General features: G+C 37.0%; 7 protein-coding genes across 13 annotated transcripts; 2 read left to right on the forward strand and 5 right to left on the reverse strand.

The window, feature by feature from the left end:
• The first annotated feature begins 267 nt into the window (after nt 1-267).
• On the forward strand, nt 268-31,373 carry LOC140888698 (uncharacterized). Its single transcript, XM_073296398.1, has 16 exons — nt 268-321; nt 1,258-1,293; nt 1,378-1,431; nt 1,517-1,582; nt 2,027-2,186; nt 7,100-7,161; nt 7,838-7,948; nt 8,000-8,410; nt 27,104-27,590; nt 27,996-28,165; nt 28,390-28,876; nt 29,018-29,368; nt 29,467-29,598; nt 29,642-29,834; nt 29,997-30,580; nt 31,318-31,373. Exons 1-16 carry the CDS (start codon nt 268-270, stop codon nt 31,371-31,373), a joined length of 3,414 nt encoding a protein of 1,137 aa, XP_073152499.1.
• Nucleotides 31,374-38,636: 7,263 nt separating this feature from the next.
• LOC140891924 (aspartic proteinase nepenthesin-1-like) lies at nt 38,637-40,146 on the reverse strand. Its single transcript, XM_073300621.1, has one exon. It carries the CDS (start codon nt 40,114-40,116, stop codon nt 38,749-38,751), a length of 1,368 nt encoding a protein of 455 aa, XP_073156722.1. The 5' UTR covers nt 40,117-40,146; the 3' UTR covers nt 38,637-38,748.
• A 565-nt stretch (nt 40,147-40,711) lies between these two features.
• LOC140891690 (uncharacterized) lies at nt 40,712-43,251 on the reverse strand. Its single transcript, XM_073300292.1, has 4 exons — nt 42,980-43,251; nt 42,411-42,599; nt 41,861-42,080; nt 40,712-41,315 (listed from the first exon to the last, which is right to left on the reverse strand). The coding sequence occupies exons 1-4, from the start codon at nt 43,102-43,104 to the stop codon at nt 41,061-41,063; spliced, it is 789 nt and encodes a 262-aa protein (XP_073156393.1). The 5' UTR covers nt 43,105-43,251; the 3' UTR covers nt 40,712-41,060.
• A 529-nt stretch (nt 43,252-43,780) lies between these two features.
• Nucleotides 43,781-50,251, reverse strand: LOC140887216 (E3 ubiquitin-protein ligase RGLG3-like). Of its 3 annotated transcripts, none has more exons than XM_073294322.1 (12): nt 49,940-50,251; nt 47,455-47,734; nt 47,041-47,125; nt 46,798-46,938; nt 46,602-46,715; nt 46,150-46,247; nt 45,766-45,845; nt 45,556-45,661; nt 45,220-45,347; nt 44,754-44,883; nt 44,581-44,637; nt 43,781-44,023 (listed from the first exon to the last, which is right to left on the reverse strand). In XM_073294322.1, exons 2-12 carry the CDS (start codon nt 47,695-47,697, stop codon nt 43,940-43,942), a joined length of 1,266 nt encoding a protein of 421 aa, XP_073150423.1. In that variant the 5' UTR covers nt 47,698-47,734; nt 49,940-50,251; the 3' UTR covers nt 43,781-43,939. The 3 variants fall into 3 exon arrangements, with proteins under 3 accessions (XP_073150423.1, XP_073150422.1, XP_073150421.1); XM_073294321.1 differs by having other exon boundaries at nt 49,969-50,250; XM_073294320.1 differs by lacking the exon at nt 49,940-50,251 and adding an exon at nt 48,942-49,926.
• Nucleotides 50,252-79,519: 29,268 nt separating this feature from the next.
• Nucleotides 79,520-81,137, reverse strand: LOC140892546 (uncharacterized). The gene is made up of 2 exons (XM_073301470.1): nt 80,346-81,137; nt 79,520-79,791 (listed from the first exon to the last, which is right to left on the reverse strand). The coding sequence occupies exons 1-2, from the start codon at nt 81,092-81,094 to the stop codon at nt 79,707-79,709; spliced, it is 834 nt and encodes a 277-aa protein (XP_073157571.1). The 5' UTR covers nt 81,095-81,137; the 3' UTR covers nt 79,520-79,706.
• A 751-nt stretch (nt 81,138-81,888) lies between these two features.
• Nucleotides 81,889-87,029, reverse strand: LOC140887278 (uncharacterized). 5 transcript variants are annotated; one of them, XR_012151785.1, is made up of 7 exons: nt 86,878-87,029; nt 86,224-86,529; nt 84,820-85,471; nt 84,536-84,735; nt 84,173-84,417; nt 83,125-84,062; nt 81,889-83,047 (listed from the first exon to the last, which is right to left on the reverse strand). XR_012151785.1 is itself a non-coding variant. In XM_073294434.1 (6 exons), exons 2-6 carry the CDS (start codon nt 86,490-86,492, stop codon nt 83,266-83,268), a joined length of 2,163 nt encoding a protein of 720 aa, XP_073150535.1. In that variant the 5' UTR covers nt 86,493-86,529; nt 86,878-87,029; the 3' UTR covers nt 81,890-83,265. The 5 variants fall into 5 exon arrangements, 1 of the variants encoding a protein (XP_073150535.1); XR_012151782.1 differs by having other exon boundaries at nt 81,890-82,250; nt 82,299-84,062; XR_012151783.1 differs by having other exon boundaries at nt 81,891-82,161; nt 82,393-84,062.
• Nucleotides 87,030-88,853: 1,824 nt separating this feature from the next.
• Nucleotides 88,854-90,830, forward strand: LOC140891816 (nascent polypeptide-associated complex subunit beta-like). The gene is made up of 6 exons (XM_073300467.1): nt 88,854-89,007; nt 89,597-89,664; nt 89,920-90,068; nt 90,155-90,211; nt 90,377-90,415; nt 90,507-90,830. Exons 2-6 carry the CDS (start codon nt 89,597-89,599, stop codon nt 90,680-90,682), a joined length of 489 nt encoding a protein of 162 aa, XP_073156568.1. The 5' UTR covers nt 88,854-89,007; the 3' UTR covers nt 90,683-90,830.
• Nucleotides 90,831-144,179: the final 53,349 nt, after the last annotated feature.

Consider the following 144,179-nt stretch of genomic DNA (forward strand, 5'->3'; position numbering starts at 1 on the left):
GTTTGTTCTAATTACGTCTACAAACTACAAAGTATGATTCTTTAAGAAAATGGGCTTTAGCCAGTATATGTTGGAGCCAATACCGATGTGAGAAAAACTGTAAATTGTATTGCTTTAGCATTATGGACTTATGTTAAGGGTATTTTCTGAGATTACTAAATCAATGAGCAGCTTCGAGTCTAGCTACTGGGATATTTTGTGGTTCCATAGCTGCTTTGATCACTCTGCCCCTTGTTGAGGGGGGGAGCTGTGATTCATTCAGCAAAGATGCTGGGAAATTATGGGTGGAAAGTTGCTGCAGCTAATGCAACCTTCGCTGCGGTAAGACTGTAACTCGAGAAATAACGGAAGAAACAAGACATTATTAATTTGTCAGTTGGTGCTGTATGTTTCAGTTTTGCAGGTGATGCTTTTGTTTTTATTGATTTATCTTAATTAATTAGTTGATGAACAGTACTGGGGTTAATTAATTTTATATGAATGATTATATATCCTTGCTAGGTGGCTGTGTGAGATTCTTCGACTGTTTAAATAAATATTGTTAATTAATTTACCTCATCTAATTAAGGATTTGTGTATGTGTATATATATGGTGATTCATTCATTCATGTTAACTCTCCTTCTTCATGTCTATTCTCTTATTGTACTTGCGCTTATATAATAATACTCTTCAAGTCACGAGTCCTCCATGCATGTTCATTAATATTGTGTATAATTCATTGTATAGCAATCATGTTTGATTTCTTGTGTTTATAATTTAATCTCCAAATAAAAAATAATTTTTTTTTAGTATTTGAAGGCTTGTTTGCGAGGATGTGAAACAAAGTTATATTTATTGATGAGTTGCAGCGTGCTACCCATGACTCCAATTCACAGGTTGATGCTATTTTTTAAGTCTTGCAAACACGTGAAATGCCACCTATATATTTTCAAACAAACAAATTCACTACAGCTCACCAAAAGATTGTTGATGCATATGGGGGAGTTTTTCTCTATAGTAAACTGGTAGACACATTTAGGTTCATTCAAGTATAAGCTGTCTATTTTGGAATTGACTTGTCAAAGAGCTAATTAAATGGTGATAACTGGAAAATGTGACTGCTAGCATTTGAACTTTGAAAAGCAGCAACACGGCTTATGGCAATGAATATGCACCCAAGATAAGTTTCTATACATTCACAAATTTTATTGACACCACAGATAAGATCATAATGTTCATTCTTGTATAGTATGGCTGCGATTTTGAAATCTGTGCAGGGTGCCATTAGGAAATTGTTTAGTGGGCTATATATGGTAATTTATTTTATTTAAGTAATTTAGCAACTTCTTTTGCAAAGTTGACATGCATATTTAATTTTATTATGTTTGCAATGACAGGCATCTTTACAAAAAGATGCTGGAAGACAACAAGCAAGAGAAATTCAGATTTGTGTACCTGTTTCCACGTTGATTTAGTTGCATCAAAACTTTATAGGCTGAGTTCAATATCTTTCATATTTTTTAAAAATTGGCATAGCTGATGCATGAAAATCCTATCTCACAGTTTTTTGATGCACTTGGTCAGTTGGAGTGTAGCATTGAAGTATGAGAACGTGCTCTTTTTCAGTCGCTGGATCTTTTTCAAGTTTGTTCGATTCTGAAATTCAGTAATAATGTGATAGTGAATGAATGTGATTTTGTTATTGAAAATTTGATAAGATCTTGGATGCAAAGTTTGGGTGTGGTCGTTGGCTTTGACAATTGTTTAGTAATGACTTTTTATTGGTAATTGGTAAATTGATATATTGACTCTGATTTTGCTGCATCAAGCCTATCTGGATAAATGTCATTTGACAACTTTTCTTCCATGGTTCTTATTTTCTCATAAATAATAAACTTTTTTTGAGCACTATCAGAAGTTAACTAGTTGTACCAACTCGTCTTTCTACTTTTGCAGGTCCTTTATCACACTCTCCTGTAGATTACAGTGTGTGAAGCTTAAATTCAGCTCTTTATGAAGAAATGTCTAGTTTTCCCTTGCTTCTAGGATCCTGTTTTTCCCTTGCTAATAAAGAAGTTAGAGGAATTTACCTATTGTCTGGTTTATTTATCTTGTGCTTATTTGGATAAATTTGTTACTGTTTTGGTGATATCTTTGAACATTTTGGTAAAAGGGCACCAAAAGCAGAGTACTTGCTTGCAAGAAAGTTTGTGGTTTCTTAGTTTTTGAATATTTTTAGTCAATGCAAGAAAAAATTTGTTTGTGGTATATTTTTAATTTGTATGCAGTTTGTAGAGTTTTGTAGATGTTAGGTTTAAAGACCTTGTTGGATTTTCCTCATCCATTTATCTGGAAATAGATTTTTAGGGATGCGAAACTGTGAGTTATGGTTTAGGGTGCTTGTGATGTGATTAGGTCTTTTCTTTTCATTATATTTTTTAGAAGGGAGATTCTGGTCAAGTAGTAATTAGAAGGGGTTGAACAGGAGGTGCCTTGTTCACCTCATGTGAAATTCCATTTGCAGTGTGCTGCAAAGAAGAGATCTATTTTGCGTCTTTGCTGCTTTTCATTCGGCATGCGAAAATATCCTGATCTTTTGTTTTAATTTTACTTCCATAACTGTTGTTTGCTTTAATGGGAACAATATGCTTGTGATTTAGACGACATTCAGTTACTAGTTCATTGACATCGTGGAAGTATTGTATAGATATATGTTAGGTTGTGATTGGAAGAATCTTGGTGAAGTTGCTGATCATGCAACTCTTTTCTTTATTGTTAAGCTTGTGATCTTTTGTTGAGGTAGATTTCTTTCTAAGAGCTACAAGATTGAACTTATTTTCTGTTTTCTCGTATTATTGTATTAAATTCCAAGAACATATGGATGCTCTTGTTAGCATTTTTTTTTTTCAATAACACATGCCAAAATCATAATTATGCTTTTTTTCTTTTTCTTTTCCCATGTAATATTTTCAGTGTTGAGAAGTGGACTTTGAATGAATCTATCTGTTATCATATCTCTAAGGTCTGGGATGTCGTGACTGGTGCAAAACATTATACATTTCAAGGCCATGGTGCTCCCTTCAGATATTGCTTTTGTGAAAATATTTTTTTTCCCAGGAGATGTACCTATTGCATTTTTCACTTAACATCAAATTACAGTGTTTGGTTATTGCATCATATTTGTTTTATGTTTGTGTGTTCTTAAATATTTAAGTTTATTTATCATTTTGATCTATTCATATTTTTTTATGTTTGTTTGTTCTTATTTTTAATAACTTACAGTATGAAGATATAAATCAAAGGAAAAGATATTGTTGCGGTTTTTATGAAAGTTCGGGACGCTAACATGTGCTGAAGGGAAGGATCAAAGTTTTTTGAGATTAATGAATAGTTTTTTTCCTAGAGTTCATTGATTTAGAATTCGTTTATTTTTTATATTTGAATGATTTATAATATTGGAAGATTGTATATTAAATTTTATTTTATAAATTTTTGAATTTTGAGTGATTTATAATATTGAAAATGTGTGATTTAATTTTTTTTTGTTTTTTATTTGAAAAAAGACAACGTTTTTTTATGTGTTGTCTTTACCAGAAACAACAACGCTTTTTATAGAACGACAACTTTTTTATGCGTTGTCTTTACCAGAAACGACAACGCTTTTTATGCGTTGTCTTTACCATAAACGACAAAGCTTATTATGAGTTGTCTTTTTCAGGAACGACAACTTTTTTTATGCGTTGTATTTGCCCAAAACGACAACGTTTTTTCCGCGTTGTCTTTGTGTGTGATCTTTTATATCAGTGGCTACGACAACGCTTTTTCGGTGACATTAACAACGCGGAAAAAACGTTGTCTTTCACCTTTTTTCTTGTAGTGAGAGTAAAATGAAAATATTCAATACTTGTAATTAAAATAGTCCAAATTTTATCTAGAAAATCAATATTTTTTAGAGATTTGCATAAAAATAAAAATAAGCAGATGATTTTATAGCATGCACACAACTTTCAGAAATAATCAATCAGAGAAAATTGGTCTAGATGTAAAGATTTCACCTGGTTTCAACAACAATCAATCCTAATTAATTAATCTTCATGACTTTCAATGAATTAATAGCCAAGAACACTTAAGTGTATTATTCCCTTTCCCGAGTGCCGAATAAAATATATCAACTACAGTTCAATTCCAATATCCCTATTAAGAATCTACTTGTAGTGATCAATTCAAAACAATGTTTTTTTTAAAAGCTCTGTTAAAATTATACACTCTCCCGAGTTTTATAAATAATTAACAGTGTGTTTTTTATTGGTCTTATTCAAAATATCCTCTCCCGAGTGCCAGATTTTAAATAAATATAACAAATAAATTATTGATCAGATAATTGAAAAGACAATCAATTCTAGAAAAAAACAATTAATCTAGAAGAAACTCAATTCAATAAAATCAAAAATTCATGAAAGTGTCTACACCAGGTTCCATCCGACCTCTAGACTCTAAAAAATTAGTTCATAATAAAATTCTGAATAAAACAAAACATGTTCAAAAATCCAGACATAAATTCAGAATTAAATAAATAAAAGTAAGAAAACAAATCTGTAGTCGACGCCATGTCCGGACTATCGATCTCCGTCTTCGTTCTTCACGTTAAAGCTCCAAATTCTTCCCAGAAATCACGATCAAAACCTTTCTCTGATATTTTGTGTGATTGTGGCCGCTCCTTTCAAGTCTGATAAAAATCCCTTTTATAGCGTCATGCAAAAGCCTACTCAAAAAGCCCAAGGAAATAAAATCTTTCCTTTCCCGATAAAAATTCCCACAAGCGCGGCCGCTCCAGAACTCACGCGGGCGCGTATAACCCTCTGGCCTCTATTCTTCAAATCTCACATGAACTTAGCGCGATAGCTCTTTAATTCCTTTCTTTAGCGCTAAAAAGTGGCGCTAACAATTCCTTGGCCCATTAAGAAAGGCACATTTACACTTCTCGTTTCATTTCTTGTCTGATCATTCTTTTCTTCTTTTCCTAATTCTTTTTCCTTTTTATTTTCTTTTCTCTTCTAAATTCTTATTTCTCCAACTTTTTATTCTTCTTCCACAATAATTCTTCTTTTCCCCATTATTTTCATAATTCTCTGCAAGCACAAAAACAACACAACTAGCGTATAAATCTGCTCGAAACCAATAATTAACAATTAAAATCATATATAATTTAAGTGTATAAAATACACTAATCACAAAGGATTCTGATTTTCTAGACAGATATTCTCCTCGCTTTGTGTTTCTTTCCCTTATATCAAAATTTCATGTTCAATCTTCTCTTTTTGTTGCAGATCTAAATCACCTAAAAAATTAAATAATAGGTGTAAGGTCCAAAAAGTCCACTAGCTTAATCACGGTTAATTGATTAAATTATATGATTTAATGCATGTTATTTAGAATGTTTAATTGTTATGTTTAATTATGTGATTAATTTAAATGCCTGAAATTGTAAGCATATGTATGATTTTAAAGTTTTCATGTTGGAATTAATCTTGGGTTGCAGGAACGAGTCTAGCCTTGAAACGAGTTAAGAAAATATTTTAAATTAAGTTTAAAGGGATGCAGTGTATTTTTATTTAAGTGGGAGAGTAAAAAAAAAAAAAGGATTTTAAGAGTAACTAATGGGTCGTGTTGAAGCCCATTAGTCACAAAAGAAAAGCATTCATAATTTATTTCTGAACACTCATTTTGAACGGTCACTTTTCTTTTCTCAAAATCTCTCTCGAACACTGCGATCTTCAGGCTAGGGTTCTTCCACTTCTCAAGGCTCGATCGTTCCGCCGTCCAGGTTAATCCCAATCAGACGATTCAGGCAAGTTTTTACTGATTTTGAAACCCATTCAAGAATATATGTAGTTTGAAGGTAAAACCCTAGGTGTTTGATTGATGATCTATGCATGTTTCTTGAAAATTTTATGAGTATGTTGCTTGATTGTGATACGTGAAGCATTCCTGATGTGTTCGGTTCATGTTTATTGAGTTTTGAAAGATTTAAATGCAATATATCAGATTTTTGGGTAAAAGTAGTTATGAAGGTTTTTGACTCAAAATCTTTGAATGTTTGATGTATTGGTACAAGTTATTTTGAAATTTTGATGTTGTTGAATGGTATTTTTGATGGAAAAATCATCCCTAAGCAGTGTGGTTTTCAAAAAGAGCAGAAAAGATTAGTTTTTGGAAAAAGGAGTCGCGACGGCGCGCCCGCGCCTGAGTCACGCATGTCTGTGCACAGGAGGCGCGCCCGCACTTTTGCGAGCGGGTGGCGCGCCCGCGCTGGTTGTGTGCGCACCCACACCGGTGGCAGCGCCGTGACGGCACTCCCGCGCCGGTGGCAGCGCCGTGACGGCACGTCCGCGCTGTTGAGGCAGCGCGGCCGCGCCTCAGGCTCGATTTTCCCACCCCATTTTATGAGTTTTTGAGTCCTAAAAATCATGATTTTGGTATTTTAATTATTTTTAAGAATTTCCATGAAGAATTTTAAAGTTTTCAGGGTCCGAAACGGACGGAATGCCTCATGTGGATCGGTCAAGTTATGTATTGCATGATTATGTGATTTTCTCATGAAAGCTAATTTCTCATGAAATGTTTTGAAGGAATTTAAACATGTAGCATCACGAGAAATTTTATGAGAATGTTACGGGGTTTATGAAAATGATATGATATGATTTGATAAGATGAATGATATGATACATGAAAAATATTTTGATGAATCATGCGTCTTGTGGTGATTATATGGGGTATGCAGTTCGGGATGAGCTCCGGAGCGGCTATCCAAACATGGCTCACGGGATGGTTATATGGGGTATGCACTTCGGGATGAGCGCCGAAGCGGCTATCCAAAGAATGAAAGTTTACGGGCGTAATGCCATATGCTTGTTGATTAACAGGAAACCATGAATGGCTCGTTATGACGGTTACCACACTACTCATACTTCATCACCTCAAATATTTTTATGTTATGGCTACATCAAAGTTATGTTTATTGCATGAAAGTTTAAGTTAATGTTTTTCTTTTAAAGTAGAAAATCATTTTTCTGCCTGTTCTTGCTGAGTCTTTTGACTCACTATACTTGAATGGTGCAGGTAACGATAATGTGGATGATTATATTGATAATTATGTGACTGGGCATGAAGAAGAGGCCGGGGTCGGTCCAACAGGAAATGCATGAGTGTGAACGCTTTAGCTTGGGAGATGTTTTAAAAACATTTGTTTTATTTTATTTTTTTGATGAGAGGCAAACAAGTTTAATTTTCTTTAGTTGTTGGCCATGTTTGGCAAAGATTTTTCGATACTATTTTATTATGTGCAATTTTTATATGCTCCTTTTAATAAAGAAGATGATGCTTCCGCAAAATTTTTATTTTTACCAAATTTATGTATGTATGTTTGAGTAACGTTTCGATTGTGAAATTGAGACGTTACAGCTTGGTATCAGAGCAGTTCGCTCTGGGTTTGTCGCACACATGCATTCTCGCCACGACCCTATGCTTCGTCTTCATGTCTGTAAGTTTTATGTTATGGATTGTTTAAGATGAATGATAATGTTTTTGATTTATAGTGTATGCCTATTGAGTAGGATGTTATGTTTAAATAACGTAATTAAGCATGTGGACTGTATGGACATCAGGATCAAGGCTAACCGTAGGAATCCAAACAATGAGGACAATCAGAACAACCAGTTTTTGGCTGGGTTGGCGACTCTGTTGCAAGAGCAGAGTAGAGCTCAAGGGGAATAGATTCAACAGTTAATCCAAGCACAAGCGGGAGGACGGAACAACAATCAGCCGCTATTAACTAATCCGATCTTTAAACGGTTTAAGGATCTAGGTCCACAGGAGTTCAAAGGAGGGGCTGATCCCCTTGTAGCCGAGGAATGGGTGCAGTCAGTGGAGACTATTTTTGACTACATGCAGCTCACTGATGCAGACCGTGTGAGGTGTGCCATCTTTATGTTCCGTGATGATGCACGGGTTTGGTGGTAGGGAGCCTGTTCTGCTGTGGATATGACTACATTGACTTGGAATGGATTCAAAGATGTGTTCTATGGGAAATATTTCACTATCAGCACCAGGACTAGACTTGCTAGAGAATTTCTGGAGCTCCGCCAAGGGAGCATGTCCATTGCCGAGTATGTGAAGAATTTTGAGAGCGGGAGGTACTTTGTGCCCATGATTTCGGGCAATGCTGCAGAGGAGTTGAAGCATTTCACAGAAGGACTGAATGCTACTATTCGACGAGATGTCAGATTGAGTGGGGAACAAACGTACCGAGCAGCAGTGGATGGGGCTATGTTGTCAGAAAAATATGGGAATGATATTATAAAAGAATCGCAAGCGAAGAGCATTAGTTACCAAGGGAGAGAGCAGCAAGGGTCTAGTCAGAAGAGTGAAAGAGTGGGTGCCCGGTTAGCCAACTTGTGGCTAAGGGCTTTTATGACTCTATGTATAAACAATATTTTGTTTAATATAATTTACACTTTTTATAATGGCATTTACTTTATCTTTTATCATGTTATTATGTTGTGACGTATTATACGATGTTTAGATAAAGACCTTGAATATACTATAGTGTAAGTAAGATGAGATAGTGAATAAAGAGATATCACTATCATGAGACACATCTTATGAGCACTGTATATGTAGTAGCCCGTACCCTAATTGAGTAATTAAAGGATTAATGCTAATTAATTGAATTGGGTATCGGACGGATCGGAAGCTCCGAAGGCACGATCGGAAGCTCCGAACAGGATCGGAAGCTCCGATGAGCGATCGGAGGCACCGATGTTATTACGTCAGGCATGACGTGTGGTTGGATCGGAAGCTCCGATCAGGACCGGAAGCTCCGATCACCCCTATCCGAAGTCAACAAGTGATATTTTGACACGTGGAAGATCAGGATCTTCGGAAGCTCCGATGGCAGGATCGGACGTTTCGATCGAGGTTCGGACGTTCCGATCAAGGATCGGAAGCTCCGATCGTTGTCTATAAATAGAAGGCCGAGACTTTGAAAGAGTGGGTGCCCAGTGAGCCAACTTGTGGCTATGGGCTTTGATGACTCTTTGTACAAACAATCTTTTGTTTAATATAATTTACACTTTTATTAATGGCAATGACTTTATCTTTCTTCATATTGTTATATTGTGATATACTATTGTTGTTTTGATAAAGACCTTGAATATACTATAGTGTATGTAAGATGTGGTAGAACATGGGGATGTCTATCATGAAATACATCTTATAGTCACTGTATATTCTAAACTGTTCCTAGTCGATTGAGCCGTCCGAGAATAAGGATAAGGATCGCTCGAGTTTGAGACTAGCATTTGCGATGCGGAGTACCACGTTTCATTGGTAGGGAACATGGAGATGTTCGAAGCATGCAAATGGATATTCATAGGATGAATAATCGAACTACCCTATCCAGACTTTCCAAGTGGTTATCACTTATCGAGTGGATAAAGTCCGCGGTTTTGGTTGTACACCATTAGTCCTTACTACTTGAAACATCATGGAGACTCTATATGCTAGTACTGTGCTTTGACTCGTTTACCGACTCTATGGGGGTCATCAGGTGTCGGGATTGGGTACAGTTACAACACATATAGGAGTCGATGTATTGTTGTCAAGGATTCACCACATACTTGCGAGTGTGGATATCCTATGCGATCTGAGGAGATATTAGTGTGACGAATCTCTGGCCAGAGTACTTGATGTGATTTAAGAAATGGTTTCTTAGTAGCACATGCGATGTCACTAATTGGATCTTCAAGATGTATTGCATAGTTATCGAATCTTGAACGACTCTCGATATACCAATGGTTGTTGATTCGATCGGGATATATGGATGAAGGGACCGTACTGTACGCTAACCAAAATCTACTGGTTCTTGTAGGCACTATCAGTGATACCTAGGGAATCATGGGGCGATGTTGCTAGGCGCTTTACCATGATTCGTTGGGCAAGTCGGAAATCGTTGTTCCGAGTCACAAGGAGTTGTGAGCCCACGGCTAGCTGTATCCCTGAACCATTGAGGGTCACACAGTGTAATGGAGTTTTAATCCCCGTTGAGATAGTTAAATTTAAAGAGTTAAATTTAATGAATAAAGAAGTTGGACTTCTTAAATAAGAGTAAGGGAGTAGGATTTCCTAAAATGACATAGGGATGGACATTTTTGGAAACCACTGAATTCGGATTCAGGAAAATTTATCTTGACTTTATAATGTGCGGAAATGGTTTCTGTGCACATTGGTGAAATCGGTTCATCAATCAGAGTCACGATGAATTTTATATTAATTTCTGAACATGTGGGCTTTGCTTGTCGGGCCTCAACTTATGACTAATGGGCCCTAAGGGGTTAGTGGCCTGCATTATAAATAAGTTATTACAGTACAGAAATTACACACAACAGGTCATAATTTGAGAGACAAAAATCGAAAACCCTAGTCTCCCTCTCTCAATTTTCGGCCGACCCCTCCCTCTCTCTGTCAGAGAAATTCCGGTCTGTGATTTTGAATTGCAGTCTGGAATAAGCGAATCAAATTCGTTATTCTCTTCGCAGAAAACTTCTGATAGATTTTCTAGTGCAATCTATCAGAGGGATTAAACCTCTATTCGTGGATCTGATTGAAGGAGTTCATCGGTTCCAGGGAGAGACAACAAGAGCAGAGAAATCTGTTGGAGTCCAATAATCTCGCTTCGAGATTGAAGGTAAAATTTAATAATTGTTATTTAATTTTACACACACTTATAATTTAATCGTTGAACGGTTGATACCCACACTATGGAATTGTTCCATAATAAAATTTTAAACTTCCGCTGCACCGGGTATCAATCGTGATTGATCTGAGAGCCGCGTTTCCAACAGACTTCACTTTCATTTGTCAATTCCGAGTTCTCCTTTCCTTTCTAGTCCTTTTGGAGCTGTTTTAGTCTTCTTAGGCTTGGTCCGGAGGTCGGCGAGGCGTTCGGTAGTCGTAGCGGAGTTGTGCCCAAGTTCTGGAGGCATCGACATCAAAGGGCTAACGACGGACGAAGGTATAGCTTTTGCTTCCTATTAATATTTGAGAGTATGCAATAGCTTAGTTAAGGCTTTTAGAGCACTTTAATGATAGTAGTATCATTTGGCAGTGTAGAGCAGACTATAGGCGTGGACCTAGAGTTGGTAGAGCTTGCACTGTTTTGAGGTACGAAAGTACTGTTCGAGATATCCTGACTGAGTATGCATGTATTATGTGACTGCATGATTTATATGCCATGATATTATGCTGCATTCATTTGCATCTTGCTGTATCTCTTTCGAGATGTCTGTTAGTAGGGTTGTACCCTATCCTATTAGTGGATGGACTTCCATCGATATGGGTCCGGCGTATCCACGGTTATCTCGGTATGGGAGCCACCTCCTGAAGCGACGGCACAGCGTGCTACATACCAGGGCCCGGTCTATCTCTGTTATCTGATCCTTGACCTCGAGTCTATAGGGAGTTCACTTTGCATGCATGTATACTCATACTCTCGCACTGAGCGTTTTATGCTCACGTCTCGTACTCTGTATTTTCTGGACACCCTATTCCATGGGGCAGGTTTGCGATTGGACGAGGAGGGTGGATCCAGGAGGGGCTAGTCAGTGGTTGTCCAGCAGGAGCTACGTTTTGGTTTTATTTCTGTTGTTTGGGTTTATACAGCTATTCGATTTGGTTGTATATTATTGGATAAATTACAGATTCCTTTACTTGGGGTTGTAAACTATTTATGGTTTCCGCAGTTTTATTCTGATATCTGTTTAATTAAGTTAATTGCATGCATAAGTTCTATTTAGTAGGTGATCCAGGTAAGGGTCACTACATTTATGGTATCAGAGCATGCAGAAGAATTCTTGGGATTTAGTCTCATCTTAAGGTATTTTTGTAGATGTCAAATCGTGACGACCAGAGTTCTCATGGCAGTGTTGGTGGGCGTTGGGGTGATGCCAACCGGGAGCCTCGTCGAGAACGGCGTCATCGTCACCATGACGACGAGCGTTTCACTGTGCGTCGATTCTTAGCTATGGGTCCTAAGCCCTTAGTTGGAGGTGAGTCTTTGGAGGATGCGGAGAACTGGTTAGACCGCATGGAGACGACTTTTCAGACTTTCCAATGCACCGAGGAGCAGAAGGTGGAGACCCTTGGCTATCTTCTAGATGGGCGTGCGCGCAGGTGGTGGAGGTTTACTTCTGCACCTTTTGTTGCGGCGAGAGGAGTGGCCACCTGGGCCGAGTTCCGCACAGCTTTCCAAAAGCGGTATTTTCCTCCTGCACTCCGACAGTCGAAGGCGGGCGAGCTACTGAGTCTGCGACAGGGAGCCATGTCTATCGATGAGTATCAGCAGAGGTTCTTTGATCTGCTATCCTATTGCCCCGAGATTGCTGATAGCTCAGAGATGAAGTATAATTTGTTCCTTCAGGGCCTTAACCCTGAGATCCATGACCGTGTGGCGGTTGGTGACGACATGTCCTACGAGGGTTTGGTGAGCCGTTGTCACCAGGCAGAGGACAGCATTCGGCGGAACAAGTCTTTCTCTCAGTCGAGACCTGCTAGTTCTTTGGGTCCCCGTGCCCAAACTTTCAAGAAGTCTGGATCTTCTTCTTCCTCTGGTTCTGGAGGTGTTGTCCGTTACGGTAAGAAGGACAAGTGTGATCACTGTGGGAAGAACCATCCATCCGACAAGTGCCGCAGAGCTTCTGGAGCTTGTTTCCGTTGTGGAGAGACTGGTCATATCCGGAGGGATTGTCCACAGTCTGGGGGAGGCGGTTCTGGTTCTGGTTCAGGATCGGGTTCTCAGGCCACCGTTCAGCAGAGGTCGCAGGGACAGTCTGCTGGGAGTTCTCATTTGAGGCCACGAGCTTCTGGCCAGGTGTTTGCCCTGAGACATGATCAGGCTGTGGAGGAGAATGAGAAAGTCATCGCAGGTACATTTCTGCTTTTTGGTATACCTGCTCTTGTACTTATTGACACTGGTGCATCTCATTCCTTCATTTATGCACGTTTTGTTAAGAGGCATAAGTTACCATGCATTGCACTAGACATAGTGATGTCTGTTTCTACTCCGACGGGCCAATCTGCTTTGGCTAAGCGTCTAGTGATGGGTTGCCCTTTAGAGTTCGAAGGGAACATTCTGTTAGCGAATCTCATGGTCCTGGCGATGGACGATTTTGACTGCATTCTGGGAATAGATATGTTGACTACCTATCGAGCTTCAGTGGACTGCTATCAGAGATTAGTACGCTTTCATCCGGAAGGGAGTGAGAGTTGGTTTTTCTATGGTGAGGGAGCGCGACCCCCGATGCCTTTGGTATCAGCTTTGAGAGCCTGTCGAGCTCTAGAGTCTGGCGGGGAAGGCTACCTTATCTATGCAGTTGATTTGTCCGCTGAGAGTATTGGGATAGAGAGCATTCCTGTTGTGGATGAATTTCCAGATGTGTTTCCTGATGAGATTCCGGGTTTTCCTCCTGCTAGGGAAGTCGAGTTTGGCATAGAGTTGATGCCGGGTACTTCGCCTATTTCTAGAGCACCGTATCGTCTGGCTCCGTCAGAGATGCGTGAGTTGAAGAATCAGCTACAGGATCTTTTGGACAAGGGGTACATTCATCCTAGTGTATCTCCTTGGGGAGCTCCTGTTCTCTTCGTGAAGAAGAAGGATGGGTCGATGCGGCTGTGCATTGACTATCGGCAGCTGAACCGAGTCACTGTGAAGAACAAGTATCCGTTGCCTCGTATTGATGACTTGTTCGATCAGCTGCAGGACACGTCAGTTTACTCCAAGATTGACTTGAGATCTGGGTATCATCAGTTGAGAGTCCGTGATCAGGACGTAGCCAAAACTGCATTCCGTACTCGCTATGGGCATTACGAGTTCCTAGTGATGCCATTTGGTTTGACTAATGCGCCGGCTATATTCATGGATTTGATGAACCGTGTCTTCAGGGAGTATTTGGACAAGTTTGTCGTGGTCTTCATTGACGACATCTTGGTGTATTCGCGTAATACGGAAGAGCATGTTTCTCACTTGCGGTTGGTACTGCAGACTCTTCGAGATGAGCAGTTGTACGCCAAGCTGAGCAAGTGTGAGTTCTGGATGGATAGAGTGGTCTTTCTTGGCCATATCATATCCAGGGAGGGGATTTCTGTTGATCCAAGCAAGATTGAAGCAGTACTTAATTGGTCGCGTCCGACGACAGTTGCTGAGATCCGTAGTTTTCTGGGTCTAGCAGGGTATTATCGTCGCTTCATTCTGAATTTCTCTCAGTTAGCTCGACCGTTGATGCAGCTTACCCGCAAGGGTGTGGATTTCGAGTGGTCCTCCGAGTGTGAGGAGAATTTCCGTGAGCTTCGACGGCGGTTGACTTCTGCGCCGGTGTTGGCATTACCGTCAGGATCTGGAGGGTATGTAGTTTACACGGATGCTTCTCTTCCGGGGTTAGGTTGTGTCCTGACTCAGAATGGGCATGTGATCGCATACGCTTCTAGACAGCTGAAGCTTCACGAGGATAATTATCCAGTCCATGATTTGGAGTTAGCAGCCATTGTGTTCGCTTTGAAGATCTGGCGTCATTATCTGTATGGCGAGAAATTTGAGATCTTCACCGACCATAAGAGTCTCAAGTATTTGTTCACTCAAGAGGAGTTGAACATGAGGCAGAGACATTGGATGGACTTGCTTAAGGATTATGATTACGAGATTAAGTACCATCCGGGAGCTGCTAATCTGACCGCTGATGCTTTGAGTCGCAAGGTGCGACTATCCGCACTTCAGACTTGTTCGATGTCTAGTGCGATCAGTGACTGTTGTACTTCAGGTTATACCTTCAAGCATAAGAAAGGTATGCAGAGTATCCAGATGTTTGCGATATTATCTGAGCCAGCCTTGTATTCGCGGATCCGAGATGCTCAGATGTCTGATTCGAAGACCCAGCGTTTAGCTCGTCTAGCTAACGAGGGTAGCTCGTCTGGATTTCATTATCAGTCAGATGGCTTTCTGTGTTTGTCTGGTAGGCTTGTGATTCCGCAAGATGAAGAGTTGCGAGAGGAGATTTTGTCTCAGGCACATCGCACTAAGTTGAGTATTCATCCTGGGAGCAACAAGATGTACAAGGATCTACGTACTCGTTTCTGGTGGAAGGAAATGAAACGCAGTGTTTATCAGTTTGTTTCGAGATGTTTGGTGTGTCAACAGGTCAAGGCAGAGCACCGAAGACCTGGAGGATTGCTTCACAGTCTGCCTATTCCTGAATGGAAATGGGAGTTTATCACTATGGACTTTGTGACCCATTTGCCGGTATCCCCGAGGAACTGTGATGCTATCTGGGTTGTGGTGGACCGACTCACCAAGTCAGCGCATTTCATTGCCTATAGCCGGGAGTGCTCTGTGGATCGCATGGCACGGATGTACATTCAGGAGATCGTTTGACTTCATGGAGTGCCTGTGAGCATTGTCAGTGATCGGGACCCCAGGTTTACTTCTAGATTCTGGGGGAGTGTTCAGCGTGCGATGGGTACTACTCTCAGTTTGAGTACAGCCTATCATCCGGAGACTGATGGTCAGTCAGAGCGCACTATCCGTACGTTAGAGGATATGCTTAGAGCGTGCGTCATGGATTTTGGTTCAGCCTGGCAGGATCATTTGCCGTTGATCGAGTTCGCTTACAACAACAGCTATCACACTAGTATTGGGATGGCACCTTTTGAGGCGTTGTATGGGCGACGTTGTCGTACTCCACTCTTCTGGGAAGAAGTGGGGGAGAGACAGGCTGAGGGACCGGAGTTTATCCAACAGGCGATAGACATTGTTGATCAAATCAAGAAACGGATTAAGACTGCACAGGATCGTCAGGCCAGCTATGCTAATATCAAGCGTAGGCCCTTGCAGTTCGAGGTCGGGGAGAAAGTGCTTCTGAGAGTGTCACCTTTTCGCAAGATTCTCAGATTTGGCCTTAAGGGCAAGTTGTCTCCCAGATTTATCGGTCCGTTCGAGATCTTGGAGAGCATTGGCGATTTGGCTTATCGACTAGCTTTGCCACCGCATCTATCCAGTATTCACGACGTGTTCCACGTATCTCTGTTGCGACGGTATGTGGCGGATGAATCTCATATTCTGCAGCGGTCTGAGGTTCAGGTAGACAAGGATTTGACTTATGTTGAGAAACCTCTTCGTATCCTGGATTATAAGGATAATGTTTTACGGAACAAAGTCATTCCTTTGGTTTTAGTTCAGTGGCAGCGCCGAGGCACTGAGGAAGCTACTTGGGAGCTCGAGGACAGGATGCGTAAAGACCATCCTGATTGTTTTGATTTCATTCTTTAAGTTGTATTCAGTTGCAAACTCTGTAAACGTTTGATTTGAATAAATAATGTTTCTGATTTCTGTATTTGCATTCGGTACTTAAGATCTGATTTCGAGGACAAAATATCTTAAGTGGGGGAGAATGTAGTAGCCCGTACCCTAATTGAGTAATTAAAGGATTAATGCTAATTAATTGAATTGGGTATCGGACGGATCGGAAGCTCCGAAGGCACGATCGGAAGCTCCGAACAGGATCGGAAGCTCCGATGAGCGATCGGAGGCACCGATGTTATTACGTCAGGCATGACGTGTGGTTGGATCGGAAGCTCCGATCAGGACCGAAAGCTCCGATCACCCCTATCCGAAGTCAACAAGTGATATTTTGACATGTGGCAGATCAAGATCTTCGGAAGCTCCGATGGCAGGATCGGACGTTCCGATCGAGGTTCGAACGTTCCGATAAAGGATCGGAAGCTCCGATCGTTGTCTATAAATAGAAGGCCGAGACTTCACTTTCATTTACCAATTCCGAGTTCTCCTTTCCTTTCTAGTCCTTTTGGAGCTGTTTTAGTCTTCTTAGGCTTGGTCCGGAGGTCGGCAAGGCGTTCGGTAGTCGTAGCGGAGTTGTGCCCAAGTTCTGGAGGCATCGACATCAAAGGGCTAACGACGGACGAAGGTATAGCTTTTGCTTCCTATTAATATTTGGGAGTATGAAATAGCTTAGTTAAGGCTTTTAGAGCACTTTAATGATAGTAGTATCATTTGGCAGTGTAGAGCAGACTATAGGCGTGGACCTAGAGTTGGTAGAGCTTGCACTATTTTGAGGTACGAAAGTACTGTTCAAGATATCCTGACTGAGTATGCATGTATTATGTGACTGCATGATTTATATGCCATGATATTATGCTGCATTCATTTGCATCTTGCTGTATCTCTTTCGAGATGTCTGTTAGTAGGGTTGTACCCTATCCTATTAGTGGATGGACTTCCATCGATATGGGTCCGGCATATCCACGGTTATCTCGGTATGGGAGCCACCTCCTGAAGCGACGGCACAGCGTGCTACATACCAGGGCCCGGTCTGTCTCTGTTATCTGATCCTTGACCTCGAGTCTATAGGGAGTTCACTTTGCATGCATGTATACTCATACTCTCGCACTGAGCGTTTTATGCTCACGTCTCGTACTCTGTATTTTCTGGACACCCTATTCCACGGGGCAGGTTTGCGATTGGACGAGGAGGGTGGATCCAGGAGGGGCTAGTCAGTGGTTGGCCAGCAGGAGCTACGTTTAGGTTTTATTTCTGTTGTTTTGGTTTATACAGCTATTCGATTTGGTTGTATATTATTGGATAAATTACAGATTCCTTTACTTGGGGTTGTAAACTATTTATGGTTTCCGCAGTTTTATTCTGATATCTGTTTAATTAAGTTAATTGCATGCATAAGTTCTGTTTAGTAGGTGATCGAGGTAAGGGTCACTACAGTATATTCTAAATAGTTCCTAGTCAATTGAGTCGTCCGCAAATAAGGATAAGGATCGCTCGAGATTGAGACTAGCATTTGCGATGTCGAGTACCACGTTTCATTGGTATGGAACATAGAGATGTTCAAAGAATGCAAATGGATATTCATATGATGAATTATCGAACTACCCTATTCGGACTTTCCAAGTGGTTATTATTAATTGAGTGGATAAGTCCGCGGTTTTGGTTGTACACCATTAGTTCTTATTACTTGAAACATCATGGAGACTCTATATGCTAGTACTGTACTTTGACTCGTTTACCGATTCTATGAGGGTCATCAGGTGTCAGGATTGGGTACAGTTACGACACATATAGGAATCGATGCTTTGTTGTCAAGGATTCACCACACGCTTGCGAGTATGGATATCCTATGCGATCTGAGGAGATATTAGTGTGACAAATCTCTGGCCAGAGTACTCGATGTGATTTAGGTTACTTGGTTTTCTAGTAGCACATGCGATGTCACTATTTGATCTTCAAGATGCATTGCATAGTTATCGAATCTCGAACGACTCTCGATGTACCAATGGTTGTTGATTCGATCGGGATATATGGATGACCTACTGGTTCTTGCAGGTACTATCAGTGATACCTAGGAAATCATGGGGAGATGTTTCTAGACGCTCTTACCATGATTCGATGGGTAAGTCGAAAATTGTTGTTCCGAGTCACAAGAAGTTGTGAGCCCACGGCTAGCTGTATCCCTGAACCATTGAGGGTCACACAAGTAATGGATTACTAATCCCCGTTGAGATAGTTAAATTTAAAGAGTTAAATTTAATGAAAGAGAAGTTGGACTTCTTAACTAAAGGGAGTGGAATTTCCTAAAATGACATAGGGATAAGCATTTTTGGAAATCAATGAATTCGGATTCAGAAAAATTATCTTGACTTTAAAAGGTGTAGAAATGGTTTCTGTGCACATTGGTGAAATCAGTTTATCAATCGGAGTCATGATAAATTTTATATTAATTTCTATAATAACGGGCTTGGCTTGTTGGGCTTAAGTTATGGATTATGGGCCCTAAGGAGTTAGTGTCCTAATAGACATAAAACTTAATCCAGTCTAGAAATTATATATATATATATATGTGTGTGTGTGTGTGTGTGTGTGTGTGTGTGTGTGTGTGTAATTTTCGAAAACAATACAATTCCATCTTGCAATTTTCAAAAATCACATCTAAATATTAAAAGGAATTTTCGAAATCCCTTCTCCCTTTTTGAGAGAATTCAGTCTGTGATTTTTATGAAAAATTACATTCTGAATTGACATATCAAATCTGTTTAATCTCTTCGATAAACATCTGATTGATTTCTAGTGCAATAAATCAGAGGGTTTTAGTTTTCTGTACGTGGACCTAATTTCGGAGATTGATCGAGCAAGTAATCAGTTCCTGGGATTTACAACAAGAGCAGATTTAATCTGTTGGAGTCCATAATCAAGCCATAGCTTGAAGAGGTAAAATATTAATTGTTATTATTATTTTACTTGCATAATTTAATCATTAGGATTTGATACTCATGATATGGAATCGTTCCATATAAAAAAAATTTAAACTTCCGCTGCACCGGGTATCAGATCTATGATCTGAAAACGTGTTCCAACAGTGGCGTCAGAGACAGGTTGCTCTCAGATCAAACGATTAAATTAATCGATTGTTCAAAATTTCTAAGCCTCGGGTTTTAGAAACGAAAACAAAAATTTTTAAAATTATATTTGATGGACAAACCGGGGCAGCGACGGGCTGCCCGAGCCCATGCCCCACGTGGGGGCGGGGCTGCCCGGGAACGTCCCGGGCAGCCCGGAAAAATTAAAATTTGATTTTTAATTAGAATTTTAATTTTTTTGAAATTTTAGTTTTTGGTCCGATCGAAAATTGTTTTTGATTGGTCCACGAGGCATCGGGTAAATTTGTTTGAGTCCGAAATTTTTAAAATTGATTTTTGGATAAATTTGAACTTTTGGAAAATTTATAAATTTTATCCGTTAAATTAGATTTTATAAAATTAATTATTTTGGTACAATTGATGATAAGATATGATCTTATGTATATATTAGATAAAATTTGATTTTATCTTTTAATTATGTTGCCATTACATATTATCCAATGATTTAATTATTGAATTAAATATTGGATAAAGGATGATCGATTGCCATGACCAATTTTGTAGGTGTATGTTAGGAAATTTACATTTGGTTTTTATTATTGTTGTTGGGTTTTATTAATGGGCTTGGTTTATGGTCCAATTTGATTTGTCATTTGTAATAAAAAGTGGGTCTGGTTTATGGCCCGTTCCCACCATTAAATATGTATCCCCTACTTGTCATCAAAATTTATTGTAAATTTATTAGACTTAGTGGGAGATAAAGATTTGAAGACAAAGGTGGGCCCAGCAGACAATAAAGACCGAAAATGTAAATTGGAAGCTCAATGTAATAGGATTGCATTGCATACTTGCATACTCGTGATTGGCAACCACGGGTCGATTAGTTTTGGGGTCGATCATCCTAAATATAATATATGATATTATTGTTGTATGCATGTTTAGACTAAATTGTATGAATCCCGCAGGCATACAAATATGATATGATGAGACAATTTTTCAAAATTAAAAATCCCTCATTTTAAATATGATTTAAAATTAATATCAAGATAAACAAAAGGGAATTTAAATATTGTTTAAATGTTCCTACCTTCCATCAACGATCAATGTATGAGATGCTACCCGCGAGCACGGTCCGACTCATATTATTGGGGGGGCCCGTTCGTCGGAAAGCTGTACATTGGATCGACACATGTTGTACGTTGGATGGAACTCCCATGGGATTGGCTCATATTATTGGGGATCCACATGGCGACCGTCCATCACAACTTAATATTGATGGGTCATCTTGACATGTCACAATAAACGGCGTCATATTATTGGGCCCTTATTGGACATGAGGTAAAAACATGGGGGTTGCTTTGGAAGCAATTGGGTTCTACCTTTTGAAAATTATGGTTGGCTGATATTATTTGGAACTATGATTTGTCAATTGGACTTCATGTTCCCACTAAGGAAATCGGTTTCTCGTTTTCACTAGAGGGTAGTGAAATCATTAAAATAGTGGGAGTGAAATTCATAAAATTAAATATTGTCATATTTTATGTCTTAGTAAATTAATTAAGCAATCACTAATTATTGTCTGTTTTTTTTTCAGTATTTCATTACAATGAATTCACGCAATCCACTATTCTCAATTCTCGAACAAAACAAACTGACTGGCGCAAACTATACGGAATGGTTCCGTAAGTTAAGGATTGTTCTTAGTTCGGAAAAGGTTTTCTACGTGTTAGAAAAGCCTCCTCCGAAAGAATCCCCAGCTGATGTGAGTCCGGAAGAATTGGCCAAACTTGACAAATGGTGGGACCATGATATCAAGGCCAAATGTTACATGCAGGCTTCGATGTCTGATGAACTTCAGAGGAGATTTGAGAATGCAGTGAATGCTGCTGACATTCACGATACTCTCAAGGAACTTTTTGGAGCTCAGTCAAGATCGGAGAGGTATGCCACCATCAAAGAGCTCGTGACATGCCGCATGCGAGATGGGACTTCGGTCCGTGACATGGGGTACACATGATTGGGCTCATTGAAAAGTTGGTAACACTCGATTTGACATTGGAGCATGAACTGAACGTGGACTTGTTACTTCTTTCTCTTCCTTCGTCGTTTGACGGCTTTGTGATGAACTTCAATATGAACAAGATAGAAGCCACCCTTGAAGAGATGGTCAATATGCTTGTGACTTATGAGGCCACATTAAAGAAGGATAAATCGGTACTCTTGGTTGGTTCCTCTTCTAACTCTAAGAAAGGGCCAAGTGGAAAGGGTAAGAAACGTTCTGCCCCACCCAAGAAAATTATACCAAAGAAGAAGATCAAAACAAAGGCTTCAAATGTGAACGGATCTGAAGACGTTTGCCATCACTGCGAGAAACCCGATCATTGAAAACGTAACTGCAAATTATATCTCGAGCAGTTGCGAACTGCAAAGGGTATGTTTCACATTGAAATAAATGTTTCACTTAATACTACTTTTTGGGTATTAGATACTGGATGTGGATCTCACATTTACAATGATTTGCAGGTAATGACAAGAAGTCGTAAGCTTAGGATGGGTGAGACCCAGCTAAGGCTCGGAAATGGTTCTAGAGTTGAAGCCAAAGCTGTGGAAGACGTTTATTTAGTTTTGCAGAACAATTTTAAGTTACTTTTGAGAGATGTTTTATTTGTGCCAGATTTGGTTAAAAACATTATTTTTGTTTCTATGCTTGATAGAGATGGTTTTTCTTGCAATTTTGTGAATGGGATTTGCAATATTTACAAGAATGAATGTTTGATTGGATGTGGACAACTTGAAAACGATCTATATAACTTAAAATTAAAAGACGTACCAATTAATTATGTTGATAAACCGGCAACAACAAATAAAAGGAAAAATGATAATCAAAACCCGGCAAACCTTTGGCATGCTAGGCTAGGTCATATTTTCTCAAGGAGGATGAACAAGCTAGTGGGAGAGGGCATGTTTGATATGTCTGATATTAACTCTCTACCTACTTGTGAGTCCTGCCTAAAAGGAAAATTAACTAAATCTCCTTTCAAAGGAAAACCTGAGCGTAGTTAAAATCTGTTGGATTTGATCCATACAGATGTTTGCGGTCCATTTAGTATTGGTACTAAATTTGGTCACACCTACTTCATTACCTTTACTGATGATTATTCTAGGTATGGGTATTTATATTTGGTGAAATATAAGTCTGAATCATTTGAAAAGTTCAAAGAATTCAAGGCTGAAGTAAAAAATAAACTAGGTAAAAGTATTAAAGCACTTCGATCGGATCGAGGTGGAGAATATTTAAGTACCGAGTTTTTGGACTATTTAAAAGAGAATGGGATTCTCTCTCAGTGGACTCCTCCTATGACACCTCAGCTTAATGGTGTTTCGGAGCGTCGCAATCGAACTTTGTTGGACATGGTTCGATCCATGATGAGCTTCACTGAGCTCCCACCTTCATTTTGGGGCTATGCGTTTGAAACGGCGGTATTGTTGTTGAACAATGTCCACACTAAAGCAGTGGATAAAACTTCATACGAGTTATGGAATGGCAAAGCTCCTAAGTAATCGTACTTAAGGATTTGGGGATGTCCTGCTTACGTGAAGCGAACAGTGGGAGATAAGTTGGATAGTCGATCCACCTTATGTTATTTTGTAGGGTATCCGAAGAATTCAATTGGATATTATTTCTATCATCCTACTGAAACAAAAGTATTTGTTTCGAGGAATGCCACCTTTATGGAGAAGGAGTTCTTACTTGATAAGAAAGGCAAGATGATGGAACTCGAAGAAATTCGAGAAGAACCCGAGATACAAAATAACGATCCCACACCTCAGGAACCATTAAACGACACGCCTCTTTCTAGAAGATCCGAGAGGACTTCTAGACCTCCTATTCGATATGGTCTACTTCTTGAAGGGGATCAAAATGAACCCGACATTGGATGTGATCCAAGAAACTTCAAGGAAGCAATTTCTGATGCGGATTCGAATTTATGGCTTGAAACTATGCAGTCGGAAATAGACTCGATGCATATAAACTAAGTTTGGTCTTTAGTAGATCCTCCCGATGGAATTGTTCCAATAGGGTGTAAATGGATCTACAAGAGAAAACTTGGGCCTGATGGTAAGGTACTGACCTACAAGGCACGATTGGTCGCAAAAGGTTATACTCAAAGACAAGGAGTTGACTATGATGAAACTTTTTCACCGGTCGCAATGTTCAAGTCCATAAGAATCCTTATTGCCATAGCAGCTTGGTATGACTACGAGATATGGCAAATGGATGTGAAGACTGCATTTCTTAATGGAAACATTAAGGAAGAGATCTATATGATGCAGCCAGAGGGATTCACATCCATGGGAAGCGAGCATAAGGTATGCAAGCTTCAGAGATCAATTTATGGTCTCAAACAGGCATCAAGAAGTTGGAACCAGAAATTTGATGAAACAATAAAGGATTTTGGTTTCATCAAGAACCCGGAGGAACCATGCGTGTACAAGAAAGTAGTTAAGGATGCTGTGACATTCTTAGTACTTTATGTTGATGACATCATACTCATTGGGAATGATGTAGGGATGTTGCAGTCAACAAAGATATGGTTATCAGGTAGATTCTCGATGAAGGATTTGGGTGAGGCGTCCTATATTCTAGGAATACAGATCTATAGAGATAGATCTAAGAGAATGATAGGACTCACTCAAGCAATCTACATCGACACCATATTGAAAAGGTTTTCTATGGATGAGTCCAAGAGAGGACATCTACCTATGTGTCATGGAGTTTCTCTATCCAAGTCTATGTCTCCCAAGACTGACGAAGAGATAGAGAAAATGACACACATATCATATGCATCAGCCATAGGTAGTATCATGTATGGGATGATATCTACCAGACCATATTTAGCCTTTGCTCTGAGTGTCACGAGCAGATATCAGGCCAATCCCGATCAAATGCATGGAAATCTGTGAAGGATATTCTAAAGTACTTGAGAAGGACTAAGAATATATTCATGGTTTATGGAGGAAGAGAATTGAAATTGGAAGGCTATACCAACTCTAGCTTCCAAAGTGACGTGGATGACTCGAAGTCAACCTCTGGATTTGTATTCATGCTCAATGGTGGTGCTGTCTCTTGGAAGAGTTCCAAGCAGGACATCACAGCGGATTCCACCACTGAGGCAGAATACATTGCAGCATCAGCTGCTGCTAAAGAGGTCGTTTGGATGAGGAATTTCGTCCAAGAGTTGAGCGTAATTCCTAAAGATGTTGGTCCAGTCCCGGTGTACTGTGACAACACTGGTGCCATTGCTTAGGAAAAGGAACCAAGGTCTCATCAAAGATCCAAACACATACTGAGGAAATACCACATCATTCGAGAGATCGTGGAAAGAGGAGACATCACTGTCGAGAAAGTGGCCTCTACAGACAATATCGTTGATCCACTTACTAAGCCCTTGCCAGGACCATTGTTTGAGAAACATCGCGAAGCAATGGGATTACGTAGTATGACTAGTTGGCTTTAGGGCAAGTGGAAGATTGAAAGAGTGGGTGCCCGGTTAGCCAACTTGTGGCTAAGGGCTTTTATGACTCTATGTATAAACAATCTTTTGTTTAATATAATTTACACTTTTTATAATGGCATTTACTTTATCTTTTATCATGTTATTATGTTGTGACATATTATACGATGTTTAGATAAAGACCTTGAATATACTATAGTGTAAATAAGATGAGATAGTGAATAAAGAGAGATCACTATCATGAGACACATCTTATGAGCACTGTATATTCTAAACAGTTCCTAGTCAATTGAGTTGTCCGCAAATAAGGATAAGGATCGCTCGAGATTGAGACTAGCATTTGCGATGTCGAGTACCACGTTTCATTGGTATGGAACATAGAGATGTTCAAAGCATGCAAATGGATATTCATATGATGAATGATCGAACTACCCTATTCGGACTTTTCAAGTGGTTATTATTAATTGAGTGGATAAGTCCGCGGTTTTGGTTGTACACCATTAGTCCTTATTACTTGAAACATCATGGAGACTCTATATGCTAGTACTGTACTTTGACTCGTTTACCAACTCTATGAGGGTCATCAGGTGTCGGGATTGGGTACAGTTACGACACATATAGGAGTCGATGCTTTGTTGTCAAGGATTCACCACACGCTTGCGAGTGTGGATATCCTATGCGATTTGAGGAGATATTAGTGTGACAAATCTCTGGCCAAAGTACTCGATGTGATTTAGGTTAGTTGGTTTCCTAGTAGCACATGCGATGTCACTATTTGATCTTCAAGATGCATTGCATAGTTATCGAATCTCGAACGACTCTCGATGTACCAATGGTTGTTGATTCGATCGGGATATATGGATGAAGGGACCGTACTGTACGCTAACCAAAACCTACTGGTTCTTGCAGGTACTATCAGTGATACCTATGGAATCATGGGGCGATGTTGCTAGGCGCTCTTACCATGATTCGATGGGTAAGTCGGAAATTGTTGTTCCGAGTCACAAGGAGTTGTGAGCCCACGGCTAGCTGTATCCCTGAACCATTGAGGGTCACACAAGTAATGGATTACTAATCCCCGTTGAGATAGTTAAATTTAAAGAGTTAAATTTAATGAAAGAGAAGTTGGACTTCTTAACTAAAGGGAGTGGAATTTCCTAAAATGACATAGGGATGGGCATTTTTGGAAATCACTGAATTCGGATTCAGAAAAATTATCTTGACTTTAAAAGGTGCAGAAATGGTTTCTGTGCACATTGGTGAAATCAGTTTATCAATCGGAGTCATGATGAATTTTATATTAATTTCTATAATAACAGGCTTGGCTTGTTGGGCTTAAGTTATGGATTATGGGCCCTAAGGAGTTAGTGTCCTAATAGACATATAACTTAATCCAGTCTAGAAATTATATATATATATATATATATATATATATATATGTGTGTGTGTAATTTTCGAAAACAATACAATTCCATCTTGCAATTTTCGAAAATCACATCTAAATATTAAAAGGAATTTTTGAAATCCCTTCTCCCTTTTTGAGAGAATTCAGTCTGTGATTTTTATGAAAAATTATATTCTGAATTGACAGATAATATCTGTTTAATCTCTTTGATAAACATCTAATTGATTTCTAGTGCAATCAATCAGAGGGTTTTAGTTTTCTGTTCGTGGACCTAATTCCGAAAATTGATCGAGCAAGTCATCAGTTCCTGGGATTTACAACAAGAGCAGATTTAATCTGTTGGAGTCCATAATCAAGCCATAACTTGAAGAGGTAAAATATTAATTGTTATTATTATTTTACTTGCATAATTTAATCATTAGGATTTGATACTCATCATATGGAATCGTTCCATATAAAAAAAATTTAAACTTTCGCTGCACCGGGTATCAGATCTATAATCTGAAAACGTGTTCCAACAAAGAGGCCATATCAAGCTCCAGCTAAAAGGAGACCGCAACAGCAGCAGCGCCAAAACCCCAATCAGGCGCGACCTCAGGGACAGAATCAACCGAACGCTAACGCTCCAAGGCCGGCGAATGCACCTATCTGTCAGAAGTGTGGGAAGTCACACTCCGGTCAATGTATGCTTGGGACCAATACTTGTTTCTCTGCAAGAGGCCAGGACATTTTGCCAAAGACTGCCCGCAGTCAAAGGAGCCTGTCAAGGGAAGAGTGTTTGCTATGACTCACGATCAGGTTGACCCAGATTCTGCAATTGTCTCAGGTATGATTCGTATTGCTGATTTACCTGCATTCGTGTTGATAGATACAGGAGCTACGCACTCTTTTATGTCTGTTAGTTTTATGATGAAATTGAGGGTCTTGCCGGATGAATCTATTTCGGAATTTTGTGTGTCGTTACCCTCAGGAGAAGAACTGAAAAGTAGTAGTGTGGTAAGAAATTGCAAGGTTCAAATGCAAAGTCTAGTTTTGTGTGCATATTTTATTATTTTGAAAATGGTGGATTTCGATGCAATTTTTGGGATGGACTGGTTGACTCGGCATGAGGATATTATTGACTGCAAACGGAAAACTGTCTCTGTGAAAGATCAGAACGGAAAATCGTTGGTGTTTCGCACTACGTCTAAGAAGAGCGCACCAGGTATGATTTCTGTAGGAACAGCCTGATAATTATTGAGTAATGGGTGTACAAGATTTCTTGCGAGTCTAATTGGTGATCTGGAGGTACAGCGACCGAAACTTGGGGAAGTGGAGGTAGTGAAAGATTTTTCGGAAGTCTTTCCCGATGATGTTGCGGGATTGCCTCCAGTCAGGGAAGTCGAATTTGGGATATAATTGTTGCCTGAAACTAAGCCAGCTTCTAAGGCACCGTACAGATTGGCACCGACCGAGATGAAAGAATTAAAGGATCAGTTGCAAGAGTTTCTAGATAAGGGGTTCATCAGACCGAGTGTATCGCCTTGGGGTGCACCGGTGTTGTTCGTCAAGAAGAAAGATGGGTCAATGAGATTGTGCATTGACTACAGAGAGCTGAACCGAGTTACAGTGAAGAACAGATATCCCTTGCCCAGAATAGACGACTTGTTCGACCAATTGCAAGGGGCAGAGGTGTTCTCAAAAATCGATCTACGATCAGGTTACCATCAACTGAGGGTAAAAGATGCAGATGTACAGAAGACAGCATTCAGGACTCGCTATGGCCACTACGAGTTCTTGGTAATGCCATTTGGGTTGACCAATGCACCAGCTGTGTTCATGGATTTGATGAACAGGGTGTTTCAACCTTTCTTGGATCAGTTTGTCATAGTCTTCATAGATGACATATTGATCTATTCTCGCAGTAGGGAGGAACATCGTCAGCACTTGACTACAGTGTTGCAGATTTTGAAAGAAAAGCAGCTATATCTAAATTCAGTAAGTGTGAATTTTGGCTGGAGCAGATTTCATTTTTGGGTCATATAGTTTCAGCTAAAGGGATTGAGGTCGATCCGTCTAAGGTGGAAGCGGTTCGGAATTGGGTTGCTCCGAATAATGCTACAGAAATACAAAGTTTCTTGGGTTTAGCATGCTACTATAGGAGATTTATTCAAGACTTCTCTAAGATAGCTCTACCACTGGCTTCCTTAACTCGAAAAGGTGTGAAGTTTGTGTGGTCAGATCAATGTGAGAAGAACTTTGCCGAATTGAAAGAAAGACTGATGTCAGCGCCAGTGCTAGCAATTCCCGAAGGCACGGGTCGTTTTGTGGTTTATACCGATGCTTCTAAGAGTGGATTAGGAGCTGTTTTGATGCAGGATAATAAAGTAATAGCATATGCATCTCGACAGCTAAAGGTTCATGAGAGAAACTACCCGACTCATGATCTTGAATTGGCGGCAGTGGTTTTTGCTTTGAAGCTTTGGAGACACTACTTGTACGGCGAAAGGTGTCAGATTTTTACTGATCACAAAAGCCTAAAATATTTCTTCACTCAGAAGGAGTTGAATTTGAGGCAGAGGAGATGGCTGGAATTGGTGAAGGACTACGACTGTGACATTAGCTATCATCCGGGTAAGGCTAATGTTGTAGCAGATGCATTGAGTCGCAAGTCTGCGACATTGAACCAATTGGCAGTCCAGCAGGAATTGATTGCTGAAATTGAATGGATGAGGTTGGAGGTATTCGAACCAATGGAGGTATGCACTCTAGCAGCCTTAACAGTAGTACCTAGTTTGCTTGAGAGAATTCGTGCAGGCCAAGCTTTTGATGAACAGTTGACATTGTGGAGGAACAGAGATGAAGCTAATGGTGGTACATTGTACACTGTCAAAGATGGAATTGTTCATCACCGAGGTAGAATGTGGGTGCCAGCAGTAGACTCACTGAGAGTTGAAGTGATGACTGAAGCCCATACTGTTCCGTATTCCATTCATCCAGGAAGTACGAAAATGTATAAGGATCTGCAATCCTTATATTGGTGGCCAGGAATGAAGAGGGATGTTGTTAAATTTGTGAATGAATGTTTGACTTGCCAGCAGGTGAAGATCGAGCATCAGAGACCGACAGGACTCCTGAAACCATTGTCAATACCCACATGGAAGTGGGAATATGTCACCATGGATTTCGTGGTAGGATTGCCAGTTTCAACGCGAAGGATGAACTCGATTTGGGTGATAGTTGACTGGTTAACTAAGTCAGCTCACTTTATTCCAGTCAGGAATAACTTCTCGATGAATCAGTATGCAGAGTTGTACATTCAAGAAATTGTCAGATTGCATGGAGAACCAGCGAGGATAGTATCTGACAGAGACCCTAAATTCACTTCAAACTTTTGGGGAAGTTTACATAGAGGATTGGGAACGAAGCTAGCTTTCAGTACAGCTTTCCACCCTCAGACAGATGGTCAGTCAGAACGAGTGATCCAAATACTCGAAAACATGTTGAGAGCTTGTATGATCGACTTTGGAGGTAATTGGGAATCGAAATTTCCTTTAGTGGAGTTTACTTAAAACAATAGTTATCAAGCAACTATTGACATGGCTCCTTATGAGGCGTTGTATGGGAGAAGGTGTAGAACTCCCCTACACTGGGATGAAGTTGGAGAGATAGCTGTTTTGGGACCGAAAATAGTGACCCGAACAGTAGATGTGATAGCCAAGATCAGAGACAGAATGTTGACAGCTCAAATTCGACAGAAAAGTTACGCCGACCAGCAACGTAGAGATTTGGAGTTTGAAGTAGGTGACCATGTATTTTTAAAGGTGTCACCATGGAAAGGTATTATAAGATTCGGGAAAAAAGGTAAATTGAGTCCAAGATATATAGGACCTTTTGAAATCCTAGAAAAGGTTGGGGCTCGAGCTTACCAAGTGGCACTACCACCCAACTTGGAGGGTGTTCACAATGTCTTCCATATCTCCATGCTAAGGAAGTATGTGGCAAATCCTTCTCATGTTATTCGCCATGAGCCAGTGGATTGGATGCCAGACTTGTCCTACGAGAAGATGTCTGTTCAAATCTTAGACAGACAAGTTCGTAGGTTGAGAAACAGAGAGATTCCAATGGTGAAAGTCTTATGGCACAACCAGTTGGTTGAGGAAGCTACCTGGGAAACCGAGCAGGATATGCGAGCACGCTATCCTGAACTGTTTGGTAAGTCAAATTTCGAGGACGAAATTCTTTTAAGGAGGGTAGAGTTGTAAGGTCCAAAAAGTCCACTAGCTTAATCACGGTTAATTGATTAAATTATATGATTTAATGCATGTTATTTAGAATGTTTAATTGTTATGTTTAATTATGTGATTAATTTAAATGCCTGAAATTGTAAGCATATGTATGATTTTAAAGTTTTCATCTTGGAATTAATCGTGGGTCGCAGGAACAAGTCTAGCCTTGAAACGAGTTAAGAAAATATTTTAAATTAAGTTTAAAGGGATGCAGTGTATTTTTATTTAAGTGAGAGAGTAAAAAAAAAAAAATTAAAGGATTTTAAGAGTAACTAATGGGCCGTGTTGAAGCCCATTAGTCACAAAAGAAAAGCGTTCAGAATTTATTTCTGAACACTCATTTTGAACGCTCACTTTTCTTTTTTCAAAATCTCTCTCGAACACTGCGATCTTCAGGCTAGGGTTCTTCCACTTCTCAAGGCTCGATCATTCCGCCATCCAGGTTAATCCCAATCAGACGATTCAGACAAGTTTTTACTGATTTTGAAACTCATTCAAGAATATATGTAGTTTGAAGGTAAAACCCTAGGTGTTTGATTGATGATCTATGCATGTTTCTTAAAAATTTTATGAGTATGTTGCTTGATTGTGATACGTGAAGCATTCCTGATGTGTTCGGTTCATGTTTATTGAGTTTTGAAAGATTTGAATGCAATATATCAGATTTTTGGGTAAAAGTAGTTATGAAGGTTTTTGATTCAAAATCTTTGAATGTTTGATGTATTGGTACAAGTTATTTTGAAATTTTGATGTTGTTGAATGGTATTTTTTATGGAAAAATCGTCCCTAAGCAGTGTGGTTTTGAAAAAGAGCAGAAAAGATCAGTTTTTGGAAAAAAGAGTCGCGACGGCGCGCCCGCGCTGCCAAGCAGCGCGCCCGCGCCTGAGTCGCGCATGTCTGCGCACAGGAGGCACGCCCGCGCCGAGCGCCCGCACTTTTGCAAGCGGGCGGCGCGCCCGCGCTGTTGAGGCAGCACGGCCGCGCCTCAGGCTCGATTTTTCCACCCCATTTTATGAGTTTTTGAGTCCTAAAAATCATGATTTTGGTATTTTAATTATTTTTAAGAATGTCCATGAATAAGTTTAAAGTTTTCAGGGTCCGAAACGGACGGAATGCCTCACGTGGATCGGTCAAGTTATGTATTGCATGATTATGTGATTTTCTCATGAAAGCTAATTTCTCATGAAATGTTATGAAGGAATTTAAAAATGTAGCATCACGAGAAATTTTATGAGCATGTTACGAGGTTTATGAAAATGATATGATATGATTTGATAAGATGAATGATATGATACATGAAAAATATTTTGATGAATCATGCGTCTTGTGGTGATTATATGAGGTATGCAGTTCGGGATGAGCTCCGGAGCGGCTATCCAAACATGGCTCACGGGATGGTTATATGGGGTATGCACTTCGGGATGAGCGCCGAAGCGGCTATCCAAAGAATGAAAGTTTACGGGCGTAATGCCATATGCTTGTTGATCAACAGGAAACCATGAATGACTCGTTATGACGGTTACCACACTACTCATACTTCATCACCTCAAATATTTTTATGTTATGGCTACATCAAAGTTATGTTTATTGCATGAAAGTTTAAGTTAATGTTTTTTTTTAAAAGTAGAAAATCCTTTTTCTGCCTGTTCTTGCTGAGTCTTTCGACTCACTATACTTGAATGGTGCAGGTAACGATGATGTGGATGCTTATATTGATGATTATGTGACCGGGCATGAAGAAGAGGCCGGAGTCGGTCCAACGGGCAATGCATGAGTGTGAACGCTTTAGCTTGGGAGATGTTTTAAAAACATTTGTTTTATTTTTTTTTTTTATGAGAGGCAAACAAGTTTAATTTTTTTTAGTTGTTAGCCATGTTTGACAAAGATTTTTAGATACTATTTTATTATGTGCAATTTTTATATGCTCTTTTTAATAAAGAAGATGATGCTTCCGCAAAATTTTTATTTTTACCAAATTTAAGTATGTATGTTTGAGTAACGTTTCGATTGTGAAATTGAGACGTTACAATAGGAATTACATTGCAAATGCAAGAAATCAATAGAACAAGAAACTACTTGAAAATTAAATAATTACCATCCATTGGAGAATGACAATTATAATCTTCGTTAGAATTTTCTTCGATATTTTTGAAGTTTGTAATTTTATCGTTCGATCAATATCATCATCAAACACTAAATATTTAATACCATCAATCTTCTCCATTGTTAAGGAAGCAAAAGAAGATAAAAAACAAAGCGGTAAATTTGCTAAATAAAGCTAATGAAATATAATAGGATATGTGAATAAATTGTAGGATTGATGAGGGCATACTAGTCGTATAAAATTATGAAAAAATTCAAGGGTTAATTTTGCAAGAAAGTGCATAACTGTCAAAAGCGGAGTGTATAAATTTTTGGATTTTAAATACTAAATATTATTCTCTTATATCCCATGATGTAGACCAATGAAATAGTTACACCTAGGGGTGATCACGGTGCGGTTTGGCGGTTTTTCATAAGAAATTCAAATCGGATTGCCAATTGCGGTTCGGTTATATTATATTTTTTTTATTGCGGTTTTATATGTAAAATCGTTTTCGCGGTTTTCGGCGTTTTAAGCGGTTGCGATCGGTTTGCGGTTTTTTTAATGATAGGTAAAATGAAAAAAAAAAAAATAAAGCTATTCAAATTATTAGAATAATGAATGAAAACTATAATAAACAAAATAAAACTAAATAAAATAACAATCAAGCGACAAAATAAAGTTAATCAACTATAATATGTTTAGGCAAGTTGATGATTAATATTTGTATAGAGAAATAGTAAATAGATTATGAAGAGAGAAAGATGGGAAGATTTTTTGAAGAAGAGTTGGGAGAGAAGAGAGTGAAGGCGGCATAGGATCGAATGCATTATGTATAATGTATATACAATGTTCTATAAATATAAACCTAGTTAAATACCAATATATACGGCGATACGGTGTGGTGCAGGGGTGGTTTGGGCCAAAAATTATAACCATGGTTATTTCAAAAAATAAAATACGACAGTGCGGGGCGATCTTTTCGATCTTTTCGAGCGATTTTTCAAAAAATGTGATCACCCCTGGTTACACCTACCATAGGATCAAAGTATCCTTCATTCTCCCTTTTCTCTCAAGGCAAAACAAAGCAAACGAGAAAACCTAAGAACCACAGCGGCGGAATACAGCAATATGTCTCCGATTAGGTAAGAATCTCCCCTGCTAATACTTATTGCCTTATTAACAACAACTGATCCATCTTTTTTTTAGGACTGGCGTTCGCATTCGTAGGATTTTATCTGGAAATAAACAAGGATCCAGGATGCATAGTGGTCGTGTTCCTCCAAGGTAATTGATGTCTGTTTCTTTTCTTTTTTTCTTTTTTTTTTTTAAATTTTGAATCAAGAAACTAACTATTCTTATCTTGCGATTTGTTGTGTTTTTACAGAGTTCCTGAGAAGAAACCATACGTCATTGATAGTAAGCATTTCCTTGTACGCCATATGTTTTAATGTATTCTCTACGATTTCGGGAGAGAAGGTGGTCGTTATGTTTTCATCGTTTAGGTCTAAAATGATCAATCTTTCTACATTTTCTCATACATCCTTAGACCCAAAAAATTTTGGGTATTGGCTGTTAGAGTGAAATGTGAGGTTATCTTCATTGATCTTTCATATCCTATAGTATTATCATTGCAAATCCCGTTGGATTGTTTCTGATCGAGATGAGGAAGAAGAAGTTTAATCGTGAAATCATTGATTCTGATAAGTCTTTTATCGATCTTTAAAGAGAGAATTGCAATCAGTCAAAGTCTTTCTTCTGCAGCCAAAGTTAGAGAAGTATACTCTTTTACGGCTGGTAGAAATCTGTACTAGCTACCCAACAGATACTTTGTAGCTTGTCATCTTGGTGCTTTAGTCATTAAACTAGTGATCGAAATCTATGCCACGGGTTCAACATAGTTTACGTAGGAAAAGCGCAGTGCCCACAAGGTTTCAATGTTTGATGCAAAGTTTTCCTTAACTGACGGAAATGGCTGACACTACTGTTACCAAACTAGTAACGATGCACACAAGCTAAATCTCATGAACAATAATTTGGCCAAAGATGAAGGTTTAATTTTAGATGTTGATCCGGCTCTCCTTATGTTGTTTGTCTACTAACATTTACTTGACACTTTCGTATTCTATAGTTTTCACTTGTTTTTTTTTTATGTGTTACTCCTTTTAAAATATCTTTTTACCCATTTCAGGTTTTTCATTCTGTTGTCAGATTACCTTGTTTGGCTTTGGTTTCTATCAAGTCATACGGTACACGGTGTTTCAAATCTTTTGTTTGTATGTTTGTTTTTACGTTGTTTTACGGTTAATGCGGTAATGCCTTGTATTCACGATGTTATCCGTTTCTTGCAAAATGATTAATGATATCTGATTAGATATTTTTTAAAATAACTTAAATCTAATAAGGATTATTTTTAAATAGACGAAGGCTCGAGTAAAGTTGCACCTGACACAAGAAGACTAATGAGGTTTGTGGCATTAACATTGCTAATGTATATGTTCGTAGCTTTTTTTAGTATTTACTTATCTCATTAGGATTTCCTGTTAGTTAGTGGCTATTTTCTTCTCAATTAATAATATATTAGTATAATCTGTCGGGACTTTGATAATTTGGGATCTTGTAAAAGTAGATTTAGCTGGATGATACTTATCATGATGATTATTAATTAGTTTCAAGGATATGCCGAGCTAATGTTATAGTTGATAGTTTATGTCTGATTAATAGCCATGCTTTTTCCTGGCCTTTGCATTCTGAAGAAAGAATGCCTATATTTTTCTGTTGAAGTGATGACGTATTTCCGTCTTTGTTTCTGCTTATTCTTTTTGTCTTCCTGGTTTATGCTTACTTCAATTTTGTCAAAAATTTCAAGTAAGAAAAAAAAGGAATTACTTCGTTTTGGGAGATATGGATTCAAAATCGTTTATCTTGTAGTTAGTTTTTCGAGTATGACATGTTCTGATTTATTTTGATTGATAACACCGAGTCTATGAATCAATTGTGGTTTGTCCTATTTCTATTTAGATTTACGAGTTTTATTTTGTAGCCTATGTTAGTTCATTGGTTCAGCATCCCATTAGTGACTTCGGAGGATTGATGCAAAAAGAAACTGAATATTAGCTCAAAAGCCGTTTCTTTTATTTTGGTTTTTTGGGGTGAGAGGTGCATCTTCGGGATGAGTGATGATCTTGGCCATGGCTCCCCTAAAGAGTAGGGTATTTCAAACAGAGTTGTAAAAAGTGTGTGCGTGCAAGGCGCATCCAGGCACACGCTACGCACCTAGATAACCATCCAGGTGCAGACCTTGCAAGAGGCGAGCCCTTGCGCACACCTCTCGCAAGGTGCAATGCTCTATTGAGGCGAGAAAAAGCGCACTTCTGTGAAAATGTTTATCGGCCGCTGATTTTTTTCTCCATGTTAACATATTCCATGCCCATCTCATAGTTATGAAAAGTGTGTGCCTTGCTGCGTCTATCCGACGCACCAATCGTGCCTGGGCACTGACCCAGGCGCACACCTTGCAACAAGCACACCTAAGGCACGCGCCTGTGCAGAGGCGCTCATCAGGCGAGAAGCGCAGAAGCGCTTCTCTGCCATTTGATTTTAATAAAAAACAAACCCTAGCTCAAGTGCCCAACCAATTTTTAAGCCCATATTTATTTATTTAATAATAAAAAAATCCGCATGCATGCTTAGACTCCTTACGGCGCAGCAGACAGACTCTTCATCTCCCTCAAACTTTCTCGTTAAAACTTCAGTTCTAGTTTCATCAGTAGTCACTACTCACGTGTTCAGCAGAAAAGGCAGAAGCCTAGGCCCAAAACAACTTCTTTTGTTTTTTCCTTAGTTTACTGTGCATTATGACTTATTATTGCATTTTATATGATTGAATTTTGAGCTACTCAAGTTTTTCTTTAGTATGATTTACTCATTTACGCTACGTTGTATTATTACTAAATGCTTTATTTCCATTTTTTGATATTTTTGTGAATTATATTTAATTTATATAATATATAGTATAAATCACTTTATATATGTTGAAATTTAAAATTTATGCCAAATGTGTTTTACTTCGATAAAGCGTGTGTTTCGCTTAGCGCCTTGCGCCTCAGGCTCCAGGGCACCTAGCGCTTTTGTTTTCTAAATAACTAATTGACGATCTTCACACAAATTAAGATCGTCAATTATTGATTGTAGTTTAGATTAAACAAAAAGTACCGCCTATTTCTTCTGCGCCCTCATTGTTTCCACCAACCTGCACAATTCAAATAAAAATTAATGAGCAGCCCAATAATATAATTACTAGCTAATTAATACATGATTTTTTACGCTAACAATTAGAATCCTTACCACGGCACCTCGAATGTCACCAACCATTTGGTTGGTCTCCTTTGCTACCTTAAGATGGTCTCCCGAGTCCTTGACCAATGACTCCATTGATTTTTCCGTTTTTCCCCTGTAGCTATCCGCTGTCACAATTCCAAAAATTGCGATAGCAGCTCCGTGGGACAAATGAGGAGCTCCTGTAGTCCAAATTACTTTGGACCTTTCGAACGCATTCCTAAAGAATCCCATTTTTTTTTTTTTTCTGAAAATCTCACACCAGAAAACCAAATAACCAAAAAACTCAGTCACCAACCTCAAGCAAATACCAAAAAGACGAGAGCTCATTGCTTTATGCTTAGTAATAAGAAAGCTTAGGGCATATATATATATATATCTATCTATCTATCGTGAAAGCCCATTTCTCTTCTAAATCATCTCATACCACGGAATGGAAAAATAACATTAAGAACAAACAAATGCAGCAAGGAAAACAAATAACCAAGAATGTAAATCACTAACCGGCAAGAAAAAATAGTTCTTGATGCGAAATAGACGAGAGACCCACCCGTATTCTTCTTGCTCCGCTGCTTGGTTTATGCTCAGTAGTACGAACAGCTTAGGGCATATATCCCATGCGGCAGCAAATTTTTTTTGTTTTTTTTAAAAATATTTCGGGTCATGTTTATTATTTAAATAAATAAATTACTGGATTTAGGATTCATGCCAAAAAAAGTAGGGAGATGCAAGACAAATTTCGTTTCAAACGTCAAATAAATAAATAAAAACTGAGCCATTTATCTTGTCTGGTTAAATAGGTTCGATTTATATAATTTAAATTCTGTATTAAATCTATGAATTTGTGCGTGGATAAATATTACCCTTTTATCTAGCTAGTGTAACAAATTATTATTACTATTATTATTAAACTCAAGACCCTATCGTATCATGCTCGTCATTTTATTCAAAATTACTCTGATTTGATCTAACACACCCGTTAGTTTAAAATTCATAAAAAAAAATTAACGAAGAAATGGGAAAAAAAAGGTCGCAAATTGCAATGATTGTTTCAAAAGCTTTGCACACACAAGCATATATATATATATATATATATATTTTATATGATGTTGCGAAGCTTTTGTAAAAACTGCTGCACGTTGCGATGGTTTAATTTGTTTTTAAAACCGTCGTACTGTGCGATGGTTTAATAAAATCATTTTATATTTAAACATTTTTTTATATGATGTTCCAATATTGATTTTTAAAAAGTTTGTTGCTATGAATTTTATTAAACCGTTGCAATTTATTACGGTTTAATAAAACCGTTGCATTGTGCATGCGATGATTAGGTAACCGATTAAACCGTTACATGCATGTTAATATATATTATATTGCACACACTTTGCATACGTGTCTGCTGATGTCAATAGTTGGAATTTATTTTTTAACTACTTTATTGTGATACCTCTGTCTCATGCGGATTAATTACCGTGCCGCGTGTAACGTGATAGCTAGCCCATCTTATATCGGATCGTGAGCTAGGATTGATTAATAAATGAATCGAAAAGTTAAAATTACATGATATAGAAACTCATCATGCAGTTGTAGCAAGCCTGGCATTTAGTTTCATGAAATGTATTATTTTGTTTATTTGTTTTAAGTATTCATTTGCTAGCTAGCTAGCTCGTTTCTCATACTTGGTCGCACTTTGTTGGCACAAAACCTACAGTCTCCTTAATAAGATCATGCACCACCAACAAATCTTGCTGCTGAAAATTCCCAAAAATGGACATACCATCCGAAGTACTCCCCATAGCCAGACACGCTCCTCCGCTCGGATCCGCCACGAAGTAGTTCTTCTCCGGCAACTCCAAGTCCACTCCCTCAAAATGGAACACCATTCTTGGAACCTCAATATGATCGATAGTACTAGCAGTGTCGTTCGACGTGGGAAGTATGAAACAAAGATCAAACACTTTTCCATAAGGAGAATTGTCTACGGGTAATTTCATCTGCGAAACGAACGCATTCTTAACAAGATAGTATGCGTTTCTTGGGAGATATGTGATGGTCGTGCCTGTATCAATGATCATGCCACCACTTCCATCTTCTTGGATCTGGAAACTCGATTTCTCGACGCTCAATCGCGTGTGCCCGACTGTTATCCCTTGCAAGGAAAGATAGTAAAACGTAGGTAAAGATGGGTTTTTGATCAAAGGGGTTGCTTTGACGTTTAATGGTTCCATTGCGGGTTCTTTATCCAAGGATCCTATTTGAAGCATGCCGGGCTTGTTTGAATCGATGGATGTTAAACAATAGGAAAATTTTGGTGCTTTGAGTTGGGAAACAAGAGACAGAGCTCCGCGGCCGAGCCCCACCAGCCCCGCCCCTTGGTCGAAACCAATCCCATCGTTAGCGAAACCACAGCCGAATCCGATTCTTGGGACCGAAACATTGTCGAATGTGAACGTTTCGAGCCCCATGACACCTTCGGTACTCGAAAAATCACCATACAAATATGTATACTGGCAGCTTTTTCCATCATCGCAAGAAGAAGAGGGCTGCAGTGCGCTGCAGAGTATGCTGGAACAGGGCAAGTGAGTGAAAGATGAGGATTTTTCGGGATCGAAAATCGGGGTTGTTTGAGGGAAACATCGCTTGCAAGGCTGGCATTGGGTCCAGACCAGATCACTTCCCGTGTCGAGTATAGCTGAGAAAGATACTGGTGGAGTTCCAATAGAGAGTTTCATTAAGAACTCGCCATCTCCGGCATGAATAGGCGATTCGAAGTCGTTAGCCTGGTGATAATCTGATGCAGACACAGCCATAGCTTGAAGCTGTTTGATCCTCTGTTTTTCCCGACTCATTGCACGTCGCAAGAGCTCGAACTTGGTGAAAGTATTGCCGGAATCGACTCGTCGTAAGGGTACTCGAAACCCGGCTTCGATCGCATGGGGGTGTTGAAGTGATGCATGTCTAGATGTGGAAAGGGTCGGGGAAACAAGAAGTGTAGCAGCAAGAATTAGTAGATTGATGCTAGAAAATCGAAGTGAGGACATTTTTTTTTCTTGATAGTAAGTTTGTTGTTCAAAGTTTGTATGAAATTGAAGTAAATATATCCGAAGGGAGGGGAGAAATAAATGGCATGAATTATAATGGCTAATTCTATTATCCGATGGGCAAATATTTTCAGTATACCAAATTAAAAAATCTTGGAAAATTTGGCAGTCTCTATCCACTATCTCACCAATTCATTGCATGCATATTATTAATTCAAAAAAAATCATTAAAAAATGTTTGGTGATCAATTTTTTTTAATTATAAAAAAGACTGCATTTATACACGCATCATAAGTTTATATTACGTATTTGGTAATAATTTAGCGATTTAAGGTGCGTACGCCGACACGTTTGGTTCAAGTGTGATTGGCGTGAAGAAGAAAGTGTAATTATCGTGAACCTCATAGATAATACAAGTGTACGGGATTGGACATTAATTAGCTAGATAGAATAAATCGTGTTAGCATTGAGAATTTTGTTTAGTTCAAATTAAACTATGTATTACAAATGATGCAATGGCTCTATAATGCAAGACATCGTGCTGTGTACAGGATCCAAACGCCACTCTTTATGGGTTCCAAAGATGTACAGAATGTTTTGGAATGGCACCAAATTTCCTTTTCACAAATATTACAATCCTGAACACTGTATTACAAATATTAATGAATACTTAGCATAACCCTCCGAAATAAGTACGTCCCAGGAACCACCTTTTGCTTGAACCTTGAACCAATTACCTTGCAATGAGTCTCAAAGTTCTAATTTCTAAGCCTGTCCCGACAAAACTACTAAAACTAAAAACCTGCGTATAGTCTTGCATTCGAAATAACACATCCAAGAAAATAGAAACATCGCTTCACGGGTGAAAAAACAATGTTTAAGGAGTACAATGGTAAAGTCGGGGAGACTTGTTTTAAACCCTGTTTGAATTGGCCAATGCCAGTTTATAGACCGATCAGTTTTGCTCGAGACTTGCTCTTACCCAATAATGTGGTCTGGTTCAAATGTTCTTCCTCCTCTTCAATCTTCCTCCTTCGAGCAGCCTCTTCCTTTTGTCTTTGAATCAATTCCAACTCCCTCAGTCTTTCTTCCTCTTTTCGCTGCAGTTCCAGGGCATCCCTCGTTTGAGCCTCTTCTACTCTTCTGCGATTCTCTTCCAGCATCTTATCAAGCTCTTCCCTCTCCTTCCGAGCTTGTTCCTGAGATTGAGAATTCAACTAAGTTTTGTGAATCACACTTCATGTAGAATAGATCGTGATTGTATTGTGATACTAGCATAAGCGTAGTGAAGTGAACACACTCACCACAATTTACGAGCATACACTTTGATGCATTGACGTAGAAGATGAATATGACATCAAAATGGTAATTGTAAATTAAAATTTTCAAATTTTAACCAAGTAGAGGTCACGGTAAAATTGCTAAGACACTGGAGCCATTGCAAAAATTAGTGATTTGTATACCAGAATGTCCATTAGTTGGTTCTACTTGGCAATAATACAGTAGAATGTAAGCATGTAATGCATGGAACTGCATCCTCTACAAAACCAAAATTTTGTACAGGCTACTCCTGGGTGGCCCAAACATTTACAGCATAGATCCAGTACCATTAAAAAGCTTCCAAAGAACAAACCTTATACAATATTGTACCTAAAACGTTAAATGAATCATGATACAAATCGCTAGTCAAAAATGATTTCTTTAATAAAAAAAAAATTGCATAAGCTGGGCTCATGGAGCTTACTTCTTTCTGCCTGGCCTCAGCAAGAGCTGCTTCCTTTTCTCTTACAAGTTGAGCTTTAGCATCATCAAATAGCTTCTTTCGACCTTCTTCAATTCGTCTTTCAATTTCTAACCTGACTTCTTCAGAACCCAATTTCTCCTCGACCCTTTTACGAATTTCTTCCTCCACTCTCATCGCAGTTTCTTCTTCTAATTGTTTAAGCTCTGCCTCATGCTGCATTCTGCATGCAAAAATAAACTTAACTCACAAATGCCACATCATAACATGAAAAAGTTTGGCCAATAACCAAATTTCTTACACTCGAGAAAATATAAAATAGAACAAAGTGTGACTTGTCATAAACTACATAACCATCCAACAGGCTGCATCTTACACAAAAGCTCCTAAAATTTACCTATACAGAAATAAATTTATCAGAACAAAAACAACCGAACACCTCTCCGTTCCACTCCAACTTATAAATAATGAAAATCCTTGAACATGTTGCCTATGCAAGCAGATAACAAACAAAATCTCTCGCTAAAAGACCCAAAGAGAAACTGTGTTTTACCGTATCCTTTCTTCTTCCTCCTTTTTCAATTTGAAATTGACAGCCTTTTTCTCAGCTGATGTCAAACTGGCACTACGAGATCTTGTTGAAGGGGACAAAGATGAACTTCGACTTCTGCGTCTCCGGTTGCGCTTTGGTGTTGGTGACCGGCTCTTCCGATGCTTCGAAGCAGGGGAGCGGCTTTTTCGCCTGCCACGAGCATAATAACTATGTCAAAACAAGTATTTTATCCCTACACTTGCCTGGTCACGTTATATATGATAAAATCAACGAAAGGAAGATATGACTTCTTTCGCAATTGTCATAACACATGAACTTCATAAAGTAGTTAACTTTGTTCAGAAGTACTTTAACATTCACAATTTCGATAGTAAAAAATCATTTTTTCTCAAAGAAAAGCATTTCCACCTCCGTGACAATAACCCCAGCAATTAGTAGTCATTGATATGATAACATTTCAACACCATAGAGCCATTGAAATGTAATTGCAGTAAGAAACAGAGTACTATTCAAGGCATTGAAGAATAGGGAAATTCGGGTAAAAGAATAGATAATTAGCAAACGCCGACCTGCTGCGAGGAGATCGGGTACGGTCACGGCGGGTGCTCCGCTTGTTGGAGTGGCGGTGGCCGACGGGTGACCGAGAATATCGCCGCCGCGAGTACGACGGTGACCGAGATACATCTCGCGGCATCACTCCACCTTGTTGGCCTCCGAACTATCCCAAATACGAGGAAACCAAAAACCAAAAATATGTTTCAAAAAAAATAAAAAATAATAATTAAAAAAAACCAAGAAATATTGTTCTTGGCGTGGAGAGTTCAGAGTCGCTCTACCACGATTTTTTTCTTTTCGTTTTTAGTACAATTAACATCGAATATTAAATTACATTATATTATAACACGAATCCGCTTGCTTATTAACACAAGACGTACTTGTTTCGAATAAAAAAATTAACTACATTTATCTAAATAAATTACCACGATTTTAGACAGATTTTTGGGACACTTTTAGTAAGTATTTCTCGATTTTTTCTTAACAAAATTTTAAAATTCTGTAAATTTTATTTTAAAAAAATAAGAAATGCTTTCTAAAAATTTTCTCAAACAGTACCTATAATATTTTTAATTTGTGATCTATGAGTTCAATTTTTTTCTAAATTATTAATTGGTTTGATTTGATATACAGATTAAATTTATTTTTTTAATTGTATTTGGTCGAAAACCCAATATCTTGGCTAAAACATTGTGTATTCGTTAACAATTCTCACGGTCTATGAAATGGATCCATCCCATATATATTTGTTGTGAAAATAACACTTTTATATGATTCAATTTCAACCTCTCCCAAGTTCCAACTTCCAATACTCGGAAAATTCAAGCCACAATTTTTATTGAAAGCTCATGTCTTCCAACAATATATTCATAAAACAGAAGAGTAATCACGTCTAAATTTTTTACACATACACAATTTTTTACAAGCAACATATGTGTACAAGAGCGAGCTGTAAATTCCTGGAGCTTTAGCCTTCAAGAATACAGTCTTATACGGGTAGTTATGGGCTGGCGGCACAAAGGGCAGGAAGATATCGAAGCACCGCAGTCCTTGCATGTCTGAAATATTCCACATAATCACAGTTAAAAAGATCACACATACAGCACAAAGAAGTCTCTGAGCTGTACCGAATATGGTGTTCTACGAGTTGCTTTGTACATACTTCATTACTCTGTCCTTTATATGAGACCTCAGAGTTAAACCCCTTCATTACACGATCTAGGACTGTTCTGATAAATGGCAGTAGAGGTTGCTAGACAGTATTCAGCCTAGGAAGTCTGGTCCAACTAAATTATTTCACAAAAATTGTAGGTTTTTCCAAAACACCTTGCTTTCTGCAGTTATATGGAAGTGGCATGTAAAATCATTGTCAACAAGTTTATTTTACTTTTTTCCTTCACTACATGATGTTCATGTAATCCATTTCTCAAGAGTTTCACAACTTAAAGGTAGGCCAATTTGATCTTAAGAGGCAAAGAACTCAAATACGAAGTGTTGATTTTACTGAGGACAACACACATGCAAATTTGAAGTCCCGATGAAAAACTGTGAAAGATGCACACTTCACGTTATAGGTAGACATTTAATTCAAGTATAATCAGCAATCGAATCTTACCATATGACCGCACCCAAAAGCCATGTTCCTCGAATTTGTCAAGCAGATTGGGCAGACCTTGCCATAGAAATTAACAAACAAAATTTTTAAAAAAATATACGAGAAGAAACAGAACAACCTTCCAAAGGCATCAAGCAAATATCAGTGGCTAAACTTGAAGGGAAATAGCTTACTTGCTCATCTACTGATCTCGATTCAACAGATTCTAAGCTCGACGAATGAGAAGACAACTTAGCATTATCATGATCTAATACTCTCCGTGGAGGAGGGAAGGGTTGTCTCCCAGGACCTGCAATTTTTTTGCTTCACAAAGAAAATTTTCAAAAACAATCACTATTTTATGAAAAATAATTCTGACAAGGGGAACATGTGGCATAACTCAAACCACCATGAGTCCATGACCAAGGTTCTTGAAGGTGGCGATGAGTATGCTAAATGATTCGCTTTCTCATTTGCTCAGATTACTACTAAACGTGCACAAGGATACCAAGAAAGAAATGAGAAACTACAAAATGTGGGGTTTAATCCAAGAAACAGAAGGTATGAATGTTTAACTCCTAAGCGATTTCAAGGGGGTGGGTGTCGTGTGTTTATTTCACACAATTTTGTTAGAAATAGAATTTCTCAATGGCGTCTTACTCCTTAGTGTGAAGGGTCATCGCAGTTCGATATTGTAAAGGAATTTCCATGAGAGCAGCAAGTGCAAAAGCTGTTTCCTTTTTCTCCAAATTTGTGTGCCCAGACATAATATTAGTGAAGTTCACAAACTGCATCACCATTTGGGAGAAACAGATATTAGATACAAACAGAAGTTTTCACAATTATTTCAAGTTCCCCTCTAGATTTGGTACCAAAATATCGATCAAACTATCACATACATGATAAATAGCGTGAACCAACATAATATGTAAAACCACCTCACAGATTGCACATCACTGGTAATAAAAAATCACCATTTCTTGCATTTCTTGGTACCTGGAAATTGTCAAATGCTCGTTGAGGAATGTAATCATCAAATTCTTTCATTGCATCCCAAGGACCATCCCCCACACCAACAAGAATGATAGAAAGAGGATATTCACTGTTATTTAAAGGTCATGGCGCATATGAGTAAGGAACACAATATGAATAAAATTTGTTCAAGTGCAATCAGCCTACAATTATAAAATTCATAAAGTCGTTTACCTTGCAGTGACTATAGAGTTGATAGTTGTGTGTTCCTGAGGACTAAACCTTCCAGGTGGTGTATCACTACTCCGAGTAACCTAAGTTCATGCCAAACCTCTAAGTTTCTCCTTAAATACAGAAATTTTACCAGAGAATTCAAACGAAGATAATTAAAATTCCAGCAATTATGCGAGCATTACACTTACGCCCCTCCAGAACAGTAACCAGAGTAAGTGCTAGGTTTGCCTACCCTCAAAGGATGCCATTTTAACTATCCAAAACTTCGATGGCAGGGCGGCAGAGTTTTTGTACCCAAAGATATATGAAATTGTTTTCCCAAGTGCATCATAAAGTTCAGAATCAACAGCAAAAAAGCAAAAAAAAAAAAAAAAAAAGGTGAACCTGTCCATCAGCAATGATAACAAGGACGTGATACTGAAAATTGCTCTTCTCCACGATATCAATTGCAGCATCAATTACTGGAGCAAATGAGGTTGGACCTACATCAGGTAACCAAAGAAGACGAGGCACATAGATCAAAATCAATTCATTTTACCCCTCTTGTACGAAGTAAAGGTTGGAAAATTCAACAAGGTTGATTTATCTCTCTAAACTTGTATGAGTCCTTTGAGCTAGGTTCAACCAACTCTAAAATTGATTAAGGAATAAATATATGTGAAATCACAAGTACGAGCTCGTAATAATAGCCAGACACAAGTTAACAAACGTCGATTTCGCTCTATGTTCCATGCCATTGATCATCCAGAATGCAACATAATGTAATTTCAGACAAGAAAAATACACATCACTGCTGGGATTAAACACAACTATCAAGAAAAAATTATTATCAATACCAGATAAGTTCAAAAAAGGAAGAATTTCTTTATATCGTGCAAGTGCTTCTTCAAATCCATTACATGGACGATGATCTGGATAAAAGCTGAAGACATATTGATCATGGGTTGTTGCTGCACTTTTTCATTAAAAAAAAAGAGTAAGCTTCCGATAGATCTCATAAAATTTTATTACATTAAAGCAATTAACACTGACCATCACCAAATCCAAAACAAGGTATCAAATTGTCTTCATCAAAAGGAGATAAAGTTCTCCCAATGATTGAAATGGCTTGTTCATACGGATTGGGTGTGCTACCAATTGCATGGAGGCTTCTCCTGTTGAAAGAATGCTTTCCTACAATCTTCTCAAGTTAGATGGTCCTCACAACTAATCAGATCCCACCACCCACAAAAACAAACAAGAAAATGAAAAAAAGTTGTTTGTAGCTGAATCAACCTGTCCACTCATTGCTCTTCGTAAAATCGATACCAAGAATTAAATTTGATGATTCCAAGCCAGCTTCTCTTAATGCATTTATAACCTGGAAACATGCTAGCACATCTTGGTTACGCCCAAACTATGGTCATATTTAGCATATTTTCTTGATCCATGACAGGCATAAAATGGGGAATAACAATCACGAAAAAGTAGTTGTAAACTCAAAGCAATAAAAACAGAGGGCACATGTGTTTTGCTTTCCATATTTCATATATTACAAAATCTTACACGATACTATTGCTATAATGCTGTTTTTTCATAAGAACAAAACTAAACACTCATTTTCTCCAAACATATACAAGATTCTTATCATTGTTATTTAATTTAGCTTAGATAAAATTTAATATAATGACAATTGAAGCAAATGTGTACCTCTTCCAATGAGTTGTAACTATCCGCTATATATGCAGTGTGTCGATTCTTTCTGTGATTAACATTTACTGAAGCTCCTGTGTGTCCTTGAGGATGATGCTGATGACTAGTCTGTGTTGAGCTTCTAGCATGTTCCGGAGATGGAGTTCGATTATGGGTACCAACTGTGTATCCTACATTTGAATTTGGTTGATCCGGATGATTTTCATAGGACTCATCAGGTGATGATTCACTGTTGCCCATTAGATGCTGTTGTTTCCAACTTGATAGCAGAACAGGTCTGCATAGACAATTTTAAAGAACTGTCTGAGATATGCGATTCACATTTAGAATTGTCTCAACACGAAATGATAAATGTTTGCACGATAGTAATTTATAATTACCCAAACCTATTTCTCATTCCCCAACAAATATAATTGCGTCATTTTCAATTATTTTTCCCAAACACATTATCAATTCCTACCCTTGCCAGCATAATTATTACATTAAGGGTAATGTCATATGTACACGGAGTCTTACATGTTGGGTTACAAAATACAAAATTATTTTATAAAATTTAGTAAAGAAATATACTACATTTTAAAATGTAAAAAGTCTCACCCAAGTATCATCCACACAAGTATCGATTCAAATATAATACAATCTAATCCCAAAAAAACAAAAAAAAGGAAAGGAAACCAAATACAATTTAACAAATAAGCTAAGCATTACATGATTTGCACTTTTTAGTATCTCGAAGCCATTTCTCAAAACATTTTCCCAAATCATAAAATAAAGACCAAGACGTTGCAACGATCTTTAAAGAAACAAAATTGCCCCTTGACAACAAGCACATTAAAAATAAATAAATCTATTTCTAGAATAACAAAGTGATCGCATCTTACAAAAAATTCCTTTGTTAATTGATATGTTATTTTGACTTGAAAGTGTGAAGTTTGGGTACACTAACTTTCATACCCTCAAAGTTGGAGCTGAGTGCTTACAAAGGAAATTCAGAAGTAATTTGTTGTTCTAGAAAGCAGATAATTCTTCAGGGACATACAAAAGAAGGATGGTGAGTTCAATACAAAAAAGAAAAAAATAAAGATAGAGTAACTCAAAAAATTGGATTGAACAAAAGATTTTCGAGGAGTTCAAAAGGCCCATATATAATTCTTTTGACTCAAAGAAGAGTAACAGTTTCCAAGCAGGGTGATTCCATAATATTTTCCAGAAAGAAAAAATCCAAGGACATTGTTGAACATATTACATATATAACCAAAAACTGGTCAAGCGAAACTCCATCAGTGAATCTGATGAATGCAAATGTAAATAGCTAGTTTTTTCACATTCGATTTCCAAGAAAACAAACAATTCTAGAGTGCTGGGGAACTCTACCTAAAATGAGAAAATAAACAGAATAACGTTGAGGACAATATGCCAAGTTGGTTTCATGTGAAACCAGTTAAAATCAAGTCTCAACTCTGAGTTAGCATAAACCTCCTAACCTATATATGTCCCACATTGTTGCCCAATTCTGAGAATACTTCATGTTCCACAGGCATCAAAAAGTTATATTTTCTGTCCTCCTTCCACATACAAGCTGATGCAAGCTCTTGCTCTTTCTTGTTTTATTAACATTTCCATGGTTTCAAACTTGCATGAGTATGAGCATAAAATGCCATCCCAAGTAGCAAGTCATCTCTTATGCTTGCTGGATCCTTGGATACGAGAAATGAGTATAGTTTGAAATGCAGAGATTTTGAATCCTAAATGTGCACAGAATTTCCTCAACCAAAGGTTCAAAGTTGCTTAAATGCTAATGGCAATTGCGATATGAGATGGATATTACATTCAATCCACGTTCATAATGCTACAGCCTCGTTACATCAAGACAGAAGACACAATTTCTCCCACAGTCCATATGATTAGACTTTATGTGTCAACAGAATGTGGGGGTGGGCCTCCAGTATACGTTAGTAACGTCACAAAGGACTTTCAGAGTTGATATTTAGTCATATTTCAGTTTAATACCAGTTATCACACTCCTTAACAATCAATAAGTCCTCAAATCCAACGGAATGAGTAATAAAATCTAAAGATTAAACAGAATATGATACCTGATGAAACCAATTCAGCAAAGAATTTTACTATATTACAAACTTCTAAACATCAGACCACCTATCATTGAAGATCTGGTAATAAGTCTCATTAATTGTCCAACTATGACTACAATTAGACCACAATTTCTTCTCAGCAATTGCAAAGTACTCATTTTTACACAAACCCATCCACGAATATTTCCAACAAATTCAAGAAAACACACACAAATCAAGTCAAAGTTAAAAACACCCACAACTACAGCATATTCGGGATACACATAAAAACTAAACAATTAATACTAAAGTTGCAGCACCTAGAGCTTAATGGGTTCAGCAGAAAAATGGAAAACTCAATAGCTTCGATACATATAAAAATAAAAATAAAAATGGTGATTCAGCTGAACTCGAGTGAAATTTCTTGATACACTTTCACCTTTTTCTGGCAGGGAAAGATGTAAGAACATGCCCAATTTCTACTTTTCCAGTAAAGAATCCATTTTTCAGCTGGTTTTGTTAAGATTTTCAAATACTGTAAATCAGTGATAACGCTGGCAGGGAAAGATGTAAGAACATGCCCAATTTCTACTTTTCCAGTAAAGAATCCATTTTTCAGATGGTTTTGTTAAGATTTTCAAATACTGTAAATCGGTGATAACGTAATAGTTTTAAACTTTAGTTAGAACAAGCATCAGTAACATGCCTAACATGTGTATCTAATTTAGAAGATTGCAAGTAGAAAATAAAAAAAAAGCCTGATGGGTGTTTGAATTTAGAAGATTTTTGAATTTGATTTGAAATGAGAGTGAATTATCATAAAATTCCTAATACCCTTCCTAACTTTATTATAATTTCCTAGGCAAAAGATTCTTTACTATAACTTCCTAGGACGCCAAACTTGAATATTTTAATATTTAATTCTTGTGCTAGATTTATGCTAATCTATGCTTGAAATATATAGGTTTTATGCTTAACTTGTAGAGGTTTTATGCTTGAATCTGGAGATTTTGTGCTCATTTGCAGCTCATTTGCAGTATAAAGAATTATGCGCAAAAATGGTAAAAATGGTATCAGAGCTTTAGGTTAATTATTTAGACGTAATATTATTCGTTAATTCATGCTTTTCTTTGTTGAGGAGAAGATTTCTACAAAAGATGACTTCAAACGAAGGTTTGAATCAAGAGGATTTTATTCATATGAAATCCTATAAACAAGTTAATCTATTCACAATAGATTACTTACAACAGGTTGTGATTAATGCTCTTAATTTTGAAGAGATAAAGAAAAATGATTTCTAACTCTCAATTTTTAGAGATTACCCCAGATTCCTCTAAACTCTCCGGAGATCTTAGAAAAATTCAAAAGACGGTACAATATTACAGCAATCAGTTGTATGAAATACCTCGGCAAATTGATGAAATCCTTATGAAACAAGAAGAAATTCTTGGAACTCTAAAGGATCTTCAAAATAAAATCATAAATCTAGAACACACTTCGGGTTCTATAAAAGGAAATACAGGAGGAAGGTTACCACTCTCATTTGGTACCGAACCTTTGTTACATCAGAAAGGTAAAACCAAAATGGTTCAAAAACCTTTAACCAATGATGAAATGATGATTAATTTTATAAAAGCAGTATCAGAGAAAAACACTATCTGATGACTACTTTAGAAAGATTAAATCTCGAGGATCTACAAAATATTGCGGATTTATTTGCGAATCTGAAAGTAGTAGATCTAAAAATGAATTCCCCTGAGGGTGAACAAACCATAGGGAATCCCCCAAGATATGTGGTTAAAACAGAAGAACCGCATAGTGAGTTCCAGGTTGGAGAAAATTCACATCCAGCAGGAACCAGATCAAGAAGGAGTAAAATCCCACTCCATCAAACTCCTTACGGAAAAACTATTTTAGATCCAATACATCCTTACGGGGTTATGTTAAACCTTGATGTTTTGGACTTCAAAAACAGAGAAGATCTTATAGATGATTGGACGTCAGCTATGAGAATAGCAGCAGGGACATTAGATCTCAATAAAGAAGGATTCATTAAACTTTTAGAAATGAGTCTAATGGGATCTGTTAAGATCGCATGGGAGATGACTGTAACGCTCTGTTTTTATCTTAAAAGAGTTTATTTGAGTTAATCAGAGATTACAGAGTTCTCGAGCCGGTTTGATTTTGATCAGGGTCCTTTTTGCAAATTTTGAAAATTTCAGGGACTAAAATGCAAATATTGATTTTTATATATTATCTACACATTTGTTCGACTTGAAAATCATTTCATCCTCTTCCCTAAATCGAGCTCCTCCATTGAAGACGCCTTCAAGCTTTTTCAAGCTTCCAGATTTCCTCCCGAGCTCGATCCGGCCGTTAGAAATTATTTCTGAAGGCAGATTAGTGATCACTGCAGTGAGAGCTCCGTTATACCGTAAGTATTTCTCCGATCAGATATGTTTTGTTTTTCGGAGGTTGTTAGAATCGATCTAGATTCTAGTATGTTGTTCTTGGCGGAGTTCAGATCGTTTATTATCTGTCGGTTTTGAATTAGAGCGACGTTCGGATTTGTTGTGATTTTTGGAAGCCATTTTCGAAAGTTTGAGTTTTGAGATTTGTTGGGATTGCCTTGTTGTTGTTGTATTAGAATTTTTATGAGATTATATCGATATTGAACTGCTGTCTGCGTTTTCGGTTTGTTCAGTTTTTAGCCGTTATGCCGTCGGTTTGAGTTTTGGGATTTCGAACCGTTTTTGAGTTGTTGAACTTGGCTTGTAAGTCGATCAGGGTAATTGATCTTTGATTTGTATCTGAACAGATTCGTTTGGAGTTTGTCAAGCCCGTGTTAGCAGCATTGTTCGTCAAGAGTTGGACGAAGATCGGTAAAGAGATTTCCTTGAACCGTTGTTTGTTGTTTAGGTTGTATAGTTGTTGATACAATCTTTTGTTGTAGCTTATCCGGAGTTGGATCTACGACATTGAAAGGTAAAAGCAGACATCGATAGCGGGATAGCATACTCGGGACAATTGGTTCTCGAGTTTCCCTTAAAAGCACATACTTGCATCTACACTCGTTCTAGCATGAGGAACTTGTGTTCTGTTGTTTTGATTGAGCTTTTGTTATATGGCTATGTTTTATGTTTCTGTTATGCATTCATCTTGAGCCAATCTTGTTTTCAGCGGGCAGAACCGCCCTTTTTGTTTAGACGTTTGGGAACTATGATTGAGTGGCTTAGGTCGTAGTCGTTTCGCCTAGTGCTAGCATACTCATTATAGTTGCTCAAAGTCTAGAGGAGTGGGATACGTGGCACCACCTCGATTGGGTGAGTCGGTGAGTCGTTACTTAATCTCACCCTCGGGATCCCAAAAGCACAGCAGCAATCCCTCGTTTATCAGATTTTATATCCCGGTTTAAAGACATGCATCTCATTACGTTGTCATGGATTTCGTCGTTGTCTTGAAAGCATGATTATTGTTGTATTACTTGTTATGTTGCTTTTACTGGGATTATCATTCTCACCGGTTATCCGGCTGTTGCTTTGTTTTGTATGTGTACTTGGCAACAGGTGGGGCAGGATCAAGTCAGAAGAGGCATGGTTAGCTTTGAGGGAATGATGTAGAAGTGAGACTCGGTTTAGAAGTCTTGTTAGCATGACAATCTAGCTTATGTTTTGAAGCATGTTAAGAACTTGAACTTGGATTGGAAGTGGTCTTGCTTGTGGTTAGAACTCTTGTATTCTGTATTCGGCTTGTAATAGCTAGCATCGATGCGTGTTCTTCACTTTTATGTATTTAAATGCTATGTTGTTGGATATATATTAGTTGGATCATGTTAGAGTTTTTTTGGTTATGTTATTGCACTTTTGGATGCTTGCTTTGAGCCAATTCAGCAGGCCATGCGCGCCCGCGCCTCGGGTGGCGCACCCGCGCATCCCGCACTTTGTTTCGGAAGTTTTGGGCAGAGCTTCAGGCGCGCCCGTGCCTCGGGTGGCGCGCCCGCGCGAGGGCTTGGGCAGGACGCCATACGCGCCCGCGCCTGAAGCGGCGCGCCCGCGCGTCCCCTTTAAAAGAAAAAATGCTCTTGGCTTTTAATTGCTTACTTATTGAATTACTCCTTTAATTGTTGTTTAGAACCGAGGTCTCACATTAAGTGGTATTAGAGAATTAAGATTCTTGGTCGAACTAGAGTGAGCGGGTAGATCGAGTCTGCGTGTATTGGCTCCTCGCATGTGTTTGAATTATTTTAACTGTGTATTTAATTCCATGCGAGCATGCTTTATTATTGAGAATTATTGAATTACATGGTTATGTGATTTAATTTATAAAGCATGATCTACTTGAAATATAACTGTTTCTGTTATCGACTGGTATCTGGTATTCCAAGCGGTTGTAAGGGCACTGATTGTAGCGATTGAGATATCTCGTGTCCTAACCTTTGATTATCAGATGGGTCCTCGTCGAGTGATAAACAGAAACACACCGCCAGTTATCCCTGCAACTGAGCAAGCTAGCACTGAAGTTGATCAGTTGGATGCTTCAGCAACGCCTATGGAAACCTTGTTTAAGAGGTTTCAGTCGTTCAATCCGCCATTATTGATGGGTTCAAAAAATCCAGTTGACTGCGAGAGTTGGTTGGATGATATTGATCAGCTATTCGATTCCATTGATTACACAGATGACCGCAGAATCAGGTTAGTCATTCATCAAGTACGTGGGGTTGCTAAGAGCTGGTGGATCATGACAAAGAAAGCAATAGAGAATAGAGGTACAGAAGTTACTTGGACTCTTTTTAAATCTGAATTCTATAAGCGGTTTTTCCCTATCTCATACCGTAAGGACAAGGGAGCAGAATTTGCCAATTTGAGACAAGGGAATCTGAACATCGAAGAGTACGTTGCCAAGTTTGATAGTCTGTTGCGTTTTGCACCACTAATTGCCGGAGATGAAGAAGCTAAGGCAGATCATTTCATAAATGGCTTGAATCCTGACATCTTAACTTTGGTGAACACTGCTAGGCCAGACAACTTTGCGGATGCCATGAATCATGCAAAGGGAGCAGAAGCAGGCTTGTGGAGGCAAAGAGGTAATCAGGTAGCACCTCAGCAGCAGAGGCAGTATCAGAACCAACCCTCTCAGTATCAGAATCAGCCACCTCAGCATCAGAACCAGCAGCAGAGGTATGAAGGTGGTAACAGTGGGGGAAACAGAAAGGATCAGTACAAAGCAAGAGGTAAACAGTTCAAGAGGCAGGGGAACAGTCGTCCAGCTCCAGTGGTTTGAAGCAATTCGGTTCAGGACCGAGTTCTGGGTCATCATCCTTGTACTGCAGCAAGTGTGGAGGAAGACACTCACCGGATCAGTGTGTGGGAGTCTTTGGCAATTGTAACACCTGTCAGCAACTGGGACACTTTTCTAAGGTGTGCCCTCAGTGTAATAGAGATAGAGCTCAGAGTGGGAGTTCGTCTAGACCTGCAGCTCAGCCTGAGAGGTAGTCTTCTGCAGTGCACTCTTTCTAGCCTTAGCAGCAGAACAGACAGGGAGGTAGTACCAGTGCAAATCAGCCTCCGAGACAGCAAGCACGAGTCTTTGCTTTGACAGAGGATCAGGCTCAAGCAGCACCTGACGATGTTATAGCAGGTAACTGTTCGATTTTTGGTTATTCTGCTCATGTATTGATAGATACAGGTGCTTCCCATTCTTTTATCTCTGAGAAATTCGTATTATTGCATGCTTTGCCAACTGAATTGTTGCCTACAGTAGTAGCTGTTACTTCATCTTTGGGTGGAGGAATTGTTTCTGTCAGATTAGTCAGGAACTGTGAACTATGTTTTGAAGGAAATTTGTTAGAATTCGACTGTATTGTACTTGGACTGTCAGATTTTGATTGTATTGTCGGGATAGATGCTTTAACCAAGTACAGGGCGACAGTCGATTGTTTCCAAAAAGTTTTCAGGTTCAGACCAGAAATGGCAGACGAGTGGAAATTCTTTGGTAAGGGTTCTCGATCTAGAATTCCTTTGATTTCAGTGTTATCTATGACTCGTTTGTTACAGAAAGGTGTAGAAGGATTTTTGGTGTATGCAATTGATGTACTGAAATCTAGCCCAGCTTTGGTAGATTTACCGGTGGTTAGAGAATTTGCGGATGTGTTTCCGGAAGATGTTCCTGGATTGCCGTCTATTCGAGAAATCGAATTCAGCATTGACTTAGTGCCAGGTACTCAACCTATTTTAAAAGCTCCTTATCGTATGACACTTGTTGAATTGAGAGAGTTGAAGGAGCAGCTTGAGGATTTGATTGCCAAGGGATACATCAGACCTAGTGTATCGCCTTGGGGTGCTCCTGTTCTATTCGTTCGGAAGAAGGATGGTTCTATGCGGCTCTGTATCGACTACCGTCAATTGAATCAGGCTACAGTTAAGAACAGGTATCCTTTACCCCGAATAGATGACTTGTTTGATCAGCTGCAGGGTCCTTCTGTCTACTCTAAGATTGATCTGAGGTCAGGTTATCACCAGTTGAGAGTGCGAGAGGAAGACGTTTCTAAGACCGCATTCAGGACGAGGTATGGTCACTTTGAGTTTATAGTCATGTCGTTCGGTTTGACTAACGCCCCAGCGGTTTTTATGGGTTTGATGAACCGTATCTTTCAGCGTTATTTAGATGAGTTCGTCATTATCTTTATCGATGATATTCTTATCTACTCGAAGAACCGTACTGACCATGCAGAGCACTTGAGGACCGTACTGCAGATTTTGCGAGTTGAGCAGTTGTTTGCCAAGCTGTCTAAGTGTGAATTCTGGTTAGATCGAGTTGTTTTTCTCGGTCATATTATTTTTGAAGATGAGATTTCTGTCGATCCCAGCAAGATTGAAGCGGTTATGAATTGGCCTAGACCTACTTCAGTGCCGGAGATCCGAAGCTTCATGGGTTTAGCTGGTTATTACCGTCGTTTCATCGAGGGTTTCTCGTCTATTGCCAAGCCTATTACCCAGCTGACTCAGAAGAATGCGCCTTTTGTTTGGACTCTAGATTGTGAGGCTAGCTTTGTTGATCTGAAGAGGAGACTGACCAGTGCTCCAATTCTTTCTATTCCGAAGGGTACTGGAGGTTTCACAGTCTATTGTGATGCTTTTAACCGAGGCTTGGGTTGTGTTCTTATGCAGCATAAGCATGTGATAGCGTATGCATCGAGGCAGCTGAAACCGCACGAGACTCGTTATCCGGTCCATGATCTTGAACTAGCTGCGATCGTCTTTGCTCTGAAGATCTGGCGTCACTATCTTTATGGTGAGTCTTTCGAGATCTTTTCTGACCATAAGAGCCTTAAGTACTTGTTTTCACAGTCAGAGCTAAATATGAGACAGAGAAGATGGTTAGATCTGTTGAAGAATTTCGACTGTGAAATCAAGTACTATCCGGGGAAGTCTAATGCAGTTGTAGATGCCTTGAGCCGAAAACTTTGTTCTTTATCTCTTTCTACTATCGGTGTTTCTCAATTGATCGATGATTGTTGCACTTCTGGTTTAGAGTTTGAAACATATAGGGAGACTATCAGAGTATTTGCTATTCAAGTCGAGCCAAAGTTGTTTGTTGCAATCAGAGAAGCACAGAAGTCTGAGCCGAGCATCCAGATTTCAGTAGAGAAAGTCAGATCGGGTCATCAGTCTGAATTCCAGGTTAGAGATGATGTTTTGTTCGTGAATAACCGTATTGTTGTGCCTGATATTTCGGAGTTGAGACGGCGTATTCTCCGAGAGGCTCATTGCAGTCGGTTTAGTATTCATCCTGGAGGTCGTAAGATGTACAACGATCTGAAGAACCAGTTCTGGTGGAAGAGAATGAAGAGCGACGTAGCGAGGTTTGTATCTCGGTGTTTGAATTGTCAACAGGTGAAAGCAGAACAGAAGCGACCAGGAGGTCTGTTGCACAGTCTATCTGTTCCTGAATGGAAGTGGGATCACATTTCCATGGATTTCGTCACGAAGCTACCACGATCCGTTCGAGGATGCGATGCTATTTGGGTAGTGATCGACCGATTGACGAAGTCTTCTTGTTTTATTCCGTACAGGATGACGTATCGTTATGATCAGATGGCTGAGTTGTATGTTAGCAATGTTGTGAGATTGCATGGTATGCCGAAGTCGATCGTTTCAGACAGAGATCCTAGATTCACTTCTCACTTCTGGCACAGTCTTCAGGGGGCACTTGGTACTCGATTGCATCTGAGTACAGCTTATCATCCTCAGACCGATGGACAGTCAGAGCGGACTATCCAGACGTTAGAGGATATGCTGCGAGCGGTAGTGCTAGACTTTGGCACTAGTTGGCAGGATTCTTTGCCTCTTGTCGAGTTTTCTTACAACAACAGCTTCCAAGTGAGTATCGGTATGGCGCCTTTTGAGGCATTGTACGGTAAGAAATGCCGATCTCCGTTGTTTTGGGATGACTTGTCCGAGTCACCAGATTTGGGACCGGATATGCTTAGAGATATGGCAGAGCAGGTTAAGATCATTCAGACCAGAATGAAGTCAGCTCAAGATAGACAGGCAAAGTATGCGAACGTCAAACATAGACCTCTGAGTTTTGAGCAGGGAGACCGCGTTTTCCTTAAGATTTCTCCGTTCAGAGGCATTGTCAGATTTGGTAAGAGAGGGAAGTTATCTCCGAGATTCATCGGTCCGTACGAGATTCTCGAAAAGATAGGCGATCTTGCCTACAGACTTGCACTTCCTCCGTCTTTATCTGGTATTCACGACGTTTTTCACGTCTCTATGCTGCGAAAGTATCATCCAGATCCTTCACATATCCTTCAGCCTGACGAAGCCGAGTTAGACGAGACTCTGAGCTACTTTGAGCGACCGATTCAGATCCTTGATCGGAAGGAGAAACAACTCGGGACCAAGTCGATTCCGTTGGTGAAAGTGCAGTGGAGCTGTCACGGCGTCGAGGAAGCAACTTGGGAGACAGAGTCTGACATGAGACAGCGATTTCAGGAGTTATTCGGATGACGTGAGTTCTTCTTACTGTCTTTAGTTCTTTATTCTATCTTATGAGTTGTGGTTCTCATTGATTTCGAGGACGAAATCTCTTCTTAGTGGGGGAGAATTGTAACGCCCTGTTTTTATCTTAAATGATTTTATTTGAGTTAATCAGAGATTACAGAATTCTCGAGCCGGTTTGATTTTGATCAGGGTACTTTTTGCAAATTTTGGAAATTTCAGGGACTAAAATGCAAATATTGATTTTTATATATTATCTACACATTTGTTCGACTTGGAAATTTTGAGCTCCTCCATTGAAGACGCCTTCAAGCTTTTCCAAGCTTCCAGATTTCCTCCCGAGCTCGATCCGGCCGTTAGAAATTATTTCTGAAGGCAGATTAGTGATCACTGCAGTGAGAGCTCCGTTATACCGTAAGTATTTCTCCGATCAGATATGTTTTGTTTTTCGGAGGTTGTTAGAATCGATCTAGATTCTAGTATGTTGTTCTTGGCGGAGTTCAGATCGTTTATTATCTGTCGGTTTTGAATTAGAGCGACGTTCGGATTTGTTGTGCTTTTTGGAAGCCATTTTCGAAAGTTTGAGTTTTGAGATTTTTTGGGATTGCCTTGTTGTTGTTGTATTAGCATTTTTATGAGATTATATCGGTATTGAACTGCCGTCTGCGTTTCCGGTTTGTTCAGTTTTTAGCCGTTATGCTGTCGGTTTGAGTTTTGGGATTTCGAACCGTTTTTGAGTTGTTGAACTTGGCTTGTAAGTCGATCATGGTAATTGATCTTTGATTTGTATTTGAACAGATTCGTTTGGAGTTTGTCAAGCCCGTGTTAGCAGCATTGTTCGTCAAGAGTTGGACGAAGATCGGTAAAAAGATTTCCTTGAACCGTTGTTTGTTGTTTAGGTTGTATAGTTGTTGATACAATCTTTTGTTGTAGCTTGTCCGGAGTTGGATCTACGACATTGAAAGGTAAAAGCAGACATCGATAGCGGGATAGCATACTCGGGACAGTTGGTTCTCGAGTTTCCCTTAAAATCACATACTTGCATCTACACTCGTTCTAGCATGAGGAACTTGTGTTCTGTTGTTTTGATTGAGCTTTTGTTATATGGCTATGTTTTATGTTTCTGTTATGCATTCATCTTGAGCCAATCTTGTTTTCAGCGGGCAAAACCGCCCTTTTTGTTTAGACGTTTGGAAACTATGATTGAGTGGCCTAGGTCGTAGTCGTTTCGCCTAGTGCTAGCATACTCATTATAGTTGCTCAAAGTCTAGAGGAGTGGGATACGTGGCACCACCTCGATTGGGTGAGTCGGTGAGTCGTTACTTAATCTCACCCTCGGGATCCCAAAAGCACAGCAGCAATCCCTCGTTTATCAGATTTGATATCCCGGTTTAAAGACATGCATCTCATTACGTTGTCATGAATTTCGTCGTTGTCTTGAAAGCATGATTATTGTTGTATTACTTGTTATGTTGCTTTTACTGGGATTATCATTCTCACCGGTTATCCGACTGTTGCTTTTTTTTGTATGTGTACTTGGCAACAGGTGGGGCAGGATCAAGTCAGAAGAGGCATGGTTAGCTTTGAGGGAATGATGTAGAAGTGAGACTCGGTTTAGAAGTCTTGTTAGCATGACAATCTAGCTTATGTTTTGAAGCATGTTAAGAACTTGAACTTGGATTGGAAGTGGTCTTGCTTGTGGTTAGAACTCTTGTATTCTGTATTCGGCTTGTAATAGCTAGCATCGATGCGTGTTCTTCACTTTTATGTATTTAAATGCTATGTTGTTGGATATATATTAGTTGGATCATGTTAGAGTTTTTTTGGTTATGTTATTGCACTTTTGGAGGCTTGTTTTGAGCCAATTCAGCAGGCCATGCGCGCCCGCGCATCCCGCACTTCGTTTCGAAAGTTTTGGGCAGAGCTTCAGGCGCGCCCGTGCCTCGGGTGGCGCGCCCGCGCGAGGGCTTGGGCAGGACGCCATACGCGCCCGCGCCTGAAGCGGCGCGCCTGCGCGTCCCCTTTTTTAAAAAAAATGCTCTTGGCTTTTAATTGCTTACTTATTGAATTACTCCTTTAATTGTTGTTTAGAATCGAGGTCTCACATTGACTATGTCAGAAACTAAGGAATCAATCTTAGCAAGAGAATTCCTTAGCGAGCGAGATTGGAGAAAGAATGGCCACCCTATTTAAAGCACAATTCATAGTGGTAGATTATTTCAATAATCAAGATACAGAGAAAAAGAGAAGATATACTCAAGCTCTTTATAGCCTTGAGCTACATGATATCTGTTTAGTTGATGAATACATTATGTTATTCACTAAATACAGATGGAATTCGGGAGTCGAGGAAAATATAGCTATTCAGCTATTTTTCGCAAAAATGCCAAGTCCCTGGAGAGAAATGTTGATCAAAGAATATGTTCCAGGTAATCTTGATACATTGGCAAGACGTGCCTCCTTTTTGAAAGGAAAATTAGCAGAATGGTGTCATATGGTAGCATTACAGAAGAAATACAAGAAAATAAGGGGTATAGATAAGCGTACACCTTTGTGTTGTATAGAAAATGATCTTCCAACGATCATTGGAAACAGATCATAGGGATTTAAAAGGAAGAAATTCAAAAATAATCCCTATAATAAAAGAATGAAAAGTTCTTGGAAACCAAGAACATTTTGGTCCAAACAAAAGGCCAGATCCTATAGATCGGGTAGAAGAAGTGGATCTACAAGAACATCCCCAACAACAGGCTTATCACAAAGCAGGGGAAGAACACCATCAAGAAGAACTTTCAGAAGAACTCATACAAGAGCAAGTGAAAGTTTCAAGGATTGCAACTGCTGGACATGTGGAGCAAAAGGACATATATCTACAAATTTTCCAGAAAACAAGAAAAAAAGAGTTAAACTTTTTGAAGCAACACCAGATATGGATGATGCGGTCTTCTTTCAAGATCTAGTCCAAATATATCAATTTGAGGATATCCCCTCAGATGAAAGAATATACGAAGAAGAGATATTAATTAGTCGAGAAGTTTCTGAGGATGAATCAGAATCAGAATCAGAGTAAAGAGGAAGTGTTTCGGCATGAAACACATGAAAGTTTGGCTGGGTTCTTTAGTCAAACCACGATATCTCATAATATGGTCCAAAGGATTATGAGAGAAAATCCAACATTACAAAAGTACCAAGGATTTTTGGCATGACAAGTTGAAAGAGTCTTAGGAAACCTAGGGCTAAGACAAAGAAGACATAATTTGATTTATAAGGTATCCAGAAGGGAAATGGCGATCCCTATGGAATTAACCAGTAATCAAATTGAGATGTAGTTAACTCCCTTTGAGGAAATTCGAGAGGAATTACAGAAATTAAAAGCAGAAGTAGCAAAGACAATGTCTTGGATTCATATTGGAGCAATCCAGATTATGATCAATGCTACTTTTAAAGAGGAAATAGATTCACCCATAGATATCGTAGTATGCGATAAAAGAATGGGGAATATACAAGATGCGGTTCTAGGAACTATCTCGGGAAATTTGTGTGCAGAAAAAATTGTGGAAGTTATTTATCCAAGAATAGCCTACAATTTAGCTGATAGAGATTTTAGTCGAGCCTTGACGTTGCATCAAAACTTCAAGGAAAAAAGACTAATGAAGGAAGGTAATATGTCATATTCTATTACGTATCAAATTTCATATGCTCTTTCTAATACTCACCATTCTGAATTATTTATTAGAAATGAGTTCATTGAAATTCCAGAGATCTTTGGGAAAGTTGCTCAAGCAATATACTCGGAAAGAATCGAGTTTTCTTTAATTCAGGAAACAGACATTCAAATTCAAGATAGACCGGTTCTATACAAAGACCTTAAAATAGAACCCCGAAGGTTATCTTTCCAAGGAGACAGAAGGACAAGCAAGAGATGGGACAAATCTCCTATTCAAGAAATTTCACCAGAAGAAAAAGAGTTTTCTATAATAGGAAAACTTAGATCTCTAGAAGGATGGAAAGAAGTAAAAATAGTATTCGAAATTACAAATCATCGGAACCAGTTCCCTTGTAACTCGATTTACTATTTGGAACAACAGGAAAAAGGAACTTACCAAGGGGTGATAAATATTGAAGAATTGAAAGTTCAAATCTGGGGAATTTCAGGAAAATAAATGGATCAGCTCATTCTTGGTCTAGAATTTCTGGAGGACCATAAACCATGAAAACGCCTTGAAAAGTGAATAGAGTTCATGGCGAAAGAAAAGACTTGGAGGATTTAATAAGAATTCTACGAAATGGAAAACCAAGAGAATTGGATAAGGGACAATCCCTTAATCAGATTCGAAAACTCTGTTCACAAACAAAGGAAGAAGCAACTGCTGAAATTAGTAAGTTATGAACATGATTTACTAGAACTCATTGAAGAAGTAGAAATGTGTAACCATACTCTACCTTCTGAGGCCTTAGAAAAACTAAAGGTAAATAGTCTTAATCGGATTACTGAATTACAACACAGTCTGTTAAAAATGGCGGAGCCATTTAGTAATCCCTTTAAAAAATGACAAGAAGTCCTTTCTCCATATACATTCTGATAGAGATATTGTATGAACAATATAAGGCTGAGTACTTTGCAGCTTATATTGATTCGGGAGCAGGAATTTGTACAGCAAAAAGAGGAGTCTTCCCTGAAGAATGTGAAGAAGAATTGCCAAAAATTGCTGGACGAGATTTCTCTCGAAGAATTTTAATTCTTTGCAAAGGAATAAAACAAGCAGAGATCCTTATTGGAGGTGCAGGTCAAACACCTTGGTACAAGGTAAAAACACCAACAATTTATTTTCATGATACAGGAGCTGATATCCTGTTAGGAAATAACTTCTTACAAATATTTAAGAAGTACACACAAGACAATGAGTCAAGAAAACTTATGTTCACTACAATTTGTGATCATAAAATTATATTTCAAAGACTCAAAGTTGCTTTTTATCGACAATTGCCGATAATATTTCGCAGCCAGCATGGTGATAAAGGACAACTTTTTCACCCGAAAATGAAAGATCCAAGAAGGTTTGGAGAAACCATGTTGAAAATAACAACAGAACAAGAACTCCAAACAGAGGATATGAAGCTTCTCAAGATAACTCTAAATCACAGAGATATAGAGTTAGAAAATAAGGTATCCCTTGAAAAAGTCAAAAAGAGACTCAAAGAAAGTTACAACGAGCATCCTTTGGCATGGTGGGATAGAAATCAACTCAAAGCCAGTCTTACTCTAAAGGAAGGCAAAAAGTATGAATTCGTCAGATATAAGCCTATCCCGATGAACATAACAGATCAAAAGGATATGAGAATGATTATCAAGGAACATTTGGACCTTGGTTTAATCAAAGAAGGAGTTTCACCATATAGCAGCCCAGGTTTTCTGGTTAGAAATCATGGTGAAATAAAAAGAGGGAAACCCAGGCTAGTTATTAACTACCAAGGTATTAATAAAATCCTGGAGTTTGATGGGTACTTCATACCAAGTAGAGAACACCTAATTAGCTATGTACGAAATGCTAGAGTGTTCTCAAAATTTGATTGTAAGTCTGGATTTTACCAGATTCGAATGGAAGAAGGCAGTAAGAAATTCACAGTCTTCTCCACTCCACAAGGACACTATATTTGGGAAGTTATGCCTATGGGATTGGCTAATGCACCCCAAATATTTCAAAGAAAGATGGATAACCTTTTTAAAGATTATTTCAACTTTATGTTTGTTTATATTGATGATATTCTGATAGCATCAAAAAACATAGACGAACACGTTAAACACTTAGAGATTTTTTCTAAAATTTGTAAACAAGAAGGACTGGTCTTATCTGAAAAGAAAGCAGTCATAGCAACAAGGAAAATTGAATTCCTTGGTATTGAGATTGATGAAACTGGAATAATTCTGCAACCCCATATTGTGGAAAAGGTAAAAAATTTTCCAGACAAACTCAAAGACGTAAAACAACTCCAGAGTTTTCTTGGAGTAGTTAATTTTGCAGGGATGTTCATTAACAACCTAGCAATGTACAGAAAGGTGTTCAGTTCTTTGTTAAAAAAGGATGCTAGGTTTATATGAACCGATGACCATACTAAAGGGGTAAACCAATTAAAAGAAATATGTAAGAATCTCCCAAAAATGACTATACCCTTAGATGAAGATGATCTGGTATTATTTACGGATGCCAGTGACGATTGGTGGGCAGCAGTCCTAACCAAGATCACTCCAGATGGGGAAATACCATGCAGATATTGTAGCGGTTTTTTTTCAGAATCAGAGGCCATCAGATGACATATCAACGAAAAGGAATTTTATGCAGTTAAAAGGGCTTTTGAAAAATGGTCATTATTTTTACTTGCTAAAAAATTCACTCTGAAGGTTGATAACACCCAGGTAAAAGCTTTCCTAAGAAATAAAATTGAATCTAAACCTGAGAAAGCTAGGTTATTAAGATGGCAAGCATTATGTCAAAATTATATTTTTGATATTGTTATTATTAAATCTCATGAAAATATTCTTGCAGATTTCTTAACAAGAGATGGAAGGCAGTGATGTGGATTCCATCATGAAAATGCAGAGGCATCTCAGGGAACACCTTGGGTTGCTTCAAACCGAGTTCAACCAGTTAGCCATTAATGCTGAAATGGCCGGCAGGTTACAACAAGCTGATCGGATCAAAGTATCTAATCGAATTACAGGATGTATGCAAGCTCAAACACAACTATGGGCTGCTATTCAAGGGCCAATTTTCAAGGCTATAGAGAAACCATTGGTTTCTCATAAACAAGATATGATAAAACCATTGGTTTTACAAAAACAAAAAATACAACCACCGGTTGAGAAACAAGATGTTGAGAAAGCTAAAACTCAAAGAACAAGTGCTAATCTATCATCAGCTTTTGATGATTGATAAGTGTATTTTATACACTTAATTTATATATGATTTTAATTATTAATTGTTTGTTTCGAGCGGATTTATGTGGGTATTTTGTTGTATTTGTGTTTACAATGAATTATGAAATTTTGTGATGAAAAATGAGAATTTGTGAAGAAAATAAAAGAAAGGAAAAAGAATAAAATAAGAAAGAAGAGGCTGAGAAAAGAAAAGAAGAAGAAAGGATCGATCAGACAAAAGAGGAACAGTTATTGGGCTTTCTTGTGGGCCTTGATTGTTAGCGCTAAAGCAAGCGCTGAAGAAGAGAAGAAAGAGAGCAAACGCGCAAGTTCCTGAAAGAAGAGAAATTGAAAGAGTCGAACTCAAAGCGCGCCCGCGCCGTTTCTAGCGCGCCCGCCCCGTTGCTGTTTGAAAAGTTTTATTATTTTGGGCAATTATTCTATTGGACTTTTGAGTGGGCTTTTTCACACGATATAAAAGAGAATTTAATTCCATCAGAAGGGGAGGAGCCGCCATAACACAATCACACACATATCATAGAAATATTTAATCGTGTGATTTCTGAAGATTTCTGGAGGATTTTGTGCTTTACTTGAAGAACGAAGACGGAGATCGATAGACCGGACACGGCGTCGAAGACGGATTTGTTTTCTATTTTTATTTATTTTATTCTGAATATGTTGAATTTTCTGAACATGTTTTGTTTTATTCAGAATTTTATTATGAACTAAATTTTTAGAGTCTAGAGGTCGGATGGAACCTGGTGTAGACAATTTTATGAATTTTTGATTTTATTGAATTGAGTTTTGTTTCTAGATTAATTATTTTTTCTAGAATTGATTGTCTTCTCAATTATTTGATCAATAATTGATTTGTTATATTTATTTAAAATCATTGCTCAGGAGAGGGGATTTTGAATAGGACATTAGAAAATACACTGTTAATTATTTATACAGCTCGGGAGAGTGTATAATTTTAACAGAGCTTTTAAAAAGAACATTGTTTTGTGATAGATCACTGCGATAAATTCTTAATAGGGATATTGGAATTGAATTGTAGTTGATAAACATTATTTGTTGCTCGGGAGAGGGAAATAATACACATAAGTGTTCTTGGCTATTAATTGACTGAAATTCTTGAAGATTAATTAATTAGGATTGATTGTTGTTGAAACCAGGTGAAATCTATACCTCTAGACCATTATTCTCTGATTGATTTTATCTGAAAGTTGTGTGCGTGCTATAAAATCTTCATTGCTATTTTATTTTTCTGCAAAATTCTGAGATTTTGATTTTTTAGATAAAGTTTGGACTATTTTAATTACAAACACTAATTATTTTCATTTTACTCCATGTGGGATCGATATCTGAATTATTCACTATATTAAAACTTGACACTCGTACGCTTGCGAGGAATTTTCACAACAAGTTTTTGGCGCCGTTGCTGGGGAGTAAATTTTGATTATTTTTTAGTCTTGTTACCAATTAGTCTAGATTTTAATTTAGAGTTTTTATTTTATTTTATTTTAAGTTACTAATTAATTTCTTCTTATTTTTAATTGCATTCTATGCGGCGATCTCAAAGTGCGAATTCTCTACTCTTTGATCCGGAGATCGAGCGCACTGCACGTGCTTTAAGAAGAGCTAGAAGAGAAGAAATTGAAAGAATGGCTGAAGAAGTAAATCAAGCTCCCTTGGTTCCACTCAGAGATCACTTCAGGCCGACGATCCAGGCTCACTATTCTGAAATCGCTCGAGGAACTATCAACGCCAACAATTTTGAGTTGAAACCTGCTTTGATCAACATGGTTCAACAGAACCAATTTAATAGGAGCGTCACTGCTGATCCTCACCTACACCTACACACCTTCTTGGAGATAACTGATACGGTAAAAATTAATGGTGTGTCTGAGGATATTATTCGCTTACACTTGTTTCCTTTTTCTCTCAGGGATCAAGCCAGAAGTTGGTTGCAATCACTGCCGCTAGGAAGCATCACTACTTGGGAGAGAATGGCAGAAAAATTTCTTGCGAAATATTTTCCACCTGCCAAATCCACCCAACTGAAGATAGAGATCAACACATTCCGGCAGTTGGACACTGAACAGCTATACGAGGCGTGGGAAAGGTACAAAGTGTGGGGACCTCGGGTTTCTAATCTCGTTTTAGGGCAGCTAATGATTAATTAAATAATTAATCAAATAATTAAAAGTAATAAATCAAGAGCAGAATTTTTTTTTTTTTTAAATCTCCGAGCCTCGCTCGATCGGGCAAAGTCAGCCGATCGAGCGAGCAAAAGATCAAATTCTCGGGTCTGCACATATATTGGCCTCGCTCGATCGGTCAAAACCTACCGATCGAGCGAGCCCAAAATGCTCGATTTTCTGCCTTCAATTTAAGGGCCTCACTCGATCGGTAATATTTACCCGATCGAACGGGTTGCATTTCCAGAAAATAACAACAATACTATTTTGCTGTCAAACCGTGCACATCAGTCCAAATGCCTTCATGATCAACTCATATCATGGTTTATAAATTCTAAAACATGCATATCAACATGTATAAAGTTTCAAGTATCAAATCATGCATTCAATACATCAATCGAATAGCGTAAAGACATGAAATGATAAGCTACACTAAGTCTCAAAAGTGAGCTTCTAAATCACAAGTTTCATGTTAATTTCAATGTTATCTAACTACCATTCTTCGGCTTAAAACCCGAGTCCACACTTGCTAAGTCTCGCTCCCAATCTGTCAATGTCATCTCAGACCATCTCCTGCCCCATCTGTTGCAATGCACACATACAAAACAAAGCAACAGCCGGATAAACTCCGGTGAGAAATCATTCTCAGTATAATCGACATATAAATGCATTAAATAAATTCATATCAACTCTAAACATATCAACTCAAGAATAGAGTAAAGATAACGCATATATCGACTCAAACTTCAAATCAAAACTCAATTTATATAGCGTGCTAACTCAAGAATTGATTCTAATCACTTCATTGTCATCAAGATTCGTAACCGATCTTGACATGGATATCCATCTATCGTAGCCATTCCGGCTAGAAAATAAGGTTAACCGCAACCTTGGCATAGAATCATTTCAATATACAATCATATCAAAAGCAATAAAGATCCACTACCTATGATGGATCGACAGTCCCTGACTCGCGATGTCGTCATTATACCTTTCATTCTCGAGTTGACGATGTTCCACATCTGGATAGGAAGTACAACAACTCCTAGCAAATCTGCTCATTCAAACATCAATCATCTTCACTCACATTCACTTCAATCTTGATCACTTCTTCTTTGGTTTCAAGTTGAGGTTCTTGAGTCAATAGTCTCCTATTAAACTCTGAAACATATCATCAAAACATGTATATCAAATCTCATTCTATTCAATCATTTCAGAATTGAATCAAAATCATCAATATAGATTCAATCAACATCATTTCAAACTTCAACTTCTTCTTATTCGATATAACTCGGAGTCTTGAATCGTTAGCCTTCGAAACTCAACTGAAATCGAGAAATACAAATGCCATAACATTCATAACATCTAAACAACTATTTCAACTCAGTTATAGGCTATCAAAACGATGTCAAAACATCAACCGATGGCGTAGCGATTGAAAATTGGGAACCGACTCGGTATCGAATTCATTTCTAATCAACTCAATCATTCGTATCACTTATATCAGCTGAATTCATCATTCAATTCATCATATCAGCAGATATAATCACATGTTAACAAGTCAAAAACATGCTGAAATACTCAGAAGTTCATCTAACAATAACTCATTGTTCCGGTCTCGACAACGAAACACATATACGATCAAGAACATGAAACTATATCAAGGTACTGTTCTCTGCCAAATTCCGTTCTTCAAAACATGCAGAGAGAACAAAATACTTACATCAAATCGAAGGCCTCATCGCAAGGATTTCAGAACATCTTTCGGAATCGAAATCGGACAACGAACGCAAAAGTTACGGCGATTTGAAGAAATCGAATTCAAAGAAATATAAGAACTCTCGACTTCTCTGTTCTCGGCTTCAGAATTCTGAATTGAAAAATAACATAACACGTATCAAGGCTGATTCATTATTCAAAAATCGGATATGTATTGCATAAATTGCAATTTAGTCCCTAAAGTTTTCAGTAATTGCAATTCAGTCCTCGACCTTCTTTTTAATTCAATTTCAATCCAAAATAATTTAAGAATATTAGAATTAAAATCGAAACTCTAAATATTTCCAAATTAAATATACTCGAATTAAAATTAAATAAATTCGGATTAAATCAATAATCCCGGCCTTTTGCACTTTAGCCCTCGAATCTTCGATATTCTCCAATCAACCCCTGATCGGGTTTCATCTTCAAAATACATCTTCTTTAATTTTCAAAATATGGAATTTAATCTCAAATTCCATAAATATTCAAATCGAATATTTATTCTATTAATTTAAGAATTCTCGGAATTTAATTCTCAAAATCCGTAAATTCTCAAATTAAATATTTTCGGCTCGGAAATTAAATCTATCATTTCCATAACTTCTCAAATCGATATTAGCCCTTAATATGAAATTTAATTCTCAAATTCCATAATTAATAATTTAATATTTTTGGGTCTTACACAAAGAATTACTTAGACGTTGTCCTAACCACAATTTTGCAGATTGGGAACAGATCGAGTGGTTTTACAACGGACTGAATGCGTCTACAAGGATGAACTTGGATTTTGCTTCTGGAGGAACTATTTTTGCAAAGGACCCCGTACAGGCCTACGATATGCTGGAACAGATGACGGTTAATAGTTTTCAATGGCTATCTGAGCGTATGGGAGTCAAGAAGCCAGCTGGAGTGTATGCAGTGGATCCTCTCACATCCATCACCGCTCAATTATCTGCACTGACTACACATGTAGCTTCTTTGAATAGGATTAATGCTGCAGATTCAACTGGAGTTGAAGGATCACACGCCCTATAGGAAGTTAATTATATCACTCCTAATGGCTACCGAGGTTATGGAGCTTACAGAGGTAACCCTGTCCCTAATACTTCCCATCCTAGCTTGCGAAATCATGAAAATTTTTCTTATGCTAACAATAATAATGTGTTGAATCCTTCGGGGTTCATGACAAATAAGAGTGAGGGTAATCCGTCTTTGGAGGATGTGGTTAGTACTTTTGTGCAGGAATCAGGTAAGAGGATGGCCAGAACTAAGTCTCGCCTTGATAGCTTGGAGACGCACATGGCCAACATGGGCGCGGTGTTGCAATCCATGGAGACTAGCATTGGGCAGTTGGCAAACGCACTGAAAGACAACAACCGCGGCCAGTTCCCTAGCAATACTGAGGTGAATCCTAAGGAACAGTGCAATGCCATAGAGTAAAGAAGTGAAAAAGAAGTTGGAGTCCAAGAACCTGCTCTTGAAGAGGAGAAATCTGAGGAAAAATTTGAAGAGAAGGAGTCTAAACCTGAGCCAAAACCGATGTACAAGCCTCCTCTTCCATACCTGCAGAGGTTCAAGAAGAAAGCATTGGATGAGCAGTTCTCCAAATTTTTAGAGATTTTCAAGAAAATTCACATCAACATCCCCTTTGCTGATGCTTTGGAGCAAATGCCAAATTATGCAAAATTCATCAAGGAGATGATGTCCAAGAAAAGGAGACTGCTAGAGAACGAGGTGGTGAATTTGAATGAAGAGTGCAGTGCGGTGCTTCAAAAGAAGATGCCACAAAAGCTTAAAGATCTAGGGAGTTTTACTATTCCTTGTTCTATTGGTGGTTCTCATTTTAATAATGCACTTTGTGATTTAGGGGCCAGTATTAACTTAATGTCATTATCTATTTACAGGGCCTTGGAGTTGGGAGACATGAAATCGACTAAGATTTCATTGCAATTGGTGGATCGGAGCATTACATATCCACTAGGATTTGTTGAAGATGTTCTAGTCAAGGTGGATAAATTTATCTTCCCAGCGGATTTCGTGATTTTGGATATTGAAGCGGATCATGGTGCTCCGCTGATTTTTGGACGCCCGTTTTTTGCTACTGCTAATGCCAAAATAGATGTCAAGAAGGGTGAATTATCTATGGGTGTGGAGTACGAATGAGTGGTCTTCAACTTATTCACGAAAGCACCCACTCCACCCATTGAAGAATTGTGCTTAATTGAACCGGTTGTGAATTTGGAGAGCTGTCCAAGAGCTAATGTTGAGGTTGAATCAAAGAGTAAAGCCCAAATTTATCGACGAAGAAAACCGCGAAGAAGAAAAAATCAAAATTTAACAGGCGGTTCGTGGAATTTATTTGGCGAGTGAAAGAGAAAGGGAAGAATTAATCCGGTGAAAGTCAGGCTGACGACTATAAACCAAGCGCTACTTGGGAGGCAACCCAAGCATTTTTTTTATTTTATTTGCTTTTATTTTCAGTTTATTTAATTTTTGTTATTTATTTATTTTTTAAGTATTTTGTTATCATTTTTTTGAAGCCTAATTTTTCTTAATTTTCAAAAAAAAAATAAAAAAATTTCAGGCTCCAGAAATCTCAAATTCAAGCAAGCGGCGCGCCCCATTTATCAGAGCGCCCGCGCCTTACCTGGACGAAATGGCAATGCTTTGCGAATTAAAGGCGCGCTCGCGCCATTATCTCGAGCGCCCGCGCCTCCTCACCGCATGAAGCTTAGCCATTAGCGCATCTTCTTTGAGCAATCGCGCAACTCGTTCGCGCAACAACCAGCGCAATCGCGCATCTTCCCATTCCTCAGCCCTCTGCGCAAACAAATCTCCCCAAGAGTGCTTAAGCTTGCGTTATCGCGCTACCAGCATTCCCATCTGCGTTAGTTACCAGCGCAATCGCGCTCAAACAACCACCATCATCTCTAGAAAATGCGCAAACGCGCTACCCTATTTTGCGCTAACAAGCCTCCTCCATCCGCGCCTACTTCAGCGCAAACGCGCATCCAAGATTCATCCTTGCACAAACAAGCAGCCAACAGTTTGTACTCATGTGCACTTGAAAGTTACAGCAGCAGCACCTCTCCTTTGCAAACGAGCTTAAGCATACACCATCAGAGCTTCCTCCTCTCATGCGGAATTTGCTTCATCTGCAGCTGCTCCTTTATGCGCACTTTCAATCCACAGCAGCAACATTCCGAGAGCAAACAAGCTTCTCAAAGAGATGTCTCAAACCATGCAAGATCGAACATATGAAGCGCATGATGCCTCGCATTTTTTCCTTAATTTCACATACATTAAGCGAGTTATATTGTATTGTTTGTTTCGGAATTCAATTTTGTATATTATCTTATCGTGTGCATGTGCTTTTTTCAGGTTAAATTGGATGCTAAGTCGTATATCTCCACCACCTTCTCTAATAGTTGCGGTTGCGAATTATTTTCCATGAAGTTTATAACGCCGAGTCCTGATGCTCGGTGTCGAAGGTATGAGTCCCTTGTTCGTTCTCTTTGTTTTTAATCATTAGGGACAATGATTATATTAAGTTTGGGGGGGGGGGGGTGAATCAGTGTATGATATTGTTGATTGGTTGAGTGTTGTTTGGTTGAATATTATGTGTGCTTCATAGATAAAAAATTTTGTTGAGTTTAGTAGTGTTAGTTGAGTTGAGTTGAAAAGAAGTTGAGAAAGAAATGGATGCATGGCCAATGATGAAATTTTTTTGTTTTGTGCTATAACTGAAATCCATGATTGTCCATCTATCTGAAAAATAGGGCTAATTGCATTCACACCCCCTGTGAAAAGTCTAAAAGACATAAAACCCCCTGTGTAAAATTAATAGCATGTTAGACCCTATGTTTTAAAAAAATTAGCATAAAAACCCCTATGAGAGGGTATAAATGTGCCCGAGTTTGTATAACATAGGGGTGAAATGTACTACATTTTAAAAAACTGAGGGATGCATTAGCCTATTAATATTTCTTAGGGGGTTTTATGCCTTTTAGACTTTTCACAGGGGGTGTGAATGCAATTAGCCCCTGAAAAATATTTTTGAAAAAATGGAACCAAGTGAATGAACAATTTCTTATATACTTTATGATTAATACTTGAATCTGATTTTTGAGACATACAGACATAGATATGATTGAGGCATTGTTTGGATTTTTTGGGCCTGATTTTCATTGAATTAATTTATCCCTAGTTGCCCATTTGAGCCTACACGTTTATTAGTACAGTGAGGTACGAGAAAATCTGAAATTTGTTGGAAAATCATCGTTTACTGCTGATGATTAGTTTTTCTGCATTAATTGAATTTGTATGATTTGATTGTGGATTGAGACTTGTCTAGAACTAGTTCGGACACTCTTCGAGGTGAAATACGGGCAAAACTGTGATTAGGAATGATTTAGGCGATTTTTCTGAATTCGTTTGAGCCTTTCAAGCTACCTATTTATGCATGTATCCCTAGTACCTTGTTTGAGCTTTATTGAAAATCGAATGGCATGCGTGTAAACGTGTGATTAAACCCCCATTCGTCATTATTTCAAGGTCCTACATTGACTACCTGAATATCCTAAACACTAATTCCTACCTTTAAGGGAGTAATTTGAATGCTAAAATGTTTTATGCTCCTAGTTTTATTTGTGAAAAATGGAATGGTGTGGTGAATGAATTGAAAAGATGAAAAGAGGTAGTAGAAAAAAAATGTGGTTGTAAAGTTGTAAAAGAGAGTTGAAAAAGTTGTGAAATAAGTTGAGAAAAAGTTGAAAAATCAATAAACGAAGTGAAAGAAAAGTAAGTATGAAATTGTGAATGAAAAGGAGTTGAAATTAGAATTGAGCATGAATATAAATTACTCCTTAATTTGAATTCTTATACTTCGTTTGTAGCCATAAGCCAGGCCTTACTTTATAAGCTGATTAAGTCCTATTGATCGAGTCTCAGTTGCCCAATATATTAGTGGAGAAGAGTTGCGAGAATTTAGCCTATGGACTGTTGATTGATACTTTTAATGATTATGAATTTGTGATCGAAACACGCACACACTATTATTCGTTGCATTTACCTATTTGTGAGTGTTTTTGATAAATATTCCTATTTTTGATCCTATGCTATCTTGAAAAGTCCTCATGATCTATGAATGTTTGAATTGAACTTGGATAATGGTGTTTTGAACGTGAGTTGCGGAGATTGTGAGTTTATGCGGTTATTTTGTTATGACTTAAAACTTTCAAGTGTTAGTTGGGTGTGATATGATTGGATTTGAAATTTTTTGAAATCATTGCTGAGGCCATTGCTCCATAATATTTCTTGGCTATTCGTATGGGTTGAGAGATTGAGTTTTTGGAATTTATTGGTTTTAATAGTTTTGCTCGGGACTAGCAAAAGTCTAAGTTTGGGGGTATTTGATAAGTGTATTTTATACACTTAATTTATATATGATTTTAATTATTAATTATTTGTTTCGAGCGGATTTATGTGGGTATTTTGTTGTATTTGTGTTTACAGTGAATTATGGAATTTTGTGATGAAAAATGAGAATTTGTGAAGAAAATAAAAGAAAAGAAAAAGAATAAAATAAGAAAGAAGAGGCTGAGAAAAGAAAAGAAGAAGAAAGGATAGATCAGACAAAAGAGGAACAATTATTGGGCTTTCTTGTGGGCCTTGATTGTTAGCGCTAAAGCAAGCGCTGAAGAAGAGAAGAAAGAGAGCAAACGTGCAAGTTCCTAAAAGAAGAGAAATTGAAAGAGTCGAACTCAAAGCGCGCCCGCGCCGTTCCTAGCGCGCCCGCCCCGTTGCTGTTTGGAAAATTTTATTATTTCGGGCAATTATTCTATTGGGCTTTTGAGTGGACTTTTTCACACGATATAAAAGGAAATTTAATTCCATCAGAAGTGGAGGAGCCGTCATAACACAATCACACACATATCAGAGAAATATTTGATCGTGTGATTTCTGAAGATTTCTGGAGGATTTCGTGCTTTACTTGAAGAACGAAGACGGAGATCGATAGACCGGACACGGCGTCGACGACGGATTTGTTTTTTATCTTTATTTATTTTATTCTGAATATGTTGAATTTTCTGAACATGTTTTGTTTTATTCAGAATTTTATTATGTACTAAATTTTTAGAGTCTAGAGGTCGGATGGAACCTGGTGTAGACACTTTCATGAATTTTTGATTTTATTGAATTGAGTTTTGTTTCTAGATTAATTGTTTTTTCTAGAATTGATTGTCTTCTCAATTATCTGATCAATAATTGATTTGTTATATTTATTTGAAGTCATTGCTCGGGAGAGGGGATTTTGAATAGGACATTAGAAAATACACTGTTAATTATTTATACAGCTCGAGAGAGTGTACAATTTTAACAGAGCTTTTAAAAAGAACATTGTTTTGTGATAGATCACTACGATAAATTCTTAATAGGGATATTGAAATTGAATTGTAGTTGATAAACATTATTTATTGCTTGGGAGAGGGAAATAATACACGTAAGTGTTCCTGGCTATTAATTGACTGAAATTCTTGAAAATTAATTAATTAGGATTGATTGTTGTTGAAACCAGGTGAAATCTATACCTCTAGACCATTATTCTCTGATTGATTTTATCTGAAAGTTGTGTGCGTGCTATAAAATCTTCATTGCTATTTTATTTTTTTGCAAAATTCTGAGATTTTGATTTTCTAGATAAAGTTTGGACTATTTTAATTACAAGCACTAATTATTTTCATTTTACTCCCTGTGGGATCGATATCTGAATTATTCACTATATTAAAACTTGACACTCGTACGCTTGCGAGGAATTTTCACAACAATGATCTAGATGAAGCAACAATTGATGAGGATTCCTCATCAAGTCAACCCTTCGCCTCTGGGGTAAAAGAGGAAGAGATCAATCTTAGGCCCAACACTGACAAGGGCAAATCTAAGATTGATACTAACCCAACTATTATTTCTTCATTTCATTTTTATCAACAAAGGTGGGAGAAATTAAGTACAAGAAGTGAAATTAACCCTAACACTTGTCGGGTTGATGTGGCAGGGATATATTCAAGGGTTTGGCTAAAAAACAATATCAATCCTAAGGATGTAAAGCTCTGGTATGAATTTGGAGCCTTGGCCTCAGTTTATACAACGTCACCAAGCTTTCCGGAGATATCACAGTTACCGAAATGGATTCAGGAAGCAGTCCAAGATACATGGGTAAATAACGACCATTTGTCCAAAGGAGATGTGCTTGAGTTATACTTTTTCAGTGCAGCTCCGAAACCAACAGTGAAAGGATCACACGAACCCTTTCATTTCATCAAGCTAAGGAGACCTGATATAAATAGTCACAAATTTATTTAGGATCCTAAAACTGAAGAAATACCCTTAGTGTCCACTTTCGGGGAAAATAAGATCTCAACCAGAAGGGCATGGGGTATTTGGGTCTGTCTTACTGAGATGGACAAAGTCAAGTTTTCATTTAAATTTTATCAGAATTCTGTGAATGGATCGTTCCTGTTAAACACAATGACAGGGAAAACTACAGCCTTTGCGGAAGAACTCTTTGAAAAGAAAGAAATCTTTTGTGGAACAACAAGCTGCCGGGGAGTAAAGAAACTCGCCGAAAATTTTGTAACATGGCTCATATTGGACGATGGTCAGAGAATATCTGCTCAGAATGCCCAAATCAGAAGGAGCCAGAATTTGAAAAAACCTTTAGACCCCGAACGGATCGAAAGGATTTTTCCGAGACAAGCAAAGGTGGACAAGGACCACTGAAGATGCGTTTTCACAGGGGCCTACTTCAAAAGCAAAAGATGCCCCGACAACAATAAAACAAACATGTGAGGAGAATAAAGTCAAAAGAAAGTGGCAGACATGTGATTCCTCCATTAGTAAAAGATGTCATCAATAATGGCATAAAGAATACAAGACAGCTGCCTCCTCCACTAGTAAAAGATGTCATCAATAATGACATAAAGAAATACAAGACAGCTGTAAGATTTCCTGAAGTTTCTCGGTGAAACGAGTGAAACCTCAGCTATAAATACAAGTGTTCAAGGAAGCTGAAGATATCGATCATTCCCTTCAGTTTTCTTACAAATAAATTGTTGTAATATTTCTCTCTCTATTGTATTAAGTTTTCTTTTATGTATTTCAAGAACAAGGCTACTATGAGTAGTTAAACAAGTTGTCTTCTCCTCTTCAAAGGAGTTGATTTATGTAATAATATTATGTCTGAATAATTTTTCTAAAGTCTCATGTTCTTTCATGCTCATATTTTATAATTAAATTCATATACCAATACGTCTTAAGGTAGAAAACGAATTAAGACTATGCTGAGTGTCGTTGAAGGAGCTTGTGCAGAAACCATCTGTTGCGACTGCGTGGTTGGAGTGTGAGGAGCACTTCGTAAAACTCGGCAGGTATGACCCGACGACACTTTGGTCAAAGAGGTTTTTGAATTTAATTCATCTTACGGAAGCATTTTGGACCCTAATTCGGAGTATATCGGCTGGAAACCTTGCGTAACTGATAGTCTTGCATGACCGGGACTGGTTCGATAGGTTAACAATGTCACATACAAAGGATTAGTTGCTAAATAATATTTAATTCAAAAATGGGGACCACTAGATAGTTGAAATAAAGAAAATTATGGTTAGGGAGTTAAGATAAAGTTTGAAGGGTTGGTAGAGATTTTTAAATCATTTACTCTTGAAATAAAGAGGATAATTAATACAATCACTTTGGTAATTTTTTTAAAAATAATATTTAACGTATGTAAAAAACTTCAAAGTACACTTGGTGAGAATTAATTTTCAAAAAAATAGTTCAATCAAGGTCATTTATTAAAATATTTCAAAAAAATATATGTTGTGTTTTATCCATTAGATAGACAGAATATATTTAAAATTTCATTTCCTAACTACAGAAAAATTATATGATAAACAATATATGTATAATATATGATTATACTAAACTAAAACTTGATAAACAATATATATATATTATCAGTAATGATCAACTGCATCAGGGTGCAGATTTTTCGTGTGCGTTGGGTGCAAGTGATCAAAATTATATATATAATATATATTATAATACTCATAATAGATGTGCATTTATATCACACAGCTAAAGCTTATACGGGACAAGAATTTTAATTGTTTGTTTGAAATTTTATTTAAGTATTTTATAAGTGAAATATTTAAAACGTATTTCAACAAAATTTTTGTAAAACGTTTGAGAAAGTTTTTTTTAAAAAATGTTTCTAGGATTAAAAAAAACATTTTTAAATTTTTTTTAAAAAAATGCAAGATAGTTGCTCAACGCATGTCGATTCTTAAAATATCTTGTAAAAACTTTTATATTTTTTTCCGTGAAAAAACACTTATATAAATATTTTAGAATAACTATTTATGGGTCAATTCAAATTATATTTACAATAAAAAATAATATTTTTGATATAAAAAATAATTTTTTTTAAAAAAAGAAATAATATTTTTTATACAGAACTAAAATTATAGATTTGATTGATTGATAAATTACTAATTTATCCTTTTAAAAATAAAATATATATAAATAATATTATTTATAAGAGGTAATATAATAATTTAAATTCAATGATTTGATTGATGTAAGATAAATAATTAATGATTTGATTGATTTAAATTATAATTAATAGATGGATAAATAATATGATAAGAAGAACGAAGGATTAAATATGATAATTTTATACATGGATTATTAATAATGGTACCAAACGGAGCCTAATACTAGACATGAATTTTAGTTTGAATCAAACGTAGTTTCTTTTTTTCGATTATCCAGATGAATGAAGAATCACGTTTATAAAGTGATAAAATTAGCATGTGCCTTTTTCTGGTTCTTTTATAGAGTCGTCCCCGAGTCACCAATTAAAGCAATCATATTTACAATATCACTTTTTTAATAAAAAAAAAATTCTAGATTTAATTCGTTATTATTTTAAATTTTCACGAATTTATTGCATCCCAATAATTTTCAAATCTTGCAAAAGAGAAGATCAAACTTTTTTCTAGAGCATATCTCCAACACTATCTAATTCTATGTAAAATATAATAACGACGAATAAATTGTGGTAATTAATTATATATGGTGTTAACTAAATCAAATAAATACATAATTTTACACGAAAATTAGATATTTAATTGTATTCAAATAACGATGTATATGAAAATAATTTTTTCCCAAAAAAAATGTTAGTTCTTTACCATGTACATCGTTTAACATGATAAATAAGAGAATAAAAATTGATTCAGAATAGGAGGCAGCCTCTTTGTCCGCTCGATCTGCATTTCCTATGAAAGCACAACCACCATTGGCAGCTACCATCATTCAATCTGCACTAGAACGAGAGTTTTGTTCAATATATATATATATATATATATATATATATATATTATAAATATGGCTGATTTTAGGTTCGGGTTCGAGTTCGGATTGCTCCATGATTAAGTGTGTGGCGAATAAACAAAAAATTATGCATTGATAAACTCACTCCAAGAAAAAAAAATATATAAAAAGTTGAGCATAAATTTCAATCGACAAATAGCAATATCACATATATTACTGAAAATTTCTTCTTTCTTAGCTTGGTATTCACTATTCTGGATACCCAATACAATTGGGCCGAGTTTCAAGCCCAAATTTAACTCAGTCCACAGAGATATTGGAATCACCCCATTTTTGTCGGGTCAAGTGGGCGAACTCTTACCAACCCGACCCGTTTGGCACAATCAGCTGGGTTATGATTATTTGAGCTCAAAGTCTAGTTCTAAGGCAAGTTTGGGAGATAGATTTTAGGAATTAATTTTCAATTTTTTTTTAATAAAATTTTGTGAAATTTTATTAAAAAAAAATAAATATAAAATGAAAGTAAGAGGAAGACACGAACCTGTTATTCATCTCACTGTTGATGTTTCCGCCGATATGTCTTCTGTTCTTGTAATCTCGTAGGAACAGAAACGTTATCTTCCACCATCTTGAACTAGCTTGTGATTTCTCAGAGCCCTCGGGCGGCGGCGGCGGCGGACCAATATTATGATCAGTGGGCCATTTTCTTGAATCCGATCTCTTCTTGGAGCTGATCAAAGACGCTGGCAGGAACATTTTCAGCAAGAAAACTCCACTCTCCATGCTCTCAGTTCTGCAAATTTTGCTGCTCGCAATCGTGGTGTTCTTTTTGTTATTATGGATGATTCGTTTCCCGATTTTATGATTACTATTCGTTTTCTTGATCTCCTCTACCAGCACCACTTCCTTCATGACTTCTGCGTGATCTTCGACCATATCTTTCAACGAGAGCTCCAAAGACGATTCCGGCAAGTCTTTGATCATCTCCATCAGCTCTCTTTTCCCCTCCAAGATTGCTCGCGAACGGGACGCAGGAGATAAACAGCTGCTGTAGTGGTGGTCGTGCGGCAGCAATGGTGATTTGGCTGTCGAATTCTTGGGAGTTTTTGTCCACAATGGAGGAGAATCGGTGGTGCTGGATTCATCTTGATCATGATCATGGTGTTTTTGGACCCGGAATTCGATATAATCGCCGGGACTTTGTCGATGAATCGGCACACTTTCTTCCCAGAACCTGAAATCACTTGTTATTGCCATTTTTATTTTTTTTTTGAGAGTGTTTTTGGGCATATATGTTTTGAAAGTATGGGAAAATATGTGAATTTAAGGGTGGGAAGACTGAGTCAACAGTAGTTTAAGTTGCATAATTCAGTCAAAGTGAGACAATTCTAAGTCTTAGCCGTCTACTAAGGGACAAGTATAAAGCATGCTCCACGTTCCAATTTGTTTCTGTGGATCTAAATTGTGAGCACCCAAAATGGAATATATTTTTTTTGTTTTAAAAATCGTTTTTTTAATTTATAGAAGAAAACTTTGTACCAACTCCAACTTATTTTTTTGGTTGCTAAATATTGTTTTAAAGTCCAAACTCCAAAATCCAAACACAACAATTTTATATTAAAATTCATATGAAACGATTTTAAGGGTCAATTTTACGAGATAAATGTTTTATTCAACTGTAATTCAAAAATATATATTTTATTATAAATATGAGTCCAACTCATGATTACAGATCCACTAGATCGTTTCGGGAAACCTACTCATTAAAATATGTATGCACGAGAGTTTTTATAATTCATTGATATATTGTTTCAATTTCAAAGTAAATATATATGTATGGCCAAGTTTTAAGCTAAGTGAGAGAATAATAAATAATAATGCTTTAAAAGTTACGTCGTGCCAAAGTCAACAATAAGACATCATGCATGGAGAAATTTGATACAAAGATGTTCTTCGTCTTGATTGTAGCAATTGACAAATGGGTCGGTCATATTATGATCAATTATTCAAATACCTTTACATGTTAAATAAATAAAGAAACACTAATGATATTGACATATTAAGATTAATTTTAAAAAACGGAAATAATTTATTTTGAGAGATGTAACCGATGATTTCTTGTGCTCATAATTCCAAAATTACTAAATGAAAGTTTAATAATCAAGAGAATAATTATTTCTTGAATTCACGAATAACGAGTAGGTCCATTATATATGCAGGAAAAAAGAATGTAATCAGAGTGATCCAGTCATTTTAACATCTGATCACCATCTCCACAACACATTGGAACCACACTTGTATTTTGTCTTTCCCTCTTCACATTCCAACTCCAAGTCATCGCTAAGAAATGGCACTTTCTGCATCGAAAAAATCAAGTAAATTGCTTTCTCAAATCTCAATATTTACTATTTTGATTTGTAGCTAATTTTCAAATCAGACTATCCCTCTGCTTGGCAAGATCTTTGGCAGCCAGTGAAGCAAGCACTCAGTGAACTTGCTTGGCAAGATCTTTGGCAGCCAGTGAAGCAAGCACTCAGTGAACTTGCATGTTTCAAACTGTTAGAAATTGAGACTAGAACCTAACTCACCTCAAAAGTTAGCTGAATTGACTGGAACGTGGAGATCAAATTAAATGGGTGGCCCAATTATGGGACGGGTGAGGCCAACTATGGGCCGTCCAACACATAACGATCGAACCCGGTCTCTGATACCATGTTAGAAATGAAACTTGGACCTAACTCACCTCAAAAGCTAGCTCAAGAGGGGAGGTTTGTCCAAGCCTATATATTAAACTCCCAGGCAATTCATCCAACCGATGTGGGACAAACTAAACACACCAACATAAACTGAAGCGTGTACACTCGAGCAAAGTTCGCCTCGCTAGTTGCCAGTCCGACGGACCAAAATTTTCATGCATAACATTCCCTAAATTCATCCCCTTTCGTTTTGCACCCGCCCCCTTGTTAAAATATCCCATAAAAATCTATTGGGACAAGTGTCTATTATGAGTGTTGAAGCTGTGAACTAACCTTGTTGGCCTTGCCCTTCTCCTAATAATCATCGGTTACACCTGCATTGGTGGAGGAAGTGGAGATAGCGACGGTGAAAATGGTGGCGCCTAGCCAAGAAGGGCTCTTCGAAGGAACTAAGAAGCCAGTCAAATCAAAATAGAGAATCGGACAATTGGGCAGCTTCTACTATCCATATCCCCTACCCGATGAAATTTTGTTCCAACAATTTATGCTGATACATCACAGAAAAGTTGATGTCAAGGCTCAAAACTAAAAGCCAGAAGGTTAATCGGAGCACAAACTAAATACCAATCTTCATAAACGAGGCTATCCTTCCACTTCAGCCTTCATATATCACCAAACACCATCTGGAATGCAGAGACGGCTTTGAGTTCCAACATGTGCACCCGGAGAAGGGATTAGAAGTTCCAGTTACGAGCATAAAAAATATCACCTCAAACGAGACAATCTCTTTCGTTTTCTACTCTTTTTACGAGCTGCAGCATTGCTTGTGTGACTCTTGGAGCTAAGATGTAAAGAAAGAACTGAGGGTGGCCTGCTACATGCTGTTCTGGCTTTTTTAGCAAGCCATTTCAATGGCATGTTGTTTACTAAATTGCCCATACCAGCTGAATTATTCAATTCAACGAGCTTTTGAATTTGATCGAGCATTTGGTATGTCCAGGCAGTAGAAATGTCCAAATCAACAGAATCATCCATTGGTTTTTCCCAAATACCTGTTAGGATGTTCTTATACGACTGCAACGACATGGAAGATTGATAGCTCTGCATATTTTCACAGATCATATTAACTTTGATAACATGCTTGCAGAGATTTCCTAGTAATGACCACTCACAATCACAATGTGCAAATTCAGAACCAGGATTCCAAACCACTCGTGTGAGGCTGCTGTCTTTCTTACTCAAAACCTTGGCAAAAAGACAATCCTTATCATCTATAGTAACGGAAGAGTCTGGGATTTGAAGAGCACGATGCCAAGAAGTGGAAGCAATATATTCATCCTTCACATTTTGAAAAGAATCATTTTCATCGGCAAAACGGTCAAGCCAGTAGCTCGAGTGTAGCTCGGTTGTCAATTTATGAACTAGCCAATCGACCCTCTGGAGGGAACCAAGATGTGAATCATCGTATAGTTTAGTTTTCAATTTCACATGATATGCTTCAATGGCACCAGATGCTTCCTGACTTGCAATAGGAAGTGTCTTCATTGATGAAAGCCACATTTCTGCAGCATACAAAGAAATGAGAAATAATTAGTGTTGGAACGATATACAAAAAATGGTGAAGATGAATAGGCCGCTTGAAAATGCAAAAAACAAAAGAGAATCATCTAACCGATTTTAGGAATCCAAGATGCCTTGAAGTATTGAACAAAGGAAACCTGATCCACAAAGTCCAGACAAAAATCCTCTAAAGCTGCAGTGAGATCCATTCCACCCCAGATGCTGTAAACTATTTGCCCGAGGCGTTTAAATATCTCCCTCTGAACTTCAATGTTGGAGCATTTCTTAACAATATGCCTTAGCCACGATCTACGAACACGCCAAAGGGAAAATAGAATTGGGCAAGAAAATATCTCCCTGAAATAATAGTTAATCCAAATCAATGAGCAAGAATAAAAGAGAACACCCGTCAAAAAAGAATAAAAGAGAACAAAACAGACTCAAATTAGGAGAAAACGGAAGTAAATGATTCTGCCTTATGGGGTCAATTTCTGCTGCAGCATCATCGATCAAGAATCCATTGGCCTTCCACCCAGGGTCAACTGAATGAACTCGATTGAGCAGTGCTTTCATCCATTTAGTCACATCTGGCTTAGCAACACTACGGGTAATTACCCAAGCAACAGGAAGTGCATGTTGTCTCGAGTCAAACACAAGAATAGTGCACAAAGGGTACTGCAATAACAGTAGATAATAGTTGAGCAATATGCTTAAATGTTTATATTGAAATTATTTTACACAAAATAACTTGTATTTGACCTTCAGCTTTTTTATTCCAAATGTTGAATCAACTGCTATAAAATTTCGATGGCCAAAACGAATCATTTGCTGCAACTGCCATTCTGTTTGTATCCCCAAAACAAATGGGTCTGAATCTGGCAAATCTCGATAAAAGAAAGTAGACTTCTTGTTGCGTTCTACCCATAATCGAATGCTGGCTTGATCATCCAGATCCAACTCATGCGTGGAACGCTTGATAATCATCCCAAGTTTCTGCACATACTGCGAAGCCAGTTTTTTTACTTTTTCATCAGGACCACAGTAACGTTGAATCCCCTCAATGTGCTTCTCCAACACATTTTCCTCAGGTATACCAAGGTAGATCATTGACATGGTTTGTTGTTGAATCTCGCTGCAAACATATGGAATTTTCTTGGCTCCAGGACCTATTGCATCTCTATCTAGAGGCCCGTGGCAGACAAAACCAGATTTATTTACATGACGCCTCTCATTATAAATAAGAAGTGCAAGAGATGGGCTGGCATAAAGACGCTTCACAATAAAATGGCATGTACAACCCCGCATAGATTGAGGTCTAGCAGCACGATTTCGAGTGTTCAAGCGATATCTTCTACTCGGTAATATATCTCCTCCTTCTCCATAGTTTTCAGGCCCAAATGAACACCAATACCTTAATGAGAGAAGAAAATGTCAATTATGTTAAAGGGAGGATAAAAAAATTGGATGACACAAGAATATTGTATAACCTTTTACATGGAAAGAGAAATCTAATTCTTGAACATCCAACGTCACGATGGTACTATTTTGCTCAGAGGGAATCCAAGAATGTTGAAGATATAGAGTTATATCACAAACTGGTTGTGCCAGTAACTTAAATTTGACTTTGTAATAAAAAAATCAGCATTAGAGAAGTTGATGACTTTGAAAGCATAAGACATTTGATTGTGGCGCCACCTATGAGCCATAGCTTTTGGTCCAAATGGTTTACATGGTACCATAGCAAGGAGGTGGAGGGTTAACCAGCCTTGGCTGAATTGAGCCCATGTTTGTAATTTTGCTAGAATGCAAAACCCAAAAAAAAATTTCATTAAGTTGGTCATGAGTAGCTTTTGTTGCTTCATGTTAGAAAAACTTGCACATGTAATTTATATATTAATTCTGGACACGTATTCTGCAGTCTCCAAAATACAAGTGTGTGTGTTAGAATATGAATCAGAATTATTGATAAAGTTGTCTCCAATAAGCTCAAACTTTTGGGACAAGTATTTTTTACACATTCAGTTTACAGCCATAAAATCAGATATCACAGATTTAAAGGTTCCAGGAGCACATACTTATTCCTAGCAGTGAAAGCTGTGAAAGAGAGGAACAAAGTAAAGTCAAACTTCAAGAAACAAACAATGGGAAAGAAAATTAACTCACATCCTGTACTCCAAATACTCATCATCTTTGAATTCCTTTAAGCTCCCTCTGTCTCGTTTTCTTCCTCTTTCAATGTGGAACCTAGTCGGGCACTCAACATTCAAACATTCCCCAATAATAAAAGCATCAACTCGCTCATAAGGAATCAGAGCAACATCATCGTATCGCTCTCCATTTCCAAGCTTCTTCCAAACTAAATCTGCTGCATAGAAGTCTTCCCCTGGTGGATCTTGCACCGTAAGATCATTGATTGATTCAATTGCATCCATTTCTTTCCAAAGTTAACCCCTTTGACCGAAATCTTGCCTTCACACAAACAACTCAAGTACTCAGCATTCAGATAGAATAAATGCAACAAATAACGAACCGATCCAAATGAAAAGTAATAATTAAGGAACCCAGATGGATTTAGCCATAAATATACAAGACAAATCCAAACTTTATCAGCAAAGAGAGAGAGACAGCCCAGCAAGAGGTGAAAGTAGAAACTAGAAAACCAAAAACAAATAACTTGGCTTTCTCCGACAAAAACGAAGTGGGTCTGAGTAGGTCTAATCAGATTGCGTTCTTGGTATTAATATAGCCAATTACATACAAAAGAAGAGTGCACAAAGCCGGGAAATGGTTTTCCAAATGAGAAATTGAAGTTAATACCTGAGGAGGCTTGCTTTCCCGAAGATTCTTTACACCTCAAATGCGTCTCCACTGTTAGCTGAATACTATGTATCATGCGAAGACGGCGTAGGTTCCTGAAATGATGACGATCCCGGCTGAAATGGTTCACAAAGGACCTTTGGGCCATTCAAGTGGGCATTGACACAGCCCAGCCCCTTCTTTTTTATACTCCCTGCGAATAGTTTTATTAGTATTCCTATTGAAATTTTATTAGTAAGTTATTGTAGTATTTATTATATTATTATAAGTTATTGTAGTATTTATTATATTATTATAAGTTAAGTTAATTTTTTTTTTTGAGAAAATTATATTATAAGTTATTATTAGTAAGTTATTGTAGTATTTATTATTATTGTTATTATTATTATTATGAAACTTGTTACGTTTCAGTGTCATGAATCATGATCGATTATTTATTTATTTTCAAATTTATTTTAATGTGATTTTAAATCATTATTCAAGAAAATAATCAATATTATGTTATCATAAATTTATTTATCAGCACAATGTTTTTATATAATAAAAAAACTTAAATCATAAAAAAATATATATTTTAACTAATTTTGAAAGTTTTTATATTTGTATATGTATCCACGCATGTGGCAGATGTATTGGTTCTACTTTATTTCTCAAAGTAAAAGTAATTTTCACATTTTCAAATTTAATTTAAAATTTTCAAAAAGGACTTTTTTTTATTATAAGTCTTATGTTATATTTAATGTGATTATTTCAAAATTTGAAAATAATATTTTTATTAAATAAAAATGAAATTTTTTTTTTTTGAGACAAATAAAACCTAAAAGGGGAGGGGACTAGGCCAAGACCTCCCCAAAAGGCTATACAGAGGTAATAGTAACATCAGAGCAGCGAGGGTATCGGCAAAAATACAGCCAAAACAACCCTAGGAAAGAAATAAATACAGACAAAAAACCTAGACAACTAACTAAGTCATCTACAGCAGTCATCCTGAGCAGCAAAAATCCAGCAGATATCCACAGCCCGAGCTCAGTAAAATCCAAATCCGACACTGAGGCGTGAAAGAGTGGCTGGCGTCATCCAGGACTGGACTAAAGATCAGATCTACGCTAGAAATATGTTCAGAAGTCACGATCAGCTGGGGAGTAACTATACAGCAGAGGCCGCCAGGGAAAGGGGAGCGACCGCAAACCAGCAGATTCGGAGCAAAAATAAGCCATACCCATAGATCCAAGTACCCAAGAAAAACTAGGAAGGGGAGGGCGCAAGAGGTCGCCCACGAAACAGCCATCCAACAGCAAGAACCAGGCAAGGAGAAACCACAGTGAACGCTTTAAACGGCCGGGAGGCAAAGAAACGCCAAAAAAACTTCGAGAAGAGGCCGGAGAGCTGTACCTGCAAAGAAAAATAAATATCTACATATATCTAAATCTAGGATGACCTAGACCAAAAAGGAGAGCAAACAAATAAAAAGAAAGCCCAAGAGAAACGGCTATAAGCGAGCGTGAGGCTCTAAGAAAACCTAGATCTAAGGTAAGGAAGCCCGGAAGAGTCAGAACGGGCCAACGCAGCGATGAGAGTGGTTAAAGAAACACCAATCTCCAACAAACACTGCCTATTTATGAGTCGCGAGTTTATTATTATTTTTATCAAGTTTAATAGATATAAATTATATATTTAATTATTCATTGAATTCGACAATGCCAAATATTTTAAAATACATGAGCTTTGTCCGTTTATTTTATGTGAGTTTTGTTATGTTGCCCACCAACCATGTTCACTTCCGTGTCCATCATGTACAATTTATGAGTTGACTCGTACAATAAATGAGTTAATTTGTACATGATGGACACATAGTTGGATATAATTGATGGGTATAGTTGATGAACAGCATAATAAAACTATATTTTATGGTATCCTTAAACCAGCTCAAATGATGTTTTAAGATTTGAATAACTCACAAACTAGGTGTTCATTTTAATATTTCATGGTCCATAAATTACCATGGATAATTCGATGCTACCCTGAGGCATCCGATTACAGATACCCCCAACACTAGCTAGGGTTCTACTCCTTATCCATTGCAAAATCATCCGCTTCTCCATCGATTTGCATCAGAAGTTATTCACCAAGGTAATTTCTGAAAACGATCCTAATCTTACAAGCATCTCCCCGGAATATTCTTGTGGCTTTTCCTTTTCTTTTTTTTTTTTATTTTTTTTTTTCTGTAATGGTCGTTTTTCTTGCTAAAGTTTTAAGCTTGTTGTGTTCTTCTGATGGTTGAAAATTAGTTTGGGAATATTATTCTTGATTTTAATAATTTCAGGTCTCTAATTGTCTATAGCTATTGGGCTTTTTTTTTTTTTTTTTATCACATTGTTGCTGCAGAATTTTTTGAGCTTCATTACTTTGTGTGTATGTGTTTGGTTCGGGGAAGTGGTTAATTGAGCTCTCGTTTCTTCCTTAATTTTGGAGATTATTATTTTTATTTCATCTGTGTTTTCCATCAGCATTTATTTGTGTGCTCAGATAAAATAGTTGATATTTTCCTTGTTAGTGACTTTTAGTGTGTTGTGATTGTGCTTTTCCCATGATTTTGCATTTCCAAAAGAGGTGTTAGTACTTGTTTCTGCTGCAGCATGCCGAAATTCGTTTCTCGGTGCTTTGTTTTATACTTGTATTTCTATTTTTCTGTAACATGATGATCATGTTTTAATTACAGATGAACGTGGATAAATTAAAGAAGATGGCTGGTTCGGTTCGCACTGGTGGGAAGGGTACCATGAGAAGGTCTTTATTTATTAAAAGAAGTAACCTGTAGCGGCGCCCTGTGAATACTTTTAAAATGAAGATATTTAATTCAACAACCTAGTTTTTTAGATAATGAAGTCATGGAATTCAGCAACCTAATATTCTAGATCAAACAACCTTGTGTTACGTTGGAACACTTGTAAATATGAATATGGTTGTGTTGAAAGTAGAATTTAAAGATTATCCTTTTTCGCTTCTTCTTGATATATTATGGATATATGTCCTCCATTGTAGAAAGAAGAAGGCTGTTCACAAGACAACCACAACAGATGATAAAAGACTTCAAAGCACCTTAAAAAGGATAGGTGTGAATGCCATACCTTCAATTGAGGAGGTTAATATTTTTAAGGAGGATGTGGTAATCCAGTTTACTAACCCGAAAGGTATGGCCGATGTTTGAATTTTGTTTATCATACATTTCCATTCCCATGTCTTCCACTCTTAGCTGTTTTCCTTGAGGTGTGTGCAGTTCAAGCATCTGTTGCTGCCAACACTTGGGTTGTTAGTGGTTCTCCTCAAACCAAAAGTATGTACTTTCTATTTTACATTCGATCCTTCAAGAAGTTGAAATGCTTGAACTTTCTATTTTATGGTTCCCGTAAGAATACAGGGTAATTAATTAATTGCATTTTTTTTTCTCTCTTTACACTATCCTTGATTTAATACGATGTCTCATTTGATACCTGTACAGAATTGCAAGATATACTTCCTCAAATTATTCATCAATTGGGTAAGTGAACTCTTGAGCTCGTAGCCAAAGTTTTGTTTGGTTGTCTGCTAATTATTTTAGCTCATAGAAAGGTCTATATTGTGGGAAACAGGTCCGGATAACTTGGAGAATTTGAAGAAATTGGCCGAGCAGTTCCAAAAGCGAGTGCCTGCCGCTGGCGAAGGTGCTATTCATACTGGGGCTCATGAGGATGACGACAACGATGTGCCAGACCTTGTTGCTGGCCAAACATTTGAAGCTGCTGCAGAAGAGAGCCACACTTCGTAGGGGTTCTTTTTCCTTTCCTTTTCTTTTCTTTTCTTTTCGTTTCGTTTGGTCTCTCGCTTGTCATTGCATAAATCTTGTTCTATCTATAAATCTGTTTTGTGATTTTGTCATTATGATCCAAAACAGAGGTGAGGTGTTGCTATTTTAATGTTTCAATTAGCAACTTAAATGTTTGACATCTCCCCACTCATCCTATGGTTAAAAGGCAAAATGAAAAATTTAAGGACATTTTGAGTACCAAACGAGCTGAATTGTTTGGAGTTGCCTGAGATAATGAATTTCATATTGCTCTCAAGCTCTAGGACAATTCCAGCTCAGCCCCAGGGGATTTTCAACGATTGAATTTCAATCCCCCTCATATTTAGAAAAATTGCCCTTCGATCCCCGGATCTATCGGTTAATAAATTAATTAGAAAATTATTTCCAAACGTTAGGGTACTGTCCTTTTTTATTTGAAATATTAATCAAAAAATTAATTAATATTGCTGCTTCTAAAGTTAATTTTATTATATTTTAACATTCGTGAAAAAATATATATAGAAAATGAGGTGAGAAAAAATGGTCATTTGCTTTTAAAAAATAAATACTGCAATTAACATAAAAATTAGTTTTTTAAACCATGTTTAGAAGGATAAATACAGAAGAAAAATATTAAGTTCTAAAATGTGCGACGTGACGAAACCGCTAGGTCGATTTCAAGGTTAAACGGGTTCAATATGATCAGATTAATGTGAAAAAAATATTTTTAGTTTTACTATAATTTTAATTGTATTTGTCAGTCGATAAATATTATTATTTTTTAAAAAAATTCGGATCATGAAAGTAAATATTATTGACGCTGATGCTATTATAACTAAAAGATTAATATTTATGTAGATATTTTAGTCTGAACTATCAAAATTTTGGTTTTGATTTGCATTTATATAGTTGGAATTTTTATAATATACTAGCACACATTATACGTTTCAATGTTTTGATTGAACTTTTTGCAAAAAAAATTAGTGAAAGAAAAAATGAAAATTTTGAACAAATGGAAATTCAAAATTTTAAATTTTGAATTAAGATAAAAGAATATTTTATAATTTAAAAAAATTTAAAACAGAAAAGATATGATAATTTTTTAAAAAAAGTTCGGATCATGAAATTAAATATTATTGACGTTGATGCTATTATAACTAAATAAAAGATTAATATTTGTACTATAAAAAAAACTAAAGATTAATATTTATATAGATATTTTAGTCTAAACTATAAAAAAATTTGGTTCTGATTTGATATAGTTGGAATTGTTTTATAATATATTATATATTGTAAACCAACTTTTGTACACACGCACACGAATTAAGATGTATTTGGATTTTATTTAGATAGTATATTTCAAAGTTCATCCCCGATCATTATTTCCATTTTCCAAGTTACTAATATAGATGACATGAAATAAATAAATAAAGGTAACATATATATCAACCAAGTAGTTTTCAAAAGGAAATTTATTTGTTTTCCTACCTTTAGCCTATTTTATCGCAAAATCAGGTTATATCCCGATTAGGAAACTCCAAAAACACGTAAATAAGGAAGATTTTCAGATTTTTTTTTAATTTTATTTTTTTAAAAAAATGGTTATTGGTATTTGGTCACATTCCTATTCCTTTTCCTTTTCATACAAGAATTATAATTATTACTTCGTTTCCTAAAAGAGTTATAATTATCTCTCTCCCTATAAATATCCCATGCACTAGTTTATTTCCTTATTCGTTAGCATCTGAATAACGCAACACAAAACAAGAAGCATGCAATCAATCGTGGTAGCAATGGAGAAAGTCCCGATTTCATCTAACAATGAGTCTGGTAATCAGATCGGTGAACTCACCGCGGCGAGCAACGGTACGCTGCCGCGCGGAGAGGGAGAGGATTCCAACTTTTCTTATGATGTTTCTTGTATAGAACATCTGCATGCGTTTGATTCCGGATCATCATCTGTTTCGGCAGCTCCGGATGCTCTTATTCCTGACGAGAAGAAACAAACAGCACAACGTCTCGAGATGAAGCCGATCATATTCGAGAAAGTGAAAGAAACCAAGGTCATCAAACTATTTGGAGTGCTTCTTAAAGTCTGCACAGATGTTGAGTTCACGACGGTATTCAATCCCGAGCCTCTGAATTTTTTCAATCCAAACACGGCCGATCAGTTCGTCCCGGTACGGCCCGAACAACGACGCGGAGGGCGTGCGGAGGATAACGAAGAACCGGCTGCAGAGCCACGGATGCAGGTGGACAACTTTTCAAGACTTCTGCAGGACATAGCGGCTCGACTTGGTGCCAGGCCGGTCTTCTTGTACAAGAAAAAACTAACGAAATCCGACCTTTCGTCGAACCTCAACAGACTTTTCGTCACCAAAAGCAGAGAGCTGATGGGATTTCTGAGAGATGAGGAGAGGAGACGCGTCCAAGACGAGGACAAGAGAATATGGTTGGACGTTGCGGCCGTCTATTCGACTGGGGAAAACTACCGGTTGCACTTGAAATTGTGGAGCAGCTTGAACATGGTTGTGTTGAATGGGAAAGATTGGAGCAAGATGTTGTCTAGAAATCAAGTGGAGGTGGGACAATTGGTTGAATTATGGGGATATAGAGAAGAAGATGATGAGTTGCACTTGGCCTTGAATTTCAACTAAGGTTGCCAATTGATTCGATCGATAGCAGCATGTGGAGTTGCTAATCATCTTTTAGAGAATATACAATTAGGACTTGTGTTTTTTCTTTCTTTTCATTTTTTGTTTTTTGGAGTGTTAGAGGGTTTTTGTTAGTAGTGATCAAGAATAAGAAGCTCATGTAATCTTTTTTTTAGTTTCTTAATGCAATTTTTAGTATTGTTTAAAGAAAAATATTATTTACACTCCAAAATATGTTAATCACACTCCATTTTACCTATTTAGTTTATAAATTGACATTTATATCCCTACATGTTCTTTCTAATTTTGTAAAGCCAATTGATCTATTTAAATTTTACATACTTTCTTATTTATTAGATACTAGTCGCACGGCACAAGCATTGTGTGTCTAATGTTATATATAAATATTATGTTCTGTGTGTATAATATAAATTTATATTTTTCAAGTGTTTGATTTTAATTTTTTTTTTTTTTGCAATTTGATAATTTTGTGGGTGTTTTTTTATTAAATAAATTTTTTTTTTAATGAGCATACCAAGAGACCACTAAGGTGCTCTTGCTTCATATATAGTATAGATATATTAGCATTAATATAAAATACAACTTCCATATATAATGTATACTTAAAAGTTAATTCTTTTTTAATAAAATTATTTTAAAATATAAAAAATATCATATTATTATAATATATAAACTTTATTTTAAAAAATGTTATTTTAAAATAACTTTAAAAATTATGTCACTGAATATTTTAATTATAAAACTAATTTTATGATTTTTTAAAAAGGATATTATATGAAAAAGTATATAGTTATACTCTATTAGTTTTTTTATTTATTTTTTATTCAGTGAAATATCCGTTAGGATCATGATACTATATTTTTATAATTTTTTTAATTTTGTTGTGATTTTGTAATATAGTCCTCAAGTGTGTATGATATAATTACATGGTTATGTATATTACTTGATTTGACTATTGTTGGGATCGGTTCAGAGGGTAAGGGGGGGTGAATACACTCTGAAACTTTTCTTCTTCTTCTTTCAAATGATCAAGTGAGGTTTAGTTCACTTAATCTGTTTTCTCAACTTCTAAAATCAAATACTTGAAAAATATTATTTACACTCCAAAATATGTTAATCACACTCCATTTTACCTATTTATTTTATAAATTGACATTTATATCCCTACATGTTCTTTCTAATTTTGTAAAGCCAATTGATCTATTTAAATTTTACATACTTTCTTATTTATTAGATACTAGTCGCACGTCACACGCATTGCGTGTGTAATGTTATATGCAAATATTATGTTTTGTGTGTATAATATAAATTTATATTTTTCAAGTATTTGATTTTAATTTTTTTTTTTTTGCAATTAGATAATTTTGTGGGTGTTTTTTTTATTAAATAATTTTTTTTTTGAGTGAGCATACCAAGAGACCACTAAGGTGCTCTTGCTTCATATATAGTATAGATATATTAGCATTAATATAAAATACAACTTCCATATATAATGTATACTTAAAAGTTAATTCTTTTTTAATAAAATTATTTTAAAACATAAAAAATATCATATTATTATAATATATAAACTTTATTTTAAAAAAAGTTATTTGAAAATAACTTTAAAAATTATGTCACTGAATATTTTAATTATAAAAGTATATTATATGAAAAAGTATATAGTTATACTCTATTAGTTTTTTTATTTATTTTTTATTCAGTGAAATATCCGTTAGGATCATGATACTATATTTTTATAATTTTTTTAATTTTGTTCTGATTTTGTAATATAGTCTTCAAGTGTGTATGATATAATTACATGGTTATGTATATTACTTGATTTGACTATCAATGAAATGAAATTAGGTGAATTTACTTCGAACAAATAAAATCAAGTTAATAATATAATTAAATCAAGATAATTGATTTTTTAAAAAATAATCTAATTAAAACTATTTTCATTTTGAACTTTATTTGATTTCTTATTCAATCCTTGAGAAAAATAATGAATAAAAATAAAATAATATGTATTTAAAAATTAAAAATCAAAATAAGATAACTAAATTTAGTAATAAATGTAAATTTATTTAATATTTTATGTCTGATTTTATTTAATGAAAACTTCATACACAAATGAAACAACTCGGTCTAATAAAATGCTAGATTTTTTTTTAACATTTAAAAATACTTAAAAATAAATAATACTAAGAATACATATATGCCCATTCATATATGTATAAATACTTAAAAATACATTTAATAAGAAACTTGACAATAAACATAACTGAGTATCAAATAAAATAAAAATCTTGTAACATACAATACTTCAAATAAAATTCCAAACCATTATTCAACTCGCCAAGCATACATAATAAAAATAATATTTTGAAACCACCATAAAAAATGAATGCGGAAGTCTTATTTAAAAGGACTGATAAGATCTCATGACATAGAAACAATGATAGCATCGGTCACGGGTGCCATCTGCGTGTGAACTCATAGGCCCTCATCGCCAGTCGGAGCTATCGTGTCATCAACATACTCACCTGCACCATATAAGCGTAGTGAGCCTAGAGACCCAACATGTTTTATCTCATAATAACAAGGTTTAAAATCATGCAAACACATAATCATATTAATACATATACGTACATGAACATGCATGCATGATAAAAATATCATGGTTATCTGACTGAACATAATCATAACTGAACATACCGAGTTTACTGAACATAGTTGAGCATATTATTTTCTAAACAGTCTATGGTTATATCCGTGAGTGTGACTAAATCTGTGCCGACTGATCAGTCTCTTGAACCAACGTACGTGGTGGTGAAAAATCACTTCTATGTCGGTAGTAAACTACCTCCTGAACTGTGCTGGTGGTAAACCACATCTGAACTGTGCTGTCACACCACTTCAACTTCCATCATAAAAATATTTAAATCACTTCTTTTTTTGTTTTTTGGATTGTTAGAGGTTTTTGTTAGTAGTGATCATCAAGAACAAGAAGCTGATGTAATTTTTTTAGTTTTGGAATGCAATTTTTAGTATTGTTTAAATCTGATCCCAACAATCTCATTCTAAATTCTTTTTGATATTGAACTTAATCGGAATTAAAAATGAAACAACTCGATATAATATTTTTGTGACAGCTATCGTCATGATTTGTGCATTTGAAATATTTTTGTGCTTCATGGTTATTTTTGAAAGAAAGAGTGTTTCATGTTTGTATTTTGTAAAATGGGACAATCTACTCCATCTTATGAATAAGAGACTTTACTTTTTATGAAATGTCATAATTTCTAAATTCTATGGTAGTTAATTATATAACTCCGTTCAATAAAGGTTTTACGGATAAAATATAAAAATAAAGTGGCCACGACATTTTGATTAAAATGGTTTAAAATTACGGTGCAAAATTTACATTATAGATTTTCTTTTTTTCCCTTATAACCCCATAAAACTCGAATTTTACTAACGAAATAAAGTACATAAATTGAAGTTTCCCATTGTATTTCGTACAAAGTGGAAGTGTTTATGCTAGCACACGAGCAATGATTTTTTTCTTTCTACTTCGATTACTGTTTACCTGTTCGGTTATTAGTTTCTAGGCCTATGATTTCGTAATGATAAGAATGATAATATTCAAATTGCAATACGTATGACTTTCACCTATTAAAGCATTCACGCGACAAATTTCTGATATTTGAAGTTCTGTATTGACAACCATGCCAGTGCAACACAATTTCAGCTTGAAGTTGATGCGAGGGAGGTGAAGGGGAGATTTTGCACTCTGCTCCTTCAATTTTAAAAATTTTCATCACGAGTCCTCAAAGTTTTGTATATTTAGACATTCATGATTTTCCTCGATATTTTGGCAAAATCATTTCATAATATACTGTACATCATTAAAAAATAAAATTTAATTATTTGAGTAGTACTACTCAGAATAAAAACAATTACAATTTACAACTCAAACTCAACTGAGCTAGGAGTCGAACTATTCGAACTTGACTCAAGCTCGATCAAATTGTTAATCAAACACAAGTCGAGTAAAACTAATTTAATGCAAATTACTCGCCCCACACGTCACAAAGTCAAATAAAAACGAACATGAAAAAAAATATGTTGATAATCAAGTATTCTCTTTCTGATTAAAAACTAGAAATCAAATTACTTGTTAGTATCTCTACCACGTAACTATTTGTCATAATTTTTTTTTATACATATAGTAATTAAGTAAAACATTTAGTTAGACTATAAATAAAATAGCATACATGTAAATTACTGATTTATTATGCAAATATCATGTTTACATGTACTTCGTCGTCGATGTTCGAGTTGGTAAAATAGTTGAACGTTTGATAAATGATCATGAGGTCGATTCTCCTCACCAACAATTTTTCGGATGAGTCTGTTGTAAGGCCCGGGATTAATTAATATTAATCCGAATTTATTTAATTTTAATCCGCGTATATTTAATTTGGAAATATTTAGAGTTTTGATTTAAATTCTAATATTCTTAAATTATTTAGGATTGAAATTGAATTAAAATAAGGGCTGAGGACCAAATTGCAATTATTGAAGAGTTGAGGGACTAAATTGCAATTTGTATATAACTTATCAGATTTTTATTAGCTTACTCAGCATGAAACATGTATCTTCTTTCCGAAATTAGAATTTTGAAGCAGAGAGCCGAGTTCTTCTTCATTTCTTTTGAAAGTTTGATATTCAAATTGTCGTAACTTTTGTTCCGGTTATCCGATTTCGATTCCGTAAATTGTTCTGGAATCCTTACGATGAGGGCTTCGATCTCGTGTAAGTTTTATGATGTTTTATATGGGTTTCAGAATCAGTTATTGAGAAGAGATCAAATTTTATGTGTTTGTTATGTTCTTAACATTCTATCGATTGTATATGCGCTACCGGATCAAAGTTGGATGATTGAATGGATTGGTTATGACTTTTAGCATGTATATCGATGAGTTTAGCTGCTGATATGATGTTATGTTACTGAGTTTTATAAGGTATATGCTGATATATGAATTTGAGTTACAAGTTTCGAAGTCGGGATTACATCGGTTACCGATTTTGAATCGCTATGTCGTTTGATCGAGTTTTGGAACTGTTTTGATAGCCGATATTTGAGTTGAAGTTGTTGTTGAGATGTTTTGAATGTTATAGTATTTTTATTATTCAGTTTCAGTTGAGTTCGAAGGCTAAACGACACAAGACGCCGACATGAACTAACGAAGAAAGAGTTGAGGTTTGAAATGCGATTGATTGATGAATTCTTGATGGTTTTGACTCGTTTCTGAAATGATAGATTGATTTGAAGTTTGATATAAGTGTTTTGTTTATATCTCACAGATTTGAAGAGTTCAGAACCTCGATAAACGAAGGTATAATGATGACATCGCGAAGTAGGGACTTTAAAACTCAAAAACGACTATTTTGAGTTGGCCCGCAAAAACCACATACTTGTTTATGTTTTTGATTTGATTGTGATGTTGTCGATCCATCTCAGGTAGTGGATCTTTATATTCGAATTGATATGATGCTATATTGAATCGATTCTATGCCAAGGTTGCGGTTAACCTTATTTGCGAGTCGTTTACGAACTCGTTAGATGGATATCCATGTCAAGATCGTTTACGAATCTTGATGGCACGAAGTTATATGAATCAATTCTTATTCAAAGCATTAATTTAATCTATTTGTTGAGTCGAGTTTTAAATAGAGTCGAGATGATTTATTTAACGCTTTCTATATGTTGGTTATACTGAGAATTGTTTCTCACCGGAGTTTATCCGGCTGTTGTCTTGTTTTGTATGTGTGCATGACAACAGATAGGGCAGGAGCTAGTCATCGACGTCATTGACAGCTGGGAGAGAGTCTAGCACGTGAGGACTCGAGTTGTAGATGATGTCTTGAACTTTAGAAGCACTAAACCTTAGTTATGTTGGTTTGGATTACATGTATGACACTTGAGATAATTGTTGTCGTTTATCGTTCTCTATCGACTTGTTCGATGTAATAAAATGCATGTATAGATGCTTGAGACCTTGGTTATGTTTATATGCATGATTTGGAACTTATATATCATGTTTTGGATCGAGTTTGGTGATTGAATTCGATGACACCAAGTTTTGACAGCAAAATGTGATCTGCAGATTATCTGAAAATTTGAGGCCGCTTGATCCGCAGAAGTTGACGGATCGAGCGAGCCCTGTAATTTGCAAAACAAAGAATTTTAGTTTTTGGCTCGCTCGATCCGCAGAAGTTGACGGATCGAGCGAGGCCAAATTATACTTTCATCCGAGAGCTGAGCAATTGTGCTCGCTCGATCGGGTGTTTTTCACGGATCGAGCGAGACACTGAAATTTTAAAAAAAAAAAAATTTTTTACTTTGCTCTTGGTTTCTTAATTGATGTTTAATGAAAGCAACCCGAGGTCCCCACAACAGGTGGTATCAGAGCGATAAGTTTCTTGGACTGAGATTAGATGAGCGGGGTAGATCGAGTCTTCTATTCTGATTTATTTATTGTTTTCATAATTGTATGATATACGATTTATTGATTACAGATATTAAATTGTCACATGATGCTGTGATAATTTGCGAAGAATATGCTATACAATGGTTTGAATTACATGCTATCTGGTTATTTGATTGAAGTACTAGCATGTATTATGAGGATGAATCGAAACTCGATCTTTTATGAAGGCAATGTGGACTGCAACAGACTTATTGTAATTGAGATTGAACTGTAAACTAATCTGTTTGATTATCAGATATGCCTCCCCGACCAGCACCGAGAGTTAGACAGACGTTGGCTACGAATCAGCCTGAACAGACGAATGCTGCACAGGTCCCAGTGACAGTGTCTGAACATGGACAGGGTAGTACTTCTACTGATGAGTTCAGTGATGCTAATCCGATGGAGAAACTTCTGAAACGATTCCAATCATTCAAACCACCGAAGTTTCCAGGAACTGAGAATGCTGTGGAATGTGAGAACTGGTTGAAAGATATTGAGCAGTTATTCGAGTCTATTGATTATACAGATGATCGTCGTGTGAGACTGGTAATTCATCAACTGCATGGTCTTGCCAAGAGTTGGTGGATAGAGACGAAAAGAGCATTGGAGAACCAAGGTACTGTTATTACCTGGTTTGTATTTCGAACTGCTTTCTATCAGCGTTTCTTTCCTGTGTCTTATCGCAAGGATAAAGGAGAAGAGTTTGCAAGTCTGCAACAGGGGCAGTTGAATATCGAAGAATATGTTGCAAAATTCACTAGCTTGTTGAAGTTTGCTCCACATATCGCTGTTAATGATGAAGCTCAAGCCGATCAATTTATCAATGGCTTGAATCCTGATGTGTTTACACTTATGAATTCGGGAAGACCGAATACCTTTGCTGATGCTCTGAATCGAGCAAAGGGTACAGAAGCAGGGATACTGAAATAACGAGGAGCACAGTTTGTGCCACAGCCAGTGAGACAGTCCCAAGAGCAGCCACAGATTCCACCGCCACCTCGATTTGAAGCTGGAGGTAGCAGTAGTGGAAAGAAGAACTTCTTCAAGGGCAAGAGTAAACAATTCAAGAGATCTGGTGGTAGTAGCTCTTCGATTTCAGGTAGCTCCCGACAGTCTAGAGCTGGACAGAGGTCTGATGTGTATTGCACCAAGTGTGGTGGTCGCCATACCAATGAACAATGCCGAGGTGTATTTGGAAGCTGCCACATATGCAACAAGATGGGACACTTTGCACGAGTGTGTCCACAACGAGGATCTGAAGGTGCACAGGGTGAGGGATCATCGAGACCGGTAGGTCAATCTACATCTTCTGTTCACTCTTTTCAACCACAGCCTGCAGCACCGAGTAGAGGAGGAGGTCAGACGGTGAATCAACCTCAGAGGCAACAAGCACGAGTGTTTGCATTGACAGAAGAGCAAACACAAGCAGCACCGAACGATGTGATTGCAGGTAACTGTTTTCTTTCTGGTTATCCTGCCTATGTCTTATTCGATACTGGTGCGTCGCATACCTTCATATCTGAACAATTTGTTACGTTGTATTCATTTCCTGTTGAGTCATTAGCTACTGTAGTGTCTATATCTTCACCGTTGGGAAAAGGTATAGTATCAGTGAAGTCTGTTAAAAATTGTGTACTACAGTACGAAGGTAATGAAGTTGAGCTTGACTGTATCGTTCTTGGTTTATCTGATTTTAATTGCATAATCGGTATCGATATGCTAACCAAGTACAGGGCAACAGTGGACTGTTTTCAGAAGATTGTGAAGTTCAGACCTGATATGACTGATGAGTGGAAATTCTATGGTAAGGGATCACGAGCCAGAATTCCTTTGATATCTGTTCTTTCTATGACTGACTTGTTATAGAAAGGGGCGGAAGGATTCCTTATTTATGCAGTCGATATACTGAAGACTAGTCTGACATTGACTGATATACCGGTGGTGAGCGAGTTTACAGATGTATTCCCTGATGAGATTCCAGGATTACCACCGTACAGAGAGGTAGGTTTCGGTATTGAATTGATTTCAGGTACACAACCGATATCGAAAGCACCTTACCGAATGGCACCGATTGAACTGAAAGAATTGAAGGACCAACTTGAAGATTTGTTGGCCAAGGGATATATCAGACCGAGTGTATCCCCATGGGGTGCTCCGGTATTATTTGTTAGAAAGAAGGACGGATCGATGAGGTTATGTATTGACTACCAGCAATTGAACAAAGCAACGGTAAAGAATCGCTATCCTTTACCTCGTATCGATGATTTATTTGATCAATTGCAGGGATCGTCAGTATATTCTGTTGTAAAACGGTGATCAGATCAATCAGAATTGATACCCGGTGCAGCGGAAGTTTAAAAATTTTATATGAAACGATTCCATATCATGGGTATCAAAACTTTACGATTAAATTGTACGTGTAAAAATTAAATAACAATTAAATTTTTACCTTGAATCTCGAAACGAGATTATGGACACCAACAGATTACTCTGCTCTTGTTGTATATCCCAGGAACTGATGGACGAACAATTCTTCAATCAGGTCCACGAACAGAAGTTTAATCCCTCTGATAGATTGCACTAGAAAATCTATCAGAAGTTTCTACGGAGAGAATTAACGAATTTGATCCGTTAAACCAGACTGCAAATTCAAAATTCACAGGCTGGAATTTTTCGAGCAGAGAGGGGAGAGGGGGCGGCGGCCACTAGGGAGAAAAACCCTAGTGAATTTCGAAAATTATGTCTCTGTTGTGTAATTTCTGTACTGCAATAACTTATTTATAATGTGGGCTGCTAACAGCTTAGGGCCCATTAGTCATAAGTTCAAGCCTGACAAGCAAAGCCCGCATGTTCAGAAATTAATATAAAATTCATCGTGACTCAGATTGATAAATCAATTTCACCAATGTGCACAGAAACCATTTCTGCATCTTTTAAAGTCAAGATAAATTTTCTGAATCCGAATTCAGTGGTTTCCAAAAATGTCCATCACTATGTCATTTTAGGAAATCTTACTCCCTCTACTCTTAAATAAGAAGTCCCACTTCTTTATTCATTAAATTTAACTCTTTAAATTTAATTATCTCAACGGGGATTAAAAATCCATTACTTGTGTGACCCTCAATGGTTCAGGGATACAGCTAGCCGTGGGCTCACAACTCCTTGTGACTCGGAACAACAATTTCCGACTTAATGTCCTTTTTTATTTGAAATATTAATCAAAAAATTAATTAATATTGCTGCTTCTAAAGTTAATTTTATTATATTTTAACATTCGTGAAAAAATATATATATAGAAAATGAGGTGAGAAAAAATGGTCATTTGCTTTTAAAAAATAAATACTGCAATTAACATAAAAATTAGTTTTTTAAACCATGTTTAGAAGGATAAATACAGAAGAAAATTAATAAGTTCTAAAAATGTGCGACGTGACGAAACCGCTAGGTCGATTTCAAGGTTAAACGGGTTCAATATGATCAGATTAATGTGAAAAAAATATTTTTAGTTTTACTATAATTTTAATTGTATTTGTCAGTCGATAAATATTATTATTTTTTAAAAAAATTCGGATCATGAAAGTAAATATTATTGACGCTGATGCTATTATAACTAAAAGATTAATATTTATGTAGATATTTTAGTCTGAACTATCAAAATTTTGGTTTTGATTTGCATTTATATAGTTGGAATTTTTATAATATACTAGCAAACATTATACGTTTCAATGTTTTGATTGAACTTTTTGCAAAAAAAATTAGTGAAAGAAAAAATGAAAATTTTGAACAAATGGAAATTCAAAATTTTAAATTTTGAATTAAGATAAAAGAATATTTTATAATTTAAAAAAATTTAAAACAGAAAAGATATGATAATTTTTTAAAAAAAGTTCGGATCATGAAATTAAATATTATTGACGTTGATGCTATTATAACTAAATAAAAGATTAATATTTGTACTATAAAAAAAACTAAAGATTAATATTTATATAGATATTTTAGTCTAAACTATAAAAAAATTTGGTTCTGATTTGATATAGTTGGAATTGTTTTATAATATATTATATATTGTAAACCAACTTTTGTACACACGCACACGAATTAAGATGTATTTGGATTTTATTTAGATAGTATATTTCAAAGTTCATCCCCGATCATTATTTCCATTTTCCAAGTTACTAATATAGATGACATGAAATAAATAAATAAAGGTAACATATATATCAACCAAGTAGTTTTCAAAAGGAAATTTATTTGTTTTCCTACCTTTAGCCTATTTTATCGCAAAATCAGGTTATATCCCGATTAGGAAACTCCAAAAACACGTAAATAAGGAAGATTTTCAGATTTTTTTTTAATTTTATTTTTTTAAAAAAATGGTTATTGGTATTTGGTCACATTCCTATTCCTTTTCCTTTTCATACAAGAATTATAATTATTACTTCGTTTCCTAAAAGAGTTATAATTATCTCTCTCCCTATAAATATCCCATGCACTAGTTTATTTCCTTATTCGTTAGCATCTGAATAACGCAACACAAAACAAGAAGCATGCAATCAATCGTGGTAGCAATGGAGAAAGTCCCGATTTCATCTAACAATGAGTCTGGTAATCAGATCGGTGAACTCACCGCGGCGAGCAACGGTACGCTGCCGCGCGGAGAGGGAGAGGATTCCAACTTTTCTTATGATGTTTCTTGTATAGAACATCTGCATGCGTTTGATTCCGGATCATCATCTGTTTCGGCAGCTCCGGATGCTCTTATTCCTGACGAGAAGAAACAAACAGCACAACGTCTCGAGATGAAGCCGATCATATTCGAGAAAGTGAAAGAAACCAAGGTCATCAAACTATTTGGAGTGCTTCTTAAAGTCTGCACAGATGTTGAGTTCACGACGGTATTCAATCCCGAGCCTCTGAATTTTTTCAATCCAAACACGGCCGATCAGTTCGTCCCGGTACGGCCCGAACAACGACGCGGAGGGCGTGCGGAGGATAACGAAGAACCGGCTGCAGAGCCACGGATGCAGGTGGACAACTTTTCAAGACTTCTGCAGGACATAGCGGCTCGACTTGGTGCCAGGCCGGTCTTCTTGTACAAGAAAAAACTAACGAAATCCGACCTTTCGTCGAACCTCAACAGACTTTTCGTCACCAAAAGCAGAGAGCTGATGGGATTTCTGAGAGATGAGGAGAGGAGACGCGTCCAAGACGAGGACAAGAGAATATGGTTGGACGTTGCGGCCGTCTATTCGACTGGGGAAAACTACCGGTTGCACTTGAAATTGTGGAGCAGCTTGAACATGGTTGTGTTGAATGGGAAAGATTGGAGCAAGATGTTGTCTAGAAATCAAGTGGAGGTGGGACAATTGGTTGAATTATGGGGATATAGAGAAGAAGATGATGAGTTGCACTTGGCCTTGAATTTCAACTAAGGTTGCCAATTGATTCGATCGATAGCAGCATGTGGAGTTGCTAATCATCTTTTAGAGAATATACAATTAGGACTTGTGTTTTTTCTTTCTTTTCATTTTTTGTTTTTTGGAGTGTTAGAGGGTTTTTGTTAGTAGTGATCAAGAATAAGAAGCTCATGTAATCTTTTTTTTAGTTTCTTAATGCAATTTTTAGTATTGTTTAAAGAAAAATATTATTTACACTCCAAAATATGTTAATCACACTCCATTTTACCTATTTATTTTATAAATTGACATTTATATCCCTACATGTTCTTTCTAATTTTGTAAAGCCAATTGATCTATTTAAATTTTACATACTTTGTTATTTATTAGATACTAGTCGCACGGCACAAGCATTGTGTGTCTAATGTTATATATAAATATTATGTTCTGTGTGTATAATATAAATTTATATTTTTCAAGTGTTTGATTTTAATTTTTTTTTTTTTGCAATTTGATAATTTTGTGGGTGTTTTTTTATTAAATAAATTTTTTTTTTAATGAGCATACCAAGAGACCACTAAGGTGCTCTTGCTTCATATATAGTATAGATATATTAGCATTAATATAAAATACAACTTCCATATATAATGTATACTTAAAAGTTAATTCTTTTTTAATAAAATTATTTTAAAATATAAAAAATATCATATTATTATAATATATAAACTTTATTTTAAAAAATGTTATTTTAAAATAACTTTAAAAATTATGTCACTGAATATTTTAATTATAAAACTAATTTTATGATTTTTTAAAAAGGATATTATATGAAAAAGTATATAGTTATACTCTATTAGTTTTTTTATTTATTTTTTATTCAGTGAAATATCCGTTAGGATCATGATACTATATTTTTATAATTTTTTTAATTTTGTTGTGATTTTGTAATATAGTCCTCAAGTGTGTATGATATAATTACATGGTTATGTATATTACTTGATTTGACTATTGTTGGGATCGGTTCAGAGGGTAGAGGGGGGGTGAATACACTCTGAAACTTTTCTTCTTCTTCTTTCAAATGATCAAGTGAGGTTTAGTTCACTTAATCTGTTTTCTCAACTTCTAAAATCAAATACTTGAAAAATATTATTTACACTCCAAAATATGTTAATCACACTCCATTTTACCTATTTATTTTATAAATTGACATTTATATCCCTACATGTTCTTTCTAATTTTGTAAAGCCAATTGATCTATTTAAATTTTACATACTTTCTTATTTATTAGATACTAGTCGCACGTCACACGCATTGCGTGTGTAATGTTATATGCAAATATTATGTTTTGTGTGTATAATATAAATTTATATTTTTCAAGTATTTGATTTTAATTTTTTTTTTTTTTGCAATTAGATAATTTTGTGGGTGTTTTTTTTATTAAATAATTTTTTTTTTGAGTGAGCATACCAAGAGACCACTAAGGTGCTCTTGCTTCATATATAGTATAGATATATTAGCATTAATATAAAATACAACTTCCATATATAATGTATACTTAAAAGTTAATTCTTTTTTAATAAAATTATTTTAAAACATAAAAAATATCATATTATTATAATATATAAACTTTATTTTAAAAAAAGTTATTTGAAAATAACTTTAAAAATTATGTCACTGAATATTTTAATTATAAAAGTATATTATATGAAAAAGTATATAGTTATACTCTATTAGTTTTTTTATTTATTTTTTATTCAGTGAAATATCCGTTAGGATCATGATACTATATTTTTATAATTTTTTTAATTTTGTTCTGATTTTGTAATATAGTCTTCAAGTGTGTATGATATAATTACATGGTTATGTATATTACTTGATTTGACTATCAATGAAATGAAATTAGGTGAATTTACTTCGAACAAATAAAATCAAGTTAATAATATAATTAAATCAAGATAATTGATTTTTTAAAAAAATAATCTAATTAAAACTATTTTCATTTTGAACTTTATTTGATTTCTTATTCAATCCTTGAGAAAAATAATGAATAAAAATAAAATAATATGTATTTAAAAATTAAAAATCAAAATAAGATAACTAAATTTAGTAATAAATGTAAATTTATTTAATATTTTATGTCTGATTTTATTTAATGAAAACTTCATACACAAATGAAACAACTCGGTCTAATAAAATGCTAGATTTTTTTTTAACATTTAAAAATACTTAAAAATAAATAATACTAAGAATACATATATGCCCATACATATATGTATAAATACTTAAAAATACATTTAATAAGAAACTTGACAATAAACATAACTGAGTATCAAATAAAATAAAAATCTTGTAACATACAATACTTCAAATAAAATTCCAAACCATTATTCAACTCGCCAAGCATACATAATAAAAATAATATTTTGAAACCACCATAAAAAATGAATGCGGAAGTCTTATTTAAAAGGACTGATAAGATCTCATGACATAGAAACAATGATAGCATCGGTCACGGGTGCCATCTGCGTGTGAACTCATAGGCCCTCATCGCCAGTCGGAGCTATCGTGTCATCAACATACTCACCTGCACCATATAAGCGTAGTGAGCCTAGAGACCCAACATGTTTTATCTCATAATAACAAGGTTTAAAATCATGCAAACACATAATCATATTAATACATATACGTACATGAACATGCATGCATGATAAAAATATCATGGTTATCTGACTGAACATAATCATAACTGAACATACCGAGTTTACTGAACATAGTTGAGCATATTATTTTCTAAACAGTCTATGGTTATATCCGTGAGTGTGACTAAATCTGTGCCGACTGATCAGTCTCTTGAACCAACGTACGTGGTGGTGAAAAATCACTTCTATGTCGGTAGTAAACTACCTCCTGAACTGTGCTGGTGGTAAACCACATCTGAACTGTGCTGTCACACCACTTCAACTTCCATCATAAAAATATTTAAATCACTTCTTTTTTTGTTTTTTGGATTGTTAGAGGTTTTTGTTAGTAGTGATCATCAAGAACAAGAAGCTGATGTAATTTTTTTAGTTTTGGAATGCAATTTTTAGTATTGTTTAAATCTGATCCCAACAATCTCATTCTAAATTCTTTTTGATATTGAACTTAATCGGAATTAAAAATGAAACAACTCGATATAATATTTTTGTGACAGCTATCGTCATGATTTGTGCATTTGAAATATTTTTGTGCTTCATGGTTATTTTTGAAAGAAAGAGTGTTTCATGTTTGTATTTTGTAAAATGGGACAATCTACTCCATCTTATGAATAAGAGACTTTACTTTTTATGAAATGTCATAATTTCTAAATTCTATGGTAGTTAATTATATAACTCCGTTCAATAAAGGTTTTACGGATAAAATATAAAAATAAAGTGGCCACGACATTTTGATTAAAATGGTTTAAAATTACGGTGCAAAATTTACATTATAGATTTTCTTTTTTTCCCTTATAACCCCATAAAACTCGAATTTTACTAACGAAATAAAGTACATAAATTGAAGTTTCCCATTGTATTTCGTACAAAGTGGAAGTGTTTATGCTAGCACACGAGCAATGATTTTTTTCTTTCTACTTCGATTACTGTTTACCTGTTCGGTTATTAGTTTCTAGGCCTATGATTTCGTAATGATAAGAATGATAATATTCAAATTGCAATACGTATGACTTTCACCTATTAAAGCATTCACGCGACAAATTTCTGATATTTGAAGTTCTGTATTGACAACCATGCCAGTGCAACACAATTTCAGCTTGAAGTTGATGCGAGGGAGGTGAAGGGGAGATTTTGCACTCTGCTCCTTCAATTTTAAAAATTTTCATCACGAGTCCTCAAAGTTTTGTATATTTAGACATTCATGATTTTCCTCGATATTTTGGCAAAATCATTTCATAATATACTGTACATCATTAAAAAATAAAATTTAATTATTTGAGTAGTACTACTCAGAATAAAAACAATTACAATTTACAACTCAAACTCAACTGAGCTAGGAGTCGAACTATTCGAACTTGACTCAAGCTCGATCAAATTGTTAATCAAACACAAGTCGAGTAAAACTAATTTAATGCAAATTACTCGCCCCACACGTCACAAAGTCAAATAAAAACGAACATGAAAAAAATATATGTTGATAATCAAGTATTCTCTTTCTGATTAAAAACTAGAAATCAAATTACTTGTTAGTATCTCTACCACGTAACTATTTGTCATAATTTTTTTTTATACATATAGTAATTAAGTAAAACATTTAGTTAGACTATAAATAAAATAGCATACATGTAAATTACTGATTTATTATGCAAATATCATGTTTACATGTACTTCGTCGTCGATGTTCGAGTTGGTAAAATAGTTGAACGTTTGATAAATGATCATGAGGTCGATTCTCCTCACCAACAATTTTTCGGATGAGTCTGTTGTAAGGCCCGGGATTAATTAATATTAATCCGAATTTATTTAATTTTAATCCGCGTATATTTAATTTGGAAATATTTAGAGTTTTGATTTAAATTCTAATATTCTTAAATTATTTAGGATTGAAATTGAATTAAAATAAGGGCTGAGGACCAAATTGCAATTATTGAAGAGTTGAGGGACTAAATTGCAATTTGTATATAACTTATCAGATTTTTATTAGCTTACTCAGCATGAAACATGTATCTTCTTTCCGAAATTAGAATTTTGAAGCAGAGAGCCGAGTTCTTCTTCATTTCTTTTGAAAGTTTGATATTCAAATTGTCGTAACTTTTGTTCCGGTTATCCGATTTCGATTCCGTAAATTGTTCTGGAATCCTTACGATGAGGGCTTCGATCTCGTGTAAGTTTTATGATGTTTTATATGGGTTTCAGAATCAGTTATTGAGAAGAGATCAAATTTTATGTGTTTGTTATGTTCTTAACATTCTATCGATTGTATATGCGCTACCGGATCAAAGTTGGATGATTGAATGGATTGGTTATGACTTTTAGCATGTATATCGATGAGTTTAGCTGCTGATATGATGTTATGTTACTGAGTTTTATAAGGTATATGCTGATATATGAATTTGAGTTACAAGTTTCGAAGTCGGGATTACATCGGTTACCGATTTTGAATCGCTATGTCGTTTGATCGAGTTTTGGAACTGTTTTGATAGCCGATATTTGAGTTGAAGTTGTTGTTGAGATGTTTTGAATGTTATAGTATTTTTATTATTCAGTTTCAGTTGAGTTCGAAGGCTAAACGACACAAGACGCCGACATGAACTAACGAAGAAAGAGTTGAGGTTTGAAATGCGATTGATTGATGAATTCTTGATGGTTTTGACTCGTTTCTGAAATGATAGATTGATTTGAAGTTTGATATAAGTGTTTTGTTTATATCTCACAGATTTGAAGAGTTCAGAACCTCGATAAACGAAGGTATAATGATGACATCGCGAAGTAGGGACTTTAAAACTCAAAAACGACTATTTTGAGTTGGCCCGCAAAAACCACATACTTGTTTATGTTTTTGATTTGATTGTGATGTTGTCGATCCATCTCAGGTAGTGGATCTTTATATTCGAATTGATATGATGCTATATTGAATCGATTCTATGCCAAGGTTGCGGTTAACCTTATTTGCGAGTCGTTTACGAACTCGTTAGATGGATATCCATGTCAAGATCGTTTACGAATCTTGATGGCACGAAGTTATATGAATCAATTCTTATTCAAAGCATTAATTTAATCTATTTGTTGAGTCGAGTTTTAAATAGAGTCGAGATGATTTATTTAACGCTTTCTATATGTTGGTTATACTGAGAATTGTTTCTCACCGGAGTTTATCCGGCTGTTGTCTTGTTTTGTATGTGTGCATGACAACAGATAGGGCAGGAGCTAGTCATCGACGTCATTGACAGCTGGGAGAGAGTCTAGCACGTGAGGACTCGAGTTGTAGATGATGTCTTGAACTTTAGAAGCACTAAACCTTAGTTATGTTGGTTTGGATTACATGTATGACACTTGAGATAATTGTTGTCGTTTATCGTTCTCTATCGACTTGTTCGATGTAATAAAATGCATGTATAGATGCTTGAGACCTTGGTTATGTTTATATGCATGATTTGGAACTTATATATCATGTTTTGGATCGAGTTTGGTGATTGAATTCGATGACACCAAGTTTTGACAGCAAAATGTGATCTGCAGATTATCTGAAAATTTGAGGCCGCTTGATCCGCAGAAGTTGACGGATCGAGCGAGCCCTGTAATTTGCAAAACAAAGAATTTTAGTTTTTGGCTCGCTCGATCCGCAGAAGTTGACGGATCGAGCGAGGCCAAATTATACTTTCATCCGAGAGCTGAGCAATTGTGCTCGCTCGATCGGGTGTTTTTCACGGATCGAGCGAGACACTGAAATTTTAAAAAAAAAAAATTTTTTACTTTGCTCTTGGTTTCTTAATTGATGTTTAATGAAAGCAACCCGAGGTCCCCACAACAGGTGGTATCAGAGCGATAAGTTTCTTGGACTGAGATTAGATGAGCGGGGTAGATCGAGTCTTCTATTCTGATTTATTTATTGTTTTCATAATTGTATGATATACGATTTATTGATTACAGATATTAAATTGTCACATGATGCTGTGATAATTTGCGAAGAATATGCTATACAATGGTTTGAATTACATGCTATCTGGTTATTTGATTGAAGTACTAGCATGTATTATGAGGATGAATCGAAACTCGATCTTTTATGAAGGCAATGTGGACTGCAACAGACTTATTGTAATTGAGATTGAACTGTAAACTAATCTGTTTGATTATCAGATATGCCTCCCCGACCAGCACCGAGAGTTAGACAGACGTTGGCTACGAATCAGCCTGAACAGACGAATGCTGCACAGGTCCCAGTGACAGTGTCTGAACATGGACAGGGTAGTACTTCTACTGATGAGTTCAGTGATGCTAATCCGATGGAGAAACTTCTGAAACGATTCCAATCATTCAAACCACCGAAGTTTCCAGGAACTGAGAATGCTGTGGAATGTGAGAACTGGTTGAAAGATATTGAGCAGTTATTCGAGTCTATTGATTATACAGATGATCGTCGTGTGAGACTGGTAATTCATCAACTGCATGGTCTTGCCAAGAGTTGGTGGATAGAGACGAAAAGAGCATTGGAGAACCAAGGTACTGTTATTACCTGGTTTGTATTTCGAACTGCTTTCTATCAGCGTTTCTTTCCTGTGTCTTATCGCAAGGATAAAGGAGAAGAGTTTGCAAGTCTGCAACAGGGGCAGTTGAATATCGAAGAATATGTTGCAAAATTCACTAGCTTGTTGAAGTTTGCTCCACATATCGCTGTTAATGATGAAGCTCAAGCCGATCAATTTATCAATGGCTTGAATCCTGATGTGTTTACACTTATGAATTCGGGAAGACCGAATACCTTTGCTGATGCTCTGAATCGAGCAAAGGGTACAGAAGCAGGGATACTGAAATAACGAGGAGCACAGTTTGTGCCACAGCCAGTGAGACAGTCCCAAGAGCAGCCACAGATTCCACCGCCACCTCGATTTGAAGCTGGAGGTAGCAGTAGTGGAAAGAAGAACTTCTTCAAGGGCAAGAGTAAACAATTCAAGAGATCTGGTGGTAGTAGCTCTTCGATTTCAGGTAGCTCCCGACAGTCTAGAGCTGGACAGAGGTCTGATGTGTATTGCACCAAGTGTGGTGGTCGCCATACCAATGAACAATGCCGAGGTGTATTTGGAAGCTGCCACATATGCAACAAGATGGGACACTTTGCACGAGTGTGTCCACAACGAGGATCTGAAGGTGCACAGGGTGAGGGATCATCGAGACCGGTAGGTCAATCTACATCTTCTGTTCACTCTTTTCAACCACAGCCTGCAGCACCGAGTAGAGGAGGAGGTCAGACGGTGAATCAACCTCAGAGGCAACAAGCACGAGTGTTTGCATTGACAGAAGAGCAAACACAAGCAGCACCGAACGATGTGATTGCAGGTAACTGTTTTCTTTCTGGTTATCCTGCCTATGTCTTATTCGATACTGGTGCGTCGCATACCTTCATATCTGAACAATTTGTTACGTTGTATTCATTTCCTGTTGAGTCATTAGCTACTGTAGTGTCTATATCTTCACCGTTGGGAAAAGGTATAGTATCAGTGAAGTCTGTTAAAAATTGTGTACTACAGTACGAAGGTAATGAAGTTGAGCTTGACTGTATCGTTCTTGGTTTATCTGATTTTAATTGCATAATCGGTATCGATATGCTAACCAAGTACAGGGCAACAGTGGACTGTTTTCAGAAGATTGTGAAGTTCAGACCTGATATGACTGATGAGTGGAAATTCTATGGTAAGGGATCACGAGCCAGAATTCCTTTGATATCTGTTCTTTCTATGACTGACTTGTTATAGAAAGGGGCGGAAGGATTCCTTATTTATGCAGTCGATATACTGAAGACTAGTCTGACATTGACTGATATACCGGTGGTGAGCGAGTTTACAGATGTATTCCCTGATGAGATTCCAGGATTACCACCGTACAGAGAGGTAGGTTTCGGTATTGAATTGATTTCAGGTACACAACCGATATCGAAAGCACCTTACCGAATGGCACCGATTGAACTGAAAGAATTGAAGGACCAACTTGAAGATTTGTTGGCCAAGGGATATATCAGACCGAGTGTATCCCCATGGGGTGCTCCGGTATTATTTGTTAGAAAGAAGGACGGATCGATGAGGTTATGTATTGACTACCAGCAATTGAACAAAGCAACGGTAAAGAATCGCTATCCTTTACCTCGTATCGATGATTTATTTGATCAATTGCAGGGATCGTCAGTATATTCTGTTGTAAAACGGTGATCAGATCAATCAGAATTGATACCCGGTGCAGCGGAAGTTTAAAAATTTTATATGAAACGATTCCATATCATGGGTATCAAAACTTTACGATTAAATTGTACGTGTAAAAATTAAATAACAATTAAATTTTTACCTTGAATCTCGAAACGAGATTATGGACACCAACAGATTACTCTGCTCTTGTTGTATATCCCAGGAACTGATGGACGAACAATTCTTCAATCAGGTCCACGAACAGAAGTTTAATCCCTCTGATAGATTGCACTAGAAAATCTATCAGAAGTTTCTACGGAGAGAATTAACGAATTTGATCCGTTAAACCAGACTGCAAATTCAAAATTCACAGGCTGGAATTTTTCGAGCAGAGAGGGGAGAGGGGGCGGCGGCCACTAGGGAGAAAAACCCTAGTGAATTTCGAAAATTATGTCTCTGTTGTGTAATTTCTGTACTGCAATAACTTATTTATAATGTGGGCTGCTAACAGCTTAGGGCCCATTAGTCATAAGTTCAAGCCTGACAAGCAAAGCCCGCATGTTCAGAAATTAATATAAAATTCATCGTGACTCAGATTGATAAATCAATTTCACCAATGTGCACAGAAACCATTTCTGCATCTTTTAAAGTCAAGATAAATTTTCTGAATCCGAATTCAGTGGTTTCCAAAAATGTCCATCACTATGTCATTTTAGGAAATCTTACTCCCTCTACTCTTAAATAAGAAGTCCCACTTCTTTATTCATTAAATTTAACTCTTTAAATTTAATTATCTCAACGGGGATTAAAAATCCATTACTTGTGTGACCCTCAATGGTTCAGGGATACAGCTAGCCGTGGGCTCACAACTCCTTGTGACTCGGAACAACAATTTCCGACTTAATGTCCTTTTTTATTTGAAATATTAATCAAAAAATTAATTAATATTGCTGCTTCTAAAGTTAATTTTATTATATTTTAACATTCGTGAAAAAATATATAAAATATATATAGAAAATGAGGTGAGAAAAAATGGTCATTTGCTTTTAAAAAATAAATACTGCAATTAACATAAAAATTAGTTTTTTAAACCATGTTTAGAAGGATAAATACAGAAGAAAATTAATAAGTTCTAAAAATGTGCGACGTGACGAAACCGCTAGGTCGATTTCAAGGTTAAACGGGTTCAATATGATCAGATTAATGTGAAAAAAATATTTTTAGTTTTACTATAATTTTAATTGTATTTGTCAGTCGATAAATATTATTATTTTTTAAAAAAATTCGGATCATGAAAGTAAATATTATTGACGCTGATGCTATTATAACTAAAAGATTAATATTTATGTAGATATTTTAGTCTGAACTATCAAAATTTTGGTTTTGATTTGCATTTATATAGTTGGAATTTTTATAATATACTAGCAAACATTATACGTTTCAATGTTTTGATTGAACTTTTTGCAAAAAAAATTAGTGAAAGAAAAAATGAAAATTTTGAACAAATGGAAATTCAAAATTTTAAATTTTGAATTAAGATAAAAGAATATTTTATAATTTAAAAAAATTTAAAACAGAAAAGATATGATAATTTTTTAAAAAAAGTTCGGATCATGAAATTAAATATTATTGACGTTGATGCTATTATAACTAAATAAAAGATTAATATTTGTACTATAAAAAAAACTAAAGATTAATATTTATATAGATATTTTAGTCTAAACTATAAAAAAATTTGGTTCTGATTTGATATAGTTGGAATTGTTTTATAATATTATATATTGTAAACCAACTTTTGTACACACGCACACGAATTAAGATGTATTTGGATTTTATTTAGATAGTATATTTCAAAGTTCATCCCCGATCATTATTTCCATTTTCCAAGTTACTAATATAGATGACATGAAATAAATAAATAAAGGTAACATATATATCAACCAAGTAGTTTTCAAAAGGAAATTTATTTGTTTTCCTACCTTTAGCCTATTTTATCGCAAAATCAGGTTATATCCCGATTAGGAAACTCCAAAAACACGTAAATAAGGAAGATTTTCAGATTTTTTTTTAATTTTATTTTTTTAAAAAAATGGTTATTGGTATTTGGTCACATTCCTATTCCTTTTCCTTTTCATACAAGAATTATAATTATTACTTCGTTTCCTAAAAGAGTTATAATTATCTCTCCCTATAAATATCCCATGCACTAGTTTATTTCCTTATTCGTTAGCATCTGAATAACGCAACACAAAACAAGAAGCATGCAATCAATCGTGGTAGCAATGGAGAAAGTCCCGATTTCATCTAACAATGAGTCTGGTAATCAGATCGGTGAACTCACCGCGGCGAGCAACGGTACGCTGCCGCGCGGAGAGGGAGAGGATTCCAACTTTTCTTATGATGTTTCTTGTATAGAACATCTGCATGCGTTTGATTCCGGATCATCATCTGTTTCGGCAGCTCCGGATGCTCTTATTCCTGACGAGAAGAAACAAACAGCACAACGTCTCGAGATGAAGCCGATCATATTCGAGAAAGTGAAAGAAACCAAGGTCATCAAACTATTTGGAGTGCTTCTTAAAGTCTGCACAGATGTTGAGTTCACGACGGTATTCAATCCCGAGCCTCTGAATTTTTTCAATCCAAACACGGCCGATCAGTTCGTCCCGGTACGGCCCGAACAACGACGCGGAGGGCGTGCGGAGGATAACGAAGAACCGGCTGCAGAGCCACGGATGCAGGTGGACAACTTTTCAAGACTTCTGCAGGACATAGCGGCTCGACTTGGTGCCAGGCCGGTCTTCTTGTACAAGAAAAAACTAACGAAATCCGACCTTTCGTCGAACCTCAACAGACTTTTCGTCACCAAAAGCAGAGAGCTGATGGGATTTCTGAGAGATGAGGAGAGGAGACGCGTCCAAGACGAGGACAAGAGAATATGGTTGGACGTTGCGGCCGTCTATTCGACTGGGGAAAACTACCGGTTGCACTTGAAATTGTGGAGCAGCTTGAACATGGTTGTGTTGAATGGGAAAGATTGGAGCAAGATGTTGTCTAGAAATCAAGTGGAGGTGGGACAATTGGTTGAATTATGGGGATATAGAGAAGAAGATGATGAGTTGCACTTGGCCTTGAATTTCAACTAAGGTTGCCAATTGATTCGATCGATAGCAGCATGTGGAGTTGCTAATCATCTTTTAGAGAATATACAATTAGGACTTGTGTTTTTTCTTTCTTTTCATTTTTTGTTTTTTGGAGTGTTAGAGGGTTTTTGTTAGTAGTGATCAAGAATAAGAAGCTCATGTAATCTTTTTTTTAGTTTCTTAATGCAATTTTTAGTATTGTTTAAAGAAAAATATTATTTACACTCCAAAATATGTTAATCACACTCCATTTTACCTATTTATTTTATAAATTGACATTTATATCCCTACATGTTCTTTCTAATTTTGTAAAGCCAATTGATCTATTTAAATTTTACATACTTTGTTATTTATTAGATACTAGTCGCACGGCACAAGCATTGCGTGTCTAATGTTATATATAAATATTATGTTCTGTGTGTATAATATAAATTTATATTTTTCAAGTGTTTGATTTTAATTTTTTTTTTTTTGCAATTTGATAATTTTGTGGGTGTTTTTTTATTAAATAAATTTTTTTTTTAATGAGCATACCAAGAGACCACTAAGGTGCTCTTGCTTCATATATAGTATAGATATATTAGCATTAATATAAAATACAACTTCCATATATAATGTATACTTAAAAGTTAATTCTTTTTTAATAAAATTATTTTAAAATATAAAAAATATCATATTATTATAATATATAAACTTTATTTTAAAAAATGTTATTTTAAAATAACTTTAAAAATTATGTCACTGAATATTTTAATTATAAAACTAATTTTATGATTTTTTAAAAAGGATATTATATGAAAAAGTATATAGTTATACTCTATTAGTTTTTTTATTTATTTTTTATTCAGTGAAATATCCGTTAGGATCATGATACTATATTTTTATAATTTTTTTAATTTTGTTGTGATTTTGTAATATAGTCCTCAAGTGTGTATGATATAATTACATGGTTATGTATATTACTTGATTTGACTATTGTTGGGATCGGTTCAGAGGGTAGAGGGGGGGTGAATACACTCTGAAACTTTTCTTCTTCTTCTTTCAAATGATCAAGTGAGGTTTAGTTCACTTAATCTGTTTTCTCAACTTCTAAAACGGTTTGAACAACTTAAATAGTGCGGAAATAGTTCAGAGGTTTTAGTGATGCAAAGTTTATAATGCAATGTATGAGCAGAATGTAAGATAAATAGCAGTAAAGACTAAGGCACGATTTATGGAAGTTCGAAGGCTTAATCCTTCTACGTCTCCCCTTCTTCCACTTAGGAAGGAATTCACTAGAAGACTTTGGTTATTACAACGTCTTGTAATACACCCACTTCAGACTTAGGACTTATCCAATGCCTAATCCGAAACTCCTAGATTTACACAGATAAAATTCTCAGTTCTTATCAGACTGGTGGAAGCTTTCAGAGTAGCTTCAATTCTCTTCAACAATGAGTATAGTTGAGTTGAGCTTCTCAAACTGCAGAGCGGTCGAGAGGCTTGAAAACCCTAGGATGATCCTTGATGATCAGATATGTGAACTGTAGGCGAGGGTTTATTTGAGCAGCAAATGAATGATCTTGTAAGTGTGCTCAAGTATATCAGATGAGGACTTCTGATATTATTCAAGTGATTGAGTTGATTGAGATTTTTCTGAATTGCTTGTCTCTCTTTTTTTTGTCTACTACCCTTTTTTGAGCAATCTTCCCTTTATATAGGTCAATCATCAACGTCTTTATTTTGAACGTTCTGATGCTGCATTGAATGCACATTTAATGCTCATAAATGCATTGATGATTCTGCATGAAGATCGTACACTGCAGACAACTTTCAGGGTCCAAAACTGGAATAAACGGTCGAATGCTTTATCTGTAGTCATTCTGTGTTTTTGCCATTTTGGTGCAACCTGTTGTCTCGATTGCAGGAGTCAACATATCTTCTGACACGCCGGTTCTGCTTTTAATAAAAGATCTTGCAAAGAACATCTTGTCACAGGTACTTGTCTTGAGATATCCTGATAGGCAGTTGGCATTCTACCTGTAGAGATATTTGTCCTCTGCTGGTTTGAATAACCAGTCGATAAGCTTGTGACTTCAACCGGTCGAGAGACAAAGGCGGTTGACAAGCCTCCGGTAGATAGATTTATCCTCTGCTGGTTTTGATAGCCAGTCGATAGGCTTGTGACTTCAGCCGGTCGAGAGCAAAGGCTGTTGACAAGCTTCCGGTAGAAGTTGTAGTAGATTCCTGAAATACAATGGTTGGCAGCACATTCCTATACAATGAGTTGTTGTTTGTTATCACCAAAATATCGGATTCAAGAATTTCCCCCTTTTTGGTGATGACAAAACTTAAGTGCTCCAAGAACAATATGAAAGCATTAAAATGAACTTCATTGAGAGAATGAATTTCATTAAGTACAATAAGCATTTTTATTACACCTACAGAAAAAATAAGATGCAGCTGCGATAAGTAAAGAAGAGATAAGTTGTTCATCTTTTGAACCAAATAAGTTGTTCATCTTTTGAACCAACTGGCTCCTCCTGACCTATCGCCTTCTCTTCTTCTTCTGTCGGCTTCTTCACGTCTTCTTGCCTCTGCTGCTTTACGTTGCTCTTCTTCCCCCTTTTTGGCATCACCTTGGTTGAGTCGAAGGATGACCTCAGTGAGTTGAGTGCCAAGGCAGGCTTGCATAGTGTCTATTTTTGCATCGATTTGAGCAAGTAGAGTGGCTTGCATAGTGTCCATCCGATCATTCAACTGCTTATGAAGGCGGTTTTCGGATCGGATAACTTGTTCGGAGACGGTAGAGAGCGTGTTGATTTGAGTCCGATGATGATTAGTGATCTCTGTGGACAGACGAGCAAGGTCTCGAGACACGGTCTCGAAATGCCGAATCATCGTCTGGCGTGAATTATCGACCGATAAGGATGAGTTTGTTATGTCTTGAGAGAAGGACCTAACCGTTTGCATGAGCTCATGAAGCCGATTTATCAAGGTATGATCTAGAGCTGCGGCCATGGCTTCAATTAAAGAATCATCAGTCTGAAGCATTTGCCCTTCTGGGTCATTTCTTGGTGAAACCGGGCTAGACTCACGATGATGTGGTGCGGGTGAACTGGCTGGAGAGCTACCCGATGGACCTTCCAATAATGGTACAGTTGGAGATGTAATAGTTTCGACTGCAGCCAATATGGTTGGTGGAGTACCAGGATCAGCACTTGGTTCATCCATAATGAGATCTTCCATAAACTTTTCAGTAGATGGAGACGGTTGAAGTGCTGGAACAGCATCAGTCACTTGCTGTTCTGGAGATGCAGGTGATACAATAGTGCTTGATATCTCCGTTGGGGGCACTGTTGCTTCACTACTGCAAGGAGCCTCTGTCACAGAGGTGACAGGTATCTCTTGTGCAACCACTTCTAAAACATCTTGTGAACGACCGGGAGAAGTGTGAGCGGTCGTCACTGGAGAGGAGTGAGCAATCACAACTGCTTCCGGTTGAGTAACTGCTTGGACTGCGGTTGAGGAGGGGTCGACCGATGAAGATGCTGCCACATTCGATCTTAGAGCAGATGATTGAAAGAGGTCAGCAGTGATGAGATCGGTCAGAATCCCATCTGAAGAAGGGAGAGCATAGACGTCTTCTTCACCCTGATCTTGAGTGAGAAAGGTTTTCATCATCACTTGTGCTTCCAGCACATAAGCTTGTAAACAGGCTGCTGAAGCTGGTGTTTTGACATTTTTGAGAGCTTGGAAGTGCTGAAGTAGTTGAGTGATTTGACGTAGACTATCCTGTAGTCCAGTCAAAATCACAAAGTCATCGGCAGCGGTAGGACTCTTGGATTTGAAATTCTTGACACGCTCATTAATTAGCAGAGATAGCAGGCTTCCTCGAAGCTTCAAGTCTATGAGATGTCTTCTTCCCAGAGCCTCCACGATGTCTTCAGTATCAGCAAATAGAAGCATCTTCTGCTCAATGACGTTTAGAGATTTCCATTTAGGAAATATTTGAGCGAGTGTCAAGTGAGTGCGGGAGTGATGCCATCTGTCAAAACGTTGTAGATGACGCTTGACAGTACGGAGCACGTGAGAGATGATCATATTGAGTTCTATCGTAGCTGCTGGTTGAGCCTTGGGTGTGTAGATCATCACACCTTTCCCTTTGTCTTTGGGATCAGCTAGAGTGACCTCAGGAGCTGATGAGGCACCTTCCCGGATTATCACACCCTTTGTAGGACGAGGAGCAGTAGAAGCAACAACGGTAGTAGTCTCGACCGTTGGCAGGGTAGGAGCAAGTCCAGAAAGAGACTTTAGCTTCTTGTGCTGCCTCTTCTTCTCGCCTGCAGGCGTGGATGACACAGCTGCTTTGGAGACCGAAGGGGATGACTTGCTGAAAGCTTGAATCAGTGGAACATTCTCACGTGATTCATCTTCAGAGTCAGATTCGATGATCAGTTGACGCTTGGCAGACTTTTTGGTATGGACTGGTTTGGCCACGACCGGAACCGTTGAAAGCGGTTGAGGGATAGCAATAACCTTTGCGGTTGAGGGCAAGGTGTCGACCGCAGTCTCTTTCTTGTTCAGGAATTTGAGAATCGTAGACTTGTTGAGCCATTTGGTGGGATGCAGAGGCTCAGTCTTGGAAAAGTCCACTCCAAGGACGCCCAAGATGTGGCAGATTTGCAAAGCAAATCCCTCGGATTGCCCTTTGCCCCTGATCATTTCACATAGAATATTGAACAGAATGTCTGACCAGTTTATGTTGATCTTGGAGGCAATACAAGCCATGTATTGAAATTTCTCCAGCGTCACCTTGTCGTAAGATCCAGCCTTGGCCAGAAGATTCTTGGCCACGATATTAGTCAGTAGCCTGAATGGAGCTTTGAGAGATGTCTTCTGGGCCGGCAGTTTGATCGGAGCATCAGTAGTTGAGAACTCCTTCAACCAATAAGAGCAGTTACCATCTGGAAGATCCGTGCATTTTGTCAAACCCCTGGAGGGCAGATCAAATGTGCTGGCGAAGAACTTCTGATTGAAGGAGTAGACCTCTGTCTTGATCAAGCATTTGATAGTCCCATGCTCGATTTGAGCGGTTGCGAAGAACTCCTTCAAAACAGGCAAATCGCAGATGGCGCTGCATTCCAGAAATTTTTCTTCAGTCCAGAGGCTTCAAGCATGGTGAATACCTCAGATATTCCTGCGTTGTTTGCCTTAACAACGGAATCAAAGTTGATTGCGAGGCAAGTCTTCTGGATCGACATGATAGCTGTAGATAAGAACTCGAGCAGAGAGTAAGCAAAATCTAGAGAGTAATTCGATGATGTGTTTAATACAATATGAAAGCTTTTAGCAAAGGTGAAAGATTGATATACGAATGTAAAGAAGTATATATAGGAACCTATGGGCCATAGGGTGATGTCATGAAAAGTATTTTTGAAATTCAAAAAGTTTTGAAGAGCATAATCACGGCGCCCAATTAATGTCATTTGGTTCAAAGCACCAAGCTGCTAGTACGAAGCCTGTCAGAGACTAGTTAAAGGCGGATGATATGCCAATATTTATGGCAACGTAACAGCTAATCTATTAATGTCATATTGACAATCATTCCCCCTAAACACATGCATACTAACTTAAATCTACTAAGCCAAGAATATTTCGAAAATATGAAAACTTAGCGTCCGGTAGAGGCTTGGTGAATATGTCTGCTGCTTGCTGATCGGTAGAGATGTATTCCAGCCTGATTTCCTTCTTTAAGACATGATCTCGGATAAAGTGATGCCTGACATCAATGTGCTTTGTCCTAGAGTGCATCACTGGATTGTGAGTGATGGCTATGGCACTTGTATTGTCACAGTAGATTGGAGCTTCACTCGACCGGATTCCATAATCATTAAGCTGCTGTTGAATCCAGAGTATTTGAGCACAACAGCTGCCAGCAGCGAGGTATTCTGCTTCGGCGGTCGAGGTAGCAATTGATGTCTGCTTCTTACTTGACCACGAAATTAGTCTATCTCCAAGGAATTGACATGTGCCACTTGTACTTTTGCGATCAATTCTACAACCTGCATAATCTGCATCTGAATAGCCAACAAGATTGAGATTTGAATCTTTGGGATACCAAAGACCCACATTAGTAGTTCCTTTAATATATTTAAGTATTCGTTTGGTAGCAATGAAATGAGATTGCTTAGGTGCAGCTTGAAATCTAGCACATAAACAAACTGAATACATGATATCCGGTCGACTGGCAGTCAAATAGAGCAGTGAACCAATAAGGCCTCGATACATGGTTACCTCGACCGGAATTCCCCCTTCATCTTTATCAAGCTTAATTGATGTACTCATGGGGGTAGATACAGTTGAGCATTGTTCCATTCCAAACTTCTTTACCAATTCCTTGGCATACTTGGACTGATTGATGAATATTCCAGTTTCAAGTTGCTTCACTTGAAGTCCAAGAAAGAAGTTTAGCTCGCCCATCATGCTCATTTCAAACTTCTCCTTCATCAGTTTAGAGAACTTTGAGCACAACTTGGGGTTAGTTGACCCAAATATAATGTCATCAACATAAATTTGTACTAGTAACACATGATCACCTTTTACAAATTTAAACAGGGTCTTATCGACCGTTCCAATTTGGAAATCATGTTCCAGTAAAAATTTTAGTAATGTGTCATACCAAGCACGCGGTGCTTGTTTTAATCCATAGAGAGCTTTGTCAAGTTTATAGATATATTGAGGATGAGTAGGATTGACAAAACCTGGTGGTTGTTCAACGTACACCTCTTCTTGAAGTAGACCATTGAGGAATGCAGACTTCACATCCATTTGATAAACTTTAAAATTCTTGAAGGCTGCATAAGCAAGAAAGATGCGGATTGCTTCTAGTCTTGCAACTGGCGCGAAGGATTCCTCAAAGTCTATGCCTTCTTCTTGTCTGAATCCTTGGGCAACAAGTCGAGCTTTGTTACGCACAACAGTGCCATGTTCATCGAGCTTGTTACGAAACACCCATCTAGTTCCAATCACATTTTGATTTTCCGGTCGAGGAACTAGATGCCAAACATTGTTGCGGGTGAATTGATTCAACTCTTCTTGCATAGCTTCAATCCAGCTGGCATCTGATAGAGCTTCATCTATCTTTTTGGGCTCTACCTGAGATATGAAAGCTGCATGCAAGAATTCATTAATCATTTGACCACGTGTTTTTCGAGGAGCAGAAGGGTCACCTATGACCAACCCAGGTGGATGATCTTTGTTCCACCTAAAATAATTCCCTAAAGGGTTGTCATCAATTGGTTGACGAACGTCCTCGTTTACTGGATCATTATTGGCAGGAGGATCGTTATCAACCGGTGGATCCTCTTCTGGCCTTGTTTGATCACACATGGTAGAGGGAACTGGATCATCCTTCTTTTGAGGATATGGATCACTGTCACTCTCTTTCTGTAGATTTGTGTTTTCCAGTCTATGACTCAGATCATTTATGCTCCCTTGAGTTTGTTCTGTACAAAGAGTAGATTCATCAAAAACAACATGAATGGTTTCCTCGACCGTTAGTGATCTTTGATTGAACACTCGATAAGCTCTGCTAACGGCTGAGTAACCAATAAAAGTTCCTTCGTCTGCTTTGGCATCGAAGGCTGTCAAATGGTTTTTGCCATTGTTGTGGATAAAGCATTTGCACCCAAAAATTTTGAAGTATGAAATATCAGGTTTTGTGCCATTCCAGATCTCATATGGAGTTTTGTTAAATCGTTTATTAATCATAGATCTGTTTTGAGTATAGCAAGCTGTGTTAACTGCTTCTGCCCAAAGCCTTTGAGAAACATTTGAATCAGCAATCATAGTTCTGGCTGCTTCTTTTAAAGTACGGTTCCTTCTTTCAGCCACCCCATTTTGCTGTGGGGATCTAGCAGCTGACAACTCATGCTTGATTCCCTGATCATTTAGATAAGTCATAAGAGTGGTGTTTAAAAATTCAGTCCCTCTATCACTCCTGATTCTATCTATCACAGTAGATTGTTCATTTTGCAAGCGTTTAAAAAGCTTAATCAGGTGAGGTGCAGTTTGATCTTTTGAAAAGAGAAAGATGACCCAAGTAAATCGAGAGAAGTCATCAATAACAACAAGAGCATATCTCATTCCCCCTATGCTTCTTACTGGTATAGGACCAAATAGGTCCATGTGAAGTAAGTCTAAACATTTGGAAGAAGACATACACCCTTTATTTTTAAAGGTTGCTCTCACCTGCTTTCCTAGTTGACAAGCAGGACAAACTTTGTCTTTTATAAAATCTCCTTCGGGCAGACCAGAAACCAAATCATGCTTCCTCAAGTTAAAAATGGACTTAAAATTTAGATGATTTAACCGCTTATGCCACAACCAATGTTTATCATGATGAGCAGTAAGACAAGTAGGTGAAGAAATATGTGAGCAAGACCAGTTTACCTTGTAGGTGTTTAGGTCTCGTACACCGGTCATAAGAGTCTCACCTTTGTCATTTTTTATGAGGCAAGAGTGTTTGTGAAACTCGACCGAATGATCATTGTCACATAGTTGACTAATACTTATCAAATTATAGCATAGTTTGTCAACAAATAACACATCTTTAATAATGATGTTACCATGGATAATCTTACCCTTACCCACGATTTTACCTTTGGAGTTGTCTCCAAAGCTGATCTTTGGTCCTTTGCACAACACCACTTCTGTTAGAAGTTCTGGATTCCCTGTCATGTGTCGTGAGCAACCGCTATCTAAATACCAGGTAGTGTCCTTGATAGAAGTGGTTTTCTCGCCCGTTTGGACTTTTAGTACCTGCAAAGAGTGAAGAACTTTTGGTACCCATATCTAGTAGGGTCCAGGTCGGATTAGCCCTTTCGGGACCCACACCTGGAACACCCTTACAGGTTTGCCCGTGTGTGTGTCCAGAAATCTGTGCGGTCGATAGGCCGTAAATGTGTGTGCTTGTGAGGTTGCTGTGTGCTGCTTGCCTTTTTGATTTTCATCAGTTAGCCTGTACCTCTTTTGAACTGGCCTGCAATTAAAGTACTGGTAAGGCTTCTCCTTTGACCATATTTTCTTAGAGTAGTTAGACTCATTCCATGGCCTTTTGAAATTAGATTGGTTTCCCTTTCTTCTTTCATTAGGTTTTGGTTTGATCCAAGTTCCTCTTTGATTAGAGGTCTGGGGATCCACATATCCCAGCCCTCTATGCTTAGAGCTTCGATCGTTAGATACTTTCTGATTTTTGTCAAAGCTGCACTTATCGTGTTCATATATCGTGCTGGACCTGACAAATCTTATTTTGTTAAGATTGCCTTTGTCCAGGCTTGACTGAATACAGGATTCCATAGACTGTTCATTTGTTCCAAACCCTAGACCGGTTTTATCATGTACCGGTCTTTGGATTTCTTGAATCTTGTCAATGGTTACATAAGATTTATTCCAAGCCGTAATGGTTTCAAGTAGTTTTTTATTCTCAATCAAGGTAGCTTGGAATACTCTTTTCAAGGTGTCGTTCTCAGTAGCCAGCAGACTTAGCTTGACCTTAAGACCATCAAGCTCTTTTTGCTGCATGCAGCTTGATTTGCTCGACTTATCTTTTAGGTCAGCTCTTTCTGCCTTTACTTCCTCGAACTCCTTGGATAATGCTTTGTATTCATTAGCCATTTCGTGTAAAGCAGTAACTAAATCACTGTGAGTAAATTCAGGTGAGCCAAAGTCAAATACCTCCTCAGCTTCTTCTTCGATGTCGGCCATAAGGCATTCCACTTTTTCATCATCGCTGTCATCTGAAGAGCTTCCGGTATTGGAGTTGTCAGAGTCAGACTCAGCCCACTTGCTTTTGCTTTCGTCTGCTACTAGAACCCTTTGGTCTCTTCCTTTTCTAAACGTCCTTTTATCCTCCTTACCCCTTCTTCTTTCGGAGAATTGCTTCTGATCATTGTTCTTAGGCTTGGTGCAGTCTGCAATGAAGTGGCCTGACTTGCCACAGTTAAAACAAGTAGGACCATCCTTTGTATGGTCCGATTTATGATAATTTTTAAATTTAGAATTGTTTTTACGCATAAATCTACCAAATTTCTTGACAAAGAGTGTCATGGCTTCATTGCTGATTTGCTCAGCTGATCTCTTTGGAGCTTCCTCGACCGGTGGACATATCACGGTTGAGGTTAAGGCCTTGGTTGGTTGAGAAGTAGATGGTTCATCTTCTGTTCTCATGTTGAGCTCGAACTCGTAGGCTTTGAGATCTGCAAAGAAATCATGCAGTTCAACCTTGCTTAAGTCTTTTGACTCTCTCATGGCCACTGTCTTGATCTCCCATTCTTTGGGTAAAGCTCTCATAACCTTCACAGCAATTTCACGGTTAGTATAAGTTTTACCTAAAGCAATAAGATCACAGATGATACTACTGAACCGTTCATCAAATTCAGCCATGGTTTCCCCTGGCTTCATTTTGGCGTTGTCATATTTTTGAATGGCCAAAGTGAGCTTGTTGTCCTTTGTCTGGTCATTCCCTTCACATAGCTGAGTGAGCTTCTCCCAAATCTCCTTTGCTGTGGAACATGACTTGATTTTGCTGAACATATTCTTATCCAGTGTTTTGTATAGGATGTCCCGGGCCACATTGTCAAGATTGGCCTTCTTTTTGTCCTCAGTGGTCCACTCAGCTCTTGGTTTCTCAATCATTTGTCCTGCACCATCGGCTAGAGCTGGGTTGACCTTCATAATTTTGATAGGACCGTCTGTTATGACATATAGCATGTCATCATCCTGTGCTGCAAGATGTGCCTGCATGCGAATTTTCCAATCATCATACTCTTCTTTAGAAAACATAGGAATTCTGTTGAAAGAAGTCATGATTTTAAAACTTCAGATCAGCAGTTGAGAAAGGAACCCGCTCTGATACCACTTGTTGGGATCGGTTCAGAGGGTAGAGGGGGGGTGAATACACTCTGAAACTTTTCTTCTTCTTCTTTCAAATGATCAAGTGAGGTTTAGTTCACTTAATCTGTTTTCTCAACTTCTAAAACGGTTTGAACAACTTAAATAGTGCGGAAATAGTTCAGAGGTTTTAGTGATGCAAAGTTTATAATGCAATGTATGAGCAGAATGTAAGATAAATAGCAGTAAAGACTAAGGCACGATTTATGGAAGTTCGAAGGCTTAATCCTTCTACGTCTCCCCTTCTTCCACTTAGGAAGGAATTCACTAGAAGACTTTGGTTATTACAACGTCTTGTAATACACCCACTTCAGACTTAGGACTTATCCAATGCCTAATCCGAAACTCCTAGATTTACACAGATAAAATTCTCAGTTCTTATCAGACTGGTGGAAGCTTTCAGAGTAGCTTCAATTCTCTTCAACAATGAGTATAGTTGAGTTGAGCTTCTCAAACTGCAGAGCGGTCGAGAGGCTTGAAAACCCTAGGATGATCCTTGACGATCAGATATGTGAACTGTAGGCGAGGGTTTATTTGAGCAGCAAATGAATGATCTTGTAAGTGTGCTCAAGTATATCAGATGAGGACTTCTGATATTATTCAAGTGATTGAGTTGATTGAGATTTTTCTGAATTGCTTGTCTCTCTTTTTTTTGTCTACTACCCTTTTTTGAGCAATCTTCCCTTTATATAGGTCAATCATCAACGTCTTTATTTTGAACGTTCTGATGCTGCATTGAATGCACATTTAATGCTCATAAATGCATTGATGATTCTGCATGAAGATCGTACACTGCAGACAACTTCCAGGGTCCAAAACTGAAATAAACGGTCGAATGCTTTATCTGCAGTCATTCTGTGTTTTTGCCATTTTGGTGCAACCTGTTGTCTCGATTGCAGGAGTCAACATATCTTCTGACACGCCGGTTCTGCTTTTAATAAAAGATCTTGCAAAGAACATCTTGTCACAGGTACTTGTCTTGAGATATCCTGATAGGCAGTTGGCATTCTACCTGTAGAGATATTTGTCCTCTGCTGGTTTGAATAACCAGTCGATAAGCTTGTGACTTCAACCGGTCGAGAGACAAAGGCGGTTGACAAGCCTCCGGTAGATAGATTTATCCTCTGCTGGTTTTGATAGCCAATCGATAGGCTTGTGACTTCAGCCGGTCGAGAGCAAAGGCTGTTGACAAGCTTCCGGTAGAAGTTGTAGTAGATTCCTGAAATACAATGGTTGGCAGCACATTCCTATACAATGAGTTGTTGTTTGTTATCACCAAAATATCGGATTCAACAACTATCAATGAAATGAAATTAGGTGAATTTACTTCGAACAAATAAAATCAAGTTAATAATATAAGTAAATCAAGATAATTGATTTTTTTAAAAAATAATCTAATTAAAACTATTTTCATTTTGAACTTTATTTGATTTCTTATTCAATCCTTGAGAAAAATAATGAATAAAAATAAAATAATATGTATTTAAAAATTAAAAATCAAAATAAGATAACTAAATTTAGTAATAAATGTAAATTTATTTAATATTTTATGTCTGATTTTATTTAATGAAAACTTCATACATAAATGAAACAACTCGGTCTAATAAAATGCTAGATTTTTTTTAACATTTAAAAATATTTAAAAATAAATAATACTAAGAATACATATATGCCCATACATATATGTATAAATACTTAAAAATACATTTAATAAGAAACTTGACAATTAACATAACTGAGTATCAAATAAAATAAAAATCTTGTAACATACAATACTTCAAATAAAATCCCAAACCATTATTCAACTCGCCAAACATACATAATAAAAATAATATTTTGAAACCACCATAAAAAGTGAATGCGGAAGTCTTATTTAAAAGAACTGATAAAATCTCATGACATAGAAACAATGATAGCATCGGTCACGGGTGCCGTCTGCGTGTGAATTCATAGGCCCTCATCGCCGGTCGGAGCTATCGTGTCATCAACATAATCACCTGCACCATATAAGCGTAGTGAGCCTAGAGGCCCAACATGTTTTACTCATAATAACAAGGTTTAAAATCATGCAAACACATAATCATATTAATACATAGACGTACATGAACATGCATGCATGATAAAAATATCATGGTTATCTGACTGAACATAATCATAACTGAACATACCGAGTTTACTGAACATAGTTGAGCATATTATTTTCTAAACAGTCTATGGTTATATCCGTGAGTGTGACTAAATCTGTGCCGACTGATCAGTCTCTTGAACCAACGTACGTGGCGGTGAAAAATCACTTCTATGTCGGTAGTAAACTACCTCCTGAACTGTGCTGGTGGTAAACCACATCTGAACTGTGCTGTCACACCACTTCAACTTCCATCATAAAAATATTTTATTGCTTAACTCTTAATCATGATCATAATATAACTGAACATTTCATGTATGCATGCACTGAAAAGATGTCCGTAATATATATTTAATTAATTTTCATAATAAAATACTTACACTTAAAAATAACTTTCATGCATAAAATCAATTAAATATATATTTAGGACTTAGTAAATTTTCATGGATTGGTCCAGACTGCTGATCACTCATTCTAAGCTCATAAAATCTTAATGTTACCCATTACTTAATTAAAAGTCCATAATATAATTTAATACTTAACTAAAAGCCCTTAATCACATTTGGACCTAAATAAAAAAAAACATTTAAGCCCATCAACTTAAACTAAGCCTAAAAATTATATTATAGCCCAAATAAATTACTTAAACTTAACTGGGCCTAAATAAAAATATTTAAGCCCATTAACTTAATTAAGCCCAATAAATTCCTAGACTGGCCCAAAAATTCACGGACTGGCCCAAAAATTCCCATGCGCTCCCAAGCCCATAAAAATCATCAGACTAATTTAAATAAATTATTTTAGGCTCAAATAAAATTATTTGGAAGCCCAAATAATTATCTAATTAATTTTTAAAAGCCCAAACACACTTAAACTGATAATTACTTAAAAATTTAAAATACCCGAGCCCGACTCACCTAACCCGGACCCGAACCCAACTAACTTGACCCATGACCCAACCCGACCCGGACCCCCAAACCCTGACCCATCCCGTCCCCAAACCCAAACCCAAACCCAAACCCGTTCACCTCCCTTCCCTCAAGCTGCTGCCGTGAGCAGCAGCTACTTCCGGCGATCGGCCGGCCAACTCCGCCACCATTGGCCGGAGTATCACCACACAAATCTAACCTACTCCTAGGTGGTTCTAACAAGACAGGAATCAGCCCAAACGGTGGTCCGAGGAAGGAGAACGAAGCCTTGCAACAGGCTGTTCCCCCAGCTCGCGTCCAGCCCTGAGCGGCTGCCGTAAATATGATCATTCTCCCTACTCCGACCATATTTTTTTGTGAAACCACTTCTCAATCCTAGCCAACATCTAGGGGGTTCTAACCCTTTAAACCGCACTCCAAACCATGTACTGAGGAGGGAGAACGAAGCCTTCTTCCTCAGAACCACAAATCTGCGTGCCATGAACATCAGAAGATGACAGCTTCATTTCCAGACTATATCAGCCTCAAAACCCGACCTAGCTTGACCCTAGGGACCCTGATACACTCCTTTAATGTTGAGCCAGCAGCCTAGGTCCTCACCATGTCAGAAAACATGAGATTGATGCAAAGAAACATGCAAACCGTGAGCATCGTAGGCATATATGCAAGAACTTCATAAAACTTTGTGATGTAACATGCTAGATCAAAAGTTTCTGATGCGTAAAAATTTATGTAACTTATATGGTGTTAAAGAAGAGAATTTGACATGCCTTTGATTTTTATTTGAAGCTATAACGCGTGTACGGACTCCGGGACGACGGATCTACAAAAAATAGCTAAAAATCTTGAAGTTTCAGCTAAGGGGCTGAGTTTTCTGCTGATAACCGATGAAGAAGATGAACAATGAGTTGGGGGAGATGGGGTGTCGGCTGATGGAGGGAGGCGTGGGGTCTTGGGTAGGTTAAGGTGGGGTTTAGGATAATTATTAGTAAAATAATTATTAACTAATTAATATATATAATATATCATAAACAAATAAACTTTAAACTTTTAAAATACATGCTAAAATACTTTATAATCATAAAATCCCGAAATATAATTTTTGGGAATTTTTAAAAGTTGATAAAAGTCATTAAAATGACTTATTTTTGCTAAAAATGAGTTTTCTAAAATATATAAATAAAATATCATAAATTTTGGGGAATTAAAATCTTGAACTAATATTTTATGGCTACTAAAATCCCTTAAAATAATTTGGATGAAAAACCAATAGCTCGTTCGTCCACGGTCCCGTCTACGCGATCACATAAATGATTTACTAAAAAATCTACAAATTCTATAATTGCGGGTTAAATGCTAAAATAAACTTTAAATCATGCACATAATTCACATAAAATCACATAAAATCATTTAAACCAATTTCTAAATTTTAAATAATTAAATTCTCCAAATTATGCAGGCGAATTTACGTATTAAAAATTCCGGGTGTTACAATTCTCCCCCCCTTAAAATAAATTTCGTCCTCGAAATTAAAGTACTTACCTAAAAAACTCCGGGTAACGAGTCCTCATATCAGCCTCGGTCTCCCAAGTATCTTCTTCCTCAGAGTGATTCAGCCACTGGACTTTGACCATCGGTACGACCCGCGTCCTCAGTCTTCGTTCCTCCCTAGCCAAGATCCGAACTGGCCTCTCCTCAAATGCTAACTCCAGTGTCAACTGTAGAAGCTCGTAATCCAACACATGCGACGGGTTCGAGATGTATCTCCGAAGCATGGATACATGGAATACGTGTGCACTGCCGCAAGACATGGTGGTAGCGCCAAACGGTAGGTCATCATATCAATCCTCTAAAAATCTCGAAGGCTCAATATACCTCGTATTGATCCCTCCCTTCGTACAAATGCACTGCCGCAAGACATGGTGGTAGCGCCAAACGGTAGGTCATCATATCAATCCTCTAAAAATCTCGAAGGCTCAATATACCTCGTATTGATCCCTCCCTTCGTACAAAAATACCTATTGCCTTTCATAGGCAAAACCTTTAAAACACAAGGTCACGAACTAACTTTTTTCATATTTGCACCCTACAAGAGTTGACGCTCATATGCTTTTGTTGCAAATCCTAATCCTTATCCATATATTTGTTACCTGAAAGCTAAATAACTCACCCAATCAATCAAAAAAAAATTTAGATCTTAAATTCTCCAAAGGCATTAGCTTAAATACTCAATACAACATCTTAGAATTTAAAGAGAATTCACGTCAACCGTACAACACTTAACAACTCTGACTCTTATTATCTTACCAATTTCTCAAATCTGTATGCAAAACAGATGCAAACCCATATAATAAGTCATTCTCACATATATATCAACATTCAACCGACATTCTTTAAATTAATTTTTCTTAAATCTTTATACGTAAACATATAATTGAGATGGAACTTATCTCCATTTCAACTAATTAATCATGTCAATTAATTCCAAAAATCTCATAAGTCCTCAACACTCCTCCGAATTTATTGTCGAACTTAAATCTGATCAAAACATATCCTTCCAAGTCGGCTGCAAATCCGATTTAAGATCTAATTTGGATCAGCAAAATCCTCAATATCTTCGGACACATGATTCAAACGTCAAAAGTCAAAGAAGACGGTAGTCAAATGGCTAGTTGTCTCCTCATTTCGTCATATAAATATGACCATTCAACTCACTCTTCCTATCCTCAGTTATTTCCTCAAGATCTCGAAGAAGAAGATGACATTTTTGATGTTTTGCATTATAACCATCTTGAGAATCCTTCTCATGTACTTCCTATTTGCCGGTGAATATCCACCCCAACTTTTTTCTCTATTCTTGGATTTTCTTGTACTCATTGTTCTTCCCTTATATTGGGTTGTCATAATAATAGAATTTTTCTAAGTTCATTCAAATTCTCAGTTCTTGTCATGTAGTATGTTATAGATCCTGGTATGAATTCAGTGTTTCCGATAGTTAACTCTGATTCTACCCAGGTAACATCCTCATGTGGTTCGATTTGATGTTCGAGTATTCTGATAATACAAGCTAAGTTATGTTTATAATGTTCAAAATGCAAGCTTAACAACGTCTTTCTCCGTGACTTGCAACAGATGGCATCCAAATAGCAAATCAACCTTGTCAATCCTTGAAACGCCTACAAATAATCACATAAACCATCGATTCTAGTCATTAAATACTTGTTATTTACTATGAATGGATTCTTCATATGGCATTAGAACTCGTACTTGACTCTGCCACTTAGTAAAAATTATAGTCCTCATATGATAAATAATCAAAATCCTGACTCCGACAGTACAATTAGATCAACTCTCATTGTCTGCTCTTGTATCTCTAACTACATTCCACTGCGCACACAGGTGGTAGAAATAACCTCTCCAGAAGGCACGGTAACATTATAACATGTATTAGAATCCTCAGGTATAATGCATACTCGCCTAATAAACATATGTGATATGAACGAATGCTTATCTCCAGATCATGCGTCGGATAATTCTACTCATAAATCTTCAGTTGTCTCGACGCATAAGCAATTACTCTGTCACACTGTATAAGTATGACGCCTAAGCCCACCTTAGACCCATCTGTGTACACCACTAACTTCCCGTGTGCTACTGGCATTGCCAACAATAGCGCAGAAGTGAATGCCTCCTTAAGCTAATCAAAACTCCTCTGGCAATCAGAACTCTACACAAACTTCGCATTCTTCTTGGTCAAGGATATTAAGGGCACTGCAATAGATGAAAAACACTTAATGAACTTCATGTAGTATCCTGCTAGACCCAAGAAACTGCGAATCTCTAACAGCTGCCTCAAATTAGGCGGATCCACTGCTATTCCGTCCCTAAAAATAATATGGCCAAGAAATGCCACCTGCTCAAGCCAAAATTCACACTTGCTGAACTTCGCATACAGTGGATGCTCCATCAGGATGTGCAAAGCTGTCTGCAAGTGCTGTCTATGCTCCTCCATGCTCCTAGAGTAGATCAAGATCTCATCAATAAACACAATGATGAACTTGTCTAGATATGGCTGGAATACACGGTTCATGAGATTCATGAAGACCGTTGGAGCATTTGTCAGTCCAAATGGCATCACCAAAAACTCATAATTTCCATTACATGTCCGGAAAGCAGTTTTGGACATGTCAGAATCTCTGATCCGCAACTGATGGTATCCAGATCGCAGATCGATCTTGGAGAATACCGAATCTCCCTACAACTGATCAAATAAGCCCGCTATCCTCGGCAGTGGATACTTGTTCTTTACTTTAACCCGGTTAAGCTCCCGGTAAATACACAGTCTCATGCTGTCATCCTTCTTCTTCAAAAATAACACTGGCGCTCCCCAAGGAGAAAAGCTAGGGCGAATAAAGCTGTAACGCCCCGATTTTATCTTAATTATTTTTATTTGAGATAATCGAAGATTGCAGAGTTCAAGAGCCGAATTGATTTTGATCAGAGTCCTTTTTGCAAAATTTGGATTTTTTAGGGACTAAAACGCAAATATCGATTTTATTAGATATTTATAGGGATTTGACTCATCCTTTTCACTCCATCATCTTCCCCAAATGTTTTCTCTCCTCCATTGAAGCAAGAAACTGTTGGAAAATGGTGTTCAGATCAATCAGAATTGATACCCGGTGCAGCGGAAGTTTTAAAATTTTATATGAAACGATTCCATATCATGGGTATCAAAACTTTACGATTAAATTGTGCGTGTAAAAATTAAATAACAATTAAATTTTTACCTTGAATCTCGAACGAGATTATGGACACCAACAGATAACTCTGCTCTTGTTGTATATCCCAGGAACTGATGAACGAATAATTTTTTAATCAGGTCCACGAACAGAAGTTTAATCCCTCTGATAGACTGCACTAGAAAGTCTATCAGAAGTTTCTGCGAAGAGATAGAACATATATGATCTGCTAATTCAGACTGCAAATTCGAAATTCGCAGACTGAAAATTCTCTAAGACAAAGAGAGGGAGGGGCGGCCGAATTCTCAAGACTGAAGGCTAGGGTTTTCGAAAATTTGACCTCTGTTGTATAATTTCTGTACTGCAATAACTTATTTATAATGTGGGCTGCTAACAGCTTAGGGCCCATTAGTCATAAGTTCAAGCCTGACAAGCAAAGCCCGCATGTTCAGAAATTAATATAAAATTCATCGTGACTCAGATTGATAAACAAATTTCACCAATGTGCACAGAAACCATTTCTGCATCTTTTAAAGTCAGGATAAATTTTCTGAATCCGAATTCAGTGATTTCCAAAAATGCCCATCCCTATGTCATTTTAGGAAATCTTACTCCCTCTACTCTTAAATAAGAAGTCCCACTTCTTTATTCACTAAATTTAACTCTTTAAATTTAATTATCTCAACGGGGATTAAAAATCCATTACTTGTGTGACCCTCAATGGTTCAGGGATACAGCTAGCCGTGGGCTCACAACTCCTTGTGACTCGGAACAACAATTTCCGACTTGCCCATCGAATCATGGTAAGAGCGCCTAGCAACATCGCCCCATGATTCCCTAGGTATCACTGATAGTGCCTGCAAGAACCAATAGATTTTGGTTAGCATACAGTACGGTCCCTTCATCCATATATCCCGATCGAATCAACAACTATTGGTAAATCGAGAGTCGTTCGAGATTCGATAACTATGCAATACATCTTGAAGATTAAATAGTGACATCGCATGTGCTACTAATAAACCATTTCTTAAAACACATCATGTACTCTGGCCAGAGATTCGTCACACTAATATCTCCTCAGATTGCATAGGATATCCACACTAGCAAGTATGTGGTGAATCCTTGACAACAAAGCATCGACTCCTATATGTGTCGTAACTGTACCCAATTCCGACACCTGATGACCCCAATAGAGTCGGTAAACGAGTCAAAGTACAGTACTAGCATATAGAGTCTCAATGATGTTTCAAGTAGTAAGGACTAATGGTGTACAACCAAAACCGCGGACTTTATCCATTCGATAAGTGATAACCACTTGGAAAGTCCGGATAGGGTAGTTCGATCATTCATCGTATGAATATCCATTTGCATGCTTTGAACATCTCTATGTTCCATACCAATGAAACGTGGTACTCGGCATCGCAAATGCTAGTCTCAATCTCGAGCAATCCTTATCCTTATTAACGGACGGCTCAATCGACTAGGAACTGTTTAGAATATACAGTGACTATAAGATGTGTTTCATGATAGCCATCCCAATGTGCCACCACATCTTACATACACTATAGTATATTCAAGGTCTTCATCTAAACATCTTATAGTATGTCACAACATAATAATATGATAAAAGATAAAGTAAACGCCATTATAAAAGTGTAAATTATATTAAACAAAAGATTGTTTATACATAGAGTCATAAAAGCCCTTAGCCACAAGTTGGCTCACCGGGCACCCACTCTTTCAGAAACGTTTCTTCAAGCTTTGGAATTCTCCGATTTTGTCGATCCGTCCGTTGGAATTTCATTCTGAAGGTAGATTAGCGATCACTGCTGCGAGATCTTCGTTCTATCGTAAGTTTTTCTACGATCAGATACATTCTAGTTTTTGGATGTTGTTAGAATCGATTGAGATTTGAGTATGTTGTTCTTGGCGGAGTTCTGGTCGTTTATTATCTGTCGGTTTTGAAATAGAGCGACGTTCGGAATTGTTATGAATTTTTGAAGGTATTTTCAAAAGTTGAGTTTTATCATTTGTTAGAATTGGATTGTTATGGTGGAATGTTGGTTGAATTGAGTCTATTGGATTGATATTATGCTATCTGCATTTCCGGTTTGATCAGATTATAACCGTTATGACGCCGGTTTGAGTTTTGGATTGTAAATCGGTTTGAATTGTTTGAGCCAAGCGTTCGATTGAGTTGTATGTTAATCTCGAGTCTTATTACTTCTTGTACAGATTGATTTGAGGCCAGTGGAGTTGCGAGATTTGCAGCCTTGTGCAACTTGGAGATTTGAGCCGGTATAGTATCGATTTCTTATTATCGATTGAGGTCGTTTGATTGAATCTTGTTTGAGGAATCGTTGTTGTTTCCAGGTTGGATCATCGACGTTGTTGAAAAGAGGTATAAGATGACTTAGACTGGAATGGAACGTGTGACTCGAATCCGACTTGATTCGAGTGTTCTGGAAAAATCACATACTTGAATGTTATTTGATTATTTGAGTTATTTGAGTTATGTTTTGCATTGCATTAATATTGAGCTAAGAATCCTTGATTTGAGCAGCGGGCAGGACGACCCTTTTATGATAGACGTTTTGGGGATTATATTGTGAGTGGCCTGGGTGTAGCCGTTTCACCTAGTGCTAGCATACTCCTTATAGTCGCACCAAAGTCTAGAGGATGGAGATACGTAGAACCACCTCGATCGGGAGAGTTGGTGAGTTGTTTACGTGATCTCGTCCTCGGGATTCCAAAAGCAAAAGCAGCAACTCTTTTGATTATCCGACTTGATAATCCCAGATTTTAAAGACATGCATTGCATTGTATGCATTTGAATTGAGTTTAGATATGAATTTGGAATTGATTGTCTTGTATATATATCATGTGTTGATATATTAATTGATATGCATGTTTGTCTCTTTTACTGGGAATTGTATTCTCATCAGATTATCCGGCTGTTGTCTTTGTTTGTATGTGTACTTGGCAACAGGTGGGGCAGGACCGAGTCAGAGGCAGCATGGCTAGGTGGTTGAGATGATAGACGTGAGGCCTTGTTGTTTTAGAAGTCGAATATGTAATCGAACGTAGATTTTATTCGAACTCATTTTGTATCGGTTATGGAACTTAGATTGATGCATGTTCTATTAGTTTGAGATTGTATAACTCTAGAACTACCTTGTAATGTATTATGCATGTTTGGATGTGTTGATGCATGTTTTAGATTGAAGATTGAATTGTTGTTGGAAGTTGGAAAGCATGCCCTGTTTCTGATTTTTTTTCTGATCCCAGGGTGCGCTCGATCCTATGTTTTTCTGAGATCGAGCGCGGCCCATGTTTATTTGGAGGCAGTAACTTTGATCATATGGTGCGCTCGATCCTAGAATTTTATAGGATCGAGCGCGACACTTATTATTTCTCGGCAGAGAGTTCAGGGAAATGGTGCGCTCGATCCCGAAATTTTATAGGATCGAGCGCAGCACTATTCATCCGAATTTTTTTTTCTTTCTTTCTTTTCTTTTGGCTTTTGTTTATTGATGTTTAATTATTGTTTATTCGTTATTAGCCGATTAGAATCGAGGTCTCACATTAAGTGGTATCAGAGAGATAAGATTCTTGGACTGAATTAGAGTGAGCGGGGTAGATCGAGTCCGCATGAATTGAATTCTCGCATGTGTTTGAATTATTTAATTGAGTTATTAAATACCATGCGAGGATGCTTTATTGATTGAGAATTAATTTAATTACATGATTATGTGATTAAATTCTAAAGCATGATTTACTTGAGATATGAATTGCTTGGATTTCTGGTTCGAATTCGAATTTTCTTGGGATGGTTGAATTATTCGAGAAAGAGGTTTTGGACACTGAATGTTGGAAGATCGAGGTAATTGTGTTCTAACTCTCTTGAGTATGAGATATATGTTCTTGATGTATATTGAACAGGAATCGAACTGCATAGAATCCAGACATGATAGAGTTATACTGCGTCTGATCAGATGGATATATATTCGGCATTGATTGAAGAGTTATTGATGAGATTTCAGTCGTTTTAATCACCGACTCTAAAGAGTAATGAGAATACCGCGGGATGTGAAAGCTGGTTAGTAGAGATCGATCAGATATGGGATTCTCTGGACTACAATTATGACTGATGGATTTTGGGTAAGTTCCCTTATTTCTTTTGAGGAATCTAGATGATGAATTCCCTTCTTGTTGAGCTTTTGGGTTCTTTAGTCGCAACTCTGGATTTTAATTGGGAATAAGATTGAACTAGGCAGTATAGTACTTAGGCTTTTGGATTTGGATTTTTATTATCCATTGAATTGTTCCTCTGGTAAGAATTTTGATTCAAGGATTTCTTTGATATTATTCTATAGATGAACCATTTATTTCAGAATTGTGCAGAGGAATTCTCTTTGTTTGTAGTTGATGTTATAATCTAGCCCGAATTGGCTGATAAACCAGTGGTTGAAGAGTTTGCTGACGTATTCTAGATGAGATTTTTGGATTTCCTCCGAGTTATGAGGTTAGTTTCAGCAACGACTTGAGATCGGGACTGTTCTTATCGTTGAATTCTTATCTTTTGGAATGAGAATTGTACTGATCATTCGGAGATTTTGAGGATCGTATAACAGATTTTGTGCCGAACAGTGGTATGTTATTCTTCGATGTCTGAATGCTGTTTGGATCGAGTTGTCTTCCTCGATTTTATGATCTAGATCAACGTCCTTATCCGAGATTGGAAAATTTATGAATTCTATCCCTGATTCTTCGAGGGATTCTTATCGTGGGTGAAGCCGATTACTTCGCAGAGTATGTTCTTCTGTTTGGACTTCATCTTATAATACTAGTTCTTATTGATTGCAGAAGAGATTGATCAGCGCTTTAGGAATTTTTACTTCCTTCTGGACTGATGATCTTCAGTGTCAGGAACTTCTTCTTATTGAGATTGTGGTATGCTATTGGTTACAAAAATCATTTATTTGCTTGAGCATCGAGACAACTGAAGACTCTCGAGACTCAATGTCTGAATCTGGACTTTGGGCTCGCAGCGATCTTATTGATCAGAAGATCTGTTATCTATTGTCTTATGAGGAATTTTTGTGATCTGTTCTAATATTAGGAATTGGAGTATTTGTTTTCGCAGACGGAACTGATTTGGAGATAGAGAAGAGGATTAGATAATATGAGATTCTGACTGCGAATCTTTCCTGAGGAATTGTATGCAAAAACTGATGCTCTGAGCCGAAAGATCTGTTCTTATTTTATCTACTATCGGTATTTTCTTTGATCGATGATTGTTACACTTCTGATTAGAGTTTGAAACAGATAGGAGGCTTATCAGGAATTTTTCTTTTGAGCCGAATCAGAATGAGATAGAGATTACGTTCGAGGGATACGTCGTGAGACTTCTGTGATCTGTTTAAGTTGAGTTGCTATCCGTGTATGATTGGCGATTATTATTCTGCTATTGTTTTCCCTACGGATTTGTTCTCATACATGATCATATGTTAGATTTCTGTCAGGAAATTTTTTTGTCAGATTGTATGATTTGCAGAAGTCTGTTAGTTTAGACAGAGATCTTTGATGCACTCGTGCTTTAGGAAAGGACTTCGATGAGGTTTTGTGGTCTGATTTCAACATTATTTAGTTTGATACCCTCAGAACGACGGACAGCCAGAGCAGATGAGTTGAACTTTTGAAGTTATGCCATGAGTTGTAGTGCTCGACTTAGCACTAGTTGGCAGAACTCCGAATTCTTGTGGAGACTTCGTACAACGACAACTTTTTGGTGAATTCTTGAATGCACTTTTCAAGAGTTGTACGAGAAGAGAAGAAGATTCCCGTTGATTGGAGGTGATTTTTTGTGTCACCTGTTTTGGAACCAAAGATGAATCGAAGTGTGACTAAGCAGAGAAAGATTATTCTGACGAGAATGAGTCGACTCTGGATTGACGGACTTGAAGGAGTAAATTGGAGAGACACAGTTCGTGTTAGAACCGTGTTTGATTTCGAGGACGAAATCTTTTCTTAGAGGGAAAGAATTGTAATGCCCCGATTTTATCTTAATTGTCTTTATTTGAGATAATCGAAGATTGAAGAGTTCAAGAGCCGACTTGATTTTGATCAGGGTCCTTTTTGCAAAATTTGGATTTTTCAGGGACTAAAACACAAATATCAATTTAATTAGATATTTATAGGGATTTGACTCATCCTTTTCACTCCATCATCTTTCCTAAACGTTTTCTCTCCTCCATTGAAGCAAGAAACATTTCTTCAAGCTTTGGAATTCTTCGATTTTGTCGATCCGTCCGTTGGAATTTAATTTTGAAGGCAGATTAGCGATCACTGCTGCGAGAGCTTCGTTCTATCGTAAGTTTTTCTACGATCAGATACATTCTAGTTTTTGGATGTTGTTAGAATCGATTGAGATTTGAGTATGTTGTTCTTGGCGGAGTTCTGATCGTTTATTATCTGTTGGTTTTGAAATAGAGCGACGTTCGGAATTGTTATGAATTTTTGAAGGGATTTTAGAAAGTTGAGTTTTATGATTTGTTAGAATTGGATTGTTATGGTGGAATGTTGGTTGAATTGAGTCTATTGGATTGATATTATGCTATCTGCATTTCCGGTTTGATCAGATTATAGCCGTTATGCCGCCGGTTTGAGTTTTGGATTGTAAATCGGTTTGAATTGTTTGAGCCAAGCCTTCGATTGAGTTGTATGCTAATATCGAGCCTTATTACTTCTTGTACATATTGATTTGAGGCCAGTGAAGTTGCGAGATTTGCAGCCTTGTGCAACTTGGAGATTGGAGCCGGTATAGTATCAATTTCTTATTATCGATTGAGGTCGTTTGATTGAATCTTGTTTGAGAAATCGTTGTTGTTTTCGGGTTGGAGCATCAACGTTGTTGAAAAGAGGTATAAGATGACTTAGACTGTAATGGAACGTGTGAATCGAATCCGACTTGATTCGAGTGTTCCGGAAAAATCACATACTTGCATGTTATTTGATTATTTGAGTTATTTGAGTTATGTTTTGCATTGCATTCATATTGAGTTAAGAATCTTTGATTTGAGCAGCGGGCAGGACGACCCTTTTATGCTAGACGTTTTGGAGATTATATTGTGAGTGTCCTGGGTGTAGCCGTTTCACCTAGTGCTAGCATACTCCTTATAGTCGCACCAAAGTCTAGAGGATGGAGATACGTAGCACCACCTCGATCGGGAGAGTCGGTGAGTTGTTTACGTGATCTCGTCCTCGGGATCCCAAAAGCAAAAGCAGCAACTCTTTTGATTATCCGACTTGATAATCCCAGATTTTAAAGACATGCATTGCATTGTATGCATTTGAATTGAGTTTAGATATGAATTTGGAATTGATTGTCTTGTATATATATCATGTGTTGATATATTAATTGATATGCATGTTTGTCTCTTTTACTAGAAATTGTATTCTCACTGGATTATCCGGCTGTTGTCTTTGTTTGTATGTGTACTTGGCAACAGGTGGGGCAGGACCGAGTCAGAGGCATCATGGCTAGGTGGTTGAGATGATAGACGTGAGGCCTTGTTGTTTTAGAAGTCGAATATGTAATCGAACGTAGATTTTATTCGAACTCGTTTTGTATCGGTTATGGAACTTAGATTGATGCATGTTATATTAGTTTGAGATTGTATAACTCTAGAACTACCTTGTAATGTATTATGCATGTTTGGATGTGTTGATGCATGTTTTAGATTGAAGATTGAATTGTTGTTGGAAGTTGGAAAGCATGCCCTGTTTTTGATTTTTTTTTCTGATCCTAGGGTGCGCTCGATCCTACGTTTTTCTGAGATCGAGCGCGGCCCATGTTTATTTGGAGGCAGTAACTTTGATCAGATGGTGCGCTCGATCCTGGAATTTTATAGGATCGAGCACGACACTTATTATTTCTCGGCAGAGAGTTCAGGGAAATGGTGCGCTCGATCCCGGAATTTTATAGGATCGAGCGCAGCACTATTCATCCAAAATTTTTTTTTCTTTCTTTTCTTTTGGCTTTTATTTATTGATGTTTAATTATTTTTTATTCGTTATTAGCCGATTAGAATCGAGGTCTCACAAAAGCCCTTCTCCAATAGCTCCTAAGTTGCTCCCTCGGC

This window comes from Henckelia pumila, chromosome 3 (genome assembly GCF_033568475.1).
Source record: "Henckelia pumila isolate YLH828 chromosome 3, ASM3356847v2, whole genome shotgun sequence".
Taxonomy (NCBI): Eukaryota; Viridiplantae; Streptophyta; class Magnoliopsida; order Lamiales; family Gesneriaceae; genus Henckelia; species Henckelia pumila.

Bases quoted from the DNA above. Each gene is read 5' to 3' on its own strand.
- LOC140891690 (XM_073300292.1), bottom strand. From the start codon at position 43,104: ATGCCGCGAGATGTATCTCGGTCACCGTCGTACTCGCGGCGGCGATAT. The intron at 42,600-42,979 runs GTCGGCGTTTGC...TGCTCGTGGCAG, and splicing joins ACCCGATCTCCTCGCAGCAG to GCGAAAAAGCCGCTCCCCTG. The intron at 42,081-42,410 runs GTAAAACACAGT...TTTTGCATGCAG, and splicing joins GAGGAAGAAGAAAGGATACG to AATGCAGCATGAGGCAGAGC.
- LOC140887216 (XM_073294320.1), bottom strand. From the start codon at position 48,985: ATGAAGTATTCTCAGAATTGGGCAACAATGTGGGACATATATAG. The intron at 46,716-46,797 runs GTCAGTGTTAAT...GAAAAAGTGCAG, and splicing joins TTGTTTTGGATTTGGTGATG to CAACAACCCATGATCAATAT. The intron at 45,662-45,765 runs GTAAACGACTTT...TTTAAATAACAG, and splicing joins AACTCTATAGTCACTGCAAG to TGAATATCCTCTTTCTATCA.
- LOC140892546 (XM_073301470.1), bottom strand. From the start codon at position 81,094: ATGCCCAAAAACACTCTCAAAAAAAAAATAAAAATGGCAATAACAAGT. The intron at 79,792-80,345 runs GTTCGTGTCTTC...GTTCTAGTGCAG, and splicing joins AACAGTGAGATGAATAACAG to ATTGAATGATGGTAGCTGCC.
- LOC140887278 (XM_073294434.1), bottom strand. From the start codon at position 86,492: ATGGATGCAATTGAATCAATCAATGATCTTACGGTGCAAGATCCACCA. The intron at 84,736-84,819 runs GTCAAATACAAG...CTGTTATTGCAG, and splicing joins TTGGAATAAAAAAGCTGAAG to TACCCTTTGTGCACTATTCT. The intron at 84,418-84,535 runs GCAGAATCATTT...CTATTATTTCAG, and splicing joins GCAGAAATTGACCCCATAAG to GGAGATATTTTCTTGCCCAA.
- LOC140888698 (XM_073296398.1), top strand. From the start codon at position 268: ATGCTGGGAAATTATGGGTGGAAAGTTGCTGCAGCTAATGCAACCTTC. The intron at 2,187-7,099 runs GTTTGTGGTTTC...TGAATGGTGCAG, and splicing joins GAGTACTTGCTTGCAAGAAA to GTAACGATAATGTGGATGAT. The intron at 30,581-31,317 runs GTAAGTCAAATT...GCAATATATCAG, and splicing joins ACGCTATCCTGAACTGTTTG to ATTTTTGGGTAAAAGTAGTT.
- LOC140891924 (XM_073300621.1), bottom strand. From the start codon at position 40,116: ATGTCCTCACTTCGATTTTCTAGCATCAATCTACTAATTCTTGCTGCT.
- LOC140891816 (XM_073300467.1), top strand. From the start codon at position 89,597: ATGAACGTGGATAAATTAAAGAAGATGGCTGGTTCGGTTCGCACTGGT. The intron at 90,069-90,154 runs GTATGGCCGATG...AGGTGTGTGCAG, and splicing joins CCAGTTTACTAACCCGAAAG to TTCAAGCATCTGTTGCTGCC. The intron at 90,212-90,376 runs GTATGTACTTTC...ATACCTGTACAG, and splicing joins TGGTTCTCCTCAAACCAAAA to AATTGCAAGATATACTTCCT.